The following is a 144179-nucleotide window of genomic DNA, read 5'->3' as shown; positions in this document are numbered from 1 at the left end:
GGTCCCCATTAATTAGGTTTCCATGCTATTATTAGACACTCTTGTTGACAAGACGAATAGTTGTGTTCATTCACTGTAATTAATTTAGCTACTTTATTCTTTCATTGGTGAGCAGAAAACTTCAAAAATGGAGTATGAAAAAGTTCAGAACACAATGCAACTATACATACACATAGTGCACATGGACTGCAAAACACAGTGTGCCATAAATGCCATGGTATTTACATATATTAGTCCATTAATTTGAACTAATGGACTTTGATGTGGCGTCCCTTAATAATTATAAATCCACCACCAACTTGTTTTTTTCTTGATAATTATGCAAATTGTGTTCATCCTTGCAGCACATGACAGCATTTACTTGCTGGTGTTTTATGGGACTTGTTATTGGAGACAGGTACAACAGTCATGGACTCATATGAACTACTTCTATTAAGATAGACCATTATCCAGGAAACTGTGGTGGCACCAATTTGCACAGATGGAGTTAAATGAACTGCAGTATGTGCATTCGATGATGCCAGATTTGACTTGGTAGTTGTAGACCAGGGGTGCAAAACTCTGGTCACAGCCCTGCACAGTTCAGCTTTAACCCTAATTAAATGCACCTGATCTAGCTAATCAAATCCTTCAGGCCTATTTTAAAACGACATGGTATATGTGTTGGAGCAGAGTTGGCACCAAACTTTGCAGGGCTGTTACCCTCCATGAGTTTTTCACCCCTGGTGTAGACTCTACATCGTCTGGAGCAGGGGTGTCGAGTCCTGCCCCTGGATAACCAACTTCCAACCGAATTTAGCTCCAGCCCTAATTAAATACACTTGAATCAGCTAATAAAGGTCTTCAAGACTACTAAACTTTCAAGCTGATATGTGGGACCAAAGCTCTGCAGGAAATTGGCCCTCTAGAAGTAGGATCAGAAACCCTTTCTGGGACGAGAGGTTGGAGGTGGAATATCCTTCTGAAAGTTTTCATAATGTTTGATGACAGCTAAATAATCCTTAAGATTAATAAGAAACCCCTTCTTAAGCATCAGAAGGGCAATTTTCCAAAAAAAGGTTCATAAGGCAAAGTAGATCGTGGAAGCATTGCCACCATTGTCTCTAAAATCCAGCTCACGATGCTTTTGAGAAACGCTGCCCAGAACAACAAAGGAAGTCATTCTGAGCTAGAGCAACTTCTACAGCAGCATTTCCACCTGTCAACCTCACAAAGTGTCAGTTCTTTGCCCAGCTGTTCGTGCAAACCCAACCCAGCAGCCTAACTAACAGGCACTGATCCATTTCATAAGTAGCTCCTTGACCATTATCAAACTAGCAAATAAAACAAGGAGTTTGCCAACAATGCCTGCTGTTTTGTTAACAAGATTTATAGCATGGGTGAGCCAAAATGCCTATGCACATGCTGTATCACAATGTCTCTTCCCCCTGCTTAAAAATAATAACAACAATAATAGCAATAATAAAAGCTAGCCATTGATCCTCCGCCGTAACCTCCTTGGTCATTTCCTAGCACTGCTCGCTGTTGACTTATTGTAAAGTAGCAGCGTGCCAAAGAAATAATTAGAGTCTTTTGTTGCCCCCATTGTTGTTGGAAATGTAATTATGAAAGATGAAACACAGCTTTCAATGAGATTGCTGTAAAATAGCATAATTAATATGGGGTTTTGTGTGAACAATTCCACTTTATGGCGGTCCCTGCGTTGCCAGCGAAATTAATTAAGAGTGCCAGGATTTATGAGAGAGGTGCCAGAATGAAAAGAATTAATCGGAGATGGAAGATGGATGGGTACTAGAAAATGATGACGCCCAAGCGCAGGCTAACAGCTAACTGCTTTAGGGGCGAGCTTCGGGGGATGGCCAAGACGCCACTGACGCAATTACACTCCTCTCACCAACAGCTGCACCAGGCCCAGAATTGGGTAATTTTTTTGGCTGTTGCTCTTCTTTTTTAATCCGACCATCAAAACCCACCATTGCCCACCCCTTCTACTCTAAATAATCCAAACTAGACAATTACTCTTGCATGTCTCTGATGTACCGCGATGTATAATTATATGTTTTTATTACACTAGTTGCAGTGATTTATTTTAATCCATTTATTTTTTCACCGTACACTCTTTTTAATCACAGTTTTGAATGCTCTATATCCCATTGTAATTAGTTTGACAAATATGCAAACGACACAGAATATATTTCAAGTAAATCGGTGTCATGACTGAACTAATCACTACATTAAGACAAACTTCACCTCAGATCATTTGAGAAGGTTTTCTACTGTACGATCAGGGTTCTGTAGTGATGGAGAAAGTTACTTTTAAAAGTAATGCATTAAAATATTTGTCTCCTCCAACACTTGAGATCTCTTACACCCAAACCAGAGATTTCAACTAGTTACACTACTTCAAATAGTAAGAAAAAAGCACAATTTTAATGATAAAGAGAATAGCTAGTCACTTCTGGTTGGGTGTTCAGAGGAGGTAGGAGGGGTCTTTAACTGACCCTAGCATTGCAGTTCTTGACACTCTTCATCACAGCCAGTGGAAGCATATTTCTTGACCTCTCCTCCTCACAGATTAACCGAAGCGCAGACACATATAGCAGATTATTAGGCCCTTCAGTGCACCGGTGCCCTGAGCTGATGGGAGGCTAGCCAGAGAGCTGTGATAGTCTTAATGGAAGACTAATTGGCCAACTCCTCTGTCCCAGACCCGTGCCATGATGTCTCAGAAAAAGACAAGCAAAGGGACACTGGGTGCGCAGTGTATGTGTGTACGTATGTGGAGGGGTGTATGCATCACAGTAATTAGCCCCCCTACACTCAGACAAGATAAATGAAGTGTTGGTAAGTGCCTGGCTACGAAGCCTTTGATTGGACAGGTAGAGCGGGAGTGTCTGTGACCACCAGAGCATGTCCAGCCCTTGTAATTAACTACACACCACCCAGCCGGGCGTTTAAGACAACACTCCCAGTACGGAGGTTCCCTTACAAATTGGCTTCCATTGTCAGCCTCGTAGAGTGATTATGAAATATTGTTTAATTTGTTGGGCAGCAGAGTCTGGAGTTGATTTTGATGAATCACACGTTTTTATTTCATCATAGGTTTATTGTCTTGTGGTAAGAGACCCAGCACCAGGGGGTTAGACTTGTGCTGTGTGGTGCTGAGAAAAACAGAGTGGGAAGACTGAGAAGACTGAGAAGGGGACGTGTTTGTTCAAATAACTCAAAGACAACTCATCCTACTAGTCATCTTAATGGGACACCTTAATTTCAGAGCTCCTCGGTTACAAAGTCTACTGCAGAGAGCTTAAAACGCATGAACAATGGTGGCAGAAGAGCTTATATAGGCAGATGGATGGCTTAATAAAAAACTGAACTTTGTAATAAATAAATAAAACTATACTTTATTTGGCATGGATTTAGAAAAGAACTATGCTTGCTCAAGCTTAAGTTTACATGTTTTCTGTGTGCAGTTACAACTTTAGTCATTTAATAAGTGAGATTTGTCAACAACAACAATAGTCATTTCAACAGTCTATAAATAAATAAAAAAAAAATCATGAAATCTAGATTTGACAATAATGCAAGATACCTTAGGAAACCATAATTGAAAATACATTATGAAACTATAAAGACTATAACTACATTGCAAGTCCAACGAACAATTTATATAAAGGTGTTTATTTATTTTGCATGGATTCAGACTATTTTATTCATACAAAAAAAAAAAAAAAAAAAAAAACATTTTTAAAACTCCACCCCTTCAGTGGAGCAAGAGCAGATTTTACAATATAAATGTGCCACATTTATTTTAGTAAAATACGTGACATAGTGTGTTGGTCCATACAACTTATGCAATATGTTTTAAATCTTCTGAAGCCACAATAAGCGAAGCCACAATAGTTTAACTCATGGGGAAGAAAATATTTTAAGTTAGTCAGTTGCTCTAGTTCACAATACTAATATGAATGTTTCAGTCTTGAAATGATCTGATCTGGTTTTTGAGTTTCTCCCTATCTTTGTGTTTTATTTACATTTTACTGTGCTTTTGCAGTGCAAGTGCTTTCAATGCAGTTTTTGCAATACAAAAAGAAGAAGTAGTATTGGTTAAGAACCTGTAGAGCTATATAGGGCTACTGTACTTTTTAATTGCTAGATGGATTGCTGACCATCTAGCCTCTTGTCTGTGGTACCTAGAGCAACCGATACTGTGATAGTGACATCATTGTGCCACCTCTCTAATTTCCAATAACTAAATCAGGACAGTTAATCACCTCTCCAATTATTCTGGCTTGTTTTACATGGACTTGCACAAGCATTGACTCGTATCCAGCCTCGGATCTGCCATGACATCATGATCATGCAGAAATCGTTCTATCCCAAGCGGCACTTGTGGCGATAACGTCAACCGATAACTAACCATACGATCACTGTTGGAGCTCTTGTCAAAGATCGTTTGAAGAAGCAGAAGGGTATCAGGTTGAGCTTATTGAGTTATGTCATGACCTGTTCAGTATTCAATATTCAAAAAGCGTGCTTGGTTTCCGTTAATGTAATATTCACGAGCAATCAGGTCCTGATGATATGCATCTCCATCGATTTGTATGATAACACAGTGAGGAGCTTTCAAATCATAGTAGGCAACAACACTTAATGCACATAAATACAGTGTTGGGTCTGCTAATGTATGGCTTATATAAATACAGTGGGACACGCCAGGCACCACACTGAACATCTGGGATTTGTTCCTTTCAAGCTGAAAATGAAAACAAAGTTTGGATTTGACCAAAAAAACAACAACTTTATGGTTGCACTTTATTTTACAGTACGTGTACTAACATGTACTTATAGTGTACTTACAGTGTATTTATCTAAGAAAGTTCTGGTAACACAAGGTAAACTACAAGGGGTAGGGTTAGGTTTAGGGTTAGTACCTAGTTATTACATAGTTATTGTAATTACTATAATAAGTACATAGTATGTACATGAGGAACAGGACTGTAAAATAAAGTGCTACCAACTTTATTTATAGATTCTTGTCACTAGTCAACTTGTCTTTGTGCAAAATCATTTTCCCGTCCATTGACAATCACAACAGGTATGATAACTGCACTTTGGTTATGGGGCATATGATGGAGGACATTTCATTCTGAGTCATAAAGAAGCAAACACACACACACACACACACACACACATAAATCCTCAGATCTTCTCCGTGTGATGTAGCAGGTGTGATATGATAGAACTGATGGATGATGGAAACAGAATCAGATTTGATTTAGTCAAACAAGGGGTTTGGTTGATCGGACTGGGGTGCTGATGGGGGTTCATTTATCAAAGTAAAACAATTACCAGTCGATAGTGCTTTTCAATTTGTAAGAATCAAAGATCACAGTGAGGCGCCTTGTTTTTCGTTCCTTCTTGTCCTTCTCTGTGACAAAAAGACATATTAAACCTTCCCATATACATTTGTTATCTTGTAATTTAATGTTTGTCCATGTTCTTTACAGGAGTTTCTTACCTGAAAAATGCAGATTCAGAATTATTTACTCACTGTCATGCCATTCCAAAAACTAAGAAGTATTGAAAATATACCAGTATGAATTGGCGATGAAAAAAGCTAAATAAAATCAACAAAAGTGGTCCATACAACACGTTATATTCCAAGTCTTCTGAACTCTGAATAGCTTGAATTCTGTAGTTCGTAGGAAAAACCTGGAATACATTCACTGAAAGTCTTGAAATAATGCTTTCCATATTTTCTTTTTTAGATCCTTTAAAGTAATCAGTTGATCAAGTTTGCAGATCTGAATGTTTTGTTATGAATCAGACTGCTCTGAGCGACATTTCCCAAAGTCACCGTAATTCACTATTAGCCTACGTAAGTCATAGAAACTATTCCCACCAATGGATTCTAGCATCTATTAAGGCTTGCAGTCCTTTTGGGAAATGCAACCCAGTCCTTGAGTTCACTTCAGTGATCCAGTTGCAATTGAGAAAAACTGAGATAAATGTAGGTCTGTTACTCACTCAAATGGTATGACTTTACAAACGCTTATGTAGTCTAGAAATATAGAGCATAAGTCTTATGGACAACATTTATCATACATTTATTGTGTTTTTTGGTTTTGTTTATTTGTTTGTTTTTTATCTTGAAAGTTTAAGAGTCTGATTATTGTAATTGCATGGACAAGTGAGACTAATACCTCACATATACCCTTGATTGTTATATTCAGAAGCAAAATATAGTATATACACACTAAACTTTGAAGTAAATAAAAATTTATTTATGTCCAAATGATATACTAAGCAAGCAGAGCACACTGTGTGCAGTGTAAAAGTTTAGGAATCTGCTATTGAAAATCAAGTATTGATGGAACAATGTTGGGGGATGTGTCCTGTTTAATAGTTTTGGTGGTTTCAGCTTTTACTGCAGAATACTGTATCCCACAACACAATTTATCATTTAAATCATAATTTAATCATTTAAAATATTGCTTATTACTTATAAAGCCCTGAATGGTTTAGCACCTCAGTATTTGAATGAGCTCCTTTTACATTATACTCCTCTACGTCCGCTACGTTCTCAAAACTCAGGCAATTTGATAATACCTAGAATATCAAAATCAACTGCGGGCGGCAGATCCTTTTCCTATTTGGCGCCTAAACTCTGTAATAACCTACCTAACATTGTTCGGGAGGCAGACACACTCTTGCAGTTTAAATCTAGATTAAAGACCCATCTCTTTAACCTGGCATACACATAACATACTAATGTGCTTCTAATATCCAAATCCGTTAAAGGATTTTTAGGCTGCATTAATTAGGTAAACCAGAACCGGAAACACTTCACATAACACCCGATGTACTTGCTACATCATTAGAAGAATGGCATCTACGCTAATATTAGTCTGTTTCTCTCTTGTTCCGAGGTCACCGTAGCCACCAGATCCAGTCTGTATCCAGATCAGAGGGTCACTGCAGTCGCCCGGATCCAGTACGTATCCAGACCAGATGGTGGATCAGCACCTAGAAAGGACCTCTACATCCCTGAAAGACAGCGGAGACCAGGACAACTAGAGCCCCAGATACAGATCCCCTGTAAAGACCTTGTGTCAGAGGACCACCAGGACAAGACCACAGGAAACAGATGATTCTTCTGCACAATCTGACTTTGCTGCAGCCTGGAATTGAACTACTGGTTTCGTCTGGTCAGAGGAGAACTGGCCCCCAACTGAGCCTGGTTTCTCCCAAGGTTTTTTTCTCCATTCTGTCACCGATGAAGTTTCCGTTCCTTGCCGCTGTCGTCTCTGGCTTGCTTAGTTGGGGTCACTTCATCTACAGTGATATCGTTGACTTAATTGGAAATAAATGAATAGACACTATTTAAAATTAAAAGAGATGACATCACTGAATTCAATGATGAACTGCCTTTAACTATCATTTTGCATTATTGACACACTGTTTTCCTAATGAATGTTGTTCAGTTGTGTTGACGCAATGTATTTTGTTTAAAGCGCTATATAAGTACGCAAATTGTGGACCCACCTATACTAACACGCTCTTTAAATAACAAAGAAAAAACATTGCTCCAGACTTTAGACCAGGTCTAATTTCAGCTCCTTAAAAAATAGCAATGTGCTTGAACACACCTCTTTTTTAGACTAGCACGCCAATGGGCTCACAAATGATCGCAAATGCATTTGCTAATTAAACGACGTGGTGCTGGATGGGAAAATGCGAACAGCGCCGGACTGAAACTAGCAAACACACTTGTATGACAGGGCCCTTCATTTGTGAAATGAACATTACTTGGACACATTCACTTCTGATAACAGATCACTCTAAATTGTAATGAAGACACATGAATTGTCTGTAAAGCTGCTTTGAAACAGTGTGTATTGTGAAAAGCACTATACACATAAATTTGCATTTTAAACTAAATTTAATTAAAACATTATATTGTTGACTATTTTTTTAAATAGTAGACGCTGTACATAGAGTACGCAGGGTTCCCGAAGAATAGTTAAACTGCAGTCTTTCTGTTTAGCGGCTGTGGATTTATACAGCCACAAAATGAGTATCATTTCACCGTTTGTGCTTATGAACACATACACATATATGTAAACATGTCTGAATTCAGGGATATCGTCATGGGCAACATGCACACATGAAATACATTTCTGAAATGAATATGAAAATGTGATGTTCATAAACTGCAAGGGTTCAGCTGGGAAAACTCTGAAAGGGTGCCAGCATCAATTCTAGCTTGTAATATTTCCAGTGCAGTGTATTTCACCCAGTCACTGGTCCATCAGCAGTAATATGCTGTTAATCATCGCGTGACTGTTATTGGCACGGAGTTAAAGTGCACAGCCAGAGCACTGCTCCTGACGACCCATCCAGGAATTAATAAATCTAAACAGGACGACAAACGCATGCCTGTATGCAAATAGACACTAACAGCAGCACACACGTCTTTAAGCACAAAGGCCGGTGTAAGCATACATTTCCCCCCACTGTGACTCCAAAGACATATAGCCCATAAAAATGCCAGACTTGTTAACATATATGTTTCTAGCACAATCAAATCCATTTTCTCTAAGTAGCCATAAATGTGTTTGCTTTTAAAAGGCCCCTGTTGCCCTCCCTGGCCTCCTCCAGCTTGGAAACAAGGGTCACAACTCTTTTCTGATATCTTTCGATTCATGTTAACCACCACTTTCCAAAACAAGATATGGCAAATGTAAATTTTTAGCGAGGTTTTTGGGGACTACAGGACAATATCTCATTAATCACTGTTTCCCAAGAAGCCCCTCGACAAAGAGAGCGAGGGGGGGAGTGGATCAGTGGCCCAGCAGGGGGGTAAGATCCAGAAACCTGCCTCTGTTCAACCCCAGGCACGGGGCTGCCCTTTGGGTCTGTGGCACTACGACACACAAGAACAGGCTTGTACCTACAATAACTGTGTGTTCTGAGGATGAACTATTGATGTTGCTCTTGTGAAATGATCAAACTCATCATCCTAATATCATTCTGAATTGTTCGTACCCCTGTTCCTCATTATCATGCAGTAGCTTGAGTTTTCAAGGGGAGGTGCAGGGACACCAATTGAAGTTGATATGTCTCCTACTGTGGCTGATTGTAATTGTAATTGACTAGAACAATTCTTTACATATGAAGCTTCTGTAGACCAGCCCCGGCCCTGTTTGGGACGAGCCTCGTGATCCATCTCTTTCATGGGAGATGGCACTTTGCCCCGAAATCCAGTTAATATTCAATGGCTCATTAAAAATAGATTGAGGGGCTATAAAAAAGGAAAGAATGAGAGAAAATCAGGCACATTTGAGAGCACAAAATCCCAGCATTTATTTTTAATTATTCTTTATGTCTCAAATTCGACTGGTGGGCTCCCCTGGTCCTCATTCTTAGCCTCCAGGATATAGACAGATTAAACATTAGGACAAAAAGGTCATAAAGGGTGAATCATAGCAATTCTATGCTGGATTGGTCCAGGGGGACCATCGCTCATTTCCACTGAAATATTGAAGAGCTTCTTAGTGCACTCAAAGACACCAGAGAAAGTGCCAGGATTGACAAGGTTTAGAGCATCTTATTTTACACCCAGTTTGTTGGTCAACAACCAAGATTTTCTGGCTGATGCCTCTACACCACAGGTGCTGGATTCACACTCTGAGGCAGCATAAAAATGCAGAGAGCGAACCCTCACTCCGGGCTACCGCTGTACCATCCAGATCAGCACAGAGACAGTGCAAACACAATTTCTCTAATGTAATTTGTGGAATGAAGCAAAACCCCAGACCTGTCATCGAGACTCAGCTCAGAGCCAGAAAATACAGACTGACAGATGATAGATTCATGGGTTTGTGCAATCAGACAGCTCCTACACCCCCACAAACTCATGCCTTCCCAACACCACCCCTCGCCCCCACCGCCTCTTATGTCAAATGGGCAAAAATTAATACATTATTAACTCACCAGAAGAGGTCAGGTCATCTCATCATGGCTAATCAAGTCAGGCGAGGCATGCATGACTTCAGCAATTCGGAGAATGGACTTGTCTCTCCACAGAACCAATGCTCTTCCTTGAGGAATTTGCCCCAATTAAGGGTCCGAACCCCTCAATTTTTAAACTTCCACACTTGATTGATCACTCCACCGATTGAATCAGTGAACTTGAAGAGCTGAAACTCAAATGCACGTGCAGAAGGTGATGACCTCAATAATAACTTAAATTGGAAATGTACAAAAATGTTTCTACCTGCGTAACCTCTGTAAATGTATTGGTCCCTTCCAATAATCAATGTTTTAGAGTGAGGGAGGTTTGAAGACAAGTGCAGTGCTACTTATAATTTACACAATAAATAAATAAATAAAACATAAATCTCCTTTGCATTTCCCGTTCTTTTGCAAAAACAGCATATGGACGAGTGTACCATTTAGCACTGGATCGATTTCTGTTGTAACACTGTGAAAATCCTTTATCGTCGAAGTTCAACTGTTATCCCTGACATACAGTATATGCACATCCACATTAGCACACTTTCTAAGCATTGGGAAAACTGAAGCATGTAGAGAAAGTTTTAAAACATAAACCGAAAATTGTATAACTGCAGTCAGTATACCCTACACAAATAGTGTCACATACAGTATACCTAATTTAAAATAAACCTGAAACAGCGTTAATCTATTCCATAATCCAACACACTTTTGAGTGGATCCATCTTCTAGCAGAGAAAAAAAAAACCTTAGGGCAGTACTTGAGTTTATCCATCCGGAATTAATTGGTTGGTCAACAGTGTCTGTTTCTTGGCAGAATGGATCCAGGTAGTTGGAGGGGATGGGTTTGTGATGTGAGTCATGCTATGATGTTGCTTGATTTCACCTTCAAACATCATGTCTAGTCAACACTGAGAATGGCACGTGCCTGACTCTATCCTCCGTTCATCTGCTATTAACACGCTATCAGATCCCTGACCTCCACCCACGCTGCCCCTGTTACAGATACACGGGCAAGCCACGGATCACCAGCAGATGGGTGCAGTCAAAGCATTGGCAGGTGAGTGGGCGAAGGTGGGAACGGCCAGGACGCACTCTGCCAGTGAGTAGGAAGCCAACGGGTTAAAATTTAACCAGGCCCTTTCCAGCCGTGATCCCCCAACCCTGTGTTAAAGACGGCCATGATGGATAGCCTCTGTCACAGTGTTCAGTAAAGGGTCTGGGGCTCAGTGGGGACAGGGCCTCAATCTGAAATCCCTGTTCCTATCTGGACAAGCAAAAGTAATGGTGGAACGGCCTCCAAAAATGTGATGAAAGATTGATGGACAAAAATTTAACATGGAATATGTGCTCCCTGAATTTTATATTTCCAACAAAAAAAAACAAAAAAATGGTTGACTCCTTCGTCTTTTATCTTTTCTTAAATGCACACAGTGTATGCATGTATTTATTTATTTAACAAATGTATATTTTACAGGATTTGTCAAAATTACAGCTTGATTGATGATACACAACAAAATATAAAATGTATATTATTTTTATAATTAATATTTATTTGTTCTCCTGACACTGTTGTCTTGGCATAAAAAAATAAATAAAAATAAATAAAGAATTACTATTTATGCACATATATAAAATAATATATTTTATTACTTTTATTTAAAAATATATATTATTATTACTTTATTAAGGGTGTAATACAAAATGTATGATCAAATTTAAATACATTGTTTTCACACAGTGTTGTATGTATGTGTATGATTATAGTTTATCACAGTTTAATGAAAAGTTGTTTTAAAAAAAATGCATTGTTTAAAGAAATGCATAAAAAAATCTAAAAAAGTAGCTAAAAATGTATATTGGTATTTTTTGAGGTGTGCATGAAATCTTCAAAAAACAAAACAATATAACATATAATAAATAAAAAATAATTTCAGTGAAATTAAAAATAAATAAATAAATCAAGCCCTGGGACAAAGTGCCCATAGTTGAAGAAACATTTGAAATGCAATGACATTTCTTCCTCTGTCCCTAAAATTCATACTTGCGTACAATCTTTTAAGCATAGGTCAACTGGAAAGTGTTGTTCGGAGGTAGTGTTTGTGCCCAGAGGGCTTGTTGGGAGCAGGAAAGAGTGAGAGAGAGAGGTAAAAAGAAATATCCACAAACCCCTTTTGCTTTTCTATGTGCCCTGCGTGGGACAAGTCCATGTAGACTCATCCATCAAGTGGACCCAAATACACTGTTGACGTGAGGTTAACAACTTGACACTGACAGCAAGTCAGGCATGGCTGTGGAGTGAGGAAAGGCTGAGATGGAAGTGGTGATCTATCTAGAAATAAACAGGTAGAAACACTGAGCACCCAATCAAGTCTTACTACCTTACTTTTAAATCTTGATTTCCATTTCTTTGAGCTGTGCTACATGATATATGCCACTGAGAATGGGTTCAGCTGAGGAGGTAAAAGCAGGAGTTGGACATGGGTGCTCTGACATCTGGAGGCCCAAAACACAGAGGTAAAAATCTTTTTAATCCAATCCCTGCTGCTTCTATAAAATGAGATGTGGTTTCAAAGGCAGGCCCAGTTTTTAATTGCACTTAAAGCAGAATGTCAGAACATCAATCTTGATGAGTAGATCTGCATCCCCACTCTCCCCGGTCAATTTATCACCATTCACGCCTACACACACACACACACACACAAACTCATCCATTTCACCATCCCATATGCAGATTTCCCATGAACCCCCTTCAGCCCCTAAGTCTCCATCACCACCTGCATACTGCAATCTTCAGTCACCCAGTCATGTTCAGAGGCCCTTGAGCTAAAGAATCAAATCAGAACATGCTGAAAAGCTTTCCTGGTTAGTCTAGACTGGTTTATGCTGATTACTTGCTGGTTTAATGCTGACATAGGTGCCAGACTCTCAAAAAACCTGGTTGCAACACAACATACTGTGTTGTAAAATGGAGATTTCACATTGTACTGTGCAGTTCCACATCCAGGTGTGAGTATCTGTTTAGGTATTTCACTCTGGTGCTGCAACTGCGTCCACAGTCCGCAGGACTTTCAGGGTGTGTGTGAGCTGTGGACACAGCAAGGAGTCTTTCTGTTGGAAGATCAAGCTATTGTGAATGTGGATCCAGACTGAGACACCTTCTGGAGCATTATTCGCCTCTACCAGCATACACTGTTTTTTGGATGCTGGTGCCTCATTCAAGTTTCTAAAGCAGTTTAACTAGCAAGCTTCTGTACACAAAACAAAATTAGCTTTATGCGGCACTTGCAAATAGTGTGGGTGAATTACAGGAATTTTTCAGTTTTAAGTATTACATACCACCCAGTAATATAGTATATTGTATTATTATTAGTATTATTATTATTGTTGTTATTATTATTATTATTATTATTTATTTATTTATTTTTCAGTGGATTATTTAGCCATTTTCAATAAATCAGTCTCAATCATGGCATAATGAACCTTTCTGGAGTTCAGGAGTGGAAAAACACCTTAAAATTTGTCAAGTCAAGTCACTGTTGTTTATATAGAACATTAAACTATACAGGTTGTGACAAAGCAACTGAAAAGCAGTGTGTCAATAATGCAAAAAGGCAATTCAACATTGAATTCAGTGATGTCATCATCCAGCTCAGTTCATTTTAAATAGTATCTGTATGATTAAATAGTACGAAATCGCTGGAAATTAAGTGTACTCAACTAAGCAAGTCAGAGGCACAACAGTGGCAATTCAATTAAATTCAAGTTTATTTGTATAGCGCTTTTTACAATACAAATCATTACAAAGCAACTTTACAGAAAATTAAGTCTACAATATTTAGTAGTAGCTTATAAGTGGTGACTGTCAGTTTATGTGCATATGACAGGAATTTTCTTAAAAATTAATACTAGACGTAGTCAACCGGACGATGAACACTATTAACAGCAATTATTATGTGTTTGCATAGTAAGTAGCAATATTTGTTAGTTCTGGTGTTGTTTCAGGGTTAGCATCACCTGAGGTTCTCTGAGGGTCAGCATCATCTCATCTCAGGTGTTCTGGATCAAGATTGGAGCTTGTGTAAATCCTAGTAACATCAAAACAGAGAAACAAATAGAGACATTATTAGCATAGTTGTTGTTCCAACAAACTAAAATTAATTATTTTAACCCAAGCTAAAGAATAAGAATGCACATTTCATCAGATACATCTGCAGTCACAAATTATGAGATGCATTAATCGAATGCTTGTTGAAAGAGATGTGTTTTTAATCTAGATTTAAACAGAGGGAGTGTGTCTGGACCCCGAACATTATCAGGAAGGCTATTCCAGGGTTTGGGAGCCAAATGTGAAAAAGCTCTACCTCCTTTAGGGGACTTTGCTATCCTAGGAACTACCAAAAGTCCAGTTTTTTTTTTGTGACCTTAGGGAGCGTGATGGGTTGTAGCGTGGTAGAAGGCTAGTTAGGTATGCAGGAGCTAAACCATTTATGGCCTTTTAGGTAAATTGTAATAATTTGTAGCTGATACAGAACTTAATAGGTAGCTAGTGCAGAGACTGTAAAATTTGGGGTAATATGATAATATTTTCTTGACCTGGTAAGGACTCTAGCTGCTGTATTTTGGACTACCTGTAGCTTGTTTATTGAAGAAGCAGGACAACCACCTAGAAGTGCATTACAATAGTCCAGTCTAGAGGTCATAAAGATATATAGTTGAGTATCATCAGCATAACAGTGGAAACTAATCCTGTTCAATTATTAATAATATTACCAAGGGGCAACATGTAAATTGAAAATAGAAGAGGACCTAGGACAGATCTTTGTGGCACTCCATATTTTACTGGTGATAAATGAGATGACGGGATCCGGGTGACTGCAGTGACCCTCTGATCTGGACACAGACTGGATCTGGTGGCTACGGTGACCTCGGAACAAGAGAGAAACAGACAAATATTAGCGTAGATGCCATACTTCTAATGATGTAGCAAGTACATAGGGTGTTATGGGAAGTTTTCATGGTTTTGCAGCCTATATATTTTTTTAACAGATTTGAAAATCAGAAAGGTTTTAGTGTGTCATGTGTTAGCCAGATTAAAGAGATGGGTCTTTAATCTAGATTTAAAATTAGTGTCACTGCCTCCCGAACAATGTTATGTTGGTTATTCCAGAGTTTAGGCACTAAATAGGAAAAGGATCTGCCGCCCGCAGTTGATTTTGATAGTTTAGGTATTATCGAATTGCCTGAGTTTTGAGAATGCAGCAGATGTGGAGGACTATACTATAGCTTGTTCAAATAATGAGGGGCTAAACCATTCAGGTCTTTATAAGTAATAAGCAAGATTTTAAATCTGTATGAGGTTTGATAGGGAGCTAGTGCAGTGTGGACAGGACCGGGCTAATATGGTCATACTTCCTGGTTCTAGTAAGAACTCTAGCTGTCGCATTTTGGACTAACTGGAGTTTGTTTATTGAGCGTGCAGAACCATCACCCAATAAAGCATTACAATAATCTAACCTTGAGGTCAGAAACGCATGGATTAACTCATTTGACATCGAGAGCATAGGTCATAATTTAGATACATGATGATGTCTCCCAAGGGTAACGTAAAGTCTGAAAAGTAACGGCCCTAGTACTGAGCCTTGAGGTACTCATTACTGCACTTCTGATCGATATGATACCTCTTCATTCACTGCAACGAACTGATGGCGGTCATATAAACATGATTTAAACCATGCTAATGCACTTCCATTAACGCCAACAAAGCTGGAGAGCAGTCTCAGTATTATGATACGGTCTGTGATAAATCCTAACTGGAAATCCTCACAGATACAATTTTCTCTAAGAGGGAATATTATTTTGAGGATACTACCTTTTCTAGTATCTTGGACAGAACGGGAATATTTAAGATTGGTTTGTAATTAATTAATTCTTTGGAGTCTAGTTGTGGTTTTCTGATGAGAGGTTTAATAACAGCCAGTTTTGAAGATTTTGGGGACATATCCTAATAACAATGACAAATTAATAATAGTCAGAAGAGGATCTATGACTTCTGGAAGCACCTCTTTTAGGAGCTTAAATGGAATAGGTACTAATATACATGTTGTTGGTTTAGATGATTTAACAAGTCTATAAAATTCTTCCTCTCCTATTAATTTTTACCCCATGTATTAAAAAAAAATAATAAAATAATAAAATCTTTATTTTTGTGACCATTATTTGGTGCAACACCAATATTGTACAGGTACCTGCTAATATTTTATTTTAATTTTGTATGGAATTAAACATTTTAGGATGACTGAAGTGTCCTATGGATTGAGTACTTTAATAATACGGAATATTACATTTTATGTTTGATTGAATTGTCCGTAAATGGTAAAGAAAAAGTCTGGTAAATCTACGGAAATATCTGTTATAGGGTTACGGAATTGTCCGTACAATAACGCAAACATTTATGGAAAATACGGAAATATCCGTTTTAAGGTTCACGGAAGTGCCCGTACAATAACGGAAAAAGTGCTGGTAATTAATTACCAGCACTTTTTCCGTTTTTTAACGGAACTTTTTTTAACACTGTATAGTAGAGAATGAGTGGAACTGTTTCTCAGGGGGTCTGTAGTCCACTGTCTGATGTGATACTGTGGCTGACGGCTGAATGGAATTTTTTTTTTCTTCCCTAATTGTATCGATCTTGGAAGTAAAGTAGTTCATAAAATCATTACTGCTGTGCATGTCAACACCTGTTGATGCTTTATTTTTTTTGTTAAAATAGCCATTATTGAATAAATACCTGGGGTTATGTTTGTTTTCTTCTAAAAGAGAATCAAATCTAGAAGTTTTTAATTAAGGTTAGTTCTTCTTGAGAGCTCTTCAGTTTATAGACCTGAATGCGTATTTCTTCATGCTCTGGAAGGTTTTTTATTTTTATTTTTTTTTTTATTTTTTTTTTTTTTTCAAGTGCTTAGCATGCATTTAATAAATTATTAATTGACTTATTTGTTTATTTATTTAAAATTTAACTAATTTAACTAACTAAAACTATAAAAGTTATTAGTTAAGGATATTGGTTTATATGCTTTAAATTTGTTTATTCGAAAATCTTATGCTTACTAAATAAAAAAGCAGTATTCCTAAGGGAACTGAATTATCTTTCTGGATCTTTCCCTACAAATTGACCTCATGCATAAACGGAGCTTGTTGCTGGGTAAATTATCACACTGTGTTTGGTTAGGGCACAGTGAAATACTCAGGTTTATGTCACTCATTAAAACCCCTTTTTTCTGCATTTTGCACTGGCAACTGTTAATTTTTATAATTTGGACCCTGCTGATCAATCCGTGTCACCGAAACATGATTATGCTGGTAATGAAGCTTTCCTGTTAAAAAACATGGTTATGTGCTGGTGCACAAAAGTATATATTAAGAAATGTTCGGCAAAAAAACACATACACACACACACAAAAAAGTTAAGTGAAGAAATGAAGATGGCAAAAGAGGGCCAACCTGAGGCAGGCAAGGGGAAGAGGGCAGATGAAAAATGAGCAGGAGAGGGGTGTAGAGGAGTGGGTGGGTGAGTGGGAACGAGAGCCGCTCCAGTCAGCTCTTTTGAATAGAGTGAACATGACGGAGTGGACAGGTTATATGGGAAACCCTGAATGGGGCTTCTTCCCCCTAACATGATAACTTTGATCCCTTGTGCCTTACACTGCAGTCAGCAATATTGACTAATGGGTCTGGGTTAATACTTTAACCAATGCACAGCATGGGGCAGCTGGGGATCTCACTGCCCTTAGAGATCTGCATCTCAATCAGTGCAGCATTCCCCAGCACACAGTACACACATGCAGGAGTGTCTTACTGCTCTTAAAGGGGTTTAGGAGAATCAATGTGCTTTGGGTTTTTGGATGTGTGAAAAGCTAGGTGTGAGAATAAGAGTGAGAATCTGTGGAGCATGTAAAGTAATTTGCTGATCTATACATAATAAACATATTTAGGAATTTCAAATAAAAAGCAAATGTATTAACGTAATTTTATTTATGCATGCCCTATTTCCATTAAAAACTAATAATAATTAGTTGTCAGTTGAGTAAGTATAATTTGACAGCATTGTCTTTTATTAAGCGGCATTATAATTCAAACATTCCATTATATTAGGGAAGAGTGAAAGAATAGATAAACTGTCAGAAAAAGAGACAGAGAGGGAGCGCATAACACATCAGTTCTCTGACAGCAGGGGGAAATCCTCACTTCCTGTAGATGACAGGACACACAATGGTTTGACTGGCCATCCATACAGAAGACAGAGCGAGGCAGGTTAATGATTCAGTGCCCTCAGCTGAGCCAGAAAGACAAGTAAAACATCAATTATCTCCACTTACAACATCATTACATAAGCTCAAGTTAAGTTTTTCCATTTACAGACCTCTTCTTAGAATCAGTGTAAAAATTGCAAGTGGTGTACAGCCGGCATTTCGCTTTGATTTATCCTTCATCATCAGATGATTAACTCGTTATATCATATAATTAACTGATTTCATTAGAGCTGTAGTTTGTACTGAGTAATACAGTCCTTTGTTTCACCAGAGGGACAAAGTTAACCACCGTGACAAATTACTGACATCAGCATATTGTCTCTCGTTCTCTTTCTCTTCCACAAACACACACACATACACACACACACACACACTACCCAGACACTTACAAGCAAACATGGTACATTTGTATTGCTCATTTATACTGTGCATGAAAGTGAACCAGTGAAATCCTTGTTCTCAAATCACTGACCTTCACCCTCAGAAGTGAGTGAGTCTAACGCAGGGTTATAGGATTATTTAGATACTCAAGCATTCGATAAGTTCAAAGTCAATTAGTCAGAATATTAACCTACAATCTCCATTAACAAATCCAGCACAGATTTCTGTTCATGAGGAGGTTAGGTAAACACGTGCCAAGGATAGAAATACATGTACAGCATATGCTGTAGGCTATCAATCAATCAATCAATCAATCACATTTATTTATATAGTGCTTTAAACAAAATACATTTCGTCAAAGCACTGAACAACATTCATTTGGAAAACAGTGTCTCAATAATGCAAAATGATAGTTAAAGGCAGTTCATCATTGAATTCAGTGATGTCATCTCTGTTCAGTTAAACAGTGTCTGTGCATTTATTTGCAATCAAGTCAATGATATCACTGTAGATGAAGTGACCCCAACTAAGCAAGCCAGAGGCGACAGCGGCAAGGAACCGAAACTCCATCGGTGACAGAATGGAGAAAAAAACCTTGGGAGAAACCAGGCTCAGTTGGGGGGTCAGTTCTCCTCTGACCAGACGAAAACCAGTAGTTCAATTCCAGACTGCAGCAAAGTCAGATTGTGCAGAAGAATCATCTGTTTCCTGTGGTCTTGTCCTGGTGCTCCTCTGAGACAAGGTCTTTACAGGGGATCTGTATCTGGGGCTCTAGTTGTCCTGGTCTCCGCTGTCTTTCAGGGCAGTAGAGGTCCTTTCTAGGTGCTGATCCACCATCTGGTCTGGATACGTACTGGATCCGGGTGACTGCAGTGACCCTCTGCTCTGGACACAGACTGGATCTGGTGGCCACGGTGACCTCGGAATAAGAGAGAAACAGACTAATATTAGCGTAGATGCCATTCTTCTAATGATGTAACAAGTACATAGGGTGTTATGGGAAGTGTTTCCGGTTCCGGTTTACCTAATTAATGCAGCCTAAAAATCCTTTAATGGATTTGGATATTAAAAGCATATTAGTATGTTATGTGTAAGCCAGGTTAAAGAGATGGGTGTTTAATCTAGATTTAAACTGCAAGAGTGTCTCTGCCTCCCGAACAATGTTAGGTAGGTTATTCCAGAGTTTAGGCGCCAAATAGGAAAATGATCTGCCGCCCACAGTTGATTTTGATATTCTAGGTATTATTAAATTGCCTGAGTTTTGAGAACGTAGCGGACGTAGAGGAGTATAATGTAAAAGGAGCTCATTCAAATACTGAGGTGCTAAACCATTCAGGGCTTTATAAGCAATAAGCAATATTTTTAAATCTATACAATGTTTGATAGGGAGCCAGTGCAGTGTGGACAGGACCAGGCTAATATGGTCATACTTCCTGGTTCTAGTAAGAACTCTTGCTGCTGCAGTTTGGACTAGCTGTAGTTTGTTTACTAAGCGTGCAGTACAACCACCCGATAAAGCATTACAGTAGTCTAACCTTGAAGTCATAAATGCATGGATTAACATTTCTGCATTTGACATTGAGAGCATAGGCCGTAATTTAGATATATTTTTGAGATGGAAAAATGCAGTTTTACAAATGCTAGAAACGTGACTTTCTAAGGAAAGATTGCGATCAAGTAGCACACCTAGGTTCCTAACTAATGATGAAGAATTGACAGAGAGTCAAGTCTTAGACAGTGTTCTAGGTTATTACAGGCAGAGTTTTTAGGCCCTATAATCAACACCTCTGTTTTTTCTGAATTTAGCAGTAAGAAATTACTCGTCATCCAATTTTTTATATCGACTATGCATTCCATTCGTTTTTCAAAAAAGGATCAGCATATCATCAGCATAACAGTGAAAGCAAACACCATGTTTCCTGATGATATCTCCCAAGGGTAACATATAAAGCGTGAAAAGTAGCAGCCCTAGTACTGAGCCTTGAGGTACTCCATACTGCACTTGTGATCGATATGATACATCTTCATTCACTGCTACGAACTGATGGCGGTCATATGAGAGACACTCAGAGAAAGTACCATGACAGTGCCATGATATGCTTTGAAGTAATGTATTTCATTGGAATTAATTCTGTAATTACAAAATAACAATTTAAAGAAACTATTCAGAGCTGTTCACATTCTCAAACAAAATAATTAGTTCCTGTGACAATGCTCATAATTCTGAAAAGGATCCCTGAGCAGCTTTATCAGCTTCAGTCACCAAGGCTTCTGCATTAATTCAGTTCTTGAAGAACAAAAAATGCCCTGGCTAACACTGCCTAGAATAAAGTCACATTTAAAACAATGCTTAGTTCCCACAGTTTGTTTAACAGTAATTTAATTTAATTTAATTTAATTTAATTTAATTTTATTTTATTTTATTTTATTTTATTTTATTTTATTTTATTTTATTTTATTTTATTTTATTTTATTTTATTTTTTGCCAAAAATACATAAATAAAATAATAAATAAAATGATCATACAAATAATGATCTTGGTTTACCACAGAGACCAGTAGATGATATATATATATATATATATATATATATATATATATATATATATATATATATATATATGGGGTGGGAGGAATCCTCAATCTTTCCTCTGATGATTTTCAAAAAAGGGGTCGTGAGAATGTTCCAGTCTCATCTTTCTCTTTTTCCTCTGTATTGCTGTTTCTTTTTAAACCAGATTCATTCCAACACCCACACAGTCCTGAGCCATAGCTGGTTCAGAGAGGAGGAAGCCCCTGTCAGTGAGTGTGTTGGCATTCAGGTGCAGAGGTGGGGCGGGGGGGGTGACTGTGTGTGTGACAGAATAGGATGTGCTTCGTCACTCCATGCAAAGAGTAGACGCTTCCTATACATGGCAGCTGCAAGACTCCAGTAATGTATCACGGTCAGCAGAATCATTGATTACTGCTGGGGTTAATCATTGATTAAAGGGGGGGTAAGGAAGCCTCCACGGGGACACCCTCACACCGGCGAGAAGCCCCTGGCAGCTCCATTAGTGCACTGTGGAATTGTGGGTATATTTTCTATCAATCCTCATCAACTGTCACACAGTATGTAAAATAAAGAGCACCCCACATTTTGACATGATCGTCCACCTTATAAGTACATCTATGTCACAAAATCTCTTATTTCACTCCAAAATCAGCTATAATAATAATAATAATAATAATAATAAACAAGTGGGACAAATATACTATAAAAATGTAATAATACAAGTTTTATAATAATAGACAAAAAAGAATATTTATTTATTTCAATACTTCATTCATCATTAAAAATAATGAAATACAAACAGACTCAAAAGAAGCATTCAGAAGTATAAGAATTAGTTGTTGTTGTTTTGTTCGTATTACAGTAATGATCAAAAATTACCTCAATGAAAAAATAAAATAAAAATGAATGGTCCTAATGGCAATAAAATGAATGGACAGCTGTCATTAAACTGGTCAAATATTATCATTATTGTCATGTTGAATAGTGATTCAAATTAAATAGTAATTTAGTATTGTCCTTCAGTACGATATTCCTAATTCATTAAATATTAAAATGTAATTAATATTAAATTTAAATGTAAAATGTAATACTGAAAAGAAAAAAAAAAAACAGGAAATAAGAGTAAAGTAATTGTGCGATGTTCAATAAGAGACGGTGTTTGAAATCTTTATGTGATGGAGCAGGGTTGAATTGTGCGAGGCATATGTTTCTTGAACACATGTTTAAACCTGATGTCTGTCCCTTCAGGTCACAGAGTGTGCCGCTGATCTGCAGACAGCCAGAACGAACAGAACAATTTCCTGCCATTTGTGTGGATGAGAAATGCATCCTTTTACTGAATTGTCAAGAGAGAAAAAATACCTAGAAATGTATGTTCCTCCGGATGTATGAGTGCAAGGTTAGGCTCTCCTCATATCAGTGTATATGAGTCATTAAACGTGACGGGAAACCATAGAGTAAATGAGCGCTGATTGATTGTACTCACTGTGTTTACAACAGAGATCTTCTGTGCTTATGACCTGACCTGGATAGATAGATAGATCTAAACTAGATCCTAAACAGAGGCAGTGTGGAGCCGGATCTTCTCTCTGTCCACTCAGCACAAAGCATTCAGTCCCTCGAGCTGCAGTTAATAATTCAGTAGAAGAGAAACGAAAGAGAGGATGTGTCTGACTGCACAGAGGAGAGCGTTTACACACAAATCTGACAGATATGTTTAAAAGCCACAATAAAAGTTATATGTTCAGGGGGGTAGAGTTAAAATACATTGAATAATAATAATAACGAAGAAAAGAGAAAACAGTTTAGGCACTAAACCACAACCCTTGCCTTTTTTATTAGTTAGCAAGGTAGTTGTCAAGTTTATGTATTGAGTAAAGTTAAGGGATCTAAATAAGTTCTAGACAATAGTGAGAACTGTTCCTGAAAATAAAGTGTTAATAAAGATATTAAGTAGTGGGTTAAAGATTACAAATGTTTACAGATCAAAACAGATTCTCTGACAAAATTTGTTTTTTAAATAAAAAATAAAATAATAATAATAATCATAATGGTCCCACTTTATATTAGTTGGCCTTAACTACTATGTACTTACATAAACAAATAAGTACAATGTACGTATTGTGTTCATATTGTATTTTAAAACACTTTTGCTGCTATTGAGGTGGGATAGGGGTAAGGTTAGAGAAGGAGGTTGGAGGTATGGGTAAGTTTAAGGGTGGGTTACGGTGTAAAGTATGGGTCAACAGTGTAATTATAAATGTAATTACAGAAATTAAATACAGATGTAATTACATGTAGTTTTTTTTAATATAAGTACAATGTAAAAACATGTATGTACAGAATAAGTACATTGTACTAAATTATTAATTAAAATGTAAGTACATGGTAGTTAAGGCCACTTAATATAAAGTGGGTCCATAATAATAATAATAATAATAATAATAAATAAATAAATCTTTAAAGTACCTGGAGCAGGGCCATAGTAAGCATTTATTAGACCTGGGGAAAAAGTATCCCCCTCAGATGAAATCACAATCATTTTTCCCTCCAGGATCCATTCCCTGAAGCCCAGGCCGGGACAAAAGGTCCAGTTGTCCCCCATTTTTAGCAGCCCTACCCTGGAGTAGCATGTAAATACAATGGTACATTAATATTGCAATCAGTGTATTTTAAAGTACCACAGTACTAATATCAAATACATTAACTTACATTACCATATTACCATAATAGTAATATTTATTTATTTATTTATTTTGCAGGGGCAGGTCCACCGTCCAAAAGTCAGTCTTCTGTTCTTGTGTTAACCTTAAGTGCAGTAAACAAGTCCATTAATCTCTGACACTAATACACACATTAATGAGTAAATAAATAAGCCGTGGGTAATGGATAATATCTGTTGAACATCAGTCCGTGTGATAGCTGCGTGGTGTGTCCTCACATGATGTCCTGACCGTTTCCCTGCTGTCCTCTGACCCAGAGCTCCTTCCTGTCCTTCCGTCCCTCCGGGATCACGCTTCCCCTCGGCCCGCTCGGACATTACGGGAAAACTTTAAAGCGTGCTTGTTTTCCCCTCTTCTAGAACACTCACTGAGTAGCTCATGACAGGGAATGCCAAAAATGTGCACATGAGAGACACGTTTGGGTAAAAGAAGACAGAGAAGAAAGAACTGAATGAGGGAGGGCTGAAAAACACGACCATAAAGATGTCAAAGAAAGGAAAGAATCTGCTGATGGTACAAATAAATGCAGCGCAATGAGGAGTGCTCCCCGTTGTTGTCACTCCACCTGTGTAAGGGTGTCCTCCGCCTGGAGGGGAGGCGGTGGTGTTAATGTTTAGCCGAGTACCCCAGCAGAACTGAAAGAGCTTGTCTCCGCTGATGGCATGACAGAGCTCTCATCAAAGAGCACCATGCAGAGAGATCGAGGCTTGAGATCGTGGCCTCAGTAGATAGTTTTAGGCTTTGTTCGCACAAATCAGATTCAGTCTTTAGGACTGACGGTCCACATTTGGTGAATATGAATCGGATCTGTTTGTCAGACAGTGCAGTCAGTATCTGCTGTTTCAACACTGGCTGCTATTGAAGTGATGTAATCGTAAGCACGATGCTGAACAACCAAGAGTAGATGACAGTGAAGATGGAAAGTTCAGACTGCAAGGCAATAAATTGATTTCAAACCAGTTTTGGAGACCAACTCTGCACATTATGTACCGATGCACTCCAAATGGCCTAAAGCCACCTCTGACAGGCACTTCAGAGAGAGAGAGAAATCATAGCTGCCATACTGAAGTGCTCAGCACTGGCCACTTCAAAGGATGTTTCAGGATTAAGGATTTCAAAGAGTACTACTGATGGACACATCGCTCCCTTGATTCTCCTTTGATTCTTTGCACAGGTTTCGTTTGGTAAATCTTAACAGGCTCTATAAGATGGCATAGGAGTCCATTCTGAGACACTTTTTGGTCTCTTGTTATCCCTTACTCTGGAGGGTAAACCTTTCCAGAGGATTGTGGCTTAAGGATAAACCCTTCAGAATGGAACATGGCCTATGATTCTGTACTTACCCGAATCTAGTCCTCAGGTCATCAATAAAGACTCCAAGACCTGAGATTGGTTTCAGATAAGATTCAAGAGATGTCTAAAAGGTGTATTTTGGAGGTACTACAGGACAAGGTTGGAAACCATTGGTCCAGACTACTGAAAATAAATATATTAATGGATTCAGATATGCCCAGAATCTGATTTATGCTGCCGGTCTAAACAAAGCCTATATCTGCTCACGTGAAGCCTGCAATAAGGCGTAATAACACCCACGTTGATCTTTCCAATGACGGCTCTGTCAAACCATCAAACCCAAATCAACAATCATGCCTACCCTTCTTCAAAGCCGTCTACCCTAGGCCAGCTCATCGCCCCATCTCCACGACTCTCTACCTGTCTGGTTAATTATTAAACAGATGTGAGAGGAGGAAGATGTGTGGCAGCAGTGAAGAAAAGAGGAATGACAGATCTGCCCGCGTCATCTCTGCTCAAACGAAGGGGAAGAAACTCCAGCGCAGACAGCTGAGCTCGAAGAGAGCGGGATGGAGATGTTCAGAAGAGCTCAGGGGTGGTTCGTTACTGTGACGTGATGGTTTGTTTCGCGATCACGCCCTTGAGGGACACCGTTGATCATACCAGTTATTTGTATCTTCCATCATAACGTAAAGCAGATAAACCGTCGAAGGAAAGTGCTGCACAGAAAGCTGCGGTTGAAGAACACCATGGTTTTCTTTTTGTTCAATGATAAATGATCTGTAATCATGATATTGAAGAATGTTGTAACGGATGATTTTATTTTATTTTTAGTGTCTGCACTGTGAAAAATGTTTCTTTACATTAGTGTTTCAGAATTGGCAGCTGCTGTAAGGAGTTTAATGTTTTGGACACATAATGGCTTGTTAATTACAGTTTATTATATTTATATATATATAGTATAGTATATTATAGTTATATTAAATTATATAAATATAGTCTAATTTGATATGAAATGCAAATGAACTTTAAAGTGCTTTTTTGGTACACTTTAGGATGACTTGTTTAGGTACATCTTTAATTAAATGTAATTACTTGAGTGACTTTTTATTTAATGAATATGTTGTTATCTGCGAGTAAAGTTGTTTAGAAAATACACTTCTGATTTGAAGTACACTACAAATGATCATTTTTAACAAGCAACCTTCCTTTTCTAAAAAGGTTATAATAACAGTACACAAAACAGGTGAAATATGATTTAATCTGCGATCAAAGCTTTCCAAGAACGGTGCTCAAAATGTGCACATACGTAATTCATAACAAAACTGACCTTTTATTGTCATTATTATTTATAAAATAAAATGTGACAATATTTTTAGAACATTTTAAAGTAAAATTATTATCTAAATTGAATACTGTAGAATTATTTTACACCTAAGTTAAAATGACAATTATTTGATTTATTGGTATGCATAATATTCAATTCCTGCATTAATTTCCATAAATAATTTAAAGGTGTGCATTTATATTATTTGTACATTTGTATGTTTATTTGTTAATATTCATTACAAAATGTATAATTTGGAAAGTTAAAGGGGGAACTGTTCCCTCCTGGGTACCAGTACCCCTATTTTAACAGCAAAGCTGTATGTGTTTGGGCTGGTGACTTCATAAATCTCTCTCTTAAACGGTGATATCCTTCTCTCTAACGGCTTGGTAATTGACGCCACACCAGGCAGATTCAAGGTGCTTTCACTGCTTTGACAAGTTAAGTGGGGGGAGGAGGGGGCAAGGGGCCATTGTCTTACAAATGAGCTGTCAAGAGGGGGCGTCCCGTCAGCAGTTTGCCTTAGTACCTGCCCATTAATAATTGAGCCACGAGCTTGTGGAGGTGTATGGCGCGTAACAGACAACTTATGTGCTTTGATTGACAGATGAGCTAACTGCGACTTTTTCCCCTAAAGAATAAAAACAGAGGCAGGAGACACACCAGTGATTGAAATCACAGAGAAATGGGAGGTCTAAATAGAAATGATGAGAGAGCATTTGTGTGTGTTCAGATGGGTTACTTATTGTGTGGAGTGTGTTCTCAAGGCATTGCAAGCAACTTCCTTTTTGGGTTCTTGTTGGTGATAAGTGTAACTGAATGGTTGCTGGTCCATGACGTGTGTGTGTGTGTCTTCTGTTCAGTGCAGAAAGAGGATGATGCATCCAATGTACCTACTGTAAGACAGCATAAGTTTGAGAAGCGGGGTGTCATCAATCACTGGTTGTGATGTGTCCACACTAACCTGGTTTATGACAGCCAGAACAACATTACACTAAACAAACCTGTTTCATGGCACTAGTGATTGATTCCCTCTCTATTTCCACACTGTCCTTTCACACGTCACACATGCTAGAAATCACTGTCAAAGCAGTAAACTCAAATTCGGTGCTTATTCAAATCCAGTTCTAATTTGAAAAATATATTCCAAATATATTCTATATATTCATTTAACAGTAAAAACTTTAATATTGTGAAATATCACTGCAATTTAAAATAACAGTTTTTAATTTTAATATACTTCGAAATACAATGCATCCCATGTGGTGGGAAAGCTGAATTTCCAGCATTATTATTATTAATATTATATAATTAATTATTAATTATTTTTAATATTTATTTATTTAGTTATTATTATTTGCATTAATATTTGGGACCTGTGATTCTTTATTCAGGATTCTTTAAAATCTTAAAAGAACAGCATGTTACAATAGTCCTTATTATCATTATTATTTTTATTTTTTTAAGACATATTCTTGCAGAATAAAATAATTAATTTCTAAAAAAGAAAAAAGAAAAAAAAAAAAAAAAAAACGAAACTGACCCGAAACTTAGTTTTTTATTTTTTTATTATTATTATTTTTTATTTTTTATTATTTTTATTCATCCAAAAAAAAAAAAAAAAAAATATGAAGAAAAAAAGAAGAAGATCATACATTTCTTCTTCTGGCAAATGTACTGTATTGATAGTGAATATACAGTGCATCATTAAAAGAAATGATCATTTAGTTGTGATTTAAGTTGGCTAGTGTGGTCATTCACAAACTGATTCTTTTTAAAGAATTGAATGGATAAAACAGAAAGACTCAAACTCATGATTAATCAGTTGAAATAATCTTAATAATCCACTCACTGAAATAATCAGAGTGGTTCTTACAGTACTCTCTAAATAGCAAGATATTACTCTCATCCAAGCAAATACTGACTGTTCAAATGACAGATTTATATGGTTAAAGAAGTGTTCTATCATAATACATGTTAATTTAAATAATAATTGAATACATTTTTAATATATTTGTTCAGTACTTCAGATCAATTATTCTTCAGGTATAAAGAATCATTCTGGAATGGAGCTGCTAACTGGAATCAAGTTCTGTAAGATTCCCATCCTGAATCCGAACAGCAGCGTGCTGCGTATGAAAGAGAGAATAGCACATATTTTAATAAAGGAGATGTTCTGAGACATCGATGGATCCTAATTAACAGGAACACGTCCAGAGGCGGAGCGGAGGATGGAGTTGGCTGGGGAGAGAGTCTCTCCTCAAACCAGGGTTTAGTAGACAGATGTGAAAGACATGGTTAGATGGGGTTTTGGGAAGTGAAATTGCCTCCCCTGTTGGGCACTGAAGCCTCTGCAGCTTCCTCTCACAGAAAGCCAGCAATTCCCAGCGTCCCATCAGCCCCTCCTGAAGTCTCTCCCAGCGAGGCTTGAATTCAAATAGAAAAATTAATGTGGGAATAACAGCCCTGGGCCTCGCCATCCCGGGATACCTTCATACACTCCCTTTTCACCAATTTTATGAGGAAGGTTTCTCTCTCTCTTCCATCTTCCATTCCTCATCCAGCATAAAAAAAGTGTTTTCATCGCTACCTCATGGGATTATTTTTTCCTGTGTTGATGCAGTTCCCATTATTAGACAAAAACTGGGAAGAGCTTGGGAAAAGAAGAAGACAAAAAAGCAGATAGACTTTAGCTTTACAGCCAACCGTGTTTGTATTTCTTTCTTTTTTCTTTTTCATTTTTTTCTCCTTTCCTCAAAACTAATGAGTTTGAAGTAAAAACCATACAACTGCAATTTAAATTCATGTTTTATTCAAGAAAGAAAGACGATTGTTTCATGTAAGTGTGTTGTTGGAGGTCACATTAAGTGAGTTCAAAACAAAGGGCTATATCGAACAATTACACATTATATATAAATATGTATAACTAAGGTCTCTTATTTCCTTCCACTTTCTCTCTTTAATGCATCTGAAGACTGACGCGGGGCACAGGAAGTTATCGAGTGTAAACCTGAAAAGCCTGGTGAGTGGTAAGAGCTGATTCAGTGCCAGGTTGGTTTCAGGCGTTATAAAATCAAAGCCAGGACCACTTCCACACACAGGAAGAGCTGCTAGTTGGACGGCAGGAGTTTAGCAGCGGAAGAGTGGTGCAGACTGGGTCTTGAAGTCGGGGATGCCCGGTGGCCGTTTCTGTTCAAACATTTGAAAGCATTAACCTGCCGCGCATCACCAGGGCATGTGGCGGGATTCCTGTTTTGGGCTTCCTGTTTCTCCTGACGGTGAGGAATTTTGGCGGTGAGCAAACTCCCCATGCTATGATCAAAATGCACATATATACCTGGATCAGCAAAATATGAAGGAGAGAAACCTTCACTCTCCAGGCACAAGATAAACAGTACACAGCCGTGAGTGAACATGATGTTAATGGGAGCATAGATCAAGAGCGTTCTGATGTGAAAGAGAGTTCAGTGGGTACTGGAGAAAAGCCACATGGACCTCTGAACTCATGACACAGTATGTCAGGCAAAGACCTGCATGAAAATAAGCCTATTAATAAACTTAAAGGGTTAGTTCACCCAAAAATTACAGTTAGACTGTTTTACTCACCCTCGAAGCATCCTATATGACTTTCTTCATTAAGATGAATCCAGTCTCACTTTCTGAATCTGTCATACACTGAAGCCGTTCGATGACGTAGCATTTCGGCGTTGTGTGACTAGTGACGAATGCGGATAGAGAACAAAACAAAACACCAGTCACGAATTAGAAGTACAAACCGAGGATTTGTAAAGAAAACTGTCAGAGGATTTAGCTATAAACCAAGAAGAGACTGGTTTTCCTTTGCTAAAGTAAGGAAACTTAGCTTTATTTGCTTCTTTAAACAAACTCGAGAGACTAGCATTTCTCAGAGGTGTGTGCTCGGTCATCTGCCGGAACGGCTTCAGTGTACGACAGATAAATGAAAGTTGTTGGTGTTTTACTAGCACTAAACTCTTAAAAATAAAGGTGCCATAGAATAACCTTTTTGTCTAATGGGCTTCATAAAGAACCTTTAACATCTGAAGAACCTTTCTGTTTCACAAAAGGAAGTTCTTCAGATTATAAAAAAATAAGAAAGAGATTTGACTAAACGGTTCTTTGTGGAACCAAAAGTGGTTCTTCTATGGCATCGTTTGAAGAACCTTTTGAAGCGCCTTTATTTTTAAGAGTGGTCATTTTAACTGGAAATGTAGTTAAAGGCATATTTTCCCAATGAGCCTAGATTGTTGCATTGCAGTAGCTGATCTTCTGCTTGGTGAAAATCATGCATTCGGTCTTTTAGAGAAGTAACAGCACACGTCTCTTCAACAAGCCACACAGTTTTATGATAACAGACTAAACCATACCTGCACCAAAGTTACCTGGATTATAATAATGAATCACGTGTGAAATGTGCTGACATGGCAAAAAGTGTTAACAATGCTGACAATACTTTGCTCATTTTAGTAGCTTTACTTTTGGCATTGTCAAAATGTCAGTTTAGTCAATTTCAGTTCTACTTTACTGCCAGAGAAATGATGAGTGCTCGTCATCACAATCACTTCCAACAGGTAATGATTCCTCGCTGGGGGACTGACGAAGGTACAGCATGAGAGCGAATCTGAAGATAACATCATCTCTCTCACAGCACAAGCCTCCAGCAGGAACATGCTACGCTGACCGCCGCTTCTACACAGCCCTGAGTAAAAACACTGTTTCACATTCTCTCATCAAAGAAGCCACATGCTCAACTTTATGACATTTTCATTCTGTATGTTCACTTTCTTCTTCTTCCTTTTTTTCTATCTTCCCTCAAAAAAACTGCCACCAAAAAGAGGTGAGACAGAGAGACTGTGAGAGCGAGAGACCGTGTTTTGCAGGACCACTTCCTTCCTGCCTGCAAGCCCTACAGTAACTTGTTAGATTAAACTCAGAGAACTTCTACATCTGCCAGGAGCAAAAGAGCAACATCAAGCAGGTTAGAGAATTTACTGTGTAGAGGCAGGAGATCTGAAAACTAATTACAGAAACAGTGTGTGGGAAGGAAAGACAACAGAGGTTAAGTTGAAGCATCTTCTGTCCCTGTGGAGCATGTAAACAAACGCTGATCGCTGGGAAGAATTTCCTCATACATTCTCTGTCACTCACAAAGAAGTCCAGAGATGGAAAGAGATGGTTCTTTTGGGAACCTTTGACTAAACGGTTCTTTGTGGAACCAAAAGTGGTTCTTCTATGGCATCGTTTGAAGAAAATATTTTGAAGCGCCTTTATTTTTAAGAGTGGTAATTTTAACTGGAAATGTAGTTAAAGGCACATTTTCCCAATGAGCCTGGATTGTTGCATTGCAGTAGCTGATCTTCTGCTTGGTGAAAATCATGCATTCGACCTTTTAGAGAAGTAACAGCACACGTCTCTTCAACAAGCCACACAGTTTTATGATAACAGACCAAACCATACCTGCACCAAAGTTACCTGAATTATAATAATGCCACCCGCTACCCTGAGGCCATGCCACTCCGCAAAGCTACCGTGAAAGCCATTGCCCAGGAGCTCTTCCTGTTGAGTAGTTGGGTCGGCCTACCATCCCAGATACTGACTGACCAGGGCACCCCCTTCATGTCCCGGGTGATGGCTGACCTCTGCAAGCTTCTCCAGATAAAACAGCTCCACACCACCGTATACCACCCGCAAATGGACGGCCTGGTCGAACGCTTCAATCAAACACTGAAGCAGATGCTGCGGTGAGTGGCTGCTGAAGACAAGCGTGACTGGGACAAGATGCTGCCCTATGTCCTGTTCAGGTCCTGTTCGGCATCCGGGAGGTACCCCAGGCGTCCACCGGGTTTACTTGGACGAAGTAGTCATACATTCTCAGACTTTGGAGGACAACCTGGAGTGGCTGCGAAAAATGCTGTCGGAAATCTGCCGGGCTGGGCTGACCATACCCCCCCGTAAGTGTCACCTGGCCCTCACCGAAGTCAAGTACCTCATCTACCAAGTGGGCCGCGGCCTCATTCGACCCCAGGAGAAGGTGGCAGCGATCCTCTCCGTGCAGTGGCCCACCACCAAATCGCAGGTAAGGGCCTTTTTGGGGTTGGCGGGATACTACCGCTGTTTTATCCCTATCTTCTCCTCCTTAGCCTCTCCCCTGACAGACCTGACCAGGAAGGGGCAACCAGAGAAGGTCCCATGGAACCCAGAGACGAAGAGCACAATCCAGCACGTGAAGGCCGCCCTCACCTCCGAGCCCGTACTCAAGGCCCCTGACTTCAATCACTCCTTCCTGTTGCAAACGGATGCGTCCGATACCGGGTTGGGAGCAGTCCTCGACGGTGAGGAACACCCGGTCATCTGTATCAGTCGAAAGCTGACCTCAGCGGAGCGACGGTATACGACTGTCGAGGAGGAGGCACTGGCCGTCAAGTGGGCAGTCCTGGAGCTCCGCTATTACCTCCTCGGCCACCAGTTCACCCTGATTACAGATCACGCCCCTCTACAGTGACTAGGTGGTTACTCGCGCTCCAGGACATCCACTTCACCGTACAACACCGGGCGAAGACGGCCAACACGAACGCCGATGGTCTCTCGAGGATATGGTCAGCTTTCACACGTCTGTCAGGTTCCACTCCCCGCCCTCCCCCAATTTCCCAACTTCTCCACAGGGACAGGATAACGCTTTATGGCGGGGGGTTGGGGGAGTGTGACTGGCAGCCCACAAAGGACATGGACTTCACGGACCCACACAGCACTGCACACCGAAGGAGAAGAGAAGGCCGAGCACTGAGCACCGGAAACCCCTCACGTTGGCTATTTTCCTCCTTCACCGTTTCAATAAAATCCACCTTTCGTGGAACTTACCTTGATCCTCGTGTCGTATGCTGCTTCACCCCGTCACACACACACACACACACACACACACACACATATATATATATATATATATAAATATATATATATATATGCTTTGATAGGCTCTTCTCTTCACACAGGTGTACTCAGGGACGGTTCAAGTGAGCTGTTTGTGAGCACTGTATTCCTCTGCAGCATATCTCAACAATAATTATCAGTGTTCACTGCAGCCTCCGCTCTCATGGTGTCCCAGAGACCAATATATTATAGATTCATAAATTATGAAACATTGTCTATCCAAATGAGATCTGAGTAGACGTAAGGTTGAGATCATGATCTTTCAGCAAGACGACAGCAAAGGGTGAGCGTAATTCACTGTTGGTTGTTTGGATGTGGGAGATGTTACTGTGTATATTCTGGAATATTATGGGGACCAGCAACTGTTTACCTATATTCTTTAAAATATCTTCTAGTATCTTTCAACAAAAGCAATACATTTATACAAATTTGAAACATGAGGGTGACTTAATTATTTTATTTTTGTGTGTGTGTGGGGTGGGGGGTCATCCACTTAACAAGCAGATTCATCTATGGCCTCACATAAAACTTCCCATTTCCTATCATACAGAAATTAGGGAATCCCTTTTATACAGTATCTTCAGGCTGTAAAAACACTTTTATTTCCAGTATAATATTATATTTTGTGATGGGTGTCTTTTAAAAAAAAATTAATACATGAGAAAACGGTTTCTGGGAAAGATCCTGTAACTGTAATAGTGCACATTTGTATTTATCCATCAGAGAGGTGGGTGTTGTTTCTGGCCCAAAACGTCTAACACACCGGTATAAATCACTCACAATGATTTCAGCGTCCAGTGTTTCAATAATTAAAGGGCTTTAATTTATCAGGATTTAGCACCTTCAGACACTAAAGCTGACGGTCGCTGGGGGACAGGAAATGAACGACAGTAAAGGAGTTAGAGCGGAGGAGAGAGAGAGAGAGAGAGAGACGCTGTAACAACACTGAAGGCACATGCAGTAAACGGGTGGATGGGGGGGGGGGTTAATAAAGTGTGTTTCTGAATGAGCTTGAAGGAAGTGAGAAAAGATAATGCTATAGCAGTTTCATTACACACATTTAAAAGGCTTTTGAGAAAAGGTTTATTAATACAAAAACCAATTCACCCAAAAAAACATCCAGGTCAATGAATCATTACCATTAAACACTAATAATAACACGTGAATGAAACAGGCACAGGATATGATTCATCTTCACAGTGGTAAAGTCCACATCGAACAGCATGCAACACGAGTTTGACTTTACAGAACGCAAAACTACAATTTGGTCCAACAGATTTCAAACTACTGCCAATTAAACGGACTAACTTTAACATATTATTAAACTGCGATGTCCAGTTCGACTAACTTCCTCTACTGGGTGACACAAGTGTATCAGGAGCCTAAAGGAACAGTTCACCCGAAATGCAAACTCTCTCATCTTCTACTCACCCTCATGTCATTCTGAACCTCTGAAACACAGAACAAGATCTGTTTTTATCTGTATAATGAACGTCAGTGTGGTCCAAAACTACTCGGCTCATATTTTCTGTATATAATATCTTCTGTTGAGTTCCACACAGAATAGAAATGCATACAGGCTTTGGAACAGCAGAGTGAGAGTAAATGATGGCAGGGTTGTCATCTTGGGGTGGACTGTCCCTTTAAGAGCTGAGTCTCTCAGTACACAGTCAGATCAAGCCATCAGCTGCACTATAGAGAAGTCAGAGACTAGAAACTAATGATACAATACTGTCCTCTACTGGTTTGAACAAGAACTCATTCAGTACACTAACTGCAGAGTGAAACACCCCTCCAACAAGGGCTCGGTTGAACCGCTTCTTAAAAGCATAGAATAACACAAAACACACCACGAGAAAAGCTTATTCCTCTGACTTAGCTGACACTCACGAATCTCACCTTAATGATTCGATTTCAGTATGTTCTATCCTAAAAGCTTCTGACAAGACTCACCTGTATCTATATCAGACTACTCTGTTCCAGTGGCACAAATCTGCGACGCAAACTGCACTATAAAAACCAAAATCAGTTATAGCATTTGAATTAATTATAGACTGGCAGTATAGATTTATGTATTTTGACAGCTAAGAAGGTGTATGGAAATATTTTATTTATGAATATATGACTGCGTTTAAATAAGTAAATCACCACAATTACACCAACAGGAACTTTGGCATGACCAACATTAGTGTATGCAGAATGATATATGACAATAGCCCTGAATCCCAATCTATTTCTTTCTTTCGTAAGCTCAAGCACTGATTTTTGGTGGTGTTCAGCTGGGGATCCGTATGTTCCTCTCATCAGTTTTCCAAGAGAGAGCGCTGTAGAGCTTCCTGGATCATGGCTTGCTCGTCTGTAGAGTAGTCCTAAAAGATACAACAGATATGATTTACTCTTGATTACAGTCTCAGCTCCAGTCACACTCAGTCTCCACTTCATTCTTCAAATGAGGAGTCATCTATTTTCACTTTATATGGAAGGCATTTATGATCGAAACATTAAGTGCTTGTTTTTTTCTATGAAAACTCTTGTTTGAGTTTGCTTTTAATACACTTTAAAAGCTCATCACTATGAGCTTCACAAGCATTAAAAAAATGTAATCAAATTAAAACTAATGCTGGTTGACCTACATGTTTATTTATTTGTTTATTTTTTAACTACGGAAGTTCTAAGCGGCCATGCATTATAATATTTTTTCTTGTTGTTTTCTCATTATAACGACTTAATTTTCTCGTTATCTCGACATAACGAAGTTCGTTTTCTCGACATAACGAAGTTCGTTTTCTCGTTATAACGACTTAGTTTTCTCTAAGAAGTTACAAAACTGCACCAGCAGAATATAACACTATCCACTTTACTGTACGCGGACCTTCCTCGTGATCGCTATAATTTGTGCAGTCTTCATTACTGACATTTAATTAATTCATAAATGTTAAATTCTTGAATCAGTATGAATATTTTGTGTATCAAGTTCCTGCTAGATGCATGAGTTTCACCAACGCGTTCTGTGTCATAAAATAACTGCTTATCAAAACCAAGGTTGACATCACTGTATTCTGTTTATCTACCGTAGGACGGGATTTAAAGATTACTAATCTTTATTGTTAACCATATTAATGACAAATGTGATATATATGTAAAATCCATGGGCTTATTTAATTCAGTTTTGTTCTATAATGTAATAGTTTTTTTTCCACACACACACACACACACACTACACATGGACGCTCTTTTCAAACAGAAGCTTGTAACACACATGATATCTGCCACATCATATAATGACTACTACAAATTATAAATTATATATAATTTTATTTCAAATAAAGGGAAAATGAAAAGTGAGTTTAATCCAAGCAGCTCTAATTTTGCGGTGTTGCCATTTAAACATGTTATTTACAAAAACAAAATGTTGGTTGTACTGTCTCTGGAAAAATCAACAGTGATTGATCAGCCTTTATTTATGTACAGTATTGTAGACGTTATTACCTAGGAGAAGCTAAATTAGCTGAAATATAGGCTACAGTAAGAGCGCATGCATGGTCCATCAGATGCCTGTCAAAGTTGAGTTCGTTACTATAGCAACAGTAAAACTGTCATGTCGTTATAACGAGAAAACAAACTTTCGTTATGTCGAGATAACGAGAAAAATAAGTCGTTATAACGAGAAAACCGACTTCGTTATGTCGAGATTACGAGAAAAATAAGTCGTTATAACGAGAAAACAAACTTTCGTTATGTCGAGATAATGAGAAAAATAAGTCGTTATAACGAGAAAACAAAAAGGAAAAAAAATTATAATGCATGGCCGCTTAGAACTTCCGTATTTAACTTCTAATCATTATAAATTTTTTTTCTTTCTTTCTTTTTTTTTTCACAGAGCGTACACTGCAAACTAGGTATAGATATAACATAAATCTGAACAAGCTCTCTTTGGTCAACACTATGACAGGTTAGTTGAGTTTCTTTGGACACTGGGAAACCAGAGCATGGTAATGTTGTGATGTACTTACCACAAAGGTGTCATAGGAGAAAGCATGTCTCATTCGGATGTGCTGGAAGAAGTCAGCGCTCCTGTAATTAGGGTCGCCCCAGGGCATTGAGGCACAGATCGGACACACCTGCAGGAGTGGAGACCAAGAAGCTCAGAAACGGCCCTTTCACTCTGTTATACTGTACACACACACACACACCAGCAGCCTCACCACGGGACGCGGGTCGTGTGCGTGTCTCGAGGTGCAGTGCTCCACCAGACCGTCCTGGTCAAAGTGCTGTCTGCTGCAGAAGGGACAGGCGAACGTGTACCGGTTCGGCACCGAGCTGAAGGAACAGGAAACCAGGGGGGACAAGGCAAGATTAGGGACACTTGATTCATTTCACTTCAACTTTTTTTCTCATTCAAACTGGAATTAGGATCCGATCATGGCGTTGATCGAGTGACTTTTGGTGTAATTTAATGTGATGTTTGAAGGTAATGTCTTTTTTCATGCATGTGTAAACACTGAAGCACAGATATGTTACCTGACAGTGGAAGGCTGGTTCTTTGAAATGGCCTTCATACCTTCCTTGATAAAGTCTTGATATTTAGAGCAAGCCCCTGTGTGGCTTCTCATGTCAGACAAAAGAACCTGGCGGAGAGGAGATAAAACACCTCAGACTCACGACAAACTCATTTATTTGTTCGTATTTGTCATGTCACATTTCACAATTATATATTAATTATGCAACTTTAATTGTAGTGTGAATGCATTCTGACACCTCTGTAAACAGTCTGTGTAAATACATCTAAATGAGACTTAAAGGGATAGTCCTCCACCAATGTTAATTCTGTCATTAATTACTCATCCTCATGTCATCCCCTAAGATCTTCGTTCATCTTCAGGACACAAATTAAGATATGTTTGATGAAATCAGAGAGCTCTCAGACCCTCCCATAGACAGCAACACAACTGAAATGTTCCCAGGTCCAGAAACATAGTAAATACAGCGTTGTTTGCGTTTGGGGGAAATGTGTGCATGCATTGTGATACTCCCTAAATCGGAGGAAAACTGTAACTCAGTGGAGAAGAATTTCTGAATAAAGCCATTATCTTTTTCTTCTTTGTGCAAAAAAGTATTCTTGTGGCTTCACAAAATTTAACTTGAGCCACTGATGTCACACGAACTATTTTACTGAGGTCTTTTACTTTGTTTATTAGAGTTGTGTTGCTGTCTATGGGAGGGTCAGAGAGCTCTCGGATTTCATTAAAAATATCTTAATTTGTTCTGAAGACGAACGAAGGTCTTAAGGGTTTGGAACGAAGTGAGGATTTTCATTTTGGGGTGAACTATCCCTTTAAGAAGCGGTTCGTGTGCCACTTCTGCAGTGTGAAGATGGCTTTTGTTCAGTTTGTTTCTGGACTGTTAACAGCCTTACAATGTCTAATTATTCAAATCGAATGTATTGATAAGATGACAGATACATTTGTTAGGGCTAGAAAAAAAAAAAGCCCTTATAAAAAAGGTAAAAATGCCCTGGAAATCAATTAAGTGGAGCAAATGTTGCCCCTACAGATAAAGTATATTTCTGTCACTACTGTGAACTAATGACCACACACACAGAATATGAAGCTCTCTGGGGGTCAGTTGTCCATAACAGGACTAAATCAACCAAGACACAAGCACAAAAACACACACAGAAAGATGCTGACTGGCAAAATCCCCAAAAAAATATTAAGATACTTTTTTTGTCAAGTTCACACTCCTAATTCTCACTAGTTTCTTCAATATTCCCTGCACAGCCATTCAAGTTTGTCTTCTATTATCCCTGAATCTATTATTATTGTACAGTGTATTTCACATGTCCCTAACGACTGCTTGATTGATTATATATCAGTCTGACGGTCTCTTCCCGACTAAAGTGGGTGGAATAACACTTATAAATATCACTGCGCAGCATTTAAATATAACTTCAACAGTTGAACCACACACCTCATTTCTACAGCCTTTGCACTTTCCGATTGATCTTTTCATCTCATTTTGTATATCCTCTGCTTTTTTCCACTTGTGTAGGTCAGACCTGCAGACTGCACACACAGGTTTCTGGGGACGCAAGCACTCCTTAAGACAGCTCTCACAGAACCTGGCCAAAACAAAAGGAGTTATCTTCACTAAAACATAGAAGACACACACACACACACACACACACACACACATATATCCAGGCAGGCTGTCAATAAGGTATCATGGTATTTCTCTTGTAATCAGTTATACTGATGTTATGATTGTCAGTTATGTACGAGCTTTAAAATTCATCCAAAAAGTATTCATAGAAGAGCAATATGTTGTAGTTTTATCCAAATTAAAGGCATGATTAAGCGAGCACTACAACTCCCAGCATGCCACACTGCACAAGTTTTGTACACAAGCAAAACTGAAAGTAACCAATTTCTCTCTTGAGAAATTCTCATCACAATTGCATTCATTAATGATTATTAAACACGGCCATGTAGATATTTAATTACAAGGCATGGAGGATGCGCGTCGGTTTCACGTGATAACTTGATTAACATGAAACTAATCAACATGTCAAACGAGAAGTTACTGCTGCGAGGCTCGAGCCCGCGAGGATACTCACGTGTGTCCGCAATCTGTGGTCATCGGAGAGATGAATATCTCCAGACACACGGGGCAGAGGTAGTCCTCGTATTCCGCATCGATCACATCAGTTTGGGGCTGTGTTGTGAGCATAGCCATGTCTGCTGCGCTGGGTTCCGTCTTCTTGAACTCTAACAAGGGAGGAGCATCTACTCAGCTGATCTCGTGCACACGCGTGAGGAAATACAGCATTACTGCCTCGTTTGACCAATGACAACAAAAAGCGTTGTAGGTAAACAAATGATTGCAATGTACTACCTAGAGTGTGCGTGTAGTCTTTTATTGAGGAGTTATGAGTGCGATATGGCTAGTGGTATCCGATTCCTGAGCGAATCGCGGACATGAACCGGATCTTTTAAATGATTCGGAAGGCCTGAGTGTGAAAATGAATCACTCGACTGCGAGGTAGATTATTTTCGAGGGTGAAACTGAGGTGGCTGAGATATTTTACTGAAGAAAAAAGGGGTGTCAACTGGAACGAAAGCAACAAACTGGAGCACATTTTCACCGACTGACTCATACACTTAAAAACTTAATGCGTGTAAGGTAACTGAAAACAGCACGGCGTTTGAGCAAACATTTATTTAACGCTCAGAAAAGAAGGCGTTAAGCGCCGCGCGGAGCCTTCTGGGAACTATTTTGAGCGATGACTCCACTGAATCGAATCGTGAAGGCGAACCGACTCTCTGAATCAATCGAACGTTCCTGCAGCCTGCAGCCTCGGGAGCGCGCAGGGGAGGTAGTGTGGCGCATGCGCAGTGCGGCGATGGGGATTTCCAGCGGAACATGAAGGTAAGAGGCACTGAATGATGGGGAGAGGGCGGCTCGGTAATGGACCTAACTAGCTCTGTGTGACACTGAACAGGCATGTTTACATTCACATATTGTTTTTACTGAGGTAATTAACAAGTTATCGTTGTACAATGTACTGTTAAAGTTCGTGGTGTGTGTATTTACAGGGCCCTGCAACTGCGCTAATGTTAGCCGTGCTGTGCTAGCTGCATCTGATAGCTGTCAAAGATGAGGTTGAAACGAGTTAGAGTAGAGTGACGACTTCAGTAATGTCTGTCCCTTTAAAAACAACAACAACAACAATCCTATTTGTGGGCACAGATCAGCCGGACTGCTGCGTTGACAGATTTATTTGCTGTAACGTTAAAGTAAAGGAGATTGTCAGACTAGCTGTGTGGCTAACACACGTCACTGTTTGTGTCACTGTAGCAGTGGAATGCAGATATAATAGAATTAGTTATTAACACTTTACCGTGTTCTCTGCGAACCCTGATGGGTTTAGCTGGAGTTTTTAGCTTTACCATGTTCGTTAAGATGTTGTGATTACGATATTGTGATGTATTGACACACTCTTGATGAAGTACATGTACATGCCTGATGTTTAGTCTTAGTGTGAATGTAGCATTTTGAAATGACAGCCTGCATCACTGAAACCTGTGCCTGCAGAGCTGTGGGGAAAGTTCTGAATTCTGTCATTCACACAATTGACCAGTCAACTGGTTTCAGCCAGGGACATGTTTATAATACCTGGAGAAAGCTATCTGTTCCATTCATCTGAATGAATGCAGGACCCCTGGATGCACTGTTGGATGTACTGTTGTTCATCTCTGCTGATGGGAACTTGGTCTTGCGCAGACATTTTTAAACCGATCACCTGAGCAGTGAATACTAACTGTCTGATCGAAACACAGTCCCAGGCGCTTCGCTGCTGGCTGTCTTAACTCTAGCATTCATGGAAATAAACAGGTCAAAAGTTTAGTCCATTGTGCTTTTTAGTTTTTTTAACTGCCACCAAAAATAGACTCATCATGTTTATTATAGTGAAACACTTGCTGTGTATATGTTGCTTGTATAGAAAAAATAAAGTATAAATTAAAAATGTTCCCAAAATGGTATTCTGTCGTCTAGGAGCAGGATGCAAACTCTCACACATTTCTCTCAGTTGGATCTAGAGATGCACCGATTGACCGGCCAGGGACCGGAATCAGACGATTTTCCGTGTGACCTTCCCAGACCGGGGATCATGGGTCGGTCAGCCTCACCCCGTGCCAATTCTGAGCTGGCCCGTTTCGATGTCACATCTGCACCCATACACATGTAAACATGTCGCAACGTGACACTGTTTTTATACAATAGTAGTTCAATAAACAAGAAGTTAAAATGAAGTGACTTATATTTTATAGTTTTTGCACAATTTCGCAAATAAAAATCATTCCAATCCACAGCAGAACTGTTGTTTGTCTCAGCAGCACGTTTCATTACTGAATAAATTTTTGAACGAATCAAGTGAGTCAAGTATTCAGTGAGCCGTTCTGAATGAATCAGCCATTTGAACGAAGCAAGTGAGTCAAGGATTCAGTAAGCGTTTCTCAATGTCAAGGATACTTCTTTGGTAGGACTGATCCTTCCAAGTCACTTCCTTCAGAGGCTAGGCGAGACTCCTCTTTAGCATTCGGAGAACACGTAAATGGAACAGGCTAGCAAGTGCATGTTAATGCGTCATTACGTCAGTGAAAATGTCCGTTTGAATAACGCTGTGAATGGTATCATTAAATTACTTTGGACAACTTAACTAGTTATTTATAAAAGAAATGCCGATGACGCAACCAATTGTTAAATGACAGGTCCGGTTCTGTTAACCATTTGTATTTGTATAATTTACAATATCAATACGGTAGTTATTTGTACTTGCATTTAAACGTCAAACTTTACTTATATTTACTACAGTTATAACAAATGTTTGGCAACGTAAATAAAAACCGTTAACGCTCTGACTACGTTAACGTTCAACATTTTTGAATTTTTGAACTAACGTTAGATAGCAAAGCTGCTCGTATAGGATTGTGGGTGATTTGAGAGCGTGAAGGATACACATATGCATCCTTTCCTGTGTATGGGATATTATTTGAACGAAGGACTCAGTCCTTGGTTGAAATTCTGAGGATCCTCGACATTGGAACAGTCCTTCGACGGATGTCGATGACGTAGCATCCGCGAAATACTTGCTTCCAAGGATCCTTGAGAAACACCTAGTGAGCCGTTCTAAATGAATCAGCCGTTTGAACGAATCGGTTGAATGAATGACTAAATGACTCACTCATTCAAACAGTCATTTACCGCCATCTGCTGGTGGATTGGGTTCATATTAAAAGTGTCATTGCATTTATCCCAGCATTTCTTATTTGTATAGTAAAGATCTTCTAACAATCAGCTCTCAGCTTCATTAACCAGTCTGTGTAAATACAGTACATTTAACGCCACTTCAGATGCAGCCATGGAAAGATAGAGTTTGTTGATGCTGATTTCATTCAAATGATGACAACTCTACACTTCCTTTATTATTCTAACTGAATTATGTGAAACAATGTATGAATTGTATGTGAAAGATGATACAAACATTTAATAAGGTCAGAAAAAAATGCCCATTTATAAACATTGTGGGAAAGGGCATCTGTTTTGTTACAGCAACTCATTTCTACCTCTTTTATTTTTTCTGTCACAGAGCACTTTTGAGAGTTGTTTAAGTCAGAGGACATCTGTAACTTAGTCCAGATTGGGGGAAATTGTAATGTTTAATTTTATTTTATTATTATTATTTGTAATTTCTTTTTACATTTTTTGCATTAAAAAAAAAAGAGTAGATTTTTGTTTGTATATGCTGTCAATTATAGTTCTTAACACTGAATCGGTGTATCTCTAGTTGAACCCTTACAAATCAAATCCAAAGAATTGTCCACACATTATTATTCAAAAAACCAAAACAAACAAATAAAACCAGAGAAAATGTCAAACAGATTGAATCTAGCTCAAACTATAATTTAGACCATTGTGATTATGTACTTGTCCTTCTCCTGGTCTGCTTTGGTCTCTGTGAGGTGTGCATGTATTATGAACTAGCTCTGTGACTGAGGCAAGTCCTCACTTATTAGACTGCAGCCTGAGGGGTGTTTTCAAACAGGTTTTGTTCTTCTGTCGTTGCAGCAGCTGGCAGCATTGGACATGGTGTTTTTAATGTGTGCTCCTCTCCACAAACCCTGATCTTCAAATGCTGCAGGGGGGGGAAGCCTGGCAGTGAGGGCTTAATACATTGAGGACTCTCCATCCAGCTCCCAAATCAACCACCTTCTCATGTCATGTTCCTCCTTTTGAGGTCTTTTGGCTAATGAGCAACCCAGAGATGCCCATTACAAGCCCTGGGCAAGGCGTACGCCCAAATTAAACCAAGCACATCTTCACTTTCATTATTCCAAATTGCTCGTAGGAGGATGGCCGCAGCTTGCTGATTGTCCCCCGTCACACTGCACCGTGTGAGGACTTGAGATGGCAAGGAGTCGCGTTTAAAAGAAACTGCTGGATTGTAGGATAAGAGGTTGCATGCTACGCAGCCCACTGCCACCGATGGATGCCAAGTTGCGAGAAGATCTATTCCGCAGGTATGTGGCATCTTTGGAGAATCGGCTTGAGGAGGCGGCCGCTGAAGGAGATCGACAAGGAGCCAAGACTGAGGAGGCACTGATATCTACTGCAACAGCACTGTTGGGCTCGTACCAGCTGGATCCAGGGCAGCGCTTCCGCATGGTTCGCTTCTACGAAACTGCGGAGAACTCCCTGAGGACTCAGAGGAGCGCAAACTTGCGGACATTGGAGACGGCCTTTGCGACGCTGGAAACCATCTGTACCAACTTACTGCTCTTTCCCTGGAAGAAAGAGTTCCGCTGCATTAAAGTGAGCAAACAGATTAAGAGATTCATTGTGGTTGTTTCTTCAGTGAAGCACACATGTAAAGATGTTAATTTTTGGTTGTATTTCAGTGTGAAATGTGTAGTGTCAGAGAGACTGTACTGTAATTATTCAGCCTTTAAAGTTTGTGAATGTGAAAAATGTGACATGACCACATGAACGCAATAAACATCTTTTCTTTTGACTGTTCTCTCACTCTTGCAGACCTTCACAGGGCCGTACGTGTACCAGTTGCGGTCGGTGATATGTGACGCAGACCTGCGTTCGCTGCTGCGCTCCATGGGCTACTCAAGAGACCAGGAGCTGCAGTACCATGTTCGGGACCATCCAGGTGGAGCCTCGCACCTCCGGCAGCTGGCCTTCGAGCTGCTCCTGGCCCAGGCTGAGTGCCGTCTGCTCGGCGAGGTGGTGTCCATGTCTCGGGGCTTTGCCTCGGAGCTGGAGGCTGTGGAGGTGAGGAGGAACACCAGAGAAGATGCTGCAGGGTGCGCTGATGCCCTCCGCCGACGGGACAGCCTTACAGGAGACTTGTCCCGCCTGTCGGTGCGGCCGCTGGACATGGACCGTGCCCATCTAAGGCGAAGCGGTCGGCCGTCCAAGTCGGTGGATGTAACAGACAGCGCAGGACACTGGCACCAAGCCAGCAAGCCAGTGCTGAAGGCCTCGCTCAGCCTGCGCAAGGAGCCACTGTTCGTCGACACAGAAGAAGACCTGAAGGATGAAATCCTCCGCCCGAGCCCTTCGCTGTACCCTGTGGCCGCGCCGCCCTCTTACAGCCCAGTGGCTGACTTCTTCCCGATTCAGTCGCCCCCGTCTGAGCCATACTCCTACCACTTGTCCTCCCTGGATGAGGTGGACTTGTACACTGAGCGGGGTCTGGGCGGCCACCAGGCGCCCTCAAGACCACAGAGCCGGGAGCCTCGAGAGTCCCGGGACAGTTGGGTCCTGAAGGGGCATGTGATGAAGTGCCAGGGCTGTGGCATGGGCTGTCCTTCGCTCTCCTCTTGCCAGAGGTGCGACATGATCTTGTGTTCGTCCTGCCACGCCGTGGACCCGGCGCCTTGTTGTGGCTTCCAGGATTACTCGAAAACTTCCCGCCCTTTGGACGGCTACATGCCCATCAAGGAGAAGCTGTCGGTGTACTCCAACGCCCACTCGCACACTCACCCTCACCCTCTTCCCCATGCTCAGTCCCACTCGCTGTTGCTGGACAAAGCTGTGATGAGCACCAAGCTGTTTCCCGGTAAGGCGCTGGGTTCGGGCAGCAGTCCGGTGGTGGGCTCCATCAGCAGCGGGGGCGAGCGGATGAGTGTGGGCGGCTCCCGCTGTGGCTTCTGCAACAAGCCAGGCGCCTCTCACACCTGTGTCAACTGCTCCAAGGTGTCATGTGACATGTGCACGGGCCTCTACGGCAGTGACGTGTGTACCCGCAAAAACCCTCATCATAACTTTGTGCCCAATCATCAGCTCAATTTCAAGTCCAGCACCATATCCCACCTCGTGTACCGATAGACCAGGAACACATGCGCACTACACCTCTTTTATCTCTGCTGTTTCCACCCTTGACTTTTTTTAGTTAACTTTTCCCGCTTTCTTTCTAAGTTGGCAGTTGTTTGGTTTTGGTCATGTGATCTTGCTGTGCATTTCCTAACCCTCAGTAGCTCTACTTTATAAAAAAAAAAAGCAGTTTGACCGGATATTTCCATTCTGTATCAGTGTTTGATAACTAGAGAAATAACCATGCAGCACATAGAAACTGTGAATGACTTGCAGAGACTCCACCCTGGAACTGAATCGGGTAAGTGGGAACTTCTCAAACTTGAACAAATAAATAAATTACACTGGAAGTAAATAATATATATTTTGAATTGTGAATCTATAGATCTATGTAGACTATCGCTCTCATGGTGGGGTGGTTTCCTAGTTGAATGGGACTTGTAGTTGCTGTTGAGTCACTGTATCGAGTCCTCTGACGAGAAATGCCTTGTGGGTTTATTAACCCCTAAGAAGTTAGCCTACACTGATCAAAATGCTGCTGTTGAAGTAACCCAGGAGGGAGCGCTCCTGGCCTCTGACATGCTTTGCAAACACCGTGAAGCTCTTCTAGTTGAACTCCATGCACATACTGAATGATTATGTCAGTAGATATTTGATTTCCTCTGTCCAGGTTTCCTTTACAAGGAGCCTGTTAAAAAATATTGTAATATATGTCAAGGACATTGAAATGGAGAATAATTTAATATTTTGCTATGCTGACTGTCATTAGAAACAAGTATTTTTTTGTTAATTTATTGTACAATACATGTATGATTATGTGTACGCACACCATGATAAACTAAAGTGTTACAACTGGGTGAATGTCACAAATTACTTATTGGGACATATTTTACCCCACAATCCAATGAAGATACAATATTTTACATTAAATATATATATATATATATATATATATATATATATATATATATATATATATTCTCATTACTGCAGTGCAAAAATACAGAAATGCAGTATTTAAACACTTCCTTCATGATCCAGAGAATGAATATATATATATATATATATATATATATATATATATATATATATATATAATTATCATAAACTGCATTTGCTTTGACTTATACTACCACGGTTTATTCTTATAGTGGTACTTTATAATTGTTGTCACATTACGGTTATGAGATTTAGAACTTGCAAAAATATTTTTTCTTTGTACATAAAATAAAATGTTGTGTTTTTATTTTTATTCATTTTTTACTTGGGGTAACATATGACTTGGACAAGTTTTTTTTTGAGATTCACCCTAATTGGCCTGATTTTTCCTTGAAGATAACACTAAATACAAATATACATATATAGGTTTTTATTTTTTTTTTATTTTTTTGTTAATTTTGTGCAGCTGTATTAACAGAACTGAGTCAGTATACCCTTCATTTGGGAGCTCTTCCAGCATGCTCCGTGCGTCCAGCTGAAGGCTGCAGTGTCATAGAGCCAGGGCCAAAATCTGTCAGGGAAACAGAGACTAGCACAAGACATAACGGTGGCATGTTTTATGAAGTACCGTCAGTATGTTTTTGATTTAGTGAAACGAGTGCTAATGGATGCAGTCAGTGGTTTATCTCTCTTTAGCTTCGTCTGTCTGTTGGAGGAAACTCTTCTTATACTCTGCAGTTGTGTCCAGTACACAGCGGCAGCCAAGGATCATTTGATTGGATTTAACACTCATGTGACAGCATGATTAACCAATCAGAAGTGCAATGTGCCAAACACCCACAGGCTGTGAAGACAGAAGCTGCTCGTGTGCCGTCTGAACCCTGGGGGATGGAGGATAATGTGTGTGACTAAACCACTTTCTCTCATCTCAACCTGTTGATCAGTTTGTGTGGTGACTTCACTAGATGAACTGACGAGTGAGTGGACCCTGACGTGTGTGTGTGTGTGTGTGTGTGTTTCCCCTGTCCATGAAGCATAATTCACCTCTGCAGAGGTCCGATCTCTGGCAAACCAGTTTGATCTTCAGTGGAGATGTGATGGGAGTTAGCCAACATGTTTGTCAGTGAAAGTATAATCCTATAATTATATGAATTAATTAAAAGCGATGATTTTATAAAATAATTTCAAAAATAAAGTTCTACAAAAAACACTGGCTCTGGTGTTTGAGTTTGGGATAAATCATGAGCTGGATCACTACAGCTCGGGAACTGTCAGGATGTACAAGAACAAAAATGTTAGAGACAAACTGCATGTACACGCATGAAGCAATGCACTGCAAGTGACATGTTTTAGGTTACTTTTGTATATTCTACAAAACTACAAATATTTTAGTTACTTAAATACACACAGAGACACACTAATATAAAAATATTGGACAGCAGAAACAGTGATCCAGGAAACTGTTCATCTGTCAGAGTGAGACTGACTAAACCGCTGCTCGCTCGACCAAGAAGTTATTTTAGATTTTCCTGTTACAGAACACAAGAAGGGTCAGATCTGCGAGGTCCTGCAAACTGAGGTAAGAACATCTCTATTACCTTTCAAAAATAATAAGGCTGAAATGGTAACATTACTTGGTTTAAAAAGTTTAAGAACCACTGGTTTAAAGAAATGGTATACAATGAAATCCTGTTTTTAACCCTTTCCTCTTTCTTCTTGTAGAGTCAAAGGATCCAGCTTATTGTTGGCTCATTGGTAAGAAATTGTTCATCTGCTACACTGCACTGTCACTTCTGCTAGAGAGTCACTGACCTTTTGTGATAGGTTGTGATTTTACTTAGTTAAATAAGAATGTACTTAATTTGATTTTACTTGTTTTACTAAATGCACTGTATAGCTAGGGTTCTGATTAAAAGTCTAACCGAAAAAAAAAAAGTATCGGAGCCCCCATAATCATAATCATTTATTGTTGATACAAAGTTGAAATTGTATGAGGATTTATTTTGGTGTTATTGTTTTTATTAATACAGGACCGTACAGAAAGCGCACACGTTGGAGAGAGTGGATGGGACGGGTCAGAAAGGACCTAGAGCTGGGACTCTTCAAGGGTCCCCCTCGGTACAAATCACATTCCGTGTTCCCCACGGTAAAAAAAGACTCCAGTCCGGGCAGTTCCCCCTCGGGGCCCCCTCTGATGCCGGAGCCCCACGTCACCCCCTCACTGCACCCCAGTTTCCATCCTCAAACTGTTCAACAGTTTTCACTGCACAGATGTACACATCTCTTGTATGAGACACAGAAGGAAAACATGTTTTCATAGAAACGATAGTCTTCTAAATAAAAGATCAAATGATTTCTGTCATAAAAGTGCAAGGGTTTCTCTTGCAAGTTCAGCACAAAAAGTATATTATTTTACAAAAACCTATCAATACTGTTGTATTTGGATTGTTCTTCTACAGGTTTTTAACAATACATCCATGCACAAACACTGAAAGTTAAAGTTTGGGATTATTTTCATCTGTTTGAGACAGTATGTTTCCAAAATAAAACTGCTGTTTTACAGTTTTGAGCATGTGGTAGTTTATTAAAGTGGATTGTAAAGCCATTGCTGCCAGTCATTTGATTTTTAACCTGATGAATGTACAGTGTTGATCTAAATGCAGACTAGGCTCTAATTGAATGTACAGTTGTGTAGACACCCATGCTGAATGGTATGACAGAGAAACATTGCATTATCAACGTTGATTCAATTTGCAAAATCAACACCTAATTCAAGGTTTATCCAATGTCTACAGAACAACCTTAATTCACCCATGATGAAGGTCAGACCATGAAACAACGTCGCGATTTCAAAGCTGATCCAATTATCAGAATTGAAACATAATCCAGCGTTGATTCAATCATGGATTCACCGGTGAATCAATGTTGAAATGCCTGCTGGGACAGTTTGAGTTACTTTAACCCCATCTTCTTTTGCATATTAATTCGGGTGGCATTATGCAAATACTTCCACATGATGTAGGTATGTGAGGGAGATTTTGATCTAGGTGTTTTCATGTGGTTTAGATCAGCCATCTTTTATTCTCTTTTAGACAGAAAAAAATCCTTATGTGGGAAGCTTTGAGCTAACTTCGTAGATCTTATACATGCACAAACAGCTGCATAACACACAAATGAAAAGGAAAAAAATGAAAACACATCATATGACCCCTTTAAGCGTTATTTGCCTAGGCAACATGTTTTTATTTGTACATAACTGATATTCTACTAGTCCAGCTGCCTGTATAGTGATATTTATTGTCTTAATTTATTGCTCTTATCATTTTAATTATTAATTTATCAATTTTCAATTCCATTTATTTATAGATTTTATCCCCCCTTAGACAGAAACGTTTAATATACTGTTCTAAAACAAATTACCATCTTTAAAAAAATAAATAAATAAAAAACACCTAATAAATACTAACGTATTTACATTTGCATTTAGAATAATGCATGTAAAGAGTCCACACTCCATGGCGAGACTCAAATTCCGAGTGGAAGCATCTGTGACGTCACAGTGGCTGGAAGCACCGCGTCATCAGTCGCGTGTTCTCAGTTGACTCCTCGCGCAGGTGAGTGTGTTCAGACAGAGAGCATCATGAGCTCTAGAGTTTGTCCTGCGCTGTTGCTGTCAGCAGGAGGAAACCCATCAGCAGCAGGAGCGACAGGTGCTTAATAACCCTCGGGCACACTTGCTGTTCGTGTTATTTTAGAGTTTAATGAAATAAAACCAACAGTACAATGATGCACTTAATTTAGATCATTTAGGTCTTATTTCCATCTTATTTATGTGCAAATTTATTTTTATTCACCATATTTTTTTGTATAAGCAAATTCCACACTGCTGTCATCTGGGGGAAAGGAATGATATCTCAAGCCTAAGAAACCTGATTTTACAGTAATGCTTACAATCATATACTCATTTCACACGTTTAACTATATATGCAAGGGCTAAATATTTTCCAGATATTTCTGTGATGGGTAACTGTAGGGGTAGAGCTTGGGTTAGCCGATAGAAGACTTCATTAATCTGATAAAGAATCAGTGGAAGTATATGCCATCTCCACACTAATACAGTGAAACAAAAGTGTTTGTGTGTGTGTGTATGACTCTTTTAGGGGCTGATAAATAGTGGGGGGGGGGGGGGGGGTTACGGTTAGTCAGTTTTGACCACAACCAAGTTGACATTTTAATGACCATTTTAATGTGCTTTATGTTCAGGTTGTGTACAGGTAGGCCTATTTGTTGTGTGCCATTTAATGTTTAATAAATGCCTTTTTCCTTTTCAGAAAGTCAAACGAAAAACAAGAAGTGTGGCATCTGTGCTTTCTTCAAGAGAACATGGGAGGCTGTGAAATCTGCTGACGGCTGTTGTTGCAGAGGCAATAAAGTTACACTTTTCCAGCCAAACACAGATCCAGCAGCAGGCGGTATGGAGAACAACCCGACAGGTCTCTGACAATATTAAAGACAGACCCAGTCACATCCACATATACATGTCACAGGATGTAGTCTATGGCTGTGAATGAGGTTACATCATCTCAGTTAATAGTACGAGTAGTGTGCACAGGGCCAATAATCTTCATAGAATATTTAACAACTGTAACAAATCCCATAATGTGTGTACGTACATAAACTACAGAAATACACTGGCTCTCTTTTCCTCACAATAGATAAATGCACAAAATATTGAATCAGTCTCCTTCCTTGAGATCTCTGTGTGAAGTTCCCATTGCAAAGGACTGGCTTTTTAAATGAAAGACAATACAATACATCTTTATTATCAGCCGTGATACAGAATACAAACACGCGCTGTTTGTGTTGAGGTTGTCAGGTTGTGTACAGGTACTTTTGTGCCATTTCATGTTTAATAAATCCCTTTTTTTCTTTTCTTTTTAGAAAAACAAAGAAAAAACAAGAAGAGCGGCATCTGTGCTTTCTTCAAGAGAACATGGCAGGCTGTAAAGTGTGTTGACCGCTGTCACCTCAGAGAAAACAGAGTGATGCCTTTTCAGCCAGAGGCAGATCCAGCTGATCTCCAGCAGGCTTCATCCCTGGAGGCGATGGCTTCCCCTGAATTAGACCGGACCGGTCCCAATGCAGATCCAGCTGATCCTGAGCCAGCTAAAGGTCCGTCTACTAATTATTACTCTAGCCTAATAAAGAATTAAACGAATGTTATTTCACGCCTGTGTCTAGAAGCCCTATTAAGACTTCGTAAACAGGACAGATTAGTGTGAGAATGATCTACAGATGATGAGCTTTACAGATGACACGAGCGAATGCAGCCAGATCATTTCCATAATGGCCAATGCAATTTACCAAGAGCATTATCAAGTGTGCGTAATCTACTAACAACACAGGCACAAGATGAGTTAAAATACGTGTTTTGGCATTAAATTGACTACCGCAAACATCAGTAAATCACCTTGCCTGATTTAAATACTCTCCTCCCATAAATTTTGTTTTCTGAAAAGGGAAACCTCTAGAATAACTGCGTCCGTGCCTTTTCATTGCTAATGTTTCACTGCACGTGTTTAGAAAATCTCGACAGTAGCTTTTTAATGCAATTAAATCTGGCCCTACTGTATGTCTGTCTGATCCTATGCATTCAGCATTTAGCCATAAAAATGACGTTCTTCATTATATTATATCTTACTTCTAGAATTCATTTCTAATTCTAATTTCTCTTCCATGTTTCTATACCTGATTTAATTATTATTATTTTTTTAGAAAAGCAACCAAAAATAAAGAAGAAAGGCATCTTTGCATTTGTCAAGAGAACCTTGCGGGCTGTAAAATGTGCAACAAAGCAAAACAAGGAGGAACCAGATGCCCCCCAGCCCAACACTGACCCGGGTCCATCTGAAGCAGCTGAACAGAAGCCATGTTCTCCTGGACGTGACTCGGCTGAGCTACAGAGTCCAGGCCAGTCTGACCCCAGCCAAGGTTCATGTCACTTCTGTCCTGTCTCATTGTGTGTTGTTTCTCCTCTGATTGAGAGACATGTCTAGTCTACTAGCTCCTGCTCGTGCATTTTATCCTTTATCCGCTATTCAGAATGTCATGCATCATTTAGTTAATCAAGTAGCATTTTCCTGATTTAAAGATATTTGATTATTAATCACATTTAGTCTGTGGCTATCTGATCCCCTGAGATACTGCCGTTCATGTGAGACAACCAAATAAACTTGCAAACTCACATATTAACATGTTCTTTTGTATGTTTTCGCAGTTTCGTTTGCCTCCCTTTATGAAGTGAGGACAAAGATTTCTTCGGGAGGATTCGGCACTGTGTTCCGAGGGATCCACAGATCTGATGGTCAGGAGGTATGGGCCCTTGTTTATTTAGTTATTTAGTTATTTATTTTAACCATGCAAATCAGACCACTGATCAAGGCTTAGATCAAAGCATGTCAAAATCATTTTAAAAGGAAAACTGTGTGGGTCACAGTATAAAACATGTAATGTTATTTATTTATAGAGTCTAAAGATTTAACATTAATTTTCTTTTTTTGCAGGTTGCCATCAAATTTATCCCTAAGAGGAGCACAGACCAGTATATTAGGAGGGTAAGTTGGCTAATCTTAATGAAACTATATAATGTGTCTTTAATTAAAGTGAAATCAAACATACTCATAGTAAGCTTTTTTTCCTCTAGGCTGGGTATCCCAAGCCACTGCTGATGGAAGTAGCTCTGAATCTCCTGTTGAAAACAGCTCCTATAAGCCCCAACATCGTGTATATGCTGGAATGGTTTGAGGAGGAAGATCAGCACATCCTCATCATGGAGTATCCCCAGCCCTGCCACAACATAAAGACGTTACTCCGGTATAATCGCCATAAACTGGATGAGACGTCGGCTCGCAGCTTGATGCTCCAAGCAGTGCTCGCAGCGAAGCACTGTATCGATCAGGGCGTCTTCCACCGTGACATCAAGCTAAATAACCTACTCCTCAACACAAGGACCATGAGGGTCAAATTAATCGACTTCGGCTGCGGGGACCTTGTCAAAACCTCTGGCTACCAATATGAGTTCAGAGGTGAGCTGGCTGTTTCTGTTACTAGTGCAGTAAGCTCTAATAGGATCGGATCATCTTGTGTGTAGTGATTTGTGTGTTGAGTATAAGAACAGATATGTGAAACAGACAAATGGATATCTGCAAAAGTCATCAGTGAATTGAGCTGAAAATCTCTTGCTTTGATGAGCAGGACGATATCGCCCACCTGAGTACTACACGAGACACAAATATCACGCGGGCCCAACAACAGTCTGGACGCTGGGCCTTGCACTGTTCAGAATGGTAACTGGACATCATGCTTTAAAAACTGAAAAGGACATTGTAGCTGGCAATCTGACCTTTGACTCCAGTTTATCCAGAGGTGAGAGAATAACACAGACAGTGACACACATGATCTCAGGGAGGTCTTACCAAAAGCTAATCCCTAAATATCACATGCAAAGTGGCAGAGAGGACACTTAAAATGATTCAATGATATACAGAATCCAGGGAACAAATTACACACAAAAAAATCCTTTAACACACAACATGCTGCATATTGTGTAATCTTTTCCGCACATGACAACATTTTTGTCCATGTGACACACTAAGGACATACGTGTCTAACCAGCAGTCTTATGAAAACCTCCAGAATGCCAGGATGTGATAAGCCGGTGCCTGAAACGTGATCCAGACGACAGAGCGACGTTACAGCAGCTCTTAGATCACAGATGGTTTAATCAGGAAGATGATCCAGCAGTAGCTCAGGAGTCAGGTAGTGTAACGTAGAAGTGAAGAAAGTACATTCAAACTAGTTATTGTGAAAGCTGAAGCAGTGCTACCACAAGCTTGAAGTTGTCTTAATATTGATTAATTAAGCAGATGAATCAAATGAGCTCCAGTGAGGACAAGCAGAACCCATCAGACAGCCTGAACATCCAGAGGAGCGAGTTCAGTGTAGAAAAGGAGCACAACATTGAACAGGAGCACACTCAATGGAAAAAGGAGCACATTTGTTTGCACAAAAAGAAGCAAACTGTGAAAAGTGTAAAACAAGTATTACATCTTATGCTTTATATGTGTTTAAGGGGTCATATGATGTTGCTAAAAAAAAAAAAAAACACTATGTTGTGTATTTGGTGTAATGGAATGTGTTTATGTGGTTTAAGTTTCAAAAAATATTAATTTCCACATAATGTACATTATTAGTTATCCTCTGTGCCCTGTCTTTCAGAAACATAGAATTTTACAAAGCTCATCGGTCTGAAAAACGAGGTGTGCTCTGATTGGCCAGCTATCCAGTGCATTGTGATTGGCCGGATGCCTCAAGTGTGTGACGGAAATTTTACACCCCTTGACATACTGTGATGTCGAGTCCCAGCATGAGGAGACAAAACCAATAAAACCCATTACAAACAAGGCATTTGTTGCATCCAGTGGGGACATAATTACTTACACTGTCTATTTATGTGTTGTGTTGCACCGCTTGACAAAAACAGTACCACAGTATCAGTTTAGTTGTGTCTCAAAGTGCTTTAAAGTCATAACCAGCCATGAAGAAAAGACTAGATGACCAAGTTAATGACTAAGAGAAGCAGCCTATAAGTTTATGCAATCAGTTTTACAGTTTTACAGTCATTGTTTGTGGATACTATATTTTATTTTATTTTATTTTTTTTATCATCTTATAAATAATTTTTATAAGACTTCTCTTATAAAAAGAAACGTTTATTTTATGGTAAATAGACATGTTTAATGGTAAACATGTTGAAGATTAGCGGACAAGCAGTTTCTAAAGTCTAAAGTGTACTTCGTATTGAAGCCTCTCTTCCATTGACACACACACACACACACAAATCTCTCACTTCAGTGGGGGGATAAATGAAGAAGGAAGGGCCTCCTCTTGTAGGTCTCCGAACGAGAAATGTTTTTCCGCACTTCAGACATCTCACAGGTATCGCACAATGGATGCTGCATTCTGTATTTATATTCTCAAATTCAAGGAGGCAGTCTAAAACAGTGAATGAACAAAGTCACTGACTGTTTTAAAGTGCCTCACTCATAGAAAACTGTGTTCCACTTCCAAGAAGTGTCACTTCTCATCCAGTGTGCGACCCTCTTTACAAACTGTTTTGTGCAATGTTTAAGCTCCTTGTTGGAGGATTTGTTGACCCTCAAAACTGTCTTGTGGGTTGATTCGAGTATTACCAGCATGGCTGAATTTCACCTGTATTTGGCAGATTGGTGGGTGTTAGTTTAAACCCCTGTTCATGACGTAATGCCACTTCAGCTGTCAGGTAGAAGTTTGCTGTGGAGCTCGGCAGGCATGTACATTGAGGATGCATCACGACTGCCACCCTACTGTAACCTAACATGACTAATGGGACACCCTTCTCTCTTGTGAACTTAACACACAAACTGCAAGCCTGCAAGACCACATGTGCACAAGAAGTGCGTTACTTGGTGCAGTTAGCTTGTATTTGACTGTGGTCATGTCAAGTCAATTCAAGTCACCTTTATTTATATAGCGCTTTAAACAAAAAAGATTCATTCAAAGCACTGAACAACATTCATTAGGAAAACAGTGTGTCAATAATGCAAAATGATAGTTAAATGGAGTTCATCATTGAATTCAGTGATGTCATCTCTGTTCAGTTGAAATAGTGTCTGTGCATTTAATTGCAATCAAGTCAATGATATCGCTGTAGATGTAGTGACCCCAACTAAGCATTTGTCGTTATACTGTAGCTTAAAACACTGCATTGCATCAACTTTTACAATGTATTATAAGTCTTATATCTTGCCATTTGTCTGATACTACTTTACATAAAGCGCTCACTTATGGGTAATAATAATAATATTAATAATAATAAAAAAACTATTCTCTCAAACAGCCATAAGATCAGATATCAGATCAGGTTAAGGTGTAATATGACACATTTGCTTTGAACTATTTGTATTGTGATATCAGTTTGATTATTTCGATGGTACCCTTTAGATAGCTGTTGATAAGTAATTCTGCAACTACATATCAACTAGCGGTCATTAGAGTATTAATATGTCTGCTACTGTAAATATATGCCAACACTTTATTTTGATGGTCAACCAACAAATTAACTTACTAAAAGTGTCTTTGCAAGTATGTCATCTTATTCTATCATACTAGATTATATCATTCTTGAGCATATTAATACTCTAATGAGAGTTAGTTGGCATGTAGTTGCAATGTCGCTTATAGTCGATTGATTAAGTGGACCATCAAAATAAAATATAGCCATATAAAACAGAGAATTAAGCTCACATTAATTAATTAACATTTGTTCCACAGGAAACACTAAAATCACACTTAACATCTAACCACTCACAAGCTGTAGTAAGATATGATACAGTCCATTATACTGTAAATGAAGTAGATTTAATATGGTGTTGATTGTGTGTTATAAATAATCATTCTCTTAAACTTATAAACACAAATGCATAAGTATTATGATGTATTATAATTTTTTTTAATGATTATTCATGAGTTGATATAATATATTATAATGTTTTTTTAGAATGCATTATGCATTCATTATAATGCCTTAAGAATACCCTTATGATATAAGGCAAGTTTATTTATATAGCACATTTCGTACACAATGGTTATTCAAAGTGCTTTACATAAAAGAAAGTAAAATAATCATGAAGAAAAATAATCACAAAAATAAAAACAAGCAATTTAAAAACTTTGAAAATTATTATTGTTAAATTGCTTATTTAAAATGAATTGAAAACATTTAAAAATATAAAATGATTTGAGAAAACAAAATGAATACGTAAAATACAGTGAAATCATTTCGGACAGCTAAACAGATGAGTTTTGAGTCTAGATTTAAATGTGACTAGTGTTTTAGCACATCTGATCTCTTCTGGAAGCTGATTCCAGCTGCGGGCAGCATAGTAACTAAAGGAGGACTTCTTGTTTTGTGTGAACCCTTGGTATTTCTAACTGACTTGATCCTAGTGATCTGAGTGGTCTGTTAGGTTTATATTCAGTGAACATATCTGCAGTATATTTGGGTTCTAGGTCATTGAGCGATTTATAAACGAGTAAAAGTACTTTAAAATCAATCCTAAATGTAACTGGAAGCCAGTGTAAGGACCTGAGGACTGGTGTGATACGCTCAGATTTTCTGGTTCTAGTCAGAATCCTGGCAGCAGCTTTCTGGATGAGCTGCAGCTGTCTAATGGTTTTTTTGGGAAGGCCGATGAGGAGCCCATTACAATAGTCCTCCCTGCTGGTGATAAATGCATGAACAAGTTTCTCCAAGTCTTGACTGGAAACAAAACATCTAATTCTTGCGATGTTTTTTAAATGATAGTATGCTGATTTAGTTACTGCTTTGACATGACTACTGAAACTAAGGTCTGTCTCCAGAATCACACCAAGATTCCTGACTTGATTTTTAGTTGTTTGACCCCTAGAGTCAAGGTATGCATTCACCTTGAACACTTCATCTGTTTCCAAATGCAATGACAAGTGCAAAGAAAGTTCTGGCACATTCAACTATTAATTTCATCATTGCATTGGCAGAGGGAGTCAATGAGGCTGTAATCATTTGGAGACAAGGCTAGGTAAATCTGGGTATCATCTGCATAGCTGTGCAATTTGGTTCTTTCTCATTATTTGACTTAGTGGGAGCATATACAGGCTAAACAAGAGCGGTCTAAGAATTGAGCCTTGTGGGACTCCACATGTCATGGACATCCACTTAGACTCATGCTCTCCTAGACTCACATAATAACCTCTCCCTTCTAAGTATGAAGTAGTATGTTATGATCGACAGTGTCAAACCCACAGCTTCACGAATAGTAGAGAGATGCAGCTTAGATAGGACTAACTGATATGCAATCATGCTCTCAAAAATGCATTCAAATAATCTTATCTGCCTCTCTATCTGTGGGAGGAATGATGGAGACGCGAATAAACAGGCATGACAGACAGAGTCCAGGACGCTGATGAAGGAGAAAGGAGCCAGGAAGGAAACAGGAGGAGCCCAGAGCAGGAGGAACCCAGCTACACCCAGGCCACAACCATGATGTCAACCCACTGTGGAGCCGATGGAGAGAGGGGCCATAGTGGAGGAATGGCCGCTGACGGGGGGTGACCAACAGCAATGGAGCAGGTGGTGCAGGAGCCTGAGATGGAGAGCCAAAGAGCCAGGGGGATGCTGAGGATCCGGGGGGCCAGGATGGAGCCGAGGGCTCTGGCGACCATCAGACCACGTGCGAGAGTCAACGATCGTGCTGCCAGATGACAGCGGTGGAGGAGGCAGGAGCGGGTGGGTGGGTATCTGTGAGCATCCGGGCTCTCAGGGCTGCCCTTAGGGATCAGAGCCCACTCCTGACTGAACTCGGGGACAGGGTCTCTCTTTCGGCTGGTTTGAGAAACAGGAGCCCGCTATGGATAGGATGTGGGAACAGGTTATGAAGGAGGGCTGGATGTGACCAGCAGGGATGAAAGAGAGAAGGGGCAAGTAGACTTTCAGCTCTTTTTCCCAGTCTGTAAGGTCCTCCTTGAAGTCCAGCAAGCCCAGAAGTATGATCAGCTCACCCTCAGCTGCGGTGCAGGGGGCGAAGCTCCACTCCACGCTCACACCATCCACGGCTGGCTGGGCTCTGGGAGTAGATCTGGTGACTGCATCCTCAGAAGTGACGTGAGAGGTGATCCGTATCTCACCAGAATCCACTCCACAAAAGGGGCAAAATCCTCGAGGACAATCTTTGGACGACAGCGCTCTGCACTCAGTGTTTAGACTGGTGACGAAGAACACACAGAGCCCATCGTCCGGGTAGCTGGTGGTGTGTTATAGCAGCAAACAACAGTCTAGTATGGTCCCTGAGAGCTTTGTCCCCCTGCTCCAGCAGGAGGAGGAGGTATTCGGGGTGAAGAAGGGCATCCATCCAGTGAAACACAATGGAAATAAAAACACTGAGAGAAAACGGGAAACAAAAACGGATGTGTAGACACATGGGGGTAACTGTTTAGTGTTGGGTCTTCTGTCATAAAAGATCCTGTGGTAAGAACGATGGAGACACAAAGAAACGTCCAACAGTCTTTAATGCTTGAATCACAGGGGAAAATCCACAACAGGAACACGGGAAACACACAACATCCAACAAGTAGACCCAACAAAAACAAACTGAACAGACTGGAGCTTTTCACTCAGGGGAACACAGGTGCATGGAATGAGTCAATTAACTGGTACACGGACCACATGGGGAGGGAAAACACAACAAAACCAGTCCGGGGCATGACACTATCTGTATCTGATTTAATAACTGTTAACATAACTGACACAAATATACTGTTATTTTCACCCTTCCAAACAAGAAGCAACAGTGACACATTTAACTTTTTAACCTTGATAACCTAAGCTTGGTATATTGCATGTCTTGCAATAAAAAGTAAACGCAATGTCCACCTATAGCTGACTTAAAGAAAAGAAAAGAACACATGTATCGATTATTATTATTATTATTATTATTATTATCTGATCAGGAGAAGATACCTGCTCAAGGGCTTTTATGTTTATATTTACTTTTAGCCAAAGCAACCAGCATTGCATTTAAAATATGGTATTTTCTAGTCATGTTCATACATTACCTGAAGTGGAACCCATGATTCAGGCATTGCTAGCACCTTACTTTACTGATTGACCTGATTTACAAGGTCGGAGAGAGCAAGCAAGCATCAAATTAATATAAAAGATGACCAGGAATGATCATCCACTTCCTGCTGCTGCCTCATGATGGTTTTCAACAGTAACCAATTATTAAGTGTTTATTTTATGTATTCTGTGGTTCATGGACATTTGCCATGGTACATTTCTGTTCCTGTAGCTCATCCGATACAGGTCCCTACTAACTTTCCATTATTTACTTTATGGATTAGATGTTTAAGAAATACGTCTTGATGAAGTATCTCAAATATACAGTAATCCACTGTGAAACAACCTTTCCTTGACAGACTCTTGGTTCCTCCCAGTGTCGTCTTCCTAAGAAAACATCTGTCTATAAAGTTGCTTTGGGACGATGTGCATTGTGAAAAGTGCAAATGTTGTGCAATAATTTCTAATTAGGTGCTTTACACTAATATGAAGCTTTCCAAATGAACTGTTAAAAAATACAACTGAAAGCATATCAAGTATTTTGCTAAAAGAAGAAACTAATTTAAACTTCTCAATGTGACGATTTCACAAAAAAATGGGGCACACATTTTGCAAGTTTTTTTCTCAACGAACATGTTTTCTCGTTCAAAAACTAAAATTGCAATATTGACATTAGCACAAAAACTTCAAATCAGGTTTTTGACATTGTTTTGATCATCATGTTCATCATCATTAACTTTATGCATATATAAATGAACATTATGTTATGGATGAGGAGGCACTACACCAGCAAGGAGGTCGATCTACATCAACTAACTATGAACACACACACACACACACACACACATCCTCTACACTGCAAGAGAAACATTCACAACATAAACCTTCATCCTTTCATTTGCATAAAGTACAAATCAACATTAAAAATAGCATTTACATTACACGCTCTTTACTCTCTCAACTTAGGTGTTTGTTTCTACTCAACACAGTTGTACAGTTACGGTAGAATATAATCTAAATGTAATAAATTACATCATCATATACAAATATGACGGCGTGGACCCACACGCATTTATACAGGTATGGTACATAGTGATTTCATCGCAGTCAAAACCAAATTAATACAATATGGTACCTATAGAGCATTACAGTGTTATTTTTTCAAAGCGTTGATCTGTAGTTACCCAACATTTACAATAACACTATTATTTTCTATACATAAACAACTCATACACACTGATTATAATAAAGAGGATACTCCCCAATACCACAAGCCCGATATGTGTAACCTTCGTACTTCTTTTTGTGTACATATTACAGAATATTTTAACAATCCGAGGTCTTTTTTTTCTCTTTTCTTTTTTCTAGACTGAACAGTTTTAGACAAATCACAAAGGTGCTGGGGGATCTTTCCTCTGAATGTATTATTCATTTTTCACTCCCATACTAAACTCCATGAGCGATGCACATCCATATATTCACAGTTTCTTTTGAGTGATGCCACCTGGAAACAAACTTGAATAACAGGCACGTGAGAAGCACGGCTTGTATTATCAGAATCATAGCTTACCATCATATCAGACTTCAGCAGTGAGAGGAATAAAAACAAAGGGCTCCCAAAAAGTATTTGGACACTTGAGTCCCACTTAAATAAAAATCCTGCACACGGTTTTAACCATCTAGCTGACAAACCTATAACTACTTTTTGTGAAATGTATGCTTGAAAAGTGTGCTTGTGCTAGGATTGATATATATTTTAATATAAAAATGGAAACTGTCATCATTTACTCTCCATCAAGTTGTTCCAAACATAAGAAGATACTTTGAAGGATGTGTGTAACCGAACAGTTGACTATGTTGCCTATGGAAGTCAGTAGCTACTGTTAATTGTTTGGCTACACATGTCCTTCAAAATGTGCTCTTTTTTTTTTTTTTTTTTTTTTTTTGCATTCAACATAAGAAAGAAACAAAAGGTTTGCAATAACTTGAGGTAGAGTAAATGAATGGGTGAACTATTCCTTAAAGTGTCCAAATACTTTTTGGCTCACTGATCAGTATGTTGCCTGCAAATCATAGTTTGGCACCGTGTTTCAGCTTTTATTTTAGTTAGTATTTCAGAAAGATTTTTATACGCTCTTAGTTAACAGGCCATGAAACTACACAGAATCAGTTAATCAGTTGTGAATATAGATAACAGTAGCTTCTGAGCTCGATGCGTGTGGATGTACAGGTGTGAAATTCACTGAGGGATTTAGCTTTGCATACAGTAAATAGCCCAAATAAAGCACAGGAAACATTCATGTCCATCTGAAGAACCTTATTTGGTATCAAGAGGTGACCATGAACAGATGCCAAATATAGATAATGCTTGTACAAGACCTTCTTTAACATGATTTTGAGAACAAGAGATGACAATGATCAACCAGTTAGACATTTTGGGCTATGTTCAGAACATCATGCTTGCTTATCATATGCATACTGGGTAAAGTACACAAAGTTCATAAATGCACGGAATACCTGGATGATTTTGTTTATTTACAACATAGCACGGACCCCGTTATGCAATGTGCAGCTTGATGAATAAAATCCACGGTTTTGAATAATTCAATTGAAGTGTCATTCAATTGAAATTCAAGACTGATTGTATTATGTCATGATACCTGGATGCCACTTGCATGCAATAATAGATCTTAGCCAGGTTAGACACCACGCTGAATTTAACGAAGCTGTGAGGGATAGACTTACAGTCTTCACAATGGCACACACTGTATAAAGGTCCAAGATCATGTCATTTTGCCGAATCACAACTTTCAAAACACTTTGAAGTTTTGTCTACTGAATGTTTCTCGTAAACATGTTGTTAAACACCAAATCAATCCATTGAACACACTGTACTTTGAGTCCCTCACAGCCTCGGTTTCATTCCTGTCAAAAATTAAATACACTACCCTGACGGAGGTCTATTGCATGATTCTGTTCACATGCTATCTTCAATAATAGTCTGCGGTGTCCATACTGCTGCTTAGGTAGTATTCTGTTCTGAACATAGCCTGAGACTGCCTTCACTTCCAGGTGAGAGGTTAACATGAGTCTGCTGCCCTCTGTGGTCACTGTGGGAACTGTATACAGTACAGATGGCCTGAGGAATCAACGGCTACATGCTCCATAGCACATGCTGCTATGCATAAAGACACAGACATCAAGAGAACGATACCTAATATAATAATCAGCGCAACGAGGCATAGACCGGTGGTGAGAGTAAGAGAAAAACCGAATAGCCCGTTGTGAGTCATTTTCTGTTTAACATGTGACACTGGACGAGTACCCCATAACTGCACACTGACTCCATTTGATGAACTTTGAACTCAAATACAGCAGCGTGGCCACATGGATATCTGTTCAGCTGGATATTATGCTAATGTCAGTAATAGAATTTCAAATAACATTTAATCTGCACATATAATGTGTGTAGCCTGTACTTGCATAACTGATGGGTCATTTATTTGTTCGTTTGTATGTATGTATATATTTTTTAAATATTTGCAAATAGATATTAGTAGTGAGCAAGCTCTTCCTCTCCTCCCAGATACGATCAATATATACAGTGTGGTTTTCTTTACTAAGATTTTTGGATTTTAAACAAGACTGCATTGCACATCTTCAGGGAAAGTCGTTCACGTTAAGTCTTTGGCATTTTCTGCCGTGTCGATCGATCGGACAATCAGAGCTGCCTCCAAACGTGTGTTGTCCTCCAGTCGGGTGATCAGATTTCCTCAACGTAGTTGGCCGGGTATAAGCCTGTCTGGCCACTGTCCAGACGCCCCCTGCACCAGCCCTGGTCATCTTCCTCTTCGATCTTTGTTAACTCATCACCTGTGGGTGAGACAGAGTCTAACTGACACACAGTACCCACCGTATAGTCAAAACATCATCGTGTGTGGATGTCATCATTCATCATTTACATGAACCCTTCACTTGTTCCAAACCTGTATGAGTTTCTTTCTTCTGCTGAACACAAAAGAAGATATTTAGAAAAATAAGAGAGAAGAGAAGAGAGAAACTCATACCGGTTTGGAACAAGTGGAGGGTGAGTGAATTGTGAAACAGTTTTCATTCTGGAAGTGTAACAACTTATTCAGCAAACACCAAACTACAGTATGTTTTTGCTCTAGTCTGCCTTAATGATATAGTGATGATCTTCCATCATTTATTCTGCTTTGCTGTCCTTCACCTGCTTTGAAGCTTAGCTCATCCTGCTCCTGGCCTTCGTAGTCGTAGAGGGCTCGCACCCGCACTCCTCCTCTGCTGCTGGAGTCTTCCTCGAAAGAGTTCGCTCCGCCGTTGGTCTCGTTCCCCGAGTACCCCGCGGGCTGCTCGTCATCTGACCATTCAGTGGAGTACGCCTGGTTCTTCTCATAGCTGCTCACACTAGTCAAACACAGGGCACACGTGCTGTTAGCAGGAACAACCCATTCCACCTTAGTTTGTGCACTCGTAAAGCTATAAATTAAAACCACAAGTTTTACAGCCATTTGCCAATAGAAATATTTGAAGTTTGGCTATTTGGATAACCGTCCATGTGCATCATGTCTCAATCAATCAATCAATCAATCAATCAATCAGTGCTCTGGGGCTGAATTATAATGAATGGTCACAATACATGATGTTTTTACTTGAGATTTAAATTTGCACAAAACTGTGAACACTACGATCATTTTTAAGTGCTTTTTACTTTGTCCATTTAGATTAAGCATCCAGTGTAACCCCTGCCAAAGTACATAAAAAACAGCTATTTAATTACCACATGGCATGCATAAAATATCAGGCAAAATTACAAATAAAATTAAATGTTTTAAATATCATGATTTATAATGCATCCGTTCAGTCAAATTAAAAGTCCTCATAATCATGTTGATAATTTGCTATAAGGTGTTCATCATAGTATTAAGACAGGGCTGTTATTACTGAAATAAAAGAGATATCAAATTATTATATATATATATATATATATATATATATATATATATATATATATATATATATATATATTTATATATATATGTATAAATAAATTTCGTTATTGGCTGCTGAGTCTGAAACCACCAAATCCATTTCAATCTGCAGCAGGTTTCCACGTAAATATATTTGAATAAGACCACCTCAAAACCATATATGGAGTCCAAGGCATCAATTGACACCTTTGCCCCACAGAGGAGAGGGGCGGGGTCAGCAGAGCTCATTAACATTTAAAGAGACATGCACCAAAATGGCTCACTATGAACAGAGCTGTTTTTGACAAGATAAATCTGTTGTTTTACACGACCATTGAGCAATTTTAACCAAAGTATGTTACAGACAGACATTTCATGACGACCTTAGAGAATCACACCAACTTGTGGAGAATGGCCATCCAATGTCCCTTTTAAGCCTTCTTAGAACCATTATATAAATATTGAGGTTGAATATTGGGCAATGACTAAAAATATAGTTTTATATTTATATAACTCTGCACAATGATACCTACAACCTTTTATTCTTAGGTTGTTTTTATTCCTATAGTCAACTCAACTCAGGAACCCTGTACAGGCAGAATGTTTCTTTTTTGTAGTTTTTTTTTTTTTTTTTTTTATCAGAATAGAGTTCTCTGTTGAACTCCACAGAATCCTTTTATTTAAAGCGTGAAGATGACAGCAATCTTCCTCTAAAAAGAGAAAAGGGCAGTGTAGATATAGGAGAGCGTGCTGGGAAGGCAGGGATGATGTCTGACCTGCCGCGGTCTCCTGGTTGACCTGCATGCTCTGTGTTCGGAGTAGCAGGAGCGACTCCATCTGGCTTCTTCTTTTCTCTCTTGGCAACAGCATTGGTGGCTTCTGGGTTATATTCCTGAGAGGAGCACATTCAGAAAAGAAAATCAGTATTTCACTATAAACACCAACTGAACATTCCCTTTTTTTTCAGGAAAAAAATAAGTTCATTTAACATGCCAGTGTACACACTAAAGAAGAGAATATGATAGTTTTAGTTAATTGATCGATTAATCTGTGTTGCTAGTTTTGGAAAATTTTTTGGTAGCACTTTATTTTACAGTCCTGTTCCTCATGTACATACTATGTACTTATTATAGTAATTACAATAACTATGTAATAACTAGGTACTAACCCTGAACCTACCCCTAAACCTAACCCTAGCCCATGTAGTTACCTTGTATTACCAAAACTTTCTTAGATAAATACACTGTAAGTACACTATAAGTACATGTAAGTAAACGCACTGTAAAATAAAGTGCAACCCATTTTTTTATATAATTTAACATAGTTTAAAAAAATGGTTTAAGAAAATAAACTTCTAGATGGCAGAAATCATCCAATTAACCCTTTGATTAAAGCCGTACTGGGATTTCAAATCTTGTGACTACTTTGACATGCAGCAATTAACCCTTGGTTCCTGTATCTTTTAAATAAACCCAGAAACCTTAAAAAGCCACAAGACGGATAAAGCCTTTTTTTTTGTTCATTAAAGTTTGTGTACCTCAAACTGGGGCCAGTTCATATGCATGCCAGGACCGTGATTATTACTGAACCACTTGAGATCCTCTTGTGTGTTGGCGGCCAGAATGGTGCGTTCAAACTCACGGTACACGGACGAATAGCTAGAACATGAAACAAACACACAAACTCATGAGTGGGCTCTGACAAGTACATCTAAACTAGACTAAACATAAACTAGACAACTGTATTGCTCTCACTCCAGTGAGCTGCTGATCACTGCGGAAGAAACATGAGCCACTGGGTTCATTCAAAGTAACTGATGACATTAAATAGACAGCTAATACATTTATGAACACACCATGTCAGTGTATAATGACTTATATTACATCACCAAATCACTACTGTGTGCTTCAAGAGACTATATTATTACCTAAAATTAAAAAATACACAATTGACAGACTTTAAAAGAACAATGCTGTTAATTGAATGTGAGCAGCTCAGATCATTTGATCACAAATGAGATCTGGATTTCGTTTTGGTCTCAAACTATTCTCTTTGTGATTCTGGGGTTCACACTGACTTTTGGTTCTCGGTGAGGTTTAGGTGACGTTTGATGTCCAGGAGGACCTCTTTGAGGAAGGTGAGGCGCTTGACCTCGTGCTGCTGGCATTGGTCAAACACCAGCTCCATGGACTCCATGTACTGAGGTGTGCACTTCGACAACTCATCCAGAGACTTCTCGTACTTCTCCTTCGCCTGCAGCACACACACAAACACACAGCATGGGACACAGTCAACATTAAAAAAGAACACGAAGCTAAGTTGAGCAAAGGTACCAATGCAAGAGCATTTAGAGCAAATACTTGAATGTGTTTCATCATAGTTTCGCGCACCTTCTGCACGTCCTGTTTGCATTTCTCAGTCTTCTCGTGGAGTTTCTTCTGCTGGTCGGGAGTCGCGGACGCATCTGCCTCACGCGCTGCAGCCAGTTTCTCCTCTTTACAAGCCATGTGATAGGTCTTCTTCGCCGTCTCCATCTGCAGCCAGACATGCAACACTTTAACTAAGCACAATGCTGCAAATGAACGGATGAAGCTTAGAGAAGGGTTAGTTTAACTGACTGTTATAACAGAGTCAGGCTCAGTTCTCAGGATGCTACAATGCTTTCAAGAGTTGTTCCAAACCAGCTTGCATCCTTCCAGGCTTTACATACTTTAAAGTATCATAAAAGTAGACTATGTAAACATAATGTAAGCCTAATACATCAGCTGAATATTAAATATGCATTTAAATTACTGATATGCATCATTTACATGTATATTACTGGAATCATCCCATGAAGGTACAGAATTAACGTATTATTTGTACCTCTTTGAGTTTCTTGGCCCAGGGTTTCTGGGCTTTCTTGAAGCCCTCCTCTGCCTCTTTGGTTTCCTTGAAGCCACCGATTATCTGTCTGTGGTAGGAGTCTTTCTGCCAGTTCTTCACCTTCTCCACGTCCTCGTTCATCAGACCGTTCTTCACCTCCTGATGAAGTTCACTCACCTTATCGGCCTCTGTCATCATGGCTAACCAGGCCCGCTCCACAGAGCCGTACTGAGGCCCTGGCCACACACACACACACACACACACACACACACACAGTCAGGAATGCATATAATAATATACTGAGATGGCTACTTTATTTGCATGCTTTACATCACAGGTGGCTTTTTCCAGAAACAGTTCTGAAAAATGTAAATAACTGCTTGAAAAACTCTTGAGGATGAAGAAAGAAGCGTTAGATTTGGGACCTTTCTCGATCAGTTGCCTCCACCTTTTGGACCATTCGGTGAGCTGCTGGCTGTAGGACTTTTCGATCTTGGCACGCTCCTGAAGACAGCTCATCAGATCATTGCAGAGTCGATGACCGTCGTCAGTTCTCTTCACAGCGCGCTTATAATTTCCCACCTAAGAAATCATATTACACAGAACTTGATACACAATTCTGCTCAAACGTTTACATAACCCATGTACAATCAGCAAGATGATATTCTGGAAATTTGCTTTTAGTACTGCTCTGATGAAACAGATATGCTTACAATTTAACACTTTGGGGTCGCTAAGATATTTTGAATGTTTTTAAAAGAAGTCTCACCAAGACTGCATTTATTTATTTGATGAAAAATATATTAAACGGTAATATTGTGAAATATTATTACAACTGAATATACACAAACACATAACATGATAATATGTGACTCTTTCTGTGAAATCCAGGCTAGTCTCGAAATCTAAATCTAAATCTAATCTCAAAATTTGATTTCAACCATTAATTTCACTATGATTTCAATCTTTGACATGGTCTTAGTCAGTAATAAATATATCAATGTTACTTTTTCACAGAATGTTCTTTACCTTATGAACAATAAATCAACAAAAAATGACACTAGCTGGGTTTTCACAGACAGGGTCACATATAATCATGGCGTTTTCCCCCAAAATGTTTGGAGTTACTCATATAGGAACACTATACAGTGCACCATTGCCCTGGTGCCTGCAGGTGGCCTCAGAAAGGAAAGAGAGCGGGTGATAAGAGGGGGATGGGACTCATTCATTCTGGTGCATGTGAAGTTACGCAATGACTGCCACAGCTCTGTGTCCCAGCACTCCTCCAGCTCTAATCCTGGATGATGTGTCCTCACTGCAGTTATGTCAACAGGACCTTATAAACAATACAGGTTATCTGAATACTTAAAATGATTGAATATTGTCAAATGCTGAAAAATACTGACATAAAGCTCTAGAGGGCAGTATATGGTGCAGGGGTCTCCAACACATCACTGGAAAGCTACCAGAAGCTCGTGGCCTGATTGGAGGGCGCTCTCCAAGACATAAATTTCATCTAATCAGAGTGAGCAAATATAGACGGGTGTCCCACCCCTCCAATGCAAATCATATATCTGTGTTGACTTGAGGTTATTTTAATTATCCCATTTCGCATTTTAATCATCATTAAATCTGTGTTTGATCATAACGACTGGAAAAACTCATGGTAAATACTGAACTGCTCAGCCTTAAGCAAAGTTAGAAAGAGTCTCACGCAGAGTAGGTTTCGTTTTGTGTGAAAACTTGGCTGCATTAAGGCAGACTGCTGAGAGAAATGCATGATTGAATGAATTGTATGAATGCATTGGGGGAAACCGCTCGTCTTCAGAAAAGTTTTGATGGCATTTTCTTTTCATATTCGCAAGTGAAATGCATAATAAAGCAGTGTTTATAAGTGCAGCACTGCTTTGTTTACAGCGGTTACCAGGAAACAGTTTTATTTCGGCTGTTCCATATGCGCCACCTGCTGTCAGACAGTGGACTTACATTTTCATTCAGCACTTCTGCAGTTTGTGTTCAGACCAAAGCAACACTAGGCCAAAGGTTTGTTGTAAATATTAAAGGGGGGGGGGGTGAAATGCTATTTCATGCATACTGAGTTTTTTACACTGTTAAAGAGTTGGATTCCCATGCTAAACATGGACAAAGTTTCAAAAATTAAGTTGTACGTTTGAAGGAGTATTTCTGTTCCAAAAATACTCCTTCCGGTTTGTCACAAGTTTCGGAAAGTTTTTTTGAGTATGGCTCTGTGTGACGTTAAATGGAGCTGAATTTCCTTATATGGGTCCTGAGGCACTTCTGCCGGAAGAGCGCGCGCTCCCGTATAGCAGAGCACTGAGAGCACAACAGACTTCACTGATCAGAGCGAGAGCATCGCGAAATGTCACAAAAGAAGTGTGTTTTTGGTTGCCAGGGCAAGACAACCCTGTACAGATTACCAAAAAAAACAGCATTAAGGGACCAGTGGATGGAGTTTATTTTTACAGAACATCAACGGAGTTGTGCAAGTGTTTGTGTTTGTTCCCTGCATTTCGAAGATGCTTGTTTTACAAACAAGGCCCAGTTTGACGACGGATTTGCGTATCGTTTATTTCTTAAGGATGATGCAATCCCAACGATAAAGGACCACGATCGTGTGTTGGAACCGCAGGCGGTGAGTAAAACTCCTTCAAATATCTCTGCCTCCTTGTTAGTGCGTCCGCCTCTCATGCCAGAGACCTGGGTTCGAGCCCCGCTCGGAGCGAGTCGTTGCTGCTGCTGCTCTCGTTCAGTTTCAGCCTCTGGATCTGATTCTGGATCATAAATATACGCTGAATCTGACTGCTAGCCATGGTTTGTTTTGGTTGGTTTTGTCCTCACGGTAATGTCACAGCTTCCAAACGCTCTCAACGCAAAAGCCTACTCGCGCTCGTGATTCTTTAGCTCCGCCCACACGTCACGCCTCCAGTCGGTCGTGTTTTTCCGGGAAAAATCGGTACAGACTATCTTTCTCTTATGAATATAATAAAACTAAAGACTTTTTGGAGTTATGAAGGATGCAGTACTACTCTATAGGTACTCAAGATTAACAGGATATTGAGTGAAAACGAGCATTTCACCCCCCCTTTAACCAGTCCATGGTAAAAAAAAAAAAAAATGTTTATGTTATGTTTTTAACATAAAACTTGTTTTCATTATTTTCATGAAAAACAATTCTTTGTGTTTGAGTCAGTACTTTTTTAACTTATCAAATTAAGTTACGAATTACCTTCATATTCTGGTTACCTATACAAAGTTGTGTTAAGCTGTATCAACTAAAAAATAATGAACTACTTTTTGTGAACATTTTAAGGCAATTCGTTTCAGTTGTTTTCTTAGTATACTCAACTTATTACATTTTACAGTGTAATATTCCATTCTGAACAGCCTTTAGAGTAAAGTCCTTCTTCTAGTCAGTAAATAAAAACCCATATAAGTCAGACGTGAATCTGGCACTTCCAATGCTTTCAGACTGCAGTCAGGATGCAGGTGCTGCTCTGGAACTCAATAGACCTTGTGCTGGATAATCTACTTAAAAACTGCTCAAAAACACACTAAAATCTTGGTCTACATCGCTAACTGAGCACTGATTGAATATGCGATTACTTTGACCTAATACTGACATGATGTTAAGATTGTAGTGCTGCCAGAGCCTCATAAAGGGTGATGTGAAGGGCTCTGGCAACATCACAGGAGCCAACAGTGTCATCTAAATAGAGCTCATTGAGAGCTTTCTGGCAGATTGAGATACTGTGAACACAGCATCCTCCTGTTTTCCAACCAGAGCTGGCTTAAAAACAACACAACTATTGATGACCGGCTGAATAACTTAGCAATGCAACATTTAAAGGAAGGAAATGGTGGTCTTTGTACCTCCCAAAAGCTGTCCATGGCCTCATCAGCAACAGCGGATTCATCGTAAGAGCCAGACATGGTGCTGGGTGATGTGAGGCAATACTGTGCACGTCTGCAGAAAAGCGGACTTCCTCAAGCACTAAAGAGAAAGAGACAGAGACAAATTAATGTATGAATGCAATTGCACTTGAGAATGAAATATCAAAACTGGCAAATTCATTTGAAAAAAAGCATAAGCTCAATTTTCACAAAACATCTGTCTGAAATTATAAAATACTAGGTGGTCATATTCAAAATAAAGAAGCCAAATATTAGAATATATTATGCTAGTATGCAATATATTGGTTAGCAGCAGAATGAACAACGCAGTGCTAACAACACAATGTTATCAGTGATGATGCTCAGTCATAGTTCAAGATGAAGAACACTTCATGAGCCTCAACATTGTTTATCAGAGTCTATTGAAAAAATCATACAAGGACTTTTAGAAATCAGACAGTCAAGAGGTAAAATGAAGTAGAGACGGTTTCTTTGACATTTATGCATTTGCTTGTGAAAAGGAAGTGTGCTTAGTTATAATGAATGTGCACTTGTAGTTTCCTTTAAATGTAGAAAGTATTTAAAAAATGTTTTGCATATATAATATTAATGAGATAAATGATTGCTTAAGTGTATTTCAAGAGACATTTTCATGATTGTTTCTTAAATATTCAAAATATGTTTTTACATTTAAAAAGAGCACTTATAATAATGCCAAATTAATCTTTTGCCATGTTTTAAAGCAGTTATTTTACATTAAAAACACTTATTTTAATGTCTTGACTGACATACTAAAGTGCATGTAAAGTTATTTTAACAGTAATGTTTTCCCCAATATTACTTTTAGAGGTCATATATTTCAAATGTACTAAATTGTACACTTTAACCTTTAAAAAAGACTATAGAAATCATGAATATTGTAGATTAATACAATACAATAATCATGAAGTTGCAAATGAAGATGAAACAAGCACTTTTTATTTCAACTAATTGCATTTCGTATTAATTTAAATGAATACATTTTCATTTTGGAAACCATTTGCAACATTCATATTGCAAATAATATGCAACTAAATATTCAAAAAAACATTACATTCAGTTCATAGTCAAGTCAATATTCTACATTCAAAGTTAATTATTTCCATACTAAATACTTTTTAAAAGTTTACTTCCTGCTACTTCATTAACACATTTACCACAAATTCTTTATCAGCGGGAAAAAAAAGTTGTGTATACTGTGAAAAAGATTTACATCAATAAACCAGAACCTGTGTGACCTGCTCTACTAGCCATGGGCTTCACAAAGCTAGAAGTATAGCTGAGACAAATATAAATAGATTGATATCACAGTAAACCTGGACCCCTGAGCAATGGGAAAGTGAACATGTTTAATGAGTCTTTAACCCAGTTTCTAAAAACCCAAATTCCTTAAGCCCACGATGTCTGATGACACATACTGAGCACAACAGAGGACCCATAATGACACAGACAGCCATCTGGCAAGAGTCTTCAGGTTTCATCGTGGCTTTATAATAGCCAAGTAATATGAAGCATTTAACATAAAAAAGCATTAATGATGTCTGCCCTACAAAAAAAGACTTGAATCACTGAAGAGTAATTCATTACCAGAAAGGTTAAGAAAATACATAATTGGACATAAATGGATGGTTTATTGAGAATTTCTATATTAATTTCTTAAAAAGGTATTTTCTTCATGAACAACAGCAACTGTACACTAAACAAAACTTATTAGACTATGAACCGTTTACACTGAATCAGTTCTTACATTTTAAACTTTATTTTGCTCAGCCCACTGTTAGATTACCTAGTTATTTTGCATCAACATACAGTCTTACTGATTTGAATTAGAATTGCCCATGAATCATGTCATTAAAAATCATAATTTTGATGAAACCCCATGTTACACCGCAGACATGAACAGTTTGTGTAGTTGGTATGACCCACTGTTGTATGGCTGGTAGCCAACGTTGGTTAACGAGTTAACCCTTTCAAAAGCCATTGACATTTGCAGAGCTAAAGAAGGCACGAGGGCACAATATACAGCTATGGCAGCACCATCAGAAACACAATTTGTGCATGCCCTCACAAAAAATGGTCAGCAGCCTAAATGGAGAACAAATAAACCGGCAGTGCACAAACAAATGACAGCGCCAACTAGAGCACATTCAAAAAATTGTGGCAAATGCCGATGCATTCACATGCCAACGCAGTGCCCTGCCTATAATGGAGTATGTAAAAAATGTGGCAAAGAGAACCACTTTGCACTAGTGTGCAAATCTAAAGCCAAAATGGACGCGATTGACATAGATACTGAGATATCTGGAATAGACGCACTGTTTGTGGTTTGGTAGTACACTCAAACACATCAGATACAGGCTGGTACACAAAACTGAGTATAGCAGGCACAGTTGTCGATTTCAAGCTCGACGCGGGCGCCGAAGCAAATGTCATTCCAAAGAAAATCATTGATCAGCTTCAGGTTCCTGTGAACATCCAAAAGACAAACACAGTGCTTGTATGGAGCCACCCGCATCAAACCAGAAGGTGTTGTTTAACTACATGTGCATGCTAACAATAAAACAACTGACATGATGTTCTTTGTGACTACAGCATCAGATATAGCCCTACTGGGGAGACAGGCATGTGTGCAGTTGGACCTCATAAGAAAAGTAGACGCTCTCGCCCCGTCGTCACCTGCCACAAAAACTGAGCTTCTCAGCCGCTATGCATCAGTGTTTCAAGGTTTGGGCCAGTTTCCAGGATTGCACCATATTCACACTGACCTGTCCATTCCTCCGGTAACACACGGCTGCAGGAAGATACCATATGCAGTCCATGACAGACTTAAAGAGACACTAGATGACTTGGAGAAAAGGGGTTTAATAAGCAAAGTGTCTAAACCTACTGCATGGATTAGCAGTCTCTGCATTACAGAAAAAAGAACGGCACACTGAGAGTCTGCCTGGTCCCCAGAGACCTTAACAAGGCCATACTCTGCCACCACTACAATACTCCCACTCTGGAGGACATATGGAGTAAGCTAGCCGGCAAAACGTTGTTCACCATCCTGGATGAGAAGGACGGCTAAGCAGATTCAACTAGATGAGGAGCCAGCAGATCTCTGTGCTTTCAACACGCCGTGGGGCATGTACCGTTTTCATCACATGCCTTTTGGCATAAAGTCAGCGAGCTAGGTATTTCAGCGCTTGAACTCAGAAAGCTTTGGGGACATTGAAGGTGTTTTCATGGTGGCTAATGACATGTTCATAGCGGCATTCACCAAAGCAGAGCATGATGTCATCCTAGAGAAAGTGATGAACAGAGCGTTGAGTCTAAATGTGAGATTCAACTAAGACAAGTTGCAGTATATGGTCAATGAGGTGACTTACCTAGGCCATGTAATCACCCCTGATGGAGTGAAGCCTGATGAGGCCAAGGTCTTGATTTTCAAAGGTGCAATCTCAAAGGTGCAGTTTTCCCCTCCCACTGACAGAAATGCCCTTCAACGTCTGCTAGGTATGACACGCTACCTGTCGCAATTCATTCCCAATGAAGCCACCCTCACTGCACCACTCAGGCTGTTGCTAAGGAAAGACATAGACTGGCAATGGCATCCTGAACAGCAGTTAGCACTTGAAAAACTCAGAACAGCCATAGCAACTGTACCTGTCCTTGGACATTTCAACCCAAAGGAGCCAATAGAAGTGCAGGCACATGCCTCAAAAGACGGCTTGGGGGCCGCTCTAATGCAGCAACAGCAACCAATTGCATATGCTTCGAGAGAGCTATCTGCCGCTGAAAAGAACTATGCCCAGATAGAAAAAGAGCTACTGGCCATAGTCTTCACTCTGAGAAAGTTCCACCAGCATGTTTACGGTGTACCCATTAGAGCTCAGTCGGATCACAAACCACTTGAGGTGATATTCTCCAAACCCATAGGCGCAGCACCAGCACGCCTTCAAAGAATGCTGCTCCAGCTACAAAGGTATGACATCCACATTGTTTACAACCAGATGCATATCGCTGACACGATGTCCAGAGCATACATCTGGTCTGATGCAATGGAGAGTCTAGACCTGAGTGAAGAGAAAGTCATCTATGCACTGAATGGAGAATCACCTTGTGGTAACATCATGCATATGATCCAACAAGCCACACAGTCAGATCCTGAGCTTCAACTGATACAGCAGCTAAGGATGGCCGGACAGAAAGAAAAATGTCCCACTGGCTGCTCAAGCTTACTGGCCAGTCAGACACACTATTAGCATAGAAGATGAGCTACTCATGAAAGATGATCGCATCATCGTACCTCATGCACTGCAACCAGAAGTGCTTAAACGACTTCATGCTGCACATCAGGGGGGTATACAGCGGTCTCTAGCACACGCCAGACCATGCTTCTACTGGCCAGGACTCACTGAAGCCGTACATCAGATGGTGGAAGCCTGTAGTTTCTGTCAAGAGAGTCATCCTGAAAATCAAAAGGAGCCACTTATCTCACATCCAGTTCCAACGGGACCCTGGCAGAAAATAGGTGCTGACATTTTTGACTTACAGGGATGTTCATTTCTTCTGATTGTGGACTATTTCTCTAAATATCCAGAGGTCCTAAAGTTGTCAGACAAAACATCAGCCTCACTGATAACACATTTTAAAAAAAGTGTTTGCAAGACATGGTGTGCCTGAGACCCTGATTGCAGATCATGTACCATTTGCCAATGCTGAAATGGCTCGATTTGCTCTTGACTGGGGTTTCAACATCACACACTCCAGCCCAAATTTCCCTAAGTCCAATGGCATGGCAGAGAGAGCCGTAAAGACTGTCAAATCGAGGCTGAAAACTGCTCAGTCTGGCATGAGCCTCACCTAGCTCACCAACACTCCTGTCACCGGTCTCAAATACTCCCTAGCCCAGTTCTTTATGGGCAGAGTCTTTTGTCCACTTTACCGGCCAGCAAAGCTAATCTGAAACCTTCTATACCTACACACATCCAGGAAGCGCTGCAGCATCTTCAATCACAGAAAAAAAGATGGTATGATAGAACAGCAGCCCCACTTCCAGCCTTCAAGGGGGGACAGAGAGTATATATGACAATCAGAAATGCATGGAAACCAGCCACAGTTGTCAGTATCCGAGAAGAGCCCTTCTCATATGACGTTGTCACATCAACGGGCACAATTTACCACAGGAACAGATGTCAGCTCAGGCCTGACAGGTCAATTAAATGTGACTCACAACCTGACTGTTCCATAGACACTGACAATGACTTGAGCAACGACACTGTTCCAAATCTTGCTCCAATTGAGCCTTCTCATCATGTGAAAAGGAGTGTGCAAAATCCGGAATACACGAGAACTGGACGTATCGTCAGACAACCGGCACGGTTTAAGGATAATGTGCTTACTTAAGTATGCTATATTATTGTTACTATTGCTTGTTCATAGCAAATGTTTATTTTATACACTGGTGATATTTTCAGCATACTTTCCTTGCTCTATGTCTGATTAATATTTTGTTTATAGCTTAAAAATGGGGATGTAGTATATGCACTGAGTGGCTCTGTCCAGTACCCCCAAATACAGTTCGTGTAGTTGGTATGACCCACTTTTGTATGGCTGGTAGCCAACGTTGGGAATAGAGTGTGAACAAACTCGCTAGTAAAGAAGTTTAGTCATAGTCATAGATCCTCTTCTGACTATTATTAATTCCTCATTGTCATTAGGATATGTCCCCAAAACCATCAAACTCATCAAAAAAACACAAATTGACCCCAAAAACTAGTTACTTAAAGATTGATCTCGATTCTTCCTTTTCTGTCCAAGATACTAGAAAAGGCAGTATCTTAACAATTATATTCCTTCTTAGAGAAAAATGGTATCTGTGAGGATTTGTACTTATCTTACCACCATCAATTTGTAGCAGTGAATGAATAAGTATCATATCTATCATAAGTGCAGTATGGAGTACCTCAAGGCTCAGTACTAGGGCCATTACTTTTCACACTTTACATGTTACCCTTGGTAGATATCATCAGGAAGCATGGTGTTAGCTTTCACTGTTATGCTGATGAGACTCACTGAAGCATAACAATTTTAAAAATTAATGGAATAGATAGTCAATATAAAAACCTGGATGAGGAGTAATTTCTTACTGCTAAATTTTGTGTTAATTATAGGACCAAAAAACTCTGCATGTAATAACCTAGAATGCTGTCTAAGACTTGAAGGATGCTCTGTGAATTCTTTGTCATCAGTTAGGAACCTAGGTGTGCTATTTGATAGCAATCTTTCCCTTGAATGCCACATTTCTTTCATTTGTAAAACTGCATTTTCCGATCTCAAATATATATCTAGATTATAACCTATGTTCTCAATGTCAAATACAGAAAGGTTAATTCATGAGTTCATGACCTCAAGGCTAGATAATTGTAATGCTTTATTGGGTGGTTGTTCTGCACACTTATTAAACAAACTACAGCTAGTCCAAAATGCAGCAGCAAGAGTTCTTACTAGAACCAGGAAGTATGACCATATTAGCCCGGTCCTGTCAACACTGCACTGGCTCACTATCAAACATCATATAGATTTTAAAATATTGCTTATTAATTATAAAGCCCTGAATGGTTTAGTACCTCAGTATTTGAATGTGCTCTTGTTACATTATAGTCCTCCACATCCACTGTGTTCTCAAAACTGGCAATTTGATAATATCTAGAATATCAAAATCAACAGCTGGCGGGAGATCCCTAATCCCCAGGAACACTTCCCATAACACACAATGTACTTTCAACATCGTTAGAAGAATGGCATCTACGCTAATTTTAGTCTGTTTCTCTCTTATTTCCGAGGTCACCGTAGCCACCAGATCCAGTCTGTATCCAGATCAGAGGGTCACTGCAGTCGCCCGGATCCAGTACGTATCCAGACCAGATGGTGGATCAGCACCTAGAAAGGACCTCTACATCAATGAAACACAGCGGAGACCAGGACAACTAGAGCCCCAGATACAGATCCCTGTAAAGACCTTGTCTCAGAGGACCACCAGGACAAGACCACAGGAAACAGATGATTCTTCTGCACAATCTGACTTTGCTGCAGCCTGGAATTGAACTACTGGTTTCGTCTGGTCAGAGGAGAACTGACTCCCCGACTGAGCCTGGTTTCTCCCAAGGATTTTTCTACATTCTGTCACAGATGGAGTTTTGGTTCCTTGCCTTTGCTATCTCTGGTTTGTTTAGTTGGGGACACTTCATCCACAGCGATATCGTAAACTTGATTGCAAATGATTGCACAGATACTATTTAAATTGAACTGAGCTGGATGATTACATAAATTAATTCAATAATTAACATTTTTTTCATTATTTGCACTATTTTCCTATTTAATGCTGTTCAGTTGCTTTGTTACAATCTATATTGTTAAAATCGGTATATAAATAAAGGTGACCTGACTTGACTTCACTTGACTTAATATCAGGAATAGCACTGTGTTCAGTTGGGTTACAGTAATTATATTAATATTTCATGATTTCAACAGCGAGTCCATATTCAGCTCTCACTCATTCAGATTATGAGGACCAAAGTGAAAGGACATTGTGTCTCCACTAGAGGTATCTTAAGAAGTAATTCCATAAGAGTAAATAATAAAGGTCAGTTTACACCAAGGATGATAACTATACGATAACTCAACTACAACTTAAAGTCTTAATCATTCTAATTATTTGACAATAGTGAAGTCCACACCACAGCTATACTGCCAACAATACAGAGGAGCAATATTGATGGAAATGCTTCCACAGCTATCTCTTTTAGCACATCCTTAGCACATCCAAAAACTCAGAACAACTTGATGATGTTACAGAAATTATGGACTCATAATTTAGCATTTTATATACGGTTGCTCCTTTACGCTTAAGGAAGGCTAAGGAAAACAGTCTGGCACAGTGGTATAATGAGCATACTCGCACCCTAAAGAGAGCAGCCTAAAAGAGCTCCTAAATAAGGTGTTTAATGCTGTTCAGCTGCTTTGTTACAATCTATATTGTTAAAGCGCTATATAAAGAAAGGTGACTTGACTTGAAAAGGCTGTTACTGCAAAGCATGCTGAATCTTCTGCTATATTATTGTGTGATTATGAGTTTTGGATCATCTAGCTATGTAAGTGCACCTAAAAAGGTAATTTATAGTGGTATACTGATATTGAGATTTTTCAAATAGCGTCAGACAGTTTCTCTGTGTGTAGACTACAGCTCTGCTCACTCTCAACCTTCATGAGACACAAAGGAGGTTTTTACCACAGTACTGTAAGACTTCACACATATGCTGGACACTTTTAACTATAATTTACTGGTCACACTTTCATTTGGGGATCAATTCTTACCATTAACTATCTATTGACAGCACCCTTTGTCTCAATAAACAATTATCTGCTGCGTATTAACAGTTGGTAAGGTTGTTGTAAATGTAAATTGTTAATAACTAGCCCCAAAATAAATCTACTCCAAATGACAAAAAACCTTCCATGCACAAAGTATCCAGCTCTTTGTTTTGATAAATCAAGCTATGGACTTACCACCGGAGAACCCATTCACAGACAATGGTAGGATTTTTAAGAGTAAAATTATCCAGATATGATTACACAGGTCCGGTCGGTGATATTAGCAGTGTTTATTGTTTTAGTTCAGTACTTGTTTCTTATGCGGTCTTGGTTGTGGAGTGCGTCTGGAGCTCATGCAGAGGATAATCCTGCAGTGTTCCACTTGAATGGCTTAGACGGCATGAGACGAGGGGTTACGGGGAGGAGCGAGAGAACGAGAGAGAGAGACAGAGAGAAAGAAAGAGAGTTAGAGAGAGAGACGCTTTCGACTCTATTTGGCTGGATTGTTAACTATAAAGATTGTTTCAAATTGGCATTGGTGGAAAACATTTGATGTTATCATCCATATAAACAGTAAATGTGCGGTCAAAAAAAGAACAGTACTGTGAGGAGTGGGCTCTGACGGTCGACCTTGATCAAACCAGGGTCAGATAGCAGTTCAGTTCTGGAGCACAGCAGCAGCTACACTTACACTGAGATCTCAGCATCAGGGGGCTTCAGTCTGACTGTGAAGACCCTGAATGAGAGGCACGGGGGGCATTTAATGCCATCAAACCACGGTTTTGCCAATTAAAACATGGATCAAATTAAATCACCAAGTGTAAACAGAGGTACTTCTAGCAATGCCTGCAGCGCTGACCTGGGCTTATACCCCTTACACGCTGAAATACCAAAATGCTAATTATTATCAATTAGAAAATTTAAATAAAAGACAAATGCTTTCAAAATATCGACTCCGTGATCATGATTTGGAAATAGAGAAAGGAAGACATAAAAGATCCTGGACACCGAGAGAAGAGTGATTATACAAACACTGTGAGCTGAATCAAACTGAGGATGAGAAACACTTTCCTCTCGTCTGCTCCAATTACAGCACTACAAGAGACATACTCTCCACAGTCTAAAGCACTGAATTGTTCATTCTTTACTCTAAATTACTAAATTACACCATACACATCAAATGGTTCATTTGGTTATTTTACATATTCTTCATTGTACATAATTGTTATAATTAATATTAGAGATACTTTCTGCTCTTTTTCCCTCTTATTTATTACTCATTTATTGTCTCCTTTATTACTTTGGTGCTGTTATTATATTCTGTATTTAACATATACTTCAAATTCTTTGGCAACACTACAATACACATATCATGCCTTGAAGAGAGAGAAAGATAGAGGGAGAGAGAGAGAGAGAGGTTGGGTCGGAGGCAGCACACTGGGGAACACTGTGATGGAAAGCTGCAGGGTCGCTCTGGTGAGGGGAAATTTGTGCACTCTGTGTTTTGAAGCTGTGGAACCCGTCATATGGTAAAATTAAACTCAACAAACAGTCACATCAAACCAGTCAAGCTGACAAACAACTGAAAGAAGCTTTGATTCTCTAGAAAAACACTCTCAAACGGTGCACCTTCAGAGCTGGAATGACAATAACCACGTCACACTGCTTCTACAATACTACATCCAACATGTTCATCTGGAAAATAGCTTCCATGTCTGTGAAAAAAAAATGGAACTGAAAGACATTTAACATGACTTTTTTTGTACTGTCATCTGTCAATCTTTCTTCTGTTTTCAGGACTGTCAGTTCAATATTTGAATCATTTTAAGGTAACGTTTAAGATTAGGGAACACATGCCCACTATTAAACCAAGGGTTTTTCCTCAGTAAGTGAATAATATGCTGGTTATTGACAGAAAGCAGGTATTTGTTGTAGTTGTTAAATATTAAGGTTAAATGATCTAGAAAATTATATGCAGAATAAGACGTTAATAGACTTTAAGACATGTTTTTTGTCTTGTGAGTCGCAGTGTTTTTGTACGTCGTCATCACGTCTGTTTTACAGTTAAACTCCTTGCACGCGGAGGAGCTGCGGGATCTCTGTCTTCAACGGAGGCCTACACCATCACTGACCCCCACTACTGTATCTCGCCCACAGCGGAGGTGCCACAAGTGGCGTGAGAGGAAGCAGAAGAGGGATTAGCACAGAGGTATCCGGGCTAGGCTAACGGCTTACCCACACAAGCCATCTATCCCCACCATCGTACTGGCTAACATACGCTCGTTGGACAATAAACTGGATTGCATTCGATTACTACGCTCAACTCAGAGGACTGTAAGAAAGTGTTGTGTTTTTGTGTTCACGGAAACATGGCTCAGCAACAGCGTTCCAGACGGCTCTATTCAGCTCGACCAGCTGACGTGCTATCGAGCGGACAGAGCTCTCTTAGCGGGAGGAAAAACCAGCAGAGCGGGCTTTGTGTTTACATCAATGACGCGTGGTGCCGCGATGCTGTTGTGATCTGCAAACACTGCTCACCCCTGGTGGAGTTTATGATTATAAAGTGTGGGCCGTTCTATCTGCCGAGGGAATATACTGCCATACTGCTCATTTCAGGTTACATTCCCCCGAACAACATCAACAGCAACAGGAACGACGCACTAAATGAACTGTACCAGCACAGGATGAACTGTACCAGCAGGATCAATGCATGCAAAGCTCTGGGTCCTGACAACATCCCAGGGCTTGTACTGAGAGACTGTGCAGCAGAACTCACTGATGTCTTCACAGACATTTTCAACATCTCACTGAGTCAGGCTGTTGTTCCCACATGTTTCAAAACTACCACCATCATTCCAGTTCCGAAGAAGCCATCTCCATCCTGCTTTAATGACTACCGTCCTGTTGCACTTACCCCCATCCTCATGAAGTGCTTTGAATGGCTAGTCATGCACCACATCAAGTCTGCCCCCCCCCAATACCAACCACCACCCCCTCCCGGACCCCTTCCAGTTTGCATATCGGTCCAACCAGTCGACCGATGATGCCATCACCATTGCCGTCCACTCAGCACTCACACATCTGGACAAAAAGGACTCATATGTCAGAATGCTGTTCATAGACTTCAGTTCAGCATTCAACACAATCACCCCTCAGCAGCTCATTTACAAACAGATTCAGCTGGGGCTCAACTCTTCGCTGTGCAACTGGCTGTTGGACTTTCTGACTGGAAGACCTCAGGCAGTACGGGTCGGCAGCAACACATCCAGCACCATCACACTGAACACTGGGGAACCCCAAGGATGTGTGCTGAGCCCCCTCCTCTTCATTCTGCTGACCCACGACTGCACACCTTCACACAACTCCAACCTCTTCATTGAGTTTGCAGATGACACAGCTGTGGTGGGTCTCATTAGCAACAAAGATGTCCCGAACTTGATCCCGTCCCTCCCCCCAGTCCCTCTTCTGCCCCAGGCACCACTGAACTATGTATAAACTATGTATATATATATATATATATATATATATATATATATATATATATATATATATATATATATATATATATATATATATACATATATAGTTGAAAGTCTAGTATATATATCTAATATATAGTCATTATATTAATGTTGCAGATTGATTATAGACACAAATTGGCTAAGTCACTATATTTCCTCATGATTGTCATCTGAAGTCACAGCTGCTGGACTGATCTGGACCGACATGCAAACTCACAAAAAATTGTTTTCTTTTTGTACATAAAACTTTAATTGTTCTGATTGTTGGAAATCACCTTGTTATTGATTTTATACAGAGGTCACAGAACATTATTAAACATGCACATTTTTAAAAGCATACATTTTTACAATTGTAGTAAATGAATGTGTTAAATTGACTTTTATCCACAGTAGTATGGCCTGCAGCCTTGCTGTCGCTAGCACTGAGGTCTGTCTACCAGTCAAGCAACAGGAACATCGAAGACATGAGCATTAAACACTAAAGGACGTTCTTTAATTAACAGCAATTGGGACTCTGACTTGTGCTGCCCACGTGAGAGACATAATTCATTTCTGCAGCTTATAGTACATACTGTCACTATTTCTTGAAGTGAGGTTAATAGGATGGGTTTCTTTGGGAAATCATGGTGAAGGGTTAACACATGTCTAGTGAATGAAAACTGCTGTACATACATGTAAACCTATTATAGTAAGCAGATTTCAGAGACTGCTGCTAAATATATCGCACTCATCTACCTGCAGCAACAGGGTTTGCTGCAGACAAGTCTTATGAATTTACTCACATGAACTGATATTGAACAGTTTTCTGCTATTGTCTCTTTTATACGTTTTATACGCATAAATACACTGACTTAGAGCATAAATGCAAAAGCAATAAGTGCATCCGTAATACATGCTCTAACTTTTTGTATGCTGACACTCTTGTGTTACATGCAAAATGCATTTTCAGTACAGGATTAATTACATACATGAACAAAGATTGTGAAACAATGGAGTTAACAACTCATTTCGGGATAAGTTAATTAGATTACTTGTGTTTAAAATCACTCATGATGATTTGCAATGCCGACCCTGACTCGCTGCGTCCAGAACAGCTGATCTGAAACAGATGAGAAGGCAGTTCAAACCAGACGTTTTAAATGTGTTTGACTGGATACATCCCTGCTCTTCTCTGTCATTTAAAGCTCATAAACTGCTCCACTCCATCATTTGATAAATCACTGCTGCCATGATAGCTAGAAAAAGTCTCTTTTAAACTAAAAATCTGTTTGCTTTTCACATGCGCTAATAGTGCAGTGGTAATCATAGCAGGCACAATCTATAATGAGTCTAATTTACATAGAAAGAAGACAGGATTGTGCTCAAACACTGACTTAATGAAATTGCACAATGCAATGCAGAAAAAAAATAGTTGATATATCCTCATTATGTCAGTATAAAAATGTGTTTGATTATAATGTACTGGACTGTTTTAGTGCCTAAAACACAACTGAGTACAATTAATTTCTACTTAACAGTAACTGAGATATTTGTCAAGTAATACTGAGTGAATATGACTGTTTCTGTATTATTCCTCACCTCCAGGTATTTTAATAAAGGGGCTCACTGTAGCTTTATTGAGCATTCAACTTCTCAAAACTCCCAAATGCTTGCTGTCCAACATTGCACACTCATGGATGAGACATGCAGATAGTGATAAAATACATACACAGTTTGCAGCTTCAATTGCCTTTTTGGAGATTTCATGACTGATGACAGAACTAGTTATGTATTCTCATATTTCTTGTGTGGGTTATTTATGATGAAGTGAGTGTGCTCCACATATCTGCGTAGGCTACTGTTGAAGAGTGTGCGCCGTGAGCACAGTACAGCGGCTGATGGGACAGGGAAGTGTGTTTTACTGACATATAGCCTAGTCTAGTCTAACATCTCATCTCATCACATCTCATCAGACCGATTTGTTTTTTTTTTAAATAAATAAAATACAATAAAACAATTACTTGAGATCAAACCATAATTATTGAGCACTACCATGTCTCTCTGTCTTCATCATGTGACAGATGGGTTTGGCTCATCTATGCTCAGATTAAAAGAAAATGCTGTGAAAATGTATATCAGATCAATCTAATTTCAGTGTCAAAGTCAAAGTCACCTTTATTTATATAGCGCTTTAAACAAAATACATTGTTTCAAAGCAACTGAACAACATTCATTAGGAAAACAGTGTCTCAATAATGCAAAATGATAGTTAAAGGCAGTTCATCATTGAATTCAGTGATGTCATCTCTGTTCAGTTAAATAGTGTCTGTGCATTTATTTGCAATCAAGTCAATGATATCACTGTAGATGAAGTGACCCCAACTAGTGCACTTATTTTCAGTCTGTTGTAGATAATGCAACATGCTCTTGATACAGATACATTTTTATCACAAGCGTGACATTCAACTAAATGTCCATAGTGAAAAATTACCATTAAGTTTTGTTTTTCTTTTCTGCAGAACCAAACACTGAGAGAAGAAACTGCCGCTGTATGTGAGGTGATATGGACAGGAGGAGTGTAAGAGAGAGAGAGCGGCCCGCAGGTGAGCTCTGGCTACAGTCTGTTATCTCATCTAAGCAGCTCAGAGCGGAGCTAATATCTGAGGAGCTTACAGCACACCAGAAGAGCATGCTGGGAGTTGCTAGGAGACAGCGCTCCCTCAGAGAGAGCTTGCATCAGAAGCAGCCTGATTGGCCGAGCCATGATTAAACAAGTCATGTGACTGAGGTTCAAGGGGTCTGTTGTAGTGAGAAAGAATGACCATTAAGAGTATGTGTGTGTGTGTGTGTGTGTGTGTGCATTTGTGATCCTCTGGAAACATAGTTGTTGGTAACATCTATTTTGCAGGATGATTTTGTGATTTGCTAAGCACAAGTAAGCTAACATAAAGAGTGTTTTGTCTAGATAATGGGAGACGATCAGTTGAAGGGACTCCCCCTTCAGACGTTCAGTGGTTTATCTCTGCACGTCACACACTCGTAACGCTCCCATCGGATCACTGGCAAGAGAAGATGTGGCCAAAATCAAGAGAAAGAGAAACAGGAGGAGGATGAGAGGTGAAGACGGCTGTCTTTCAAGACTGCACTCCCAGATATTTGTCATTTCACTGAAAGTATGTTTTTATTTTTGAATGCAGATCTGTCACAGTGTCCCTTCAATGAGAGTAGAGTCACAGACACAGTGACAAGACCAGAGGGAAAGTAGACTGTGTATTTGTGCATCTAAAATTCATTTCAATATATATATTATTTAAATAAAAAATCAACTTGAACTTAATTAAAATGTTCAACTAGCTGAAATAAAATAGTTTTATATAGTATTGATAATATATAAACTATTTATATTTAACTTTGTAAGAAAATATTCCTGTCAAATGATCATCCCATAATGAAGCACATTTTGTATACATTCTCGTTTACTTACCACAGGCCATCAGGATTTAACAAACACAGCGCACACACACATTACCCTTCAAGATACTGGACATATGCTGCTATAGCAATAATCTGCCACACAACAGTGCGTTAAACAATAAACTAGTTTGTTGAACAGATGTTCTGTGTGCTTCCACAGAAACTATTCCCTGAAGCAGGTGATGTTATTAAATCCAGACAACTCAGCACTTCTGGTTTTGAAACTACTCATACAAGACAAATATATTATCAACCAACATGAACCTGTTGTTCTCTCTAATGGTCAAACGTGTCAAGATCATCAAATCTCAGACGTGAAACAGGACTGGAAGACTTTTCAGATGAGATCCTTCTTTCTTTATAGTTATGGATAGCATAAGAGGGCTATCAAACTTGAACTCCTACAGTGACGTACATAATTGACATCTGTGCAACGTTTACTACAAAGGACATGGTATTTTATGGCAATAAAATGTATTTAAATCAGTATTTTTCATCTGCTATCATGTATGAATCTTTTCCAGTGAGCACATCACAATGCATTAAGGAATCACATGATGGTTATATACAATATTTCCTCAAATGTTGAGCACAAAGAGACATTTCTAGTTTTAATTTGAGAGATTTCTGCAATGAGACACAACGGGATGTTTCTGCTTCTATTTTGAGTAGAGAGCTGCTGATATGAAAACAAATGGTTTGAGGTTTGATCTGACTGATATTTGGTTACCCGTCATCAAACAGACCTTTTTTATCCAATGAGATTTGCATTGATTCAATACAGGGACAGGGAGAAGCTCGAGGCTGTGTGTCTTGCTCAAGGGCTCAACATTGAAAGGCTACAGTATGTTCCTGAACTAATATCCAGGGATATCGTCGACTTGATTGCACAGATACTATTTAAACTGATCTGAGCTGGATGATGACATCACTGAATTCAGTGATGAGCTGACTTTTTGCTTTATTGACACACTATTTTCCTTTTTAATGCTGTTCAGTTACTTGACAATCTGTATTGTTAAATGTTCTATATAAATAATGGTGACTTGACTAAGCCCAAGTTACACAACAATAATAATAAAAACACACACTTTTCTGCTGATTCCTTGTGCTGAAAGGATGGCTTCATGGGTTTAGCAGAGAAGACTACTCAGCCCAGAAACATGATCGACAGACAGAGAAGTAGAACCGGACGTCTACTTTTAATGTAGGTGAGAAAGAAAAGCACTCATTTCTCCACTACCAGATTTATGCTGTTTGGATTGTTAAAAGCAAAAGAGAGAGAGAGAGAGAGAGAGAGAGAGAGAGAGAGAGAGAGAGAGAGAGAACAGTAATTTCCCACTTGCCTATATTTTCATTCAATTCACTTTGACAAATACTGTCACAGTGCAGGTCTTATTGCAATTTAGAGACTTCTCATAAGCTTTTATCTTAACCCAATTAACCCAATATTAAAGCTGCAGGAATAAACTGATGAAAACATCAATGCACTGCAAGTCACTTTCTGATTCTTTTCTTTTTCTTTCAACGACTCAGCTTTTTAATAGAAGCAACCCATCAAAGAGATATATTTCATTTCATATAACAATAGCTGCCAAAAAATTGGCTATGAATAAAAACAATGACAGCGATTGCTGGACAATAGCGTATGCTAATTTCCCTTTCCAAATGCACTGAAAAGTTCTGCTGTACCATTTTTCTGCAGGCTGTGAGTTCATTGCTATGATCCTGAGCACTAGTCCAAGAGCCTGTGTAGTACTGACATTCATCAGTATGGTTTATAGTCTTGTTGTCAATGCATGCATGGTTTGTGTTGTGTATTTGTGATTGAAGATGACTGTCAGCTCCACCTGTGGGTTGTGAACTGCACACCATCCTCTTCTTTACAAATATCCCAGCAGTCACTGTTCTAGAAACTTGATATTCACTATAGCATCTATAAAGACAGCCTTCATGTTTTTAATGTGAAATTAGCCACAGATAGACAGAATTTCTTCTCAGACCTTATAAACTTTAGTAACTTAAATAACACTCATACTCTTTTTGGCACTGTTGAGAGACTCACAAACCCCCCCCCCCCCCCCCCAAGTCAGATTCCCAGTGAAATGCTCTCAGACAGCAAATTAAATGAGTTTGCTTCCTTTTTTTCAGAGAAGATCATCAATATCAGGAAGGCGATTAGCACAACCTCAAGTAATGCAGAGGTCAGACAGATTCGGCCACAATATCAAAAAGATACTATGTCTATTTTTTAAGCAATTGATAGCGAAATTTTGGAAGAAATAGTGCAGCACCTAAAATCATCAACCTGCTATCTTTATACACTTCCCACATCTTTTTTCAAAAGTGTGTTTAACTGCTTAAAAGCAGATCTTTTAGAAGTGGTGAACGCCTCACTTCTTTCTGGGACATTTCCAAACTCCCTAAAGACTACAGTTGTTAAGCCTCTCCTGAAAAAGACCAGTCTTGATAACACCATCATGAGCAATTTTAGATTATAGGCAAAATTATAGAAAAGGTAGTTTTTAAGTCTAAAACCTAGTTTTAAGTTTTAAACTCAATGGATACCTGGACAATTTTCAATCTGGTTTCCGACCGCATCACAGCACAGAGACAGCACTCATTAAAATAATAAATGATATTCGCTTAAATTGTGACTCTGGCAAAATATCGGTGCTGGTATTGCTAGATCTCAGTGCTGCGTTTGACACTGTCGATCATAACATAGTACTAGAGGGACTGGAAAACTGGGTCTGGCTTTCTGGGATGGTACTCAAATGGTTCAGAAGGGAGAGGTTATTATGTGAGTCTAGGAGAGCATGAGTCTAAGTGGACATCCATGACATGCGGAGTCCCACAAGGGTAAATTCTTGCACCGCTCTTGTTTAGCCTGTATATGCTTCCACTCAGTCAAATGAGAACGAACCAAATTGCCTATCACAGCTATGCTGATGATACCCAGATTTACCTTGCCTTATCTCCAAATGACTACAGCCCAATTGACTCCCTCTGCCAATGCATTGATGAAATTAACGGTTGGATGTGCCAGAACTTTCTTCAGTTAAACAAGGAAAAAACAAAAGTCATTGCATTTGGAAACAAAGATTAAGTTTTCAAGGTGAATGCATACCTTGACTCTAGGGGTCAAACAACTAAAAATCAAGTCAGGAATCTTGGTGTGATTCTGGAGACAGATCTCAGTTTCAGTAGTCATGTCAAAGCAGTAACTAAATCAGTATACTATCATCTAAAAAAACATTGCAAGAATTAGATGTTTTGTTTCCAATCAAGACTTGGAGAAACTTGTTCATGCCTTTATCACCAGCAGGGTGGACTATTGTAATGTCTTGGACTAATGGTGGACTATTGTCTTTCAAAAAAGACCATTAGACAGCTGCAGCTCATCTAGAACACTGCTGCCAGGATTCTGACTAGAACCAGAAAATCTGAGCATATCACACCAGTGCTCAGGTCCTTACACTGGCTTACAGTTACATTTAGGATTGATTTTAAAGTACTTTTACTCGTATCTAAGTCACTAAATGACCTAGGACCAAAATGTATTGCAGATATGTTCACTGAATATAAACCTAACAGAGCACTCAGATCACTAGGATCGAGTCAGTTAGAAATACCAAGGGTTCACACAAAACAAGGGGAGTCCTCCATTAGTTACTATACCGCACACAGTTGGGATCAGCTTCCAGAAGAGATCAGATGTGCTAAAACACTAGCCACATTTAAATCTAGACTCAAAACCCATCTGTTTAGCTGTGCATTTATTGAATGAGCTCTGTGCAATGTCCGAACTGATTGCACTATATTTTACGTATTCACTTTATTTTATGTAAAAATCATTTTTTGTTTTTAACTGTTTTAAATTCTTTCTTTTTTTCATGACTATTTTGCTTTCTTTTATGTTAAGCACTTTGAATTACCATTATGTACGAAATGTGCTATATAAATAAACTTGCCTTGCCTTGGTTAGCTGTTTTGCTGAGGGCACACACTACTGTGTTTGAATGTCCGTTTGTTTCGTTTGCTCTCTTACAGCATCAGTAACTGAAGCAGCAAACTTTCTTTTTCAGCAGATCTTGCTGCTTTTTAATGAGTTTGCTCTGTTAAACCTCTCTTCCAAGCATCAGTTCAGGTTATTGTGATAGAAACAGGATGAGTCTGGGACCTCTCTGAGAAGTCCACTTCTTTTATGATATGGCTAGCTTAACAAATTACACCTGATCCTTATGAACAATCCAGATGAGATTTTCTCTTAGAGATCATATGATAAATAGGACATTAGACTTCTTGACTTTATTTCAGTATTTCTTATATTTTATATGAAAAGCTTCAGCTTCTTCCAAAGGTACTCAACTAGAACTATTGCTTGACAATATTAATATGCATTAAATCCAAGCATTTTCATCCTTAACAAGAACTCCTAAACACATCCTCAAGGAGATTTTCGTTTCACTCTGTTATCTCATATTCAATAGACATTTCAATAAGTCTAAAAATGGTAATGCTATTTATCAACACTGTTTCTAAAAGAATCAAACATCTTCAGAAAAAAATCATAGATCATTTTATTAAAGTGCCCCTACTATGGATTTTTGAAAATGGCCTTTCACACAATGTTGTAAAGCTGAAAGTGCATCATAAATAAAGTCTCTCAAAAGAAAGAGTTGATACTGAACCTCTTAAACAAGTCATTTGTAATTTGAATCCCATTTCCGTGAAATTCACATGTCACAATTTAACACATTTGCATAATGCCCACCTGTGAACATCCCGCAAAAACTTGAACCCCCTTCAAAAAATCTTGTTGGTGTGGATCACATGATGTAGAGAAGATGCTATGCTCTGTGCTCAGGGATGGGCAGTATTTATGATACATGTATTTCAAATGCAAAATAGTATTTTGTAATTTGTATTTGATAGGGTTGATGAAAATGGCTTCATATTTTGTATCAAAATAACAGTTTTTTGTATTTTTGTAGTTTTAAAATACTGTAAAATACTTTGTAAGAAGTCTACATGATGACATCATAACAATGCGGCCTCTGATTGGTCCCTAGTCAATCGGCTCTTTGCCCAAACTGGTTGAGATCAGAACAGAAAATGTATGCATCTGGAAGAAGGTGGTCAAGGTGAGAAATGTGCAGTCTGCCAACTCTCCATCTTTTTATTTGTATTTATTTATTTATTTATTTTGCATAAATTGCTTTAATTTTTAACAGTTCATGTTAAGTTTTGGTGTTCGTTTTAGTAAACTATTATACCAAGCAGCAGCCCCACAATAAACGTTAGCTTGCTACTTTCAGCCTATGTTAAGTTCATCGGTTGTACATGAAAATAATAATAATACACTGTTTCAGTGTTGTACAACATTACTTTTTAATGCCACAATATTGGTGTAATATTAAACTCGCGCGGAGCTTAACACATACGTTTGACCGTTTCTGTTAAAACGTTTCAGTTGTTTAGGAATAGCTGCTCTGTAGTATTCTCTTTTGGATTATAAGTAAATATTCTTACTACACTATTAATGTGTATGTGTCCTCTACTTCTATGTCTCTCAATAGATTCAGTGGTTGGAGTGAGGTAATACTCCTTGACAAGTTCTGCTATGTTTCTGGCTACATTTAAAAACAAAACATATTGGTCCTTTAATAATTGTTGAAAAGCTAAAATGTTTGTTTTCAACTTCCAAATAGGCGTCCAATGATTGATAAATAAATGTTTGATTGCTGAATATTGTGCCCTAATTGAAGTAGCTGATCAGTAGGATCATGATTGCGCATACCATTGCTTACCTGACACAAAATATATTATAATATGTATGATTAACATTCAAATTATTGAAATTAGTTAGAAACTTGCTATGAATTCAGGTGCCATCACTTTGTTCAGCTTACCTTCACTGTTTGTCATTAAATCAGTGCTGCTGATGCAAAGTAGGCGCTTCGTTACAGAACACAACTAAATTAGGATACAATTATGAGTCATTCGCAAACTGTTAAATATTAAAGATTAAACCTTGGTTACTTGGAGTCATGATAAAGGATGTAGCAATACATTGGTTTACAAACTGCAGTGCTTTATCAGTACTCCATGTATCGGACCAATCAGAGCAGAGAAACATCATGCACAGAAGGGGTTTGGAAAGATGAACCTTAAAACAAATAAGTTTGAGAGTCGTTGAGAAATAAGGTCAAATTTAATGCATATAATAAGAAAATTTAAGTGACCTTGCACGCATGTAAACCTGTCGTTGGGGACTCCCAAATCTAATATATGAACCTTTCAAACAGCTTAATAGGAGCACTTTAAATGATAGCGTCTCCGTATGCACTGATAAACGCCATCTCTGGGCTGAAGGACAGCCTGCGAAACCAGACGCAGCTAATGTCAGCCTTGCTTTCTGAAGATGAAGCGGCAGAATAGTGTTGAACACAGTAAGAAATGAAGGAATGTCATCTATATTGTGCTGCCTTCCTTTGTCTCTTTGAAGCATATAGTTCAGAGTTATTCAAACTAATAACGTGTGCATGGTAGACATGTTGCAATGCATTTAAATGGCAAGGGGACTTTTCCAAGTCTTTCTTAATATATGTGTGTGTGTGATGTCCTCTGCTCTGGGTGATTTATGACTACCTAATGTCCTTATGTCATATCAGTGGTCGGCATGTTTCTGGATGAGCTTCTCAAAGGTCTTCATGATGCATGACAGAGAGAGAGAGAGAGAGAGCAACGTGTCCTTGAAGGATGTAGGCCAAGGATGACTTCTGAGGTTTCTCATCTGCGCCTCCAAACTATTCAAGGACTGGCATGCCTTCTTTACGAACTGGGAGAGGAAGAACAGATACTGAAGGACCCATCAGAATCAGAAGACTGATTCCCTGAGGTCGACAGGCTGATTCCTCCAGTTTCTCAAGCTCTCCCAGTTACTGACAGGTTAAATAACATCCCTGGGGCCCTCCTTGAGTGAGATGGTGCCCTATGTAGAGTGTGTGATCTGGATTAAAGGGCACCCTGGACAGACATTATGAGCATCCCAACATCTTACTGTAGAGCAGAATTTCAGTCTCTCCTTACCAGTTTTGTATTTCTTAGTCAAGACAAATACCAGATAAGCTATAAATAACTTTTCTTAGCATTGCTGTTCATTCCCATTATGCTGAGTAGCTCACACACGATGCTGACCGTATAAAAGCCCAGTAGCAGAGGTGCAGGGCATCACTCACACACAGCCAGCTTCAGCCAAGAACACAACAAGAGCATCCTGAACTCACCAACACCAGCCAGCAGAGAACACTTCCTCCAGGACAAACACTGCAAATCACCAAGGACTCAATGACTTCTCTACGTAAAACTACTTTTTAATTCAAATAAAATAAATAAAAAAGATTAGGTCTTTAGTGATTAATCAGATTTGTCCACTAGCGAGGTCTGTAATCAATGAATTCAGTCATTAAATGGACATTTAGCAGTCATTAATATGTGTTGCTGCAGTTTCATTGATTGTTCTGAACCGTCTACAGAAAAACGAATCATTACAGCGCCAAGTGAAGCGTGTTAGACAACTGTCCAAACGTTTGTGCAGGTTTGTTAGCGCGGAGTAACTGCAGATTTACGGGGTTCTTAAAGTAGCATTTGTACAGCAATGATGCACACGGTTTGCAAGGTTTTTTTTAGATAATTGGTACATTTATGGATCAAGTAATCAGATGTTGGATTGGCAGTTAATCTTGGAACAATAAGATAAATGGCTTATCAGTTTCTGTGTGGTTAAGTGATAGAGGGCATCTCATAAAGTAAAGCAGTTTATAGAAAGATCATTCTCCTGAGTAAAAAAATGCAAGTCATTTATTTATAGAGCCACAAAAGAGTCATTATTTACTAAGATATATATATGTATTAAAATGTAATATTCTCAGAACATTGGCTAACAACCTGACTACAATCCAAATAAGCAGCACAAGTAAATCATTTTCATTAAAACAAACAGAAGTATTCGTTGCAGGATCCACTTTATGAACAACAGCATCTATTTTATTTGTTTGTTACAAATTTCAAAAATAATAATCTGTCTGTCACATCTATACCAGGTTCTGATGTTCCCGGTCGATTATTTTAAAGCATCTTTCAATTCTAATTTATACACGACAGTAAAACATTTTAATAATATTTATCATACAAAAGAATGTCATCTGACAGTTGCCTTGAACTCTTAGCTTTGATGCTTTCAGTGTGGACAGCTGACTCAGTTAAGGTTTTGCTGAGCAAGCTAATGCTATAAAAGCCAAGCCATTTAATTAATGTAACTGATTATTCATAAAGCATATTTCATTTCTTTAAGTGCCATTCAGGAGACATTCAAGAGGCTTTTTGTGCTATTACAGCTGCTAAGAGCACAGCTAGCTACATGCAGAGAGACCACTGCCAGACACAAGTCCTCAGTTTAGACTCACATGTCAATTAAACAGATATCTCCTGTCAGTGTCAAGCAGTGGCAAGGCCAGGTGAGAGTCAGCGTGCCACTGGTTCAGCCTGAATACGACTGAAGGCTGGCACAAACAGACACCATCAGTCAGTGTAGCTCGCTAACTATATGTGCAAACATGAGAAAACATTGTTGGAAACATGAGAAAAAACTGTATATTTAATCTGTTTCTCAAACAAAGATAATTGCTTTGGTAAAGCTTCATCCATTCTTTGTAGTTGTATAGGAAATAGCAACCAACACATTCAGTAATCACAAGCAGATGTTCAGTTCACACTACGGTACATGACACATGCCTCAAAGCTGCAACAAACTCAACATCAGAGCAAACGGCACAGTAAACAACAGAGACGTCCATGCTGCAGTGCATGCTGGGAACCAGAGTCCTGCCACTGAAGAGACGGCACTGACAGCTGCTCAACACTGGCGAGTGGCACACGGATGTGGTGTAAATAGGCCTACACTGCAAAAATGAGTTGCTAGTGGGCTTAATTAAAAGGGAAAACGAGATCATTTGTCTGGCCCCAGTGGCAGATATTTTTCTCCCAAAAGAAAAAAAGAACTGACAAAATTTTGATAATTATTTTCAGAAAACGAGACCCAATATCTTAAAGCATTTTGCTTCTAAAGTAAATGGATCTTGATTCAAAAATTTAGATATTTAGTTTTAGATATTTATACTGTAAAATAAGATAAAAAAAACTAAAGAACATTATGTTAAAGAATTGGCCTGGAAAACAGCGTTAAAAATAGTAAATATTTGACATTAGTTTGCAGTAAGCAGACTGTCCTGGCATCTAGTTTGTTCTTTGGCTGGTGTATTCAGCAAGTGTCTTTCTTTCTTTCAGTCCAAACAAATCTGTGATCCTCGTGTAAACTATACATTTATGTGGAGAAGCCCAAAAAGCGTCTGCCATTTATATCTCACAAGATCCCTGATCAGTTCAGTTTGATCTTTACAGTTTGTGCGATACATTTCAGCACAGATTGCTTTATGAATCGTCATAATGCAGCTTTACAAAGAGGCTATTTCTGAAGGATGTGACATTTAAAATCATCTCTGAAGTGACAGCAAACTCACAGCAGTGTGACCGATTGCATTTAATTTGACATTTGATTTATATGTGAGCATTTTACAGAAACTTTAGTTCAAAACAACATACAAGAAAAGTGATTCAGAAGGAGATAATTATCTTAGAAATGATGCAATAACTCAGGAAGGCACAAAGTAATACACAGCACAACTCTGCATTATAATAATCTAGAAAACAACCACTCATTTATGACAATACAGAGGACTCATGATTTGAATGTTGTACTTTGCTGCCCGTTAATCTGGACACACCGTACCATACACTGATAGACACTTTACTGTGATTTTGCGGTAACTTACTAACCGGCCGTTTACTGTAGCTTACCACAATTTCATTTTACAGTATACCCTTACCACAAGATAACTGTACAGTAAAATATCCTTACTGCAACTTAGTTTTACAGTATAACAATATTACAATAACTTTACCGTAATTCATGTTACACTATTAAAGCAAATCTTTGAATATTTAACATGAATGTATGTTGAATTTAATTCATTCCAAATAAGAGTCCATTTACAACAGTATAATTTTTTTATTCATTGTCACTTTTAAAAACATCAATTTTTCAGTGTGCTTTATTCTGCAACATTAATAATAATTATAATAGAGAAATGAATTCATCGCAACAAATCAAAGCAAAGATCATGACAATATGGCAACAAAAAGCATCCCCCTCCATAACCACTGATGGCTGATCTGAAACAAAACAGAGGGAAAACGTGTGAGAAATGTGTTTATCTCAGTATCTTTATGTCATGAATTTATCTGATCTAAATGTGTTTATAGACAGTCTTTGGGTGCAGTTAGCTCCTGCTGACACACAAGCAAAAGGGAAGGAAATGAGGAAATACAATGAATGAATGTGTGAGAGATATTGCATACATGTGTGTGAATCTTTAGCATAAATAATTATTGACTAATTCAGTATGTAATTGAAATGGCAAATCACATTTTCTGGATGCTTGATCTTTTTTTTTTTTTTAAACATCTTTTTAATGTCTTAAGACTGATTACACAAATTTGCTGTGTAGCATAGCTGCAGTTAATCTAATGTTAATATACTGCATCTGATAGTTAGTAAAAACACATACTCACAAAGCCATAGATGCTCAGTGCCGTGGTTCTTACAAGAGCCTTTGGGTGCATTAGCTTCTGTTGAAACAAGCAAAAGAGAGAAGGAGGGGAATCATCATTTTTCATCAGTGATCGTTGACTAATCACTAATGATGATAAATCTGATAAATCACAGATCTGGGAGGACTTCTAGATTGATCACTTACACAATCACATGACAATCAACACTGAAAAAAGAGAGAGGAGAATATATACTATAACATAAAAAAATTAATATGAAAGTTCAGAGAGCACTAGAGACTTTGCTTCTATTAACAAACAAGAAGCCATAATGAGGAATGTATTTCAACTATTGAATTAATTTCTTTACTTGTTTTTCTTGGACGTATGCACAGGTGTAAATGTTTTCATTGCTGTTGGTAATGGTTTACATTTTAAAAGGAAGATTTGTTAAGTAAAAAGTACTTACCTCAGGAAAACTCGAGGTGACATCTGACGATCCTCTCAGAAGGGAAGTGTGTTATGTGTGCACCGGACACAAACCTCCGTTTATATAACCTCTGACAGGTTGTTGCTCTAGCTTCCCATTCAAATATAATTTAGATTTTGTGGGGTGTAAGTTTTATATACAGTCTTGTTCAAAATAATAGCAGTACAATGTGACTAACCAGAATAATCAAGGTTTTTCGTATATTTTTTTATTGCTACGTGGCAAACAAGTTACCAGTAGGTTCAGTAGATTGTCAGAAAACAAACAAGACCCAGCATTCATGATATGCACGCTCTTAAGGCTGTGCAATTGGGCAATTAGTTGAATTAGTTGAAAGGGGTGTGTTCAAAAAAATAGCAGTGTGGCATTCAATCACTGAGGTCATCAATTTTGTGAAGAAACAGGTGTGAATCAGGTGGCCCCTATTTAAGGATGAAGCCAACACTTGTTGAACATGCATTTGAAAGCTGAGGAAAATGGGTCGTTCAAGACATTGTTCAGAAGAACAGCGTACTTTGATTAAAAAGTTGATTAGAGAGGGGAAAACCTATAAAGAGGTGCAAAAAATGATAGGCTGTTCAGCTAAAATGATCTCCAATGCCTTAAAATGGAGAGCAAAACCAGAGAGACGTGGAAGAAAACGGAAGACAACCATCAAAATGGATAGAAGAATAACCAGAATGGCAAAGGCTCAGCCAATGATCACCTCCAGGATGATCAAAGACAGTCTGGAGTTACCTGTAAGTACTGTGACAGTTAGAAGACGTCTGTGTGAAGCTAATCTATTTTCAAGAATCCCCCGCAAAGTCCCTCTGTTAAAAAAAAGGCATGTGCAGAAGAGGTTACAATTTGCCAAAGAACACATCAACTGGCCTAAAGAGAAATGGAGGAACATTTTGTGGACTGATGAGAGTAAAATTGTTCTTTTTGGGTCCAAGGGCCACAGGCAGTTTGTGAGACGACCCCCAAACTCTGAATTCAAGCCACAGTACACAGTGAAGACAGTGAAGCATGGAGGTGCAAGCATCATGATATGGGCATGTTTCTCCTACTATGGTGTTGGGCCTATTTATCGCATACCAGGGATCATGGATCAGTTTGCATATGTTAAAATACTTGAAGAGGTCATGTTGCCCTATGCTGAAGAGGACATGCCCTTGAAATGGTTGTTTCAACAAGACAATGACCCAAAACACACTAGTAAACGGGCAAAGTCTTGGTTCCAAACCAACAAAATTAATGTTATGGAGTGGCCAGCCCAATCTCCAGACCTTAATCCAATTGAGAACTTGTGGGGTGATATCAAAAATGCTGTTTCTGAAGCAAAACCAAGAAATGTGAATGAATTGTGGAATGTGGTTAAAGAATCATGGAGTGGAATAACAGCTGAGAGGTGCCACAAGTTGGTTGACTCCATGCCACACAGATGTCAAGCAGTTTTAAAAAACTGTGGTCATACAACTAAATATTAGTTTAGTGATTCACAGGATTGCTAAATCCCAGAAAAAAAAAATGTTTGTACAAAATAGTTTTGAGTTTGTACAGTCAAAGGTAGACACTGCTATTTTTTTGAACACACCCCTTTCAACTAATTGCCCAATTGCACAGCCTTAAGAGCGTGCATATCATGAATGCTGGGTCTTGTTTGTTTTCTGACAATCTACTGAACCTACTGGTAACTTGTTTGCCACGTAGCAATAAAAAATATACTAAAAACCTTGATTATTCTGGTTAGTCACATTGTACTGCTATTATTTTGAACAAGACTGTATATATATATAAGGACACTTATTTCATCACACTTGTGGTTGTCCTGGCATTAAAAAAAAAGAAATATGATAGCCGATACTCAAAATATTGGAAATGCAATTGTGGATTATTGGATGTATTTATTTTTAATTTTCCTTTATTAGAGGAAATACTAAAGCTATACACATGCTGGATAATTTTTAAATGAGAGAAATGAGAAAGCAAGTTCATGTTTTTCATCTGCACAAATGTAGTAGCACTTCATTTACAGTAGCACTACTGCTTTTGTATAAACAGTAAAGTACTGCAAATTCCTATTAGCAGTAAATTACTGTAAATGCTGTAAAAATACCCAGAATACAGTGTATATTACAGTAGTTAACTATAAATAATACATTACTTGCAAATGAAACAATTTTGCCCTTGATCGAGACACATAACCATGGGTTACTTCAGGAGGACTGAAGCTTCAGCATCCAGAGATGACCTCTACAGCCCTGAACATCAGAGGAGACCATGTTAACTAGATGCACCCCAGAGACAGATCCCTGTGAAGACCACCATCAGCACAAGACCACGGGAACCAGATGACTCCTGTGCACCTGTGTTGCAGCCTGGAATTAAACCACACCATGATTGTTTCGTCTGGTCAGAGAAGATCTGACCCCCAACTGAACCTGGTTTCTCCCAAGGTTTTTTCTCCATTTCTGTCCTGAACTGGATGATGATATCACTGAATCATCAATGAACTGACTTTAACTCTTTTACAATCACCAATGAGCTAAATATTACTCTTTGCTATTGTCCTTCGTTGACTTGACAGACTTGAAGCTGTGAGCTCATGAAAGTCATGGAAAAATCCCACCTTCCCTGATGAATAAAGGTTCAGAGATTTCCATCTCTTGTTAAATTAGGCTCTTAAAATGAAAGATGTTTCAGGTTGATGTACCGACAGCGTTACACACTTCATTAGCTTGAAGCTTTTACATACAGTCATTCATTAGTGTTTAAGATGAAATCTCAGATCCATTTAGTCAGTGTTGGCTGTGTGATCTCAATGCATCTGCCAATACTGTATGTTCTGTTAGAACTTAAATCATAATTAAACTCTAAATATGAAACGCTTATTTCCTCTCTGTTGTGTTGTGGTATATCCATTTCAATACAAATGCAGGAAAACAGGGTAATAAAGGCTTATAATGATACAGTACACTAACCTGACGTGTTTCAAACTGCCACCCAGAACGTTTGCAATGTGTGACTAAATTTAACAAACCATTGTTTTACACCTTTCTGACAATTTCTAGTTTTCTCTTACTTTTAATTAACTGTGTTTAACAGTATTCATTAACGGGAATGGAAACGCTAGCTAAAGCCATTTTCTAAACTCTTAATATCATACATTAGATGTGGTTTTATCACTATTAAAGATAGAGAGGGCACATCTGGTTTCAGCACCGCGGACAGCTCCACCAGCATCCCCACAGCCAACATACACAACTAAACCAACCATATTTACCCGAGCAAAGCCATCACACTGTCCAGTAATGAAGTAAATATGACTGAGCTAAATAGTCAAACAAAATATACTGTCTCTTTTTGTAATCCAGAGCTCCCTCTATCAGCAGAAACACCGAGCAGATGAACTGAAGATTCAGTGATACTGGTTTTTAACCTCCACTCTATCATTTAATGAAATAATCCATATTTAAATGAACTGACATTTGGTTTCAAATATCACCATTGATCAAACTACTCGAGCACTCGTCTGTATATGAGTATAACAAGAGTGTGATGTTTACGAGCATGAAAGAGTGGCCTGGCAGATGTGAGCTGAATGAATGTGTCAGTTTGGTTGAAAATCATGATCTGTATAAGCATTCAGGCGGTGACGCATCAAACCCTGAAGCCCATCAAAGTCTTCCTCTCTTTCTGCTCCGAGTATAGGAATAAGGCCTTTCATGCATCTAAACATGGTTAAGGAATGAGACCGATTTAAAGCACTACTTATCATCATACTACACTATTTCACAAAATGCAAACACTTGACTCGTATCTCGCGCTGTGTGCTGCATGTCTCTGTGATGCTTCGGGCTTTTCTTCACCGATGACTGTCAAGTGTTGTTGTTGTTAGCTGTTACATAACGACCAGTCGGGACGCATTCATTCATCACACTCCTTATCTTTCCCGACAGGTTTTATTGCATTTCATTTCAATCGTATATTTGGTCAAATATTCCCAAACGGATTGATAGCCTGTTCCTATACTTCAGATGTGGCGAGGTTTTCTTGTTTTGTTTTAGGCCATCTGTCAAACAGAGATGCTACTGAAGAATAATAATTCAAGAAAACATCTATGTGGATGAAAGCATAGCTGGTGTGTCATGTTTGATGCTCATTACATTAGAAATAACCGTGAGGAGATGCTGAATTATCAACATGGCCTTGCTCAGATTTGGCTAAAATGATTGATTTGCGCTCAACCTGGTTTTGCTTTGAGTGAAATTCCCGACATTTTATCAACTGCTGTGACGTTTTATTTCTGTTCTAGATGGAAAGCCTGTAGTTAATGTTAAGAGCTATAATACAATCAAGTAAGGTCATAACGACGCGACTGAATCGCACGCTATATTATGTATTTTATTTTCTTCTTATGAACACATAGGTGTTTAACATGATGCCGTGATGTGCACGAAATACACCGTAAACAAGCAATGTTTAGGATATAAAAGGCTTGAACAGAAACGCTTTTACGCAAAGCAACACCCAGGTCAAATATGCAACATACATGAATATTCAGCATAAGCCGAAAGATGCAATCATTATTGTTTCCTACCGAAAATGACGGACGAGCTCCGTGCGGTTGTCTCGTTGCAGTGACAGAAGGTGACCCCGCGCGCGTGTCCCTCCGCATCCACCGGATCACGATGTGCGCAGCGATGTGCTCGCGCACTCTCCGCCGGTGGGGGATGGTTCAGCCCGAGCTGTGTGTCCTTCACACGCGTGATGCCCAACCACACGGAACCACCGCGAAACATGACGCGAGGAAAACAGACGCATTTCTACAACCCAGTCCGTGCTTTATTAGCATTGTTTGAATGCTGCTTCATGGGGGTACCACACTTTATCTCTTGATTTATTTTCCTATTAAGCTCTCATACAAATAGTGCAGTATATATTTTTCGTCCTCACAGACTCCGCCTCTTGAAAAGAGCATGTCATCTTATTCTTCTGGAGTCTTTAGTTTTCAGTCTAATACTGAGAGAGTGAAGTCAACACACTGAGGCTTTTGTGTGGATGGCTATATTCATTTATGTGTAATACACCCATGCCTGCTCTTAAGGGTAGCCAAACATTCAACAGTTATATAATCTTTGCTCAGAGGATCTACATATTATGTAAAACACATTACATGTGATGTCAGTAAGACTGACAAGTACTCTTTCATCTCACTTATAAAGCATTATATGAATCTGATTACAGCGTAATATCCTCAGACGAATGGCTGTGTGGGAGTAAAGCCAGGTGATGCACCCAATATTTCTCAGAAACTGAAGCTCTGTAATTCATGTTTACACTGACCAGGGGACATTTACAAAAACAGTTAGCCAATAAATAAAGAAATATCTGAGTGTCCTCACCCTCAGGCCATCCAAGATGTAGACGAGTTTGTTTCTTTAGATTTGGAGAATGCATCAGTGTCTCATCAATGGATGCTCTGCAGTGAATGGGTGCCGTCAGAATGAGAGACCAAACAGCTGATAAAACATCACAATAATCCACACCACTCCAGTCCATCAATTCACATCTGCAGAAGACAAATGCTGTGTGTTTGTGAGAAACAAACATTTTTAACCTCAAACTGTTGCTTCGAGTAAAAAATAAAAAAAAAAAAAAAAAAAAAAAATGAGTCCATAATCCATAATAACACTTCTCCAGTGAAAAAGTCCATCTCCTGTTGTTTCTCAAATCAAAATCCAGCCACGTTTGTTAGAGCTGTTTTGATATGTGCATATTTCTCTTCTGATTCAATATTTTTTTTACTGGAGAAATCAGTGGATAATGGATAATGAAAGTTCAAAACATCCTGATTGATTGATTTCTTATAAACACGCAGCTTTTGTCTTCTCCAGATGTTCACTGATGGACTGGAGTGGTGTGGATTATTGTGATGTTTTTATCAGCTGTTTAACTCATTCTGACGGCACCCATTCACTGCAGAGCATCCATTGATGAGACACTGATGCAATGCTACATTTCTCCAAATCTGGAAAAATTAATTATGATGAATTTGAATCAGATTTTTGACATGTCTAAGTCTAAAGCTGTCTAGTTTTCTCACTGGTTTGGGAAGTCTTTATGAGGCTTTATTTCTTCTGGCTCAGATTCACACAAAGGCCGAGAACACAGAGCTATTTTAAGTGTGAATTGCTCCCCCAATCCCATCTGCTTCGGTGTTTGGTTCTGAAGCGTGTTCATGAAGACATTGAACATACTGAATCAGTCATGAAACCAAGTGTCATCCGTTCTTCAACCTTCTGTTAGTCTATAAAACATTGAAGAAGGTTGTTCCCTTTTTCCACTACAGGGGATCCCTGTCATCTGCTTTGCCTTGATATACAGGTGCTTCTCAGTAAATCAGAGTGTCGTGGGAAAAGTTCATTTATTTCAGTAATTTAACTCAAATTGTGAAACTTGTGTATTAAATCAATTCAATGCACACAGACTGAAGTAGTTTAAGTGTTTGGTTCTTTGTTTTACTGAACTGTTGGCCTTCTGGAAAGTATGTTCATTTACTGTATGTGTACTCAATACTTGGTAGGGGCTCCTTTTGCTTTAATTCCTGTCTCTATTCTGCGTGGCATGGAGGTGATCAGTTTGCAGATTCAATGATGTCTGTGTGTGGAGGCTCTTGATGCCTTGACCCCAGTCTCAGTCCATTCCTTGTGAAGTTCACTCAAATTCTTGAATGGGTTTTGCTTGACAATCCTCATAAGGCTGCGGTTCTCTCGGTTGGTTGTGTATCTTTTTCTTCCACACTTTTTCCTTCTACTCAACTATCTGGTGACATACTTGGATACAGCACTCTGGGAACAGCCAGCTTCTTTGGCAATGAATGTTTGTGGCTTACCCTCCTTGTGAAGGGTGTCAATGATTGTCTTCTGGACAGCTGTCAGATCAGCATGATTGTGTAGCACAGTGAACCAAACTGAGAGACCATTCTGAAGGCTCAGGAAACATTTGCAGGTGTTTTAAGCTGATTGGCATGTCACCATATTCTAATTTGTTCAGACGTTGTGAAATGGTGTGTTTTTGTTAAATGTGAGCTAAAATCATCACAATTAAAAGAACCAAAGACTTAAACTACTTCAGTCTGTGTGCGCTGAATTTATTTAATACGTGAGTTTCACAATTTGAGTTGAATTACTGAAATAAACTTTTCCAAGACATTCTGATTTATTGAGAAGCACCTGTATATGGCGTAGAAATGTTTAGGTTCTCATTTCCTCTCCTCTGTCTGGGGAAATGTGTTTATGGGAAACATACTCACAAGCATTGTTAATCCTTGACAGTCCGACTGTATTCAAACCTCCAGACTAACCTGAGAACATCCTGTGACAAACATTTAACCAGGACCCATGTGCAGCTACCATCGCTGTCGTTTGAGTAACTCTGAGACTAGTTCGGCCAGAGTTTGAAGTAACTGAATACATGTAATCTGGATTACATAATCAAAAATGTAGTACTTAAAATGATCATTTTAATAACATTAAATTACATTTTTAAATACTCACATCCAGACTACAGTTACTTTTTTATTACATGATTACAGTACATATTATTTTAATAGCAATAAATTCCTCTTGTTCATCTTTCAAGTGTTCCTTACTGAAATAGCCTTGGCTTCAGAAAGTCTTCAGTTTGAGCAATCACTGGTCAGGTGACCACAGCATTTGACCAATGGATTTATAAAGAGCATTTCAGGTTTAAAAAGAGTTTCAACACTAATTATTTTATTTTTTATATGAATTATCACTCAATAAGTTAACAATGCATGCATGATATGTTATCAGAAGGCTTTTGTCTTTCAAACACATAAAAATCCACAAAATCAAGTTATTTCTTATTTACTTCTATTGCAGGGATTCACAAACATTTTTAATTATTTTTTATTTGAAGCTCTTTCATCTTATATTTACTTGAAGTCCCCCTTGAGATTTTGAAATAAAGTTACAATAATTAAGTATCACATTTGCACGTCCACTATACTCTGACTGTTGATTAATGCTCAAAAGACAAGCAGGTAAACAAACAAGTTCATTTATCTAATAAGCGTTTTATTTATTTATTTTGATGATGTCATTAAAAATATATATTTTAAATTTTTACTTTTTCATTAAACTCAGAAACACTGTGCAGTTCCTTTACGAAACCTATAGGCATAATGTAACATTTAGTGCACTTTTACCACAAATGGAATATATTTTTCTTTCTTGTGAGTAATCTGCATCTGTTCTCTGTGCGCAGGTTTCTTCCTCCAGCGGTCAGAGACAGTTTCTGTGGCCTGCCACTGACTCTACTGAACTGACAACAACGGCTCCTGCAATTCATGTAGAGCATGGAGAGTTTTTGCTTTTATTTATAGATTGTTGACACAATTGTTATACAGTCTCGAGTCAGAATTGATTTCCACAATATCAGATACAGCAGTGATACAGGGTAAACGGTGCTTGAAATGAAAGGCAAGGGGAGCAGCTGAGGAACGATTTAGAGATTCTTGAAATGTTTTCAGTCTACTCAAGAAGTGAAGAATACTTTCACCAAAACATCTCAACAACACCAATGATTTAGTACGTTTAAAAACTCCAATATGTATAAATACACTACAGTGCAGAAGTCTTAGTATGGTTTTTGTTGTTGTTGGTGAAAATACTAATGGACCTACTACTTTAGCAGAGTAGTATATATATATTTCTCCTAATAATGGAGCATTTAGAATTCAAGGACTGTAAGTCTGCATTATTTCAGTACAAAGACCTGCAGAGAAATGAATGGCAGAGTAATTTGATCATTGCTTATTCCCATTCCTCTAATGACTGGAATAAATGTGCAGAGAATGATCCCATGATTCACCATTAGACGAGCATCAGTCTGTGTCAGGACGGTTACACGCGCTCTCACTGGGTCACAGCTTTTGAGTTCACTACTGAAAGATCAGAATCCCTTTATACAAACACTGGAGGACCAGCTACATAATCCTATTACAAGAACACAGGACATTTCTCCTGTTTTTAGCCCACGGAGAACATCTTAGATTTGGTAATTTAACACATTATTCACAATAAACTTTTGTGCTTTCTGATTAAAGAGAAAAACACTGAAATACTGATAAGACAGGTGAAAGTAAGACCTAAACAATCCTCATTCAAAGTACATGCTTGTGAACAATTACATAAATCATAAACAAAATAATGAAACAACTTTAGTATTAGGACAGACTAAATCATCTGAGACCTAGGAAAGTGCATTTCAAAAAAAGAAATGGCACCATTAACAGTCCTCTATAACATGTGAAAGGAGGTCAGTGGATATCCAGTGTCTGAACAGAAAATACAATCAAGTTGTAAACATTTGAAATGAAATCAATCCTCTTACACAAGAGGCAATGTATTACACAGACAGCTAACCTTGGCATCTAGTGCTTTAATTATTCACATTACTTCACACACACAAACCCTCGTACTGTACACACACACACACACACACACACACACACACACACACACACACAAGCTAGGGTTAAAGTTTATAAGCGGGACAAACTGAAATGATCCCAACTAAATCTGAACAATGTGTATATTTTGCCATTGTGCTATGAATACTAGTGAAAAACTCTAGAAAAGGAAGAATGGGCTATTGACAGCTGCTGAGATCTACAATTCAAGCTCACAATCTCCTTTCATCCCTCTCTTCTGTCTGAAACAAAGTCCTGTACCACAACAAAACAAGTGCACTCAACTGGACCGGCCCGACCAGCATCACACTGAGTCACTTCAATAAATGGTGCGTCTGAGAAAAAGCACCACACTAGACTTTCCTTCAATCACAATCAAAACCAGCCTGAATGGTAAAAGCACTGCACTCCCAAACCAGTAAACCCCATAGACATTACAACATTTAGCAAATGTGCTCTTGAGAATGAACCGGATGAGAAGCTGCGTATGAGAGAAATCCCCAACGTGACTATGTAATATTGGCAAGTTTTCACCTACTTTGATCAATTTAAGACGAAATCTCTCTTTTGTTAAGCAGTTTAAAGAACTAACACTATGAATATGCGATGCATGCAAACCCACTCAACCCACTCTATATAACAGAATATCTATAGAGGCTAAAGGCAAACGCTGCAACATCATGACAGACACTACTCATTTCAAGACACAATAGTAAAGTGAGGTTGCATTAAAAAAAGAAAATCTCATGCACGTATTCATTCAAATGTAAGAAGAAGCAGAAGCAGTATTCTAGGACTTTTCTCACTGAGCCCAGACTGTGATCTTCATCTGAACACTAAAAAGACTGGTAAGGCAATCAGATTTCATTTTCATTGTGCTGAAATTAAAAAACCGTACTAGTTGCAATAGGAGTTCAGTCAGGGAGAAATATTTGTGTGTTTGTTGTGCCAGTTATCTGATGCTGGAGAGAGAGTTGTGGTTCATGTTGTAAGTGTCCTCCAGAGACGTGCCGTTGCTGGTCATACAGTCCTGCTGAAGGGCTCTGAAGTAAGATGCCTGCACAGGTTTGTGACCCTGTAGCACACGGTGGGCATCTTCGGTCTTAAACCACTCCCTCTTCCTCCCTGAGAACAACAAGAGACACCAGACCACCAGTCAACATGCTGCATTCACGAGCCTCAGAATAACTGTGATTAGGAGAGCTCTGAGCTGGTCCTATTTGACTCTATGGCAATACTATTCACAGCACAAACTGATGCACTGACGATTATTTTAGAAAAGTAAGTGTAATTAAAAAAAAATGCATATCTAAATTCTGCTGATGTGGTTGCTGCCACTTTCCAGGGTTCGTACGGAAACTGACAAATTAAATTCCAGTACTTTCAAGGACTTAAAGATTTTCTCTTTTTTTCTTTTTTCGTTTTCAAGGACTAATATCAGAGATCACAATATTGTTATCATCTTTCAAATTCTAATAAATAAACTAATAAAACAAAATGGTAAAAATAAAGCGCAGCACATGCAAAGCATGCAATGGTTGAGGCAACTTGAAAAGATACCATGGCAAAGTTATCGCTTTCCTTATTCAAATTAATTTTTAATGACTATATGAATTACCTGAAGAGTAAAAGCTTCTTCATACACTTGGAAAATTACCAAGATAATCCTGACTAATTTTGACAACCGAGTAATCTGATATTTTTTGTAGCCAAAATAGACCTAATTAAGTGAAAAATGAAGGCTTTATATTGACTTATATATATATATATATATATATATTACATTTATATTGAACTAACAATGAGACAATAATAATTGTTTCAAATAATGTATCAAAACCAAGTAATCACATGGGTTTATTGAATATCACTGTCAGAATATGTAATATGCCTGTAAATAATAATATGAACATAACCTACTTATGTACTCTAAGTATTATAACATACCTGCAGAGGGCGCCAATGTCCTGCCGATGCTTCACTTTACAGCGTAATTCAATGACGTTTAAATCAGTGGTCGACTGATATATTGCCAAAGCCGATATATTGTGTGAACACTGTATATTCTTGTATAATATTGGTATATTCTTACCAATATTTACTGAGTCCTCCCAGTCCTCCAGAACCTCGGTTACGATGAGAACATAGACATACGTTCGATGCTTTCTGTCTCGGTTCTGTAAAGAAAAAACATTTTTAACAGCCTCACAGGAAATACTAAATCATATATATAAGTATGCTAATGCTACACATTATGTGCGAAAAAAGGCTTGAATGTAAACATTACATTCTACAAAATTCTACAAATAAACTGCTGATTCTTCCCATTTTAAAGTAGCTCAAACGTGGTAAACAGCAGACTTATGCGTCACAGCACCTGACAGGGAAAGCGGTCAAATTACATGCTTTTGTTTGAAATGGAGATTTTTCCATCTACAGATTTTCCCGGTCTGTCTTTTCTCTGTAAATTAAGGGTGCACTGTATTGCTGAAAAACACCATCACTACTCAGAAGCCAGATGTCTGTATACACAAAGGCACAGATCCCTAAACAAGGCCATATCTGCAGATGAAGCTGTTTTAAATCTGATCGAGCCCCTCGTGGCGACTACATGTTATGAACGAGAAGCTGCAGAAGACACAGGCACAAGTGGGATGTAAAAACATGGTGACATTAATTTTAATGTAAATATATTATATTTACATTAAAATTAATGTCACCATGTTTTTAAATCCCACTTAATAAATTGTGCCACCAAAAATGATTCATGTACATATATTATGCCATAAGTTGATATATTGATTATTGTGACAGGCCTAGTCTGTGCAATCAGTCAAGTCCAGAAATTAAGTGTCCCCAACTAAACAAGCCAAAGGACAAGGAACCAAAACCCCATCAGTGACAGAAATGTCTTCATTTTACTATTAATCTTGAAACTTTGACTATTCTTGTTAGATTCCTATCATAAATTTTATTCTCAAAACCTGTTTTTTTTTTTTTTGACCTTGTTGTTTCCCATCAGAAAACACTCACCTCAAAAACGCCTACCAATCTTCCTAATGTACCTTTTACTCCTGCCTGTGGGAATAAAATATAGAGTGAAACACTGAATTCAAGTGCATTTATAATGTACTGCAATATTTTAAAGCATCTTGAAACCTCTTATTCAGCATCTATCAGTTAAAAATCTATAATGTAAAAAATCTTCTTTTTTTTCACAAGTTGCACAGAAATCTGCAAAGTGGAGGAGGACAAGAGAACACAACAGCAGGTGGAGCTTACAGCGTTTCCTTGGTTACCGCTGTAAACGAAGCGCTTATGAACACCGCAGCAGGTGGAGCTTACAGCGTTTCCTTGGTTACCGCTGTAAACGAAGCGCTTATGAACACCGCAGCAGGTGGAGCTTACAGCGTTTCCCTGGTTACCGCTGTAAACGAAGCGCTTATGAACACCGCAGCAGGTGGAGCTTAAAGCGTTTCCCTGGTTACTGCTGTAAACGAAGCGCTTATGAACACCGCAGCAGGTGGAGCTTACAGCGTTTCCTTGGTTACCGCTGTAAACGAAGCGCTTATGAACACCGCAGCAGGTGGAGCTTACAGCGCTTCCTTGGTTACTGCTGTAAACGAAGCGCTTATGAACACCGCAGCAGGTGGAGCTTACAGCGTTTCCTTGGTTACCGCTGTAAACGAAGCGCTTATGAACACCGCAGCAGGTGGAGCTTAAAGCGTTTCCCTGGTTACCGCTGTAAACGAAGCGCTTATGAACACAGCAGCAGGTGGAGCTTAAAGCGTTTCCCTGGTTACCGCTGTAAACGAAGCGCTTATGAACACCGCTGCAGGTGGAGCTTACAGCGTTTCCTTGGTTACCGCTGTAAACGGAGCGCTTATGAACACCGCAGCAGGTGGAGCTTAAAGCGTTTCCTTGGTTACCGCTGTAAACGAAGCGCTTATGAACACCGCAGCAGGTGGAGCTTACAGCGTTTCCCTGGTTACCGCTGTAAACGAAGCGCTTATGAACACCGCAGCAGGTGGAGCTTACAGCGTTTCCCTGGTTACCGCTGTAAACGAAGCGCTTATGAACACCGCAGCAGGTGGAGCTTACAGCGTTTCCCTGGTTACCGCTGTAAACGAAGCGCTTATGAACACCGCAGCAGGTGGAGCTTACAGCGTTTCCTTGGTTACCGCTGTAAACGAAGCGCTTATGAACACCGCAGCAGGTGGAGCTTACAGCGTTTCCCTGGTTACCGCTGTAAACGAAGCGCTTATGAACACCGCAGCAGGTAGAGCTTACAGCGCTTCCTTGGTTACCGCTGTAAACGAAGCGCTTATGAACACCGCAGCAGGCGGAGCTTAAAGCGTTTCCCTGGTTACCGCTGTAAACGAAGCGCTTATGAACACCGCAGCAGGTGGAGCTTACAGCGTTTCCTTGGTTACCGCTGTAAACGAAGCGCTTATGAACACCGCAGCAGGTGGAGCTTAAAGCGTTTCCCTGGTTACCGCTGTAAACGAAGCGCTTATGAACACCGCAGCAGGTGGAGCTTAAAGCGTTTCCCTGGTTACCGCTGTAAACGAAGTGCTTATGAACACCGCAGCAGGTGGAGCTTACAGCGTTTCCCTGGTTACCGCTGTAAACGAAGCGCTTATGAACACCGCAGCAGGTGGAGCTTACAGCGTTTCCTTGGTTACCGCTGTAAACGAAGCGCTTATGAACACCGCAGCAGGTGGAGCTTAAAGCGTTTCCCTGGTTACCGCTGTAAACGAAGCGCTTATGAACACCGCAGCAGGTGGAGCTTACAGCGCTTCCCTGGTTACCGCTGTAAAGAAGCGCTTATGAACACCGCAGCAGGCGGAGCTTAAAGCGTTTCCCTGGTTACCGCTGTAAACGAAGCGCTTATGAACACCGCAGCAGGTGGAGCTTACAGCGTTTCCTTGGTTACCGCTGTAAACGAAGCGCTTATGAACACCGCAGCAGGCGGAGCTTAAAGCGTTTCCTTGGTTACCGCTGTAAACGAAGCGCTTATGAACACCGCAGCAGGTGGAGCTTACAGCATTTCCTTGGTTACCGCTGTAAACGAAGCGCTTATGAACACCGCAGCAGGCGGAGCTTAAAGCGTTTCCCTGGTTACCGCTGTAAACGAAGCGCTTATGAACAGCGCAGCAGGCGGATCTTACAGCGTTTCCCTGGTTACCGCTGTAAACGAAGCATGGCAGGGCTTATATTTTTAGCCAAAATCTGAAAATGCCATCTTCAATGGCCGAAATATTGGCGCATCCCCAATAGGGGGCGTAACGGTATACAAACATAACAGTTCAGTACATGCCTCGGTTTTGACTTCACGTTTTTTTCCACAGCAGGAGAAAAACCAAACTTGTTTTTTTTTTTTTATTATTAAACTGCACTGGTTTACTGAACAAATTGCTACAGAATTTCCTTAGAAATAAAAATCTACCTCAGCTAATGCTCAAGACTACAGTGAGCTATTTTTAAAATTAAAATTAACAACATACATTGAGTTGCTATTTATTTTTAAACATAATAATCAACAAAAACCTAAATTTCACATAATGTAGTTTTTAAATTAACTTCTTAATTGTAAAAAATGTATTTGTTGTTGAAATAGATTAATTTGCAGTGGCTCTCATAACTTCTCATAATATATTTATTTAAACATTACTAACAGGTAAAGTAGAATGTAATGACTATAAAGTCTTCTCTAGACTTCTTTCATAGCACACTAATGAGTTAAATGAAATCTAGATGATGGGCTGAAGCACTGGTTGAGTGATTACATGAGGCAGGAGATGTTCATTCATGTTTATTTCACGTTTAAACTAGTAGTAAAGAGGAAGTGAGCTGTTTAAACAGCAATCTGTCGTGCCACATCAAAGAGCGTCAAAACAGCATTTATTGTTTGAATTTCCTCAATAAAAAGGACATCGTTTAAAAAGAAGAGACTTTGTTTCTGGCTGACTGAACCTAAAGACTCGTACCGAATATTTTTAAACAAATACGTGTACCGTTATACCCCTAATCCCTAATTACATCTGTACAGTGTGAGGTTTGTTCAAATTCTACACAATTCTGAATTCCCCAGTGCAATAGATTGCAAATCAGAAACCCTCCACTGGAAACATGACCAACACATTATAATATTTTCTGAGGAAGGAAGGCCTACCTCCTCACACACCTCCCTGACAGCAGCAACACTGGGCTCCTCCTCCGGCTCCATCCCTCCTCCAGGAACGATCCATCTCTCTGGATGACTGCTGCTGCTCACCAGCAGCACCTGACACAGACAACACACAGCCGTCAGAGATACGGTTCACATCAGAGATACGGTTCACATCAGAGATACGGTTCACATCAGAGATACGGTTCACATCAGAGATACGGTGCACAGCACACACACACACACATGAAAAGATAACTCTAGGCCAAAGAATTTCAACTGACTTTTCTTCAAGACCCAGATTCTACATGTTGCGATCATCATTAAACATTCATTTATTCATGTTTAACCCAATAACTGTCAAATTTAAACACAAATAATAATAAAAAATATTCAAACTGGACAAATAATTATTGGTTTAACATCATAAACAGAAGGGGAAAACAAGATCTGCTTATTAGAAATGTGTACACAAACTCAAATTTCTCCTAAAACGTTGAACAGTAACTGTTTACTGTTAGCAATATCCCCGCTAGAACCTGTCTACATGGTCTGGACTGAAGCATCCAGCCAACTGGACATCTCAGCAGGTGATCAGGTTTCCTAATGCAGATGTCAAAATTTGCAGAATGAGTAACTACCGCTTATAATGAGGGAGAATCATGATTAAGGGCACCAAAAATGTATTCTATAACATTTTAACAAATACAGAGTTACATATGTAACACTATGTGCAAATGCTGTAGATACTTTTGTGATTGCTACTGCAGCCTGATCTGTTATTAGCCATCACGGTTATATATATATAACTGGTGACAGTAGCATGGTACAGTGAGGGTATCAGATTTAGATCATAAATTCAATACCACTGTACATACGATAGCCACGAGCCAGTGCATTTGATATTTACAAGACAATGCAAGGTAAAAGCATGTGATTTACACATGTAAAATGCCCCCAAATAACAGGCTGAGAGTCCGTAAATATTTTAATGGAATCATAAAATCACAATCCCTCATACATACGCACAGAGCTGTAGACATGTCTGAATGCACGAGCTGACACATGTAGCGAGGGTGTGTGTGGGTGTGGGTGTGGGTGTGGGTGTGGGTGGGTGTGTGTGTGTGTGTGTGTGTGTGTGTGTGTGTAAGGTGCAGTGATTGCTGGAGTCACCTCCTCCTCGCGCTCGCTCCTGAAGCACAGGCAGGCCGCGCGCTGTTTATAGCCGTCTCTGTCATACGTGCGCGTCTGCTTGGACTTCAGCTTTATCATCGCGCTCAACAGATGAAAGTCCTCCACTCCCGTCAAGTCTCACTGCAATCCCGCACCCACTAACCCTTCTAAAGGCCCTCTGCTAACATATATAGCCCCTCCGTCTCTTCATTTTGTGAGTCTTGTGAGCTTGTCTCGCACAGACGCCATTACTCTGAGCTCTGCGCAAATTGCGTTGCGTTATGGACAACCCCGAAGCGTGTTTCCTCTTCGTGAATATGATGCTGCGTAGTTGAGGTGTAACTGGATAAACTCGGACTAACGTTTAAATATTACATAACTCCGTAGAGTCGTGGTTTTATATATATATATACAACCAAAGTTTGTGTTTATTATTATTATTATTATTGTCATTTCTTAAAGCAACCGTCATAGTGGCATGACCTTATAAATCTTTATAACTTGACAGCTGTAAAAGGAATCTCCACTGCTGTCAACTTCTTTCAATGTAAAGAAACGAGAAGCAAAAGTCATACGCTAGTTAGCATATTAATGACGTCATTGCGTCGTTTGCCTCCCTGTGTTTATGGCTTACATACTGTATTTTAGTGCAACCAAATTCCCAATAAAACTTTTTCCATTTATATATTTGTCTGTTTCTGTTGTCAGAAAACGGGATGAATATGAAACCGTGTCTGAAAGACTGTGTAACCAGCTCTTCCTTCTAAGATGTTAATCAGCACAAAAATCCTAATTTAATTGACCCGTCGTCTGATTAAATCAAATAACGTTACACATAAGATAAAGACAATGGCTGTCCTGTGAACGCACTCTGCCTGTCGATCCTTTTGGATGCATTTACTGACATTCTGACATAGCACATATAATATTATTTACAAAATCTAACAATTAATAAATAATCCAATCTATTTTAATTGCAAATATAGTGATGCTACAAAAAGTATTGCTGCAACCTGCAAATAAAATCCGATGAAGTATGTTTGAGGTCTGTAATTGTATATTTGTACTTGACCTGTGTGATCGTATGCAGTGGCGACATCTGCTGTTGTTCACTGAGAATGACGCAGGCGTGGCTCCTCCCCCCAGCTCTGACGTCATCGGTTTGTTTTCACTGCAGGACTTGCTCTCCGTCAACATTGACAGATGAACTCATGTCCTCGTCCTGCTCGTCTGACGGACTCAGGTGGGTTCGCTTTATCAGTCTGTCTGCTCATGAATCACGCTGTTATTAGCGCTCATCATTATCTTGATGACATTGATGCTATTATCGATGATCACTACAGTAAAACTGCAGCAGAAGATGTCCCTGAATGCGTTGTTGTCGTTGTTTTTTCTTTTCGCAGTGTCATGACGCTTTCTCCTTATATCAGCCCTTTGCTGGACGTGTTGTATTAAACGTTATATTTCCCTAATATAAATGTAAGTTGTGTGGTTTGCAGTTGTATATTAAATGACTGGTGATGACAGTCCCGTTGTGTCATGTCAACTGCTTTAGAAATAAAATGCTGCACAATATGATTATGAATAGGATATTTATAAACCGTGGTATTTACGATCAATACTGTAAATATTAAACGTGATAATCATAATACAAAATATGCATTAAATGCTAAAAACTCTTATTATAGCAATAATATATTACTCAGAATTGCAATATTATATTATGATAGGTTTATTTATTTATTTATTTGTGTACGGCTTTGATTTAAATGCTAATTTAAATAAAGAAAAAAACAGTGTACGTTTTAAAACATGCTGCATTGCACGATGAGAGTAAACAAGATTACAAATAAATGAATAATCCAGACATTAGAATATTAGAGAGGTGGATTATCCTAAAGAAACTGACATAATGAGGGGGGAAACAAAACCTTTTTTCTTTTGATTTCAGAGTGACCCTGAAGCTGTTTGGTGAGCTTCCCCCGCTGCAGTTAAAGGTGCTGTATCTATCTATCCAGGAACAGTCCATTTGACTGATCAAATGAATGAAGTGCAAACAAGTTTGAAATAAAAGAGATTAACTGTCTCCAGCTCTTCTCCAGCATCCCTTGGGTCATATAGGATCTGACAGTGCTTGGTGAGAGCAGAAGATGAGCAGTGAACAGAGTGTGTTACAGCATGAACATCAGCACACAGCCCCCTCACACCCTCAGCGGAGACACGGCCCTCAGCAGCGTGCTGGTGCCCGTCCTCGTCCTCTGTGTCCTGGGGAGCGTCGCAGCAGTGGTGTGTGCTGACACACAGCTTTATGTGTGGTCCTGTAGTCAACTGCTAATGTGTCTTCTTGTTTTATAGGTGATGTACATAAAGAGGAGACAGAGGTAAATAAACACACTCCAGCTCCAGTCTTCTGCGTCCTTCAGAAATCATTTTAATATGCTGATTAACTGCTCAATTATCATTTTTAACAGTGCTCGAGTATTAATAATGGTCCTTGTTATTATCAGTATGAAGCAGCACAGCTGTTTCAACACTGATGATAATCAGAAATGTTTCTTGAGCAGTATATCATCATATTATTCTGATTTCTGAAGATCATGTGACACTGAAGACTGGAGGAATGATGATGAAAATACAGCTGTACATCACAGGAATACATTACATTAGACACAGTTGAAAATTGTAATAATATTTCACAGTATTACTGTTTTTAATAAATGCAGTCTTGGTGAGTAGATGAAACTTTTTTTCCAATACATTAAAAATCATAGCTATTCCAGACTTTCTGCCGATAGTGTAAGAAAATGAGTAAACCTGTAAGGATTTCTTCATGAAACACTTAAGTAGATATCAGGCAGCCTGTTTTCTGTATCAGTGGAATAAAACAGAGTCAGAAAGACTTTGTTTCAGTTGTGCTGCTTGTGTCGGTGCACTTTTAGGATCGATAGACTGCGCCATCAGCTGCTTCCAGTTTACACTTACGACCCGACCGAAGAGCTGAACGAGGCTGAGCAGGACATACTTTGGAAGGAGGAAGACACAAAGGTAATCCGTCTTATGAAATGAAAAACGCTGATATCTAATACTGAAAGCACATGTCACTCCACTGATGTCAGTCATTAGATGTTCATGTGCTCCAGAGAAACACACGTGCCACCAGACAGATGATGACTAGACCAGATCATGTTTAAGTAGATTTAAGGAATGGGAGTATGGGATGTTTTCACAGTTCCACGTATTTACAGGCACATGTTTGCGTGCTGTCTTTTTCAACATTGTATCATTGTAATAAAACAAGCTTTTCTTTCTGGCCTTCCAGGTGGTGCAGGGTTGGATGAGGACGTATCAGCAGCGCAGATCCCTGACCTCAAAGGATCCTGATGCATGAGAATCAAGGTTCGCCTCAAAGCTGGAGATTCTGCACATAAACTGTGGACCTGCTCTGCTCATATTCTGTCTCATCGTCCTGTGTTACAGATTCACAGGATGGGAAGTTACTGACTGATTTCCCCGAAGAGCTTTGGTGTCAGGAGAGCGCTCCAGGAGACTGCAGACGCGTATCATTCACCTCAGGGGATGCTCCAGCTGAAGCACAGCTTTACTGTCTCAATATCAAGCAGGATGTGAATTCACCACTGTGTTCGTTTTTATTTATTTTAGTTGTATGTCTTCTGCGCTAATAAATCCTGTTCATATTACCGAGTGTGCACCGAGATGTGTCATGTGCTCTGTGTGAGTCAACCTAAACCAGACTGGGTTAAAGCATCACTCAAGAAACTATGTTTTATCTTTAATTCTTTGTTAACTAGTTTGTCAGGTGACTCGTCTCCTCTGTTCATTTCCTAATGCACTGGAAACATCATAGATTTCATCTTCATGTCAGAAGGAGAGAGTGCTAAACTATGGGGTTACCCCTCAAATACAACCATAATTTACTCATCCTCGTGTTGTTACAAACCCTTATCTACACTGGAGCCCAGTGATTGTAATGGTACGGACAGAAGACAGCGTGTTTTTCTAAATATCATCTATGTTCTGCATAAGAAGGAAACTCTTAAAGGTTTGGAGTGACACGAGGCCAAGTGATGACAGAATTTTAATTTTTAAAGTCGTCACGTAATAGAAATTCACCCCATGTGTTTTCTCAGTGTGTGCCACAGATCTTATTGAGAGAGAGGTTTCTATCTGCCTTCTGTGAATGTGTGAGACTACTGATTCATCAGCCGCTGGAGGGACATAAGAAGAAGAATCACAAAGTGCAGTAAAGTCAAACCAAAACCATGCACCAAACCAGTGTGTTTATATTTACATTACATTTACATTTAGTCATTTAGCAGACGTTTTTATCCAAAGCGACTTACAGATGAGGACAATGGAGGCAATCAAAAACAACAAAAAGAGCAATGATATATAAGTGCTACAACAAGTCACAGTTAGGATAACACGGTACACGTAGCATGGGATTTTAAATATTATAAAGAAAACAGAATAAAAAAAGAATAGAGCAAGCTAGTGTTAGAGGTCTCTACACATACACACACACACATAATTGCATAATAAATGAAAAGAAAATAGAATACAAAAAAGATTAGAAAGGTAGTTAGATTTTTTTAAAGAATAGAATTAGAGTAGTGAGTGTTAAAGTTAGAGGGTCAAATAAAGATAGAAGAGATGCTTTAAGCAGATTCTTGAAGATAAGGACTCAGCTGCTCGGATTGAGTTGGGGAGGTCATTCCACCAGAAGGGAACGTTCAATTTAAAAGTGACTTTGTGCTTCTTTGGGATGAACAATCAAGCAACGTTCACTTGCAGAACACAAGCTTCTAGAGGCACATAAGTCTGAAGTAACGAATGTAGGGAAATGGGTGCAGAGCCAGTGGTAGTTTTGTAGGCAAACATCAATGCCTTGAATTTTATGTGACATGTATTCTTTTTGGCTCATTAAAAATTAATCTTGCTGCCGCGTTCTGAATAAATTGTAAAGGTTTGATAGAATTGGCTGGAAGACCTGCCGAGAGAGCATTGCAATAGTCCAGCCTGGACAGAACAAGAGCTTGAACAAGGAGTTGTGCAGCATGATCCCAAAGAAAGGGCTTGATCTTCTTGATGTTGAATAAAGCAAATCTGCAGGATCGGACAGTTTTAGCAATGTGGTCATGAGAAAGTCAGCTGATCATCAATCATAACTCCAAGGCTTCTAGCTGTTTTTGAAGGAGTTATGGTTGATGTGCCTAACTTGATGTTGAAATTGTGATGAAACGATGGGTTTGCTGGAATCACAAGCAGTTCTGTCTTGGCAAGGTTGAGTTGAAGGTGATGGTCCATCATCCAGGAAGAAATGTCTGTTAGACAAGCTGAGATGCTAGCAGCTACCGTCGGATCATCAGGATGGAATGAGAGGTAGAGTTGAGTGTCATCAGCATAGCAGTGGTATGAAAAGCCATGTTTCTGAATGACAGAACCTAATGATGACAGAGAAGAGAAGTGGTCCAAGAACTGAGCCCTGAGTAACCTCAGTAGTTATATGTTGTGACTTGGACACCTCACCTCTCCAAGATACTTTGAAGGACCTATCTGATAGGTAAGACTTAAACCATTGAAGCGTGGTTCCTGAGATGCCATTTGCCAGTAGGGTTGATAGGAGGAACTGGATTTAAGATTTAAAGATTTCTTTTTCTTTTTTTTAAGATTTATTTAAGATTGTACATTATTAGGGAAGTCGTGGCCTAATGGTTAGAGGGTTGGACTCCCAATCGAAGGGTTGTGAGTTCGAGTCCCGGGCCGGCAGGTGGGTGGGTGGGGGGAGTGCATGTACAGTTCTCTCTCCACCTTCAACACCACGACTTAGGTGCCCTTGAACAAGGCATCGAACCCCCAACTGCTCCCCGGGCGCTGCAGCATAAGCGGCTGCCCACTGCTCCGGGTGTGTGTTCACAGTGTGTGTGTGCACTTTGGATGGGTTAAATGCAGAGCACAAATTCACCATACTTGGCTGAATGTCACGTCACTTAAGATAAGGAACGCCAGCCAATTGTACAGATAAAAATAGCTGGAAGCCAATGACATCAGAAGCCAGACACAGTGCATTTACGTGGGAAAAATAAGGTGGATGTTTTTTGTTTGTTTCTTCACATCATAATGTCAGTATCCCAGTCTTCCAGTCATAACAGAAGACTTTCCTCTGGTGCTGTGTGCAGGACCTTGTGTTCATCTACTACACTAGTGAGTATGTATTTCTTTGCCTTATTTTGTCCTGTTTGTTGTCGACATCCGTTGCTAGTGCTAAATGTAGCACTGAATCAATGGATGGTCTGCATTGAATGGGAGCCATCAGAAAGAGTCCCAACAGCTGATAAAAACCAGTGTTGGGCAAGTTACTTTTAAAAAGTAATTAGTTACAGTTACTAGTTACTTCTTCCAAAAAGTAACTAAATTAGTTACTCAGTTACAAATTTTAAAAGTAACTAGTTACTTAAGAAAGTAACTATTGCGTTACTTTCAAGTAAAATTAAATTTTAAATGCTCAAATGTGACCCCACCTCTACCCCTCTTTAAAGGAACTTAAAATACATGTGCATGTTCAATTATTTATGATAAATCTGAATAGTATAATGAAATGGACACTTAATACAATACATTATTAACAGAAACATGAAACATTGTACACACATCTGAAGTGAGACTAGCCTCCAATCAAATGCCATGTATGTAGATATTATGTTTATATAGTGGATCAATGCAAATAACACGATAGATTTTTGGGAACTTTTGATATTTCCTTTTATTGTTTCTTTAATTTCTTGAAGGAAAAAGTAATGTATACTTCTATTTAGAGAAGGCTACTGTTGGATTATTTGGGCTCGTCGCCATACCTGTCTCTCGTCGACTGACTGGCTTGTGTTGTTCGTTGTGTGTCCTGTCCTGTCCGATGATGGGTCGTTCGCGAATGAGCGTTAGTGATGATGGATCGACTCGTTCGCGAATGAGCTTTTGATGAGTCGTTCGCGATTCGCGAATGAGCCGACTCTAAGAGCCGGCTTTTTTAGTTGAACTTCGGGAGCTGGCTCGCATATCTGAAGAGCCGACTCTATTTTTTTTTCAAATTTAGCCTATAGAAATTAAATAATTATGTAATAAAAATTGAAATATTATAGTCAAAGTCATTTAAAGAGCCGTTTGTGAGCCGAAGAGCCGGCTCTTTTCAGTGAGCTGAGTCAAAAGAGCCGAATTCCCATCACTACTATGCGTGCTTTCGAACACCCGCCCAACTCTACCTCTGATTGGCTTACAATGAAATTTTACTCTACCTCAGCCAATCGTCAGCATTTATGGGCTTGTCTCGTGCTCTGCCCACTAACCAAGGAAGAACAGTAAAAAATAAGATTTGCCTCTCGCTCAGAGATCTAGTTGGTCTGATGAAAAAAAAGAACAGCTTCATCATCTGTTATAGTAACGCGCCGCATTTTTTGGCAGTAACGGTAACGGCGTTATTAAGATGAGAAGAGTAATCAATTAGATTACTCGTTACTGGAAAAAGTAATGCCGTTAGTAACGCCGTTATTTATAACGCCGTTATTCCCATCACTGATAAAAACATCACAATGATCCACAGCAATGCAGTCCAGTGACCGTTTTGCAAAATTAAAAATATATATATATATCCTTTAAAAGTTATTATTGTAGTCAAAGATTTTAACCATTTATTGCACTTTGTTTTCTTCTAGTTATTTGCCTACAGTAAATATTTTCCTAAAAGGTTTGATTATAGAGAGTGAAGGGAGTTTTATTTTTAACACTTAAATAGCTAATAGCCTTTAGTTAGCCCAGCAAAACGGATTACCCCAAACAAATTAGGATTTATAATTCAGGGCGGGAGACATTCTCACCATACAGAACTTTAATTGGACAAAAACACAGAGAGTTTGAGAGAGACTAAGTGTAGAATCTGTTGTGTTTCTTAATCAGCTTGGATCTGGATGTCTGTATGGACAGCGGAGCTGAAGTTGAGGATAAGAGAAGGAATAAGTTTGAAGTGACTCCTGGTGTGTAAAACAGATTTACTCCATTATTAACACTCTGAGGAAAACTACAGGCCATTCATTTCAGACAGCTAAACAATTAAATATTTTCATCAGCTGCCATTGGTCCAATGCTAATTAATAATTTAAAGAAATACAGCCACACAAGATTGTACGAATCCTTAACTTTATTACCATTTTGAATATAAATTCCTGCAGTCCACAATAGAAAATGCCGAGTGTATACATTGAAAAGACTGATCCCAAACCAGTTGTGTGCACGGGCACATAAAAACAAGACATCAGTATACGGAGGGGGCATGTTAAAAACACTGCATCAAACAGCCATAGTACCATCATGATCTACTGAACAGGGGCGCAGGGAAAGCAACTAGCAGGATGTCGATTATTACAAAGACAAAGAGGGAAGAAGAGGAGGAAAAAGCCCCAACCTTCAGGTGCCACACTAAATCATTTTGTCCATGATATATAACAGATCAAAGAGTCAATTCAGTGCACCAAACGCATGTATAGAAAAACTAACTAAAAACACAAAATAGCTCTACCACAGTCAGTGAATATGGTTTGCATCTCTCCGATCCAATGCAGTAATTCCTGTGGTGTGTCCAGACATTTATGAAAAAAAATTAGTTTCTGTTCATTGATGCACACTGCTGTAAGCAAAATCAGTAAAAAAAAAAAAAAAAAGCAATGAAAACCCCACACTGGAGGCAGCTGTAAAAGAATCAGACACTGCACTTGGAAAGAAACAAAAGCACGCTTGCCAAAGGCTGCACTGAGACCAGTTGAACATCGTCAGAAGAGAGCAGAGTAATCCGTCATAGGCTGTTGTAAAGTGAGGTATGAACGTGACGGTCAAGTCCAGAGTAGAACTGACCTGGTTGCAGTATTCCGGGTTTAATTAACCATGTTTGTAGCAGCATTAAGTTCTGAGAGGAGACCCAGTCACTGGACCGATCAGCGTTCCCTGACATGGAATTTAACACGTCAAAAAAGAGTGAAGAAACCGAAACTAAATCCCAAAACACAACAAGCAGAAGTTGTCTGAGTGGACTGTAACGGGACAGAAGCGACACGGCTGGGAAAGGAATGACGTAGCATTTTCTAGTTTAGTGATTAATGTTCGCATGTATAGTTCACGGATTTGGGGCTGAACGATTTAAAAGCACTGCTGGTGTCAAATCATTCGCGGTGCTTTTTCTGGAACAAGGACCAGTTGGTGGTTTAAAAAAAGAAAAATTAATACCAATCTTCATCCTCCAAAAACAAAATTGAACATAGCCAGAAAAGCAAACTGCTCTTTAGCACAACCAGTAAAGCTGACCTGCACGGAGAACGAGTAGAAACTCACTACGTAGCATGTGTGTGCCAGTAAATTTATCACGGCAATCAGTGAAATCATGGTGGCGAGTCGGAGGAGGGCATTCAAAAAAAAAAAAAAAAAAAAAAAAAAAAAGTCAAAAATGTTTCACGACAATGCATTCAATGATATGTTTGTTGATTACAAGTTAAAAGTCCTCTAGATTATGCTCACTCAAAAAAATAAGCTCTTTATTTCTAGCTTGAATCACGGAGTAGCTAAAAAGTATAACTGGAGACATCGAGTTACCACACGCACACACAACCCAAGTAAAAACATCGAGTAGGTCAATTCACCTTTGTCCAGAACACAACGACATGAATTTCACACAACCTACCATATTTTAGATTTAGACTTGTAAAAATAAACTTGAATTCTCTAGGCCTGAAACTGTTGTTTGCGAGAAGAGAAAACTTCAGTATTTTGCAAATCGCTTTGTGTCAAGCCGCCATCAGAGCATATCTTTGTCCAGTATAATGACAGACACTATCGACCAATTACCCATTGAGTGCGAGACATACACGTGTGCATGCATCCATGAATGGACATACAGTATTTTGAGTCATTTTCCAGTGGTGTTACACAGAGAAGGCGCATGAAGTGTGCAAGCCTCCCTGACACTAGGGGGCGCTAGAGAGTAAAGGTGAATTGGAAGGTGAGGGTTGCACTAGTGTAAAAGGAAAGAGGGGGAATGAGGGGGTGGGGAGGGTCAGTCCAGCTCTGGTCAACAGGAAGAAACAACGTTGGATTGTGAGGTAGCACAAGTTGCTAGTTACTGTTCCTCTTCCTCCTCCTCTTCTTCCTCCTCCTCCTCAGAGGACTTAGATGGCTGCTCCTCCTTCTCCTGAAGACACAGACCGCAACAAACAGTCAGATGAGAGAACACTTACATTAGCATGACAGCATGCAAATCACAACAGACTTTAATCAGGTTAGATGTCATATTGAATTTCTTGTGGATGAAAACAAGGTTGTGAGGGACGGACTCAATCTTTACAATGGCTCACACTCCTAGATCACATCATTTTCAAAACCTCCATTTTCATGGAGGATTTGCCTATGTAAAGTTTCATAAAACACTACAACCTTTAACGCACTGTATTTCAGCGTGTAAACTCCATCAGAGAGTCGGTGACTTGCTGACTCATAACTTGCACCAATAACTTAAAGCAGTCTTCTAAGTGCCTCCTGTTTTCTTAGTGTGAATGAGTAAGTGGAGGAAGCGTCCCAGCCTGGCCACAGTAACTTGTAGTGTGACTCAAAGCCAAAGGTTTGTGTGACTCAACTCGCTGGATTCCTGCGGACATGTTTGAATGAGGAGAACTAAAGCCCGGAGCCAGAACCGTGCCTCATGTGAGAGGAATGCAGCACAAAGATGTGAGGCTGATGACTGCACAGTGAGCTGTCGAGGAAACGGGGGGCGGCACTGGGCTCTGCCAAACTGACTTAACAGCAGAATAAAAGGTTTCAAGATATTTGATCGGTTCTTATAAACAAGACCGACAGGAGAAACGAAGGGGGAGAACGAACTACAAGAAATCCCTCATGAGAATCAGACAAATATTTGTGTTGCTGCTCATGGCAACTTCCCACCACACAAACACCCATTTAGCCTTGTGGTTTTCCCTATAAATGGCACACGAAATGCACCAAGCAGAAAACAAATGAAAACTCACTGCTTTCTTGGGCCGTCCTCTGCGTTTCGTCCCTGCGGGTGCCGAAGCCGCTGCCGTTTTCTGAAAGAGAGAAGGAGAATAAACAAGGTGCTCTGCATGCAGTTGAACAACAGAGGGCGCCGGTGTCCTTGTGCTGGCAGGCCGCCCAGGGGCAGCGAGTTCATTGGCTATTATACTGGAAGCGGACATGAGCAGCTCACCAGCCACCTGGTCCGGAGCTGAGAGACAGCTGGTACAAGCCGAGAGAGAAACGACAGCATACACACAAACAAAAGGAAGAGACAGTGTGCATATGGGTCACTTGTCGTCATGACAATAGATGGAGGGGAAGGAAGGGTAGAAGCAGGGGGCGGGGCTATCATCTGCCTGTGCACCTGCAACACACAGAGCCTGCTACGCCACAGGAAGCCAAAACACTCAACCGGAACTGAGCAACTGCTTTATCTGCAGGCTCGGACGAAAAAACAAGACTGTTTAGATCTTAAGATGCACCAAAGAGGAGGAGCCAAGAAACTGATTGTAAACAGTCATGTTTACACGTTTGGAACACACACACACACACGATGGGCTGTTATGTTTACAGAAGCATAGATGCCAATATTTGTGATTTAACTCCATGTCAGCAACCGTGGCTATATACACATGGTTGCATGTGCCAATAAATAACTCTGATTCATGCTAGAGCAGGAAGACAGATGCAGGTTTGTCAGTTTCTAGTGGCAATATCATAGAGGTGCTAGTTGTGCACAAAACCACTGAGATGTTACTCACTTTGCCCCTAGATGCCGTGGAGCTGGGCTTGTTCTTGCTGCCCTTTGGTCTTCCTCTAGGCCTCTTCGGTGTAGGAGAGCCACTTGCCTCCTGCTGAACCTTGAAAAGGGTAAATAACATGAATGAGCCAACTGTTGGTTACCATATACTGATGGATAACTTATCAAGCATCTGCTGTTCATAGTTAACACAACTGCTTGCTACTTTTAGACCAACAGGTGGCATGCAGGCCTTGGTTGCCAAAAGAGAATCAAATACACTACAAATACTATCAGTGTTATAGCAGTTAAATGAGCAGCTCAGGGTCAGCGTAAAGAATATTTCCTGTCAGGTCTATACAAGCGGATGGTGTGAGCCAACCGTAAATAATGCATAAAGCCTGCTGTGCATCTCAAGGACAGGAAACCAGGTTTACGTCAATGTAGACTAGCATCTACGTCATCTGACTTGGAGAAAAGTGTGCAAAAGAACAACACTTGTTAACATTTATAGCCTCAGTCATTTGACAATTAAAAAATTATAATAATAATAATCCTTTACTGATAAAGCAATTACATCCTATGATTGAAAGGAATTCAAAGGCCTGGAATATACTGAAAGTAAGCCATTTAAGCATGTTACATGTCTGTTGCCCACTTCAATAAAAATGAGAAGATTACTTACAAATGCTTAAAACGTTTTTAAACTGTTGGTGTAAACATATATATGCTAAAGAAGCCAAAATAGTGATGCACAAGTAATGCATCTTGCTGTATGATGGTGGCCCTGGATTACTACTCAAAGACTCTGATTACATGAGCGAGTAATAGAAACTTTAAACCCAATGCACTCTTAAGGCCCTAATGACTGACCGCGGGATGAACCAATCAGATGCTGGCATTTCCCAGCGGCCAATCAGTGCGCAGCTGAAGCAGTAAGTGGGTTACTGCTGGTTTAAAGAGATCATGTTACAGGCCTTGGTCATTCTACCACTACAGATGACCACTGCATGTTCAGCGTGTGCGATGGAGCCGAAGATGCACCAAACAAAGACCTCAACATAGCCCATCAGTTCAGAGCTTTACGAGATAAGCACACTAAAAAATATAGTTTTGATTTTCTGAGCCCATGTGCAAGACCCCCCCCACACACACACACAAATAAAGGACAAAAACACACATTGCATGCATCATTTTAGCCCAGAATACAAACTAAGGCAGTGTTCAACACGAAACACCATATAATACCACAGTGGCCCATATAAAGCAGTGCATACCTGCGGGTGTTTCCGTGGTCTTCCTCGTCCTCTCTTCTCCGCTCCGTCTTTCTCTTTAGGAGCCACGGTGTCCTTGCCAGAGTCACTCATTCTGCCTCACTGCGAAACTGCTGCAAAGAGAGTCGGGCGGTAAACAAACACGATATCAGCTGAAACGATAGACATTTTAAATACGTTACAAGGCGGTCGTTTGGTAGAAATTAAGTTTACATGGAGGGTAGTGAAAGAGTGCGCGGAACGACCGGCTTCCCGTTTGTTTACAACACGCGCTAGGCCCGATTTAGCGTGAACTCAAACCCAACACAATGTAGGTTACAACGCAAACAACGCAAATCGCGTCGTGTCCGTTTAAATAATTGGATATTATTACCTTAAAAATAGTATATATGCAATCCGTGGGAGGTTCGCTGTGCTGCAGCGGGGCTTTAAAGGAGAAAGCTCAAAGGCGAACGGTTTCTACGGATACCCCGCAGCTCCAGTACGAACCGGAACACGAACTCTCAGCGCGAGATTCGCGCCCTTTTAAATCCCCGAGCGCGTGAAAACACGGTTCGGTTGTTTACACTGCGAAGAGCTTTAAACGATAAATAATAATAATAAAAGTAAAAGAGAATGCAAACAAGAGACAAAGCGACGGTTTTAGACAAACGATTTTGGCCTTTTGTTTTAAAACCCAGAGTTTTTTTTTTAAGGATTGCAATATTTGCGGTATATTTAAATATATAACTGTTATATATATATTTTTGAGAAGGGTGTGGATTGCAGAAACTTACTAGAACTTGGCGTATGTTATAAATTAAAGAAAAACGCGCCACGCGAGCCCGCCAATCTGTTTAGTGTTTGTTAATCCTGTTCAACTGTGCATTAAAACCAAACAAATTACACCCATTTCTGTTTTCCTGTTTGCAGAGAGCGAACATTTCTAAAGCCAGCTTGAAAATAAATAATATAGATTTAAAACGTACCCTTTTTAAAGGATCGGTCGGGACGATGTCCGAAGCGTGTAAAGCCGCGCGGTCTGTGAGCTACGAATGAATGAAACACAACACTCCTCTTCGGGACTTTAGGGGCATTTCACGGGGTCTTCCACACCGGAAATAGACCGACGGGGCGGAGTCAGTGGGCGGGACGTGCGTTTGGGATCGTCACGAACCAATAAGCTGCATTGGCTGTGGTCCCTGCCAATCACGAGCGCGTCGGCTCCAGACACACCCGAGCGCTTTCAGTGTTGTTACAGGTTTTTATTGTTACTGACCCCCTCGTTTTTAGAAAAAGAATGGTCTTAACTGCATTGTTACACTCTTTACTTTATCCCAATTTTAGAATCACACGCAAAAAAAATTGGCGCGTTTTTTTTTTCTTTTAGAGCTTGAAAACAGTTTTCAAGAGTCTTAAATTACAATTTTGTGCAAAAAAATGTGTTCCAAGTCTCCCATGAGATGTGTCTTATTTTGTATTTATGTATGCCTCTGTCCAACGAGTATTATATTTTGCTTTAGTAGGCTGTGTGTGGATTTTCAGTTGCAACATTTTTTTTATTATCTATTTTGAACTTCAGCTGTGTGGAAAGGCATTTAAAAAGGACTTAAATGTTTGATTGAAAGACCAATAACAATCTCAGAAATTAATGGTTTAATTAATCATATTTTAGTTCCCTACAGTATTTAATTGACTGCAAATTGCTCTTTGTGGGTGCATTAGTATATCATTATTTAAAGTAATTGTCTGTAATAACTGAGTTACCTGCATGTTCTTCCAAACATTTCTTACATGTGCACGACAAAAGACGGCATTTAAAGATCGCCTGGGACCATAGACAACATCTTAAGGCATAGACTAAGAACCAGTCTGACCAACTGGCAATAAACTGAGCGGTAATCAAGCTTAAGCTACATTTTCATATTCAAATTAGACAAATCTACCTTTTTATGTAGCTAACTGACAAAGTTATGACCAGTCTTGAAAATAAACAATGAATAGATAGATGATAGACAGATCAATAGATATATAGATTCAGAATTGGGTGCACTAAACCTTAATTTCCGGTAATATCAAACGATTGATCAGATATGAGAGCCAGCCAAAGGTCATATTAATCATCAAGACCAACATTACTCACATATAGTAATGTGAGTAATGTAACTCAGCTCTACCTCTCATTCCATCCTGATGAGCCGACGGTAGCTAACAGACATTTCTTGCTGGATTAAGGACCATCACCTTCAACTCAATCTTGCCAAGACAGAACTGCTTGTGATTCCAGCAAACCCATCGTTTCATCACAATTTCACCATCAAGTTAGGCACATCAACCATAACTCCTTCAAAAACAGCTAGAAGCCTTGGAGTTATGATTGATGATCAGCTGACTTTCTCATGACCACATTGCTAAAACTGTCCGATCCTGCAGATTTGCTTTATTCAACATCAAGAAGATCAAGCCCTTTCTTTGGGATCATGCTGCACAACTCCTTGTTCAAGCTCTTGTTCTGTCCAGGCTGGACTATTGCAATGCTCTCTCGGCAGGTCTTCCAGCCAATTCTATCAAACCTTTACAATAAATCCAGAACGTGGCAGCAAGATTAATTTTTAATGACCCAAAAAGAATACATGTCACATAAAATTCAAGGCATTGATGTTTGCCTACAAAACCACCACTGGCTCTGCACCCATTTACCTAAATTCGTTACTTCAGACTTATGTGCCTCTAGAAGCTTGTGTTCTGCAAGTAAACGACGCTTGATTGTCCCATCCCAAAGAAGCACAAAGTCACTTTTAAATTAAATGTTCCCTTCTGGTGGAATGACCTCCCCAACTCAATCCGAGCAGCTGAGTCCTTATCTTCAAGAATCTGCAAAGCATCTCTTCCATCTTTATTTGACCCTCTAACTTTAACACTCAATATTCTAATTAAAAAATCTAACTACCTTTCTAATCTTTTTTGTATTCTATTTTCTTTTCATTTTTCTTTTTTCAAAAGCAAAAAAGACCTCTAACACTAGCTTGCTCTATTCTTTATCTATTCTATCTGTTTTCTTTTTATTTATTATATTATTTGAAAGCCCTTGCTCTTGTACTGTGTTAAGCTGAGACTTGTTATAGCACCTGTATACCTAAAACATTTGCACACACTGACACACACAGAACATCTCTGGACGTCCTGGGACACAGACGACAACGCTAATCCGCATCTCCTTCACCGATTAAATTACTAAAGACTTTTCTTCCTGAAGAAGTGCAGTATTTCACCATGTTGTATTTTTTGGGGTCAGTCCCTCACAAAATCATAAACTTGTGCTGAAAGTTGCACATTTAATTCTCAACACTGTTCTCAAGTTCAACAAAATGTTTAGTTACTGACTGACACAAAAACAGCATTTTGATTCACCATCATAAACAGCTCTGGTGATGCAGCAAACATCAATGCATGCATCTAAAGAGAAGCGTTAAAAGGATATGTGACTTGTGAAAGGCTGCTCTTTTCCTGTTGGAAAGGCTGTAGGCTAAAAATTTCTGTATATTTACAACACAAAGCAAGGTGTGATGCTGCAGCTACAGGCCAATGTGCTTATTGTGTTGCAAATAGGAGTAAAAGCACAGCACCATTAAGACAGCCTCTGGCACATTTTACGGTCCTGTGTCTTCACAATGGGCCATTTGGTTTACTGAGACATCTTTTAAATGCAAAACCATGCCACTGATATAACATGCTAATATGACTAATTTCCTCCGATCTCAGTGTTTACAGACGAGTCATTGTGAGTCAGTGATTATCCACTGATCAAATTATGTTTTTTTTCTGTTTTAAATAAATAGTTGTTGTTCTGGAATTTGAAACTGAAAAAAAAAGACTCCGATGACAAACAGACAAAACATTTCAGGTGTTTTCCATCAACTTCCTGTCTTAATATTACACTTGTTTGAGGTTGGTTTTAATGGCTCTGAAGCTTGTTCTTTCTGAGGCATGTGTCATGTTCACATATGTACCCCCAGCAATACACAGTGCATGAAATATGAATCAACAGCTGTATTTTTTTCTTCTCTGCTCAGCATGTGCTCTTCTGGCACTCCAACTACTCCCAACTAAATTTCTCCATGCACTTCCTGCTTTTCCTGCAGTGTTTTCCATCCCCCACCCCCTCACACACACACACACACACACTGCGTGTAAGTTCACAGATATTCTCCGTCTTGTATTACTCCTTAAACCACCAGATGGTAACTCTTATGTAAGAATAATAATAAATAAGAAGAATTTACACTTACAGGGACTGAACCTCTTATGAGACATTTAAACGAGAAGCCTAACGAAAATTAACCATGGATTTACCACAAATAAAACCAAAAACAAACATGGTTACTATAGTTAAACCGTGGTCACCACAAATAAACATAGTTTAGACACTAACCGAAGTTTAACCATGGTATTATTAGTAGTAACTGTGACTACGCAAATGGTAATTAATAAACCAAAAAAATGGTTCCTACTTTCACTGCAATATGCAATAAAACTATGGTCATTTTCGTAAGGGATGGAATAGGTAAATGAATGAATAAACAAACTGTTTTGGAAAGAACCGCATGTCCCGGGTTGTGTGTGTGGGTTTCTCCCCGTGGTTTGAGTCACACACTCTCTCTCACACACACACACACACACACACACACACACATACACACACACACACACGGTGGGCTGGCTCGAGCCTCGAGGACACAGGGGAGGAGAGACAACATGTATTATTTCTGAATGAAGGCAGAGGAAGGAAGTGGAGCACAGAAACAATCCCCCGCCATTTTTTAAATCTGATTCACTATCACTGAGTCAAGTGTGAGTCAGAACAAACCGGCGCACGTGTTTACTACACTGTGATACACTGATGTAAATACATGCCTTAAAGCTAACGTTTCTCCCTCATTTGACTGTTATTCATCATCGGTAACTTAACAACTGATCCCATATTTGAGCAGTAGACTATATGGCACGCATTTGTCTCCTCAGGACAACAAACTTGGGCACGATGTTATTTTATTTTATTTATTTATTTTTTTTGAGTAAGAAACTAAGCGAGTTTCCATTAGATAATAATTTAAAACATTTAGCCTAACCGAAAACATCCACCAATATCTTTTCAGTGTTAATCGACTTCCGTGCACGCGCCCCAAGACAGAAGCTCTCTCAAAAATGTATAAAGGCTTTTTATAGTCAATGGCTGGTTAAGTACCAAAAACAAACAAACAAACAAAAAGTGAAGGGTTTGCGTTTATTTTAATACAAAGACAAATCGTCCAATCATACCAAATTCAGAATGAGTGCAGCCGCTTATATTATAGCCAGACATCCGAGAACCAGCTCAAATCTGGAGGGGGTCTGAGGAGGACCCAGAGACCCCTGGGAGATTTTTAGTATGACCTTATTGAATGTATTCATGTTTTTCTTCTTCTTCTTCTTCTTCTTCTTCTTCTTCTTCTTCTTCTTCTTCTTCTTCTTCTTCTTCTTCTTCTTCTTCCCCAAATAAAAACACTATCAACAAAATCCATCTTTGCAGAGCGGAAGTGGCTGAGATGTGACTGCTGCTAAATAATGCAATGAGATATTTTAGTTTTAATTTAATTAAAATTTTTTTTATTTTTTTTTTATATTTTTCTTTATTATCATTTTATCATTATTATTAATGAAATAAAACTAGACAGTAGGGGGCGGTAAGTCATTGTCTAATTGAGTTGTCTAGTTTTGAATGGACAGCAAATAAAAATACTGCAGACAGCATCATTGATTAGCCTCACTGTTGTACTGACAAATATAACAGCATGGTTAGTACATATGCCTCGAGCTGATTCATAATTACAAACACGAATAAAAAACATATATAAAAAAAACATGAATAACAGTTAAGAGAGGTTTAGATAAAGGGGTTTGAGTTACTAATAATCTACATTAACCTGGTAATTAATATATATATATATATATATATATATATATATATATATATATATATATATATATATATATATATATATATATATTAATTTAATGCTATGACCTGTGTTATATTTAATCTGCAACAACAATGTAAACTTTTAGAAACAATATAAATTCATCATTATGCAGAATATATGAGTTTTCTACATGAAGACCAATGGCTCGCAGGTCAATGTGCTTCTTCTTTTCTCTCTGATGTGGTAAGTGAAATGTGGAGGATATTAACTGTGAGAAGATGATTGACAGGTCAGTTTACAGTGTAACTGAACGACAGAGCGTTCTGCTGAAGACACAACTGTGTATGACGTTATAGTATGTCCCAAAGCTTGCCTACTACACACTCAAAAGTGTGTACTTTTTCTTCACCAAAGAAATAAATAACATCCTTCATGGATGTAAGCACACTGGGAAGCAGCATTTTAATGTCTGTGACAACAGGAGTACAAACCCTTCTTATTACAAATCTAGTGAAATGCTGAAAACATCTGTCCAAACAAATTTGCTGAGGTTATACAATTCCAACAAACCAAAACATCACAGATCTTAAAGAGCAGCAGGCACTTCATTTTAAACACATTATATGTGCACTACAACACACAGTGGTTTAACATCTTTGCACTTCAACAAAAGTAATTTTTTCTTTCATTAAATTTTCTCCTGGCCCCCTTTACGACTGTTGCATTGTAAGTGCAACAATAAGCTCTGTCTGCACTCTCACTACACTCATAAAGATAAAGGCGTCTTACTGGAATCAATGGTTCCATAAAAAAATACCTTTCCATAAAAATTACAGTTTTTTACTGACTGATGGTTTGTACTGAAGAACCATTCAGGGTTCCCCAAAGAACCATTCTGTGAACAGCTCTTTAAATGTGGTTTTATTAACAAAGTTCGGGAGAAGCACGATCAGATAATCATCCAATTTGGTACAGGTGCATCTCGTTTAGCTAATCATCTTATAGCACGCACGCGTATATATATCCAGTCTTCCTACCTCCTGTCCCACGACAGTTTTTCGGCAACCCTCCTCCACCCCAACTCCTCACTTCTAATCTATTTATCCCAAATTGGGATAGGGGGAGTTATTTGGGTTCGGGCTATGCTCCGGGCCCGGACCCCTCCCCCAGGACAGCACGCCAAAATATGCCTACTATTTGCCTTCAGATTAGATGTAAGGGTGAACTCGTGAAAGAACCGTTTTGCTGGATAAAGAAAATGTATATTTAAGAGAGTATAGTTATTCATTAGTGTTTCCCATTAGTTAAAAAATGAAATGAAAGTGACGTGACATTCAGCCAAGTATGGTGACCCATACTCAGAATTCATGCTCTGCTTTTAACCCATCCAAAATGCACACACACACACACACACACACACACACACACACACACACACACACACACAAACACACACACACACACACACACAAACACACACACACACACACACACACACACACACACACACACACACACAAACACACACACACACACACACACAAACACACACACACACACACACACACACACACAAACACACACACACACACACACACACACACACACACACACACACACACACACACAGCAGTGAACACACACCCGGAGCAGGGAGCAGTTGGGGTTCAGTGTCTTGCTCAGGGGCACCTCAGTCGTGGTATTGCCGGCCCGAGACTTGAACCCACAACCCTAGGGTTAGGAGTCGAACTCTTGAACCAGTAGGCTACGACTTACATAGACTCCATGGTCTAATCTGTCCAGTCTCATAATGAACCGATAATATTTTGATGCATATCATAATAACACAAAAGATCTCTAATGTTTTGTTTTGTAGGAATTGCATAACCTCCGTAAATTAGTTTGGACAGATGTTTTCATCATTTCACGAGAGGTACACCTGTTGTCCCAGACACTGAGAGGTCTCCCTTTAGTGTTCAGCGGTGGACTGAAGACCACTGTTTCTGCTGCCATCTTGTGAGAGATTCATGTATGAACTATGAGAAAGAAAGAGAACAGTGGAATTCCCCTTTTAGAGAGCTCTTATTTTTCTTTTTTTAAGCGGAGGAGGAGTGGAGTTAGGGTATTTCTTTTAGACATTTTAAACTACAATCATCCAACCTAAATCTTTGATCACCTAGTGTATTTGTATTTTACAATTTATAATGTTGAGTCATATTTATATTGTGAGGAAGATACTTAAAATTAACTTTGATTTCAATCTCTGAATTGAATTTAACTAAAAAAAAACACACAAATAGTATATCATTATTTGGTGTATTTTGTGTAAAAGAATATGTTGACATGCTATTATGTAAAAAAAAAAAAAAAATACTGTACATTACTGTAGGTCCTCTATAGCTGTCTCTCTCAAAGTCGTTTTCTACAAAGTCCCTCCTTCTGACAGCGCAGTCTGCTCTGATTGGCCAACTGACACAGTGCACTGTGATTGGCAGAACACCACACAAAAAAAAAAGCAGTCAAATAGTTGCTTGATTGGCATGACATTTGAGTTACAGTATTGCCAAATCATTTAAATACAGAATAAAATATGATTACATCATCAAAGTAAAAGATGAGTAGAAGAAAAATGAGTAATCAGAATGATTAAGTAAACCTTCATTGCAAATAGAGTCGAAAGCTTTTTAAAAAAATTAAATAAAAACAAAACAAAAAAAAAATAAAACATGTAAATATTTTCTTCGTTTGTGCTTTGGATTTGTGTTCATTAGAGTGTGAAGACAATAGTTGTGGTCGGTTGTATGTTGTTTTACTAAAAAGCTTATTTTTGATTAATTTAGGATGTTGTGTCTTATGAGGAATGTCATATGTGGAAAAGTTTTGCTAGGTTACTGGCCACACAGATACCACTGTAATTACCATTTTATCTCCTTCTTTGGTAACACTTTAGAATAAGGATCCATTAGTTAATGTTAGTTAACTATGTTCGTTAACATGAACTAAGCAAGAACAATCCTTCTACAGCATTTATAAGTCTTAGTTCATGTTAATTTCAACATTTACGAATGCATTATTTAAATCAAAAGTTGTGCTTGTTAACATTAGTTAATGCACTGTGAATTACCATGAACTAACAATGAATAACTGTATTTTCATTAACTAACATTAACGAAGATGAATAAATACAGTAATAAATGTATTATTCATTGTTTGTTCATGTTAATTAATACATTAACTAACATTATTTAATGGAACCTTATTCTAAAGTGTTACCCCTTCTTTATATATTGTGTGTGATCAGTCCTTCAGACCAGGCCTCAGGGAAGTCACCAGACCATAAGATCAGACTGAATAATTTAGCCAGAGTTCGGCAGAACTTCGGCAGAGTGGGCAGAAATGGGAAGTTGGGGTCTAACTGTAGGCATTAATAAAATTGGTATCAGTGTCTGTAACTGAGTAATCAACTACACTGTCTCCTAACCTGGAGCAATACCTGAATCTTCCTAAACCATCTCCTCTGGTTCTGCCATTAATGATGTTAGCCCTAAACCCTTACAAAGCTTGAGCACTTGTTTTCCATGGGTGTCGACTAAACTATCATAGCTGTTTCTTGGTGTGATAATTAATGAAGAATGAAACGTGGTGTCATTGGATATGTGACTATTATCTACATTACAATATTGACATCATTTCTCTTCCGGTTCTGGCGTTTAAGTCTCCACATATAAGAACATGTCCTCTTGACTGAAAGTGCATGAAGTCAGTCTATGAGTTCAGAAAGCTGTGCTCTTTGTAATGGGGTCATGAGGCGGACTATAGAGGGCACAGAGCTAGAGATTGTGCTGTGATGTGACTGAGTTTACCTTAAGCCAAATAGATGAAGTTTCAATTGTAACAATTTTTAGCAATTGTCTTTGTGCCATATAAGTATTTAATGAAGGAACTACAATTTCTTTGTATCTTATTGGACAATGTAAAGCCTCATTACTGCGACACCACATTTCATGAAAGATACAGATGTCCATATTTGTTACACCGCTGAGTAAGTCTTGGTCTGCAGACGTTTTACCGAAAGTAGAAGAGTGCAGACCCTGTATATACCAACAACTGATTTTAAAGGGATCCCTGGATATTAAGACATGTATAGCTTAATGTAACATAAATGATGTCTCTTATTGAGATATTTAATAGAATTCCACAAGAGATGTATGTTATTAAAATAAAAAATCAACATCGTTTTTACACTATGGGGGGTGCCATTATTTTATTTGCACAGTACATTCTGCATTGATGACGTCAAATGGTTGCACTTGGTGAGCTACTGCCGCTTTTTACCACGACACAACTCAGAATACACAACTCAAGAATATAAAATACTGATAATGATACCACTGTGTGGTTTTGGGGTGTAATTTTCAGTTGGAGGACAACAAGAGAAGCAATAGAAGACTTCACTGATTTCCTAGTGTGATGGCTAAGGCCACACTTCTAGTAAGAATTGCGGTAGTTCATTTCAATTGTTCTAGACTTCTTTTAATTTAATTCATTTTTTTTGTAAGAGAAATTGATTTTTGTTTAAGTGATTAATTTTTTGTTTGTTTATAAATTTAATGTATTTATTTTGTCTCTTTAATATTATTTACCCTTAAACATTTAGTGTTAGTTGTGCATGTTGTCTCTTATGCGCCCATTGAAGATCAAAGAGCGACATAATTCATTACTAGAGTGCACGCTAGTGATTGAATAAAACTACACAAGATGGGGGTTAATATTTTCTTTAATTAGTTGAAGGATTGAGTATCTTACCCGTGATTCTGCAGCATGGAACCAGGGTTTGTAATTAAAAGAGCGCATCTTCTTCTTCTTCTTCTTTTAACTTTTTATGGCGGATGGCAAACCAACTTTTTGGTGCATTTACCGCCACCGACTGGACTGGAGTGTGAAGCACTGATAGACAAATGACAAAAAAAAAAAAAAAAAAAAAAAAAAAAAAAAAAACAATTCTATATGTATATTAAATTCTGTTAATTATTCCTATTTCTTTAATGTATTTTATAATAACACCATATATTCTTCTTTGTCCTGCTTTCTCGTTCAAAAGACTTATCATATTGAATGATTCAACACCCATGTTTTTAACTTCATTAATGAGCTTTAACCTTTCTTTTTCATATTTTTTACATTTCATTAAAACATGTTCTATAGTTTCAGGCTGATTACAATAAATACATTTACCTGATTCATGTTTTCCTATTTTAAACAATGAATGATTTAATCTGGTATGTCCTATTCGAATGCGTGAGATAATTGTATCTTCTTTCCTGTTCTTAAAAACACTTCTTCCATTTCCATTTACTTTCTGTTGAATATTATACATAAACCTGCCCTTGTTATCACAGTTCCATTCATCTTGCCATTTGTTATTCATGAATTCTTTTATTTTCCCTATAACTTCATTTTTGCTCAGAGTCACATGAATATCTATTTCTGTATGTTTAAGAGCTTGTTTAGCAAGCTTATCAACCACTTCATTGGCCTCCACTCCCACATGAGCAGGAACCCACATAAATTTTATCAAACTTACTTTACTTACTCTTAACAAGCTTGCCAGAATCTCATATATAAGGTCTTGCCTTGATGATTTTAATCCACTTGCAAGACTAGATAATGCTGCATAAGAATCAGAACAAATTACAACTAAGCTTGGTTTGACCTCCTCTACCCACTGAAGGGCTACCACCATAGCAATTAATTCAGTGGCATAGACAGATACATGATCAGTTATTCTTTTCTTAATTTTAATTTGAAATTGTGGAATGTATACTGCAGCAGCAGTTCTACCAGAGATAGGTTCTTTTGAACCATCAGTGTATATGTTTAACCATGATGAATAATTCTGTTCCAAATACTCCTGGACAATAATGTTCTTGGGGGTAGCTTTCTCATTTTTCATTTTTATTTGTATCTGAAAATCTACATTAGGCATAGGAAAAAACCATGGAGGAATTCTGGATACTACCACAGTTGGACTAACATCACAATCAGCAATACCAACTACTCCTGCTTCCCTTTCAGCAATCCACCCAAAGCTTTTAATATTTTTATTTCCATGCTCCCAACATTCTTCAATTACCCCCTTTACTGGATGACATTCTTTATGTCCTTTTAAATTAATCCAATAATTCATTCTCATTGAATATCTACGGAGGTGTAAAGGAGCTTCCCCAACTTCTACCTGTATGGCTGCAATGGGAGATGTTTTAAACGCACCGCAACATATTCTTAAAGCTTGACTCTGCATTGTTTCAATCTTTTTCAGAGTAGTTTCAGCTGCAAATCCATAAATAATGCTTCCATAATCTAAACTTGGTCTGATTAATGTACAATAAATTCTTTTCAAAGACATTCTACAAGCTCCCCATTCTATCCCAGATAAACATCTTAAAATATTTACTCCTGTTTTACATTTATTGATCAGTTTTTTAGCATGAGTTGCAAATGTCAATCTGGATTCCATCCATACACCAAGATATTTTACTATAGAGACTTGCTCCAGCTCCTGGTTATACAACTTTAACTTAACCTCTGGTACTTTTTTCCCCTTTGTAAAACATATAACTTGGGTTTTATCCACAGATAATCTAAAACTCCAATCATTTGCCCATACCTCCACTTTGTCCACAGCTTTTTGTAAACTTTGGGACACACATGCAATATTACGTCCTCTTTTCCATATTGCCCCATCATCAGCAAATAATGCCCTTCCAATATCACCCTTAAAATTACTAAAAATATCATTGATCATAATATTAAAAAATACTGGGCTACATACACTTCCTTGTGGAGTTCCATTATCTATCGAGTATGTCACAGAATACTCTACTCCTATCCTAACTTGTATTGTTCTTTCTAAAAGGAAATCCATAATCCAGTTGTATAATTTTCCTCCAATTCCCATGCATTTAAGTTTAATTAAAAGTCCCTCTTTCCAAAGCATATCATATGCTTTCTCAATATCAAATAAAACCCCCACCAAAACTTCTTTATTTGCCTGAGCTTTCCTAACATCGCCTTCTAAACTTAAAACTGCATCCATAGTATTCCGACCTGCCCTAAATCCACTCTGATATGGTGATATAAGACCTTTTATTTCCAATATATAATTGAGCCTTCGTATGATCATTTTTTCCATCAGTTTACATAAGTTAGAAGTTAAAGCAATCGGTCTATAATTAATTGGATTTGATTTATCCTTTCCGGGTTTGCCAACTGGTACAATTATCCCATGCTTCCATGAAGAAGGAATCTTCCCTGCATTCCAAACCTTATTAAAAAGATTTAAAATAATATTTAAAGATCTATCTGATAAATGTTGGATCATTACATAACATATGTCATCTTTCCCAGGAGAAGAATGTTTAACTCCCCATAGTGCCATCTTTAATTCATACATATTAAAATCTGCATCTAAAGCATCACCAGAAGGATTTCTTTTCATCATTAGATCTGGATATTTATTTTTGTTCAGAATTCTACTCTTTTTAATGTCATCTGATATATTATCATCACTATGGATTTTAACAAAAACTTTAGCCAACATTTCAGCTTTTTCATTATCTGTCACCGCTATTCTTCCTTCATCATTTTTTAAAACAGGAAAAGTCCAATTTCTATAAATTCCTCCCATTTTCCTAATTGATCCCCATACTTCACTTACTTCAATATCATCTCCTATTGTAGAACACCAATCTCTCCAGTACTTCTTTTTAGCTCCTCTTACTATTCTTCTTACTTCAGCTTGTGATTTCTTATATTTAATAAAATCTTCAAATAAATTAGACTTTTTAATTTTTCTAAATGCTTTATTCCTATTATGTATAGCATCACTACACTGATCTGTCCACCAAGGAACTGCTTTCCTCTTTTTACATAGTCTCTTTTTTCCAATAATTTTATCAGTTACCTCATACAAAACTTTACATATTTCCCCATTACATTCATCTATGTCTTCCATCTTATTCAGTTCTAATGCTGTTAATTCTACCTCACTTAGATATTGATATGCTTCCCAGTTTGCTTGATTAAATCTCCATCTTGGAGCTAAAATCACATTACGTTCTTTAACACTCATCCCTACCTTACATACAATTATATAGTGATCACTCCCCATACTATTATCTTCCTGAACTTCCCATACACATTTACCAGCTATCCCTTCAGAGACCAATGTCAAATCTATAGCTGACCCAATACCACGTACTAAATCTATTCTTGTGTTCCTGCCATCATTTATACAAACTAACCCGTTACTATCTATAATTTCTTCAACAACATCCCCATTATGATCATCTTTACTGCTTCCCCATAAAGTGCTGTGTGCATTAAAATCTCCACACCAAATTATTTTATGATTTCCTGATCCTATAACCTTTTCTAAGTCTTTACTTAATCTATTACAAGGATTATAATAATTTATTATTCTAATATTATGTTTCTCTGCATATATTTCTATAACCACCAATTCATATTCTTCAATTTCATTAATAACTCTAAATTCTAATTCATTTTTTATAAAAGTGGCCACCCCACCTCCATTTCCTGTCTTTCTATCTTTCCTTACTATATTATACCCTTGCAGAACAAAGTTTAATTTAGGTTTTAACCATGTTTCTTGTAGACAAATTACGTTTGGTTTCACCTCTAATAAGTCTATATACTTTTTAAATTCTGATCCATTTGCAATAAGACTTCTGACATTCCATTGCAGGATTGTTAAAACCATAATTATTATTATTATGTACTTCCACATGCTGATTGAGTACTTGATTGAGACTTTAGCATATCATTTATTTTTTCCAATGTAACATCAGCTACTTTCAAGTATCTCTCAGCTGCTCGAATTATGATTTTAATTCTCTCTGTTCTGCTTTCTGTTTGAGCAG

General features: G+C 39.0%; 6 protein-coding genes and 3 long non-coding RNA genes across 22 annotated transcripts in view; 4 read left to right on the top strand and 5 right to left on the bottom strand.

Moving 5' to 3' along the window:
- Positions 1–15523, bottom strand: part of LOC127944722 (uncharacterized) — a 17315-nt gene extending 1792 nt beyond the window's left edge. The window contains exon 1 of the long non-coding RNA XR_008150409.1: positions 14948–15523. This is a non-coding gene — a long non-coding RNA (uncharacterized LOC127944722). The remainder of the gene's footprint in view (positions 1–14947) is intronic.
- Positions 15524–34620: 19097 nt separating this feature from the next.
- LOC127944714 (E3 ubiquitin-protein ligase RNF114) lies at positions 34621–40483 on the bottom strand. Its single transcript, XM_052540915.1, has 6 exons — positions 40171–40483; positions 39525–39675; positions 38076–38182; positions 37760–37874; positions 37568–37675; positions 34621–35923 (listed from the first exon to the last, which is right to left on the bottom strand). Exons 1-6 carry the CDS (start codon positions 40287–40289, stop codon positions 35858–35860), a joined length of 666 nt encoding a protein of 221 aa, XP_052396875.1. The 5' UTR covers positions 40290–40483; the 3' UTR covers positions 34621–35857.
- Positions 40484–40634: 151 nt separating this feature from the next.
- On the top strand, positions 40635–47369 carry LOC127944698 (spermatogenesis-associated protein 2). Of its 6 annotated transcripts, none has more exons than XM_052540886.1 (4): positions 40635–40982; positions 42145–42299; positions 44184–44927; positions 45147–47369. In XM_052540886.1, exons 3-4 carry the CDS (start codon positions 44577–44579, stop codon positions 46452–46454), a joined length of 1659 nt encoding a protein of 552 aa, XP_052396846.1. In that variant the 5' UTR covers positions 40635–40982; positions 42145–42299; positions 44184–44576; the 3' UTR covers positions 46455–47369. The 6 variants fall into 6 exon arrangements, with proteins under 6 accessions (XP_052396846.1, XP_052396842.1, XP_052396848.1 ...); XM_052540882.1 differs by having other exon boundaries at positions 42111–42299; XM_052540884.1 differs by lacking the exon at positions 40635–40982 and adding an exon at positions 41034–41088 and having other exon boundaries at positions 42111–42299.
- A 154-nt stretch (positions 47370–47523) lies between these two features.
- On the top strand, positions 47524–49940 carry LOC127944724 (uncharacterized). The gene is made up of 2 exons (XR_008150411.1): positions 47524–49133; positions 49409–49940. It is a non-coding gene; the product is annotated as an uncharacterized LOC127944724 (long non-coding RNA).
- A 10563-nt stretch (positions 49941–60503) lies between these two features.
- Positions 60504–104124, bottom strand: LOC127944701 (protein kinase C and casein kinase substrate in neurons protein 1-like). Of its 2 annotated transcripts, none has more exons than XM_052540891.1 (10): positions 103960–104124; positions 72819–72939; positions 69353–69509; positions 68928–69163; positions 68453–68596; positions 68140–68315; positions 67600–67720; positions 66839–66954; positions 65303–65499; positions 60504–64944 (listed from the first exon to the last, which is right to left on the bottom strand). In XM_052540891.1, exons 2-10 carry the CDS (start codon positions 72876–72878, stop codon positions 64835–64837), a joined length of 1317 nt encoding a protein of 438 aa, XP_052396851.1. In that variant the 5' UTR covers positions 72879–72939; positions 103960–104124; the 3' UTR covers positions 60504–64834. The 2 variants fall into 2 exon arrangements, with proteins under 2 accessions (XP_052396851.1, XP_052396852.1); XM_052540892.1 differs by lacking the exon at positions 103960–104124 and adding an exon at positions 81432–81597.
- A 3612-nt stretch (positions 104125–107736) lies between these two features.
- LOC127944716 (diphosphoinositol polyphosphate phosphohydrolase 1-like) lies at positions 107737–116489 on the bottom strand. Its single transcript, XM_052540918.1, has 5 exons — positions 116201–116489; positions 115034–115144; positions 111892–111936; positions 110951–111035; positions 107737–109983 (listed from the first exon to the last, which is right to left on the bottom strand). Exons 1-5 carry the CDS (start codon positions 116297–116299, stop codon positions 109811–109813), a joined length of 513 nt encoding a protein of 170 aa, XP_052396878.1. The 5' UTR covers positions 116300–116489; the 3' UTR covers positions 107737–109810.
- On the top strand, positions 112239–113533 carry LOC127944730 (uncharacterized). The gene is made up of 3 exons (XR_008150417.1): positions 112239–112318; positions 112823–113137; positions 113453–113533. It is a non-coding gene; the product is annotated as an uncharacterized LOC127944730 (long non-coding RNA).
- Positions 116490–117324: 835 nt separating the features above from the next.
- LOC127944720 (small integral membrane protein 29) lies at positions 117325–119898 on the top strand. 5 transcript variants are annotated; one of them, XM_052540928.1, is made up of 8 exons: positions 117370–117443; positions 117604–117679; positions 118152–118197; positions 118303–118486; positions 118556–118581; positions 119140–119245; positions 119520–119596; positions 119678–119898. In XM_052540928.1, the coding sequence occupies exons 4-7, from the start codon at positions 118379–118381 to the stop codon at positions 119586–119588; spliced, it is 309 nt and encodes a 102-aa protein (XP_052396888.1). In that variant the 5' UTR covers positions 117370–117443; positions 117604–117679; positions 118152–118197; positions 118303–118378; the 3' UTR covers positions 119589–119596; positions 119678–119898. The 5 variants fall into 5 exon arrangements, with proteins under 5 accessions (XP_052396891.1, XP_052396890.1, XP_052396888.1 ...); XM_052540932.1 differs by having other exon boundaries at positions 118292–118486; XM_052540930.1 differs by lacking the exon at positions 117604–117679 and having other exon boundaries at positions 117334–117443.
- Positions 119899–124388: 4490 nt separating this feature from the next.
- Positions 124389–130433, bottom strand: LOC127944719 (high mobility group protein HMG-I/HMG-Y). 4 transcript variants are annotated; one of them, XM_052540924.1, is made up of 5 exons: positions 130267–130433; positions 129302–129411; positions 128047–128145; positions 127276–127335; positions 124389–126443 (listed from the first exon to the last, which is right to left on the bottom strand). In XM_052540924.1, the coding sequence occupies exons 2-5, from the start codon at positions 129389–129391 to the stop codon at positions 126372–126374; spliced, it is 321 nt and encodes a 106-aa protein (XP_052396884.1). In that variant the 5' UTR covers positions 129392–129411; positions 130267–130433; the 3' UTR covers positions 124389–126371. The 4 variants fall into 4 exon arrangements, with proteins under 4 accessions (XP_052396884.1, XP_052396885.1, XP_052396886.1 ...); XM_052540925.1 differs by having other exon boundaries at positions 129302–129408; positions 130267–130421; XM_052540926.1 differs by lacking the exon at positions 130267–130433 and adding an exon at positions 129672–129829.
- Positions 130434–144179: the final 13746 nt, after the last annotated feature.

The sequence above is a fragment of the Carassius gibelio genome, chromosome A23, assembly GCF_023724105.1.
Source record: "Carassius gibelio isolate Cgi1373 ecotype wild population from Czech Republic chromosome A23, carGib1.2-hapl.c, whole genome shotgun sequence".
Classification (NCBI taxonomy): Eukaryota; Metazoa; Chordata; class Actinopteri; order Cypriniformes; family Cyprinidae; genus Carassius; species Carassius gibelio.
The sequence above is the reverse complement of the archived record's forward strand: the minus strand, read 5'-3'. Positions and strand labels throughout refer to the sequence as shown.

What these genes read in the sequence shown, in the direction of transcription:
- LOC127944714 (XM_052540915.1), bottom strand. Translation starts at nt 40,289, where the DNA reads ATGGCTATGCTCACAACACAGCCCCAAACTGATGTGATCGATGCGGAA. An exon ending in GCAAAGGCTGTAGAAATGAG is followed by an intron (nt 38,183 to 39,524) that starts GTGTGTGGTTCA and finishes CCTCTCCGCCAG; the next exon opens with GTTCTTTTGTCTGACATGAG. An exon ending in TCTCCTATGACACCTTTGTG is followed by an intron (nt 35,924 to 37,567) that starts GTAAGTACATCA and finishes TGTATCTTTTAG; the next exon opens with GACTACTCTACAGACGAGCA.
- LOC127944716 (XM_052540918.1), bottom strand. Translation starts at nt 116,299, where the DNA reads ATGATAAAGCTGAAGTCCAAGCAGACGCGCACGTATGACAGAGACGGC. An exon ending in GATTGGTAGGCGTTTTTGAG is followed by an intron (nt 111,036 to 111,891) that starts GTGAGTGTTTTC and finishes TTTTCTTTACAG; the next exon opens with AACCGAGACAGAAAGCATCG. An exon ending in GGAGGACTCAGTAAATATTG is followed by an intron (nt 109,984 to 110,950) that starts GTAAGAATATAC and finishes TGTTGTTCTCAG; the next exon opens with GGAGGAAGAGGGAGTGGTTT.
- LOC127944720 (XM_052540931.1), top strand. Translation starts at nt 118,379, where the DNA reads ATGAACATCAGCACACAGCCCCCTCACACCCTCAGCGGAGACACGGCC. An exon ending in TGGGGAGCGTCGCAGCAGTG is followed by an intron (nt 118,487 to 118,555) that starts GTGTGTGCTGAC and finishes CTTGTTTTATAG; the next exon opens with GTGATGTACATAAAGAGGAG. An exon ending in TACATAAAGAGGAGACAGAG is followed by an intron (nt 118,582 to 119,139) that starts GTAAATAAACAC and finishes GTGCACTTTTAG; the next exon opens with GATCGATAGACTGCGCCATC.
- LOC127944701 (XM_052540891.1), bottom strand. Translation starts at nt 72,878, where the DNA reads ATGTCTGGCTCTTACGATGAATCCGCTGTTGCTGATGAGGCCATGGAC. An exon ending in AACCTCACCGAGAACCAAAA is followed by an intron (nt 67,721 to 68,139) that starts GTCAGTGTGAAC and finishes TTCATGTTCTAG; the next exon opens with CTATTCGTCCGTGTACCGTG. An exon ending in TGAACTGGCCCCAGTTTGAG is followed by an intron (nt 66,955 to 67,599) that starts GTACACAAACTT and finishes TGCTCCTCTCAG; the next exon opens with GAATATAACCCAGAAGCCAC.
- LOC127944698 (XM_052540888.1), top strand. Translation starts at nt 44,577, where the DNA reads ATGCTACGCAGCCCACTGCCACCGATGGATGCCAAGTTGCGAGAAGAT. An exon ending in AAGAGTTCCGCTGCATTAAA is followed by an intron (nt 44,928 to 45,146) that starts GTGAGCAAACAG and finishes TCACTCTTGCAG; the next exon opens with ACCTTCACAGGGCCGTACGT.
- LOC127944719 (XM_052540924.1), bottom strand. Translation starts at nt 129,391, where the DNA reads ATGAGTGACTCTGGCAAGGACACCGTGGCTCCTAAAGAGAAAGACGGA. An exon ending in CCACGGCATCTAGGGGCAAA is followed by an intron (nt 127,336 to 128,046) that starts GTGAGTAACATC and finishes TCTCTCTTTCAG; the next exon opens with AAAACGGCAGCGGCTTCGGC. An exon ending in GAGGACGGCCCAAGAAAGCA is followed by an intron (nt 126,444 to 127,275) that starts GTGAGTTTTCAT and finishes CTGTGTCTTCAG; the next exon opens with GAGAAGGAGGAGCAGCCATC.